Source organism: Drosophila gunungcola, unplaced genomic scaffold (genome assembly GCF_025200985.1).
Source record: "Drosophila gunungcola strain Sukarami unplaced genomic scaffold, Dgunungcola_SK_2 000010F, whole genome shotgun sequence".
Classification (NCBI taxonomy): domain Eukaryota; kingdom Metazoa; phylum Arthropoda; class Insecta; order Diptera; family Drosophilidae; genus Drosophila; species Drosophila gunungcola.
This window is the reverse complement of record NW_026453198.1, coordinates 1322549-1466727: the sequence shown is the minus strand read 5'-3', so window position 1 is coordinate 1466727 and position 144179 is coordinate 1322549. Positions and strand designations below refer to the sequence as shown.

Below are 144179 nucleotides of genomic sequence, written 5' to 3'. Positions count from 1 at the left end.
TAATAGGTATTCCAGGTTATAGACAGGATGCACTTTACTTTTCTTCAAGACTCTGCTATCTGGCTCCAGCCCTACCTTGAAGATTGGTTGTGGCTTTTTGTTCTTGTTAATGATGTTACTAACGTTCTTTGCAGAAAAACCGTTTTCTTTGAGGGCATCGACAACTTCATTAGGGGTTACATCGGGCTCGATTCCTTTTAGCAGCCAGGGCTTCCAAGTTGTTAGGAAGCCCTTGCTGTTTTTTAGTTGGTACGTGTAGTATTTTTTCTTTGCTTCCTCAATGTATTTGTACACAACTCGGAAATGTTCTTCAGATTTGGTCTGAAGTTTGGTTTCAAGAATATTCCCTTTAGAAAGCGGAATAACATAAAAATTTTCGTCCCCGACCAGCGCAACAAATTTGTTGACCTGGGTGTTCGAGCTTTTCTCCCTAATGTAAATTGGTGGGGGCTAAGGTTTCGGTTGGGTTTCTTGACCCAGTTCTGGTTGAATTTCAGCTAGTAGGGCAAATGTGTTGTCGTTAGTTTTTCCGGGTATTTCTTTGTCCCTTTGGACACGGTTTATTTTTGGTTTGTTACCAACTTCGGTATTCTACGGGCTTAGCAGCCGCTTATGGCCAGACCGATTGTTGAATATACTTTTGGTTTTGTTTAGCTGTCAGAGTTTTTGTTGCCGTTGTATTTGGCGCTGCGGTCAACGACTTTGAAGTCGGTTTCGCGATAAGAGATGTTTCTGTCTCTGTTGTTAAATTTGCTGCCGTAACTGTTGTTGTTGCTATTTCTTTTCGTGCAATTGCAGACCTTTTACCGCTGCATATTGCTGGTGGCTATCGACCGTCAGTAGGGCCGAAATACCCTTGGTAGACGTTTTTTGCACTTCGCTATCGCGAGTTGATATATAAGTTAAAAGATTTATTATGATTTTGATATAAAAAAAATCGAACTTTTCTTTATTGAGTTGGATTAAGAACTGATTTACTTAGGTTAAACAATTGTTTTTTATAGCTACGCGTCGATCCATTGCTGCCGCCGTCTCTGCCGCTGTTGGTGATTCTGCTGACGTTCTTTCGTATTATTGGTTGCTGCTCTCGGTCGCCGTTGCGTTGACCAAACTTAATTGTATTGGCCAGTGTATTTTAATCATTGTTTTTATTGTATGCACTTAGTTGAGTTCGATCAACTTTGGAAATTGGCTATTCTGCATTCCCACGATCGCTGACCAAAAGGTGCAAGCTCAGCGCACGTGACTAAGTTCGTTTGAGCTTTATTGAGGGCATTGCTTTGCTGTTAGTTGTGAAATAAATGCTCTCTTCTTCGGTTTGGGAAATTGTATTATTGAGGGCATTGCTTTGGTGTTTGTTGTGCAATCGATGCTTACTCTTTTCTTCTGTCTGGGAAATTGTAGTATTTTGGGTGTTAACATAGATGTGGATGATTTTAAATGTTCCGTCTTGTTAAGCCGCTAGTCCGGTTTCGAATGAGATGATTTGTGAATTGGAATAGTCGAGGACTGTAGCTATCCCCAAGCATGTTAGTAAAAATAATCTGAAAAATTATGATCTTATGCTATTCTTATGTATGATTTTTCCGTTTTGTGTTTTAATGGTGGTCGTTTTGTTTTCCGCTGCTTTCTCGGCTTTGTATCTAGGTGTAAGTTTAGTTCCTAACCTTTTATCTATTTTCACGTGTACAGTTTTGCCTGGCTTATAAAGTTTTGGTAATGTTTTTTCTTGATTGTGGTCGGTTTATTTTTAATTTTCTTTTTTATTTCTCCTGTCTTCTGTTGAACTAGATATTGTGCTTCTTAAAAATATGTCTATGGGTCTTTCTCTTGTTACAGAATGTATCGATTTTTTATATTGCTGAACTGCTTTAAAGATTAAATCCTCAAATGATATGCTCCCATTGTCTTTTTTGAGACACCGCATGATTTCAGATAGGGTTGAATGAAACCTTTCTATTTGTCCGTCACTTGTCGATGCGTATGGAGCAGTGGTGTGTTCTGATGTTTTGAGTTCATCTTTTAACATAAACTTTATTGCTGCTGAGCCAAATAATCGTTCGTTATCCATTATTATCCATTTCGGCATACCGAAAGCAATTAACATTTCCCTCAACGGATTTTTAATATCTTCAGATGCTCTTGACTCTAAAATTTTTACTTGAACATATTTTGAAAACTTGTCAATTCCCGTTAAGACTCTATATTTTTCGGTAATATAAATATCTATGTGAACTATTTCTCCTGGGTAATCGACATACCGAACGCAATTAAAATTTCCCTCAACGGACTTTTAATATCTTCAGATGCTCTTGACTCTAAAATTTTTACTTGAACATATTTTAAAAACTTGTCAATTCCCTCTATCTATTCGCTATCTTTTTCGGTAATATATAATATCTATGTGAATTTTTTTTCCTGGATAATTGGGAGTAGGGGTCGGTTAGATTTCTCCTTTTGGGGGGTGTCTATCTATTTTGATTCTTTACAAGTTTGTACAGGCTTGAACTATTGCTTGGATTTTCTTGGTAAGTTGTGAATACAAATAATTCTTCAAAATTTTTAATTTGTTCTCTTTTGCATTTCTATGGGCTTGTTTAGGTTCGAGGGTAATTATTTCGTTTTGTTAGGACTCCGAAGTTTCGTCGTCTATTTCGTTTTGAGTAAACCTTATCTTGTATGATTTAAAATTTGAATTTTTCCCTTTACCTCTTTGGATGTAATGTATTCGTTTATAAGCTTAGGGCCAAGTCTACTAGTTAAAATTGCAATAAGTTTTTCTTCTGTGTAAGATTGTTGTTTAATTATGTGTCTGCGGTATGTTGGGAATGGTATTTTGAAACTATAGAAATCTGTATCGGCAGTCAGTAGAAATAATTGGTTTTTAAATATGTTAATTGGAGCTTCTACCGAAAATATGAGGATGTGTGACGAGTTTTCGTCGCTATGGGCTGATTGTGAGGAGCTTATTGAATTAATTTCTGCGGGCTTGTCCCTGATCTCGTGGTTATATACCGCCAATGAGCTCTCCAGCGTTTAAGCTTTGCGTTATGGTTATTTACGCTATTCGAAAAACTCAAGGTCTGGTGACCCGTGTATATTACCACTTTTGAATACCCGTAAAGATAATGTCTTAAACTTTGGAGCGCCCAAACGATCGCGATCATCTCTCTTTCGTTAGTTGCGTAGTTCTCTTCAGTTTTTGACAGGGTGCGCGAAATGAACGTTATTGGCTTATGATTGTAACTTGAAGCGTCAGTAGTCAATTGAAATTCTTTGCCGAAATCTGGATAGGCAAAGGTAACCTCCCTGGAGACGAAAGTATTTTTAAGTTTCTTGAATGCTGTAATCGCGTCTTTGCTCAAGTTGATAGCAGTTCTGCTTGACCTGATCTTAAATATACGGCCTTCTTCGCTTCTTAGAATAATGGTTAGGGGTTTTGCTATTTTCGCGTAATCTTTTATGAACCGCCTATAATAACGGAACGGAGATGTTTTAATCTTTTTGGAACTGGAAATTTTGTAATTGCTTTTATTTTATCTATGTTGGTTTTTACTCCATTTTCTGACATTGTGTACCCCAAGAACTCTACTTCGCTTTGGAAAAAATGGCATTTCTCTATTTGAACCCTCATATTAAAACCCTCATAGCGTTGAAAATACTCTCTCCAAATTTTTGGCGTGCTCCACTTCGTTTTTGCTTGTGACTATAATATCATCAACGAACGCATAGCAAATTTTTCCTTTGTATTCTCTGAATAAGTCATCTATTGCTTTTTGAAAAATGGATGGGGAATTTTTCAAACCGAATGGGAGTCTCGTAAATTCATATTTTCCGCCATTTACCGCGAATGCTGTTTTTTCTTTTTCCGTATCTTTCAATGGTATTTGGTGAAAACTACTCTTAAGATCTAATACTCTTAAAATCTAATCTCCCCCAGTTGTGCGAATAATTTCTCCAATTTCGGGAATGGGATACCGATCTGAGATAGTAACTTCATGAATTTTCTTATAATCAGTTACTAATCTTTACTTTTTTTCTTCGGACTGGCCGGACTTCTTTTGAACTACCCAGACTGGTCCATCTCTTAGCATCTCTGTTATTTGTTTTTCTACTTCCTGTTTGAGTGATATTGGGTATGGAAAATGTTTTCCGTAAACTGGGGAATCTGATGAAGTTCTGATCGCACCTACTACTTTAGTTGTGTATGCTAACTTTGAATCGGGATCTGCGAAGAGGATTTTTTGACTTTGTACGAGGAGTTTTATTCCTGATTTCTATGACTCGGTCATATGGCTGACTTGAGGTCCAATAGTATTTGCTGCTCGTGTCGTTTATTGATGAATTTTAATTTTGCGTTTATTTCCGAGAATTAATAAATCATTTTTTACATCTATTATTGCTTGTAGGCTTTTCATTGTGTCAATGCCCAAGATGCCATGGAAGGTTTTCAGTGTGTCTAGTAAAAAAAATTTCATGGGTGTATCCGAAATGTTAGCGAGCTTAACTGAAGCCAACTGAATTAACTGAAAAAGTGTTCTCATTTGGCTTTGAATTTGGTACTAATTGATTTTAAATCTAATTTTGATTAGACCCCGTGTCGATTAATTTTCCGTTCCCCGTGGTTTCTGTAAAGTAAGGTAGTGAGGAACGATTTATTCGAAAAAATATAGTTCTGACATATCTATGTATTCTTGTTGTTCGGTATCGCTTTGCCATACATACTCTTCCTGGAGTTCGTTAACGATATTTTCTTTTACCAACTGATAATACTCTTGTTCTGAGCTTGATGTAGTTTCATCTGAATTTAACTGCGCGTTACTTTCTGTCTCTGGTTGAATATGGAACTGTCTTGGCATCTTGTTATTATTTAGGACATTAGCGGTGCTGAGAGGTCTTTTCCAAGCATAATCGTTATATGCTGATTTGTTCACATAATTTATATGACGTGCATAGGTACCGGTTTCGGTTGTGGTCGTGGCGGAGGTTTTTGTGTGCTATAGGGTGCAACTGCACCGGATTGGTTTTTTTAAGGTTGACTATAAGATTTGAAGTGGTTAGTTTGAGTAATTGGGGATTTTCCAGATTGGTTTGGGTTATGGTAGAGATGCGGATAGAAATTTTGTTTCACGGCTACCATCCGATATGGTTGTTGGGGTTCGGGTGGTAGTATGGGTGCCCTCCCTAGATATGGAGTTTTTGGTGTCTGGTTATTCCTAGCATTTTGGTGTGAGTAGTATTATTACCTTGGTTAAGAGCATTCTTATAAAGGAATAAAAACAAAAAAAAACCAATAAAATAGCCAGATACAGAAGACACTGTGGAGAGCAGGTGGCGAAACACCGAAATTGGCCAATACAGTTACCAGCAACGAATTGGTCAGAATAGGCAATTCTCAAGAACATACAGCAGGCAATGGGTGTGAGCAGCAATTAATACGAAACTTAGCAGAATCCAGAAGTGGGCCATTAAACCAGAAAACGGGGAAATGCTGTACCTAAGTGGGAACACTTAGATAACCCGGAAGCAATACCATGGGGGATATAAAATATCCCCCACTTTAGGATCGAAAGACAGCCCAAGATAATTGAGAATCGGGAGTCGAAACATAAACGACCGCGGAACCACGTTAAGTCCACTACCGGCGAAAACAGTAATTGCGGAGGACCTATCTGAGTGATTGAATTTAGAACCCGTTAGAAACCCACTATTTATAAATCATAGGATCTACAGCCTCGAAGGCATCCGACAATACGGCAAACGTGGTAAACAACGTCGAAATTGTAGATCACAAGGAGGACATCACTAAAGTCTACAATGTTTTGTGCCTTATTACTAGACTCTTGATCCTTATGTTGATTTTGAATCTCCTCCGGATGTACAAGCAATCTGTGCAGATTCGTCGGGAGCACGGACACGAACTAAAGAAAATCGTAGCTTTCACCGCCAACTGGCCAGAAAGGAGCCAGCACTAACATATCAACCCGTGCACAAATAACAATTACTTTATTACAAATTATTTCAATTTCGGTACTATAAAACTCGTCTGAACAATCAACAACACTCAATCAGTAATAAATGAACAATCAAATACAATTAAACAATTTAATACAAGTAATAATTGGAAATACCACGAGAAACCACTGCTAGAAGTGCTACCGTCAATCATCGCGAGTGCCGTTTTCACCCTTCTCTTCCTCGCAAATCGTATCGCAATAAAGCGAATACCTTTTTTTTTGTTTGCGAAAAATGACCAACATTGCTCAATTCTATGAAATGTCAATTAACATAAGTTTTTATACCCTCGCAGAGGGTATTATAATTTCAGTCAGAAGTTTGCAACGCAGTGAAGGAGACATCTCCGACCCTATAAAGTATATATATTTTTGATCAGCATCACTAGGCGAGTCGATCTAGCCATGTCCGTCTTTCCGTCTGTCCGTCCGTTTCTACGCAAACTAGTCTCTCAGTTTTAAAGCTACCTACATGAAACTTTCCCAAAAGCTGTCTTTCTATTGCAGGAACGAGCCGGATCGGACGACTATAGCATATAGCTCCCATAGGAACAATCGAAAAAATAAACAAAAAAAAAAATTATAACTTTGGTGTTTGTAAATTTTTTTTTGTTCTTCGAGATATAGTAATGGTTAAATATTTCAGAATTAAGGTTTAAATTTCATCAAAATCGGACCACTATAACTTAAGGATCCCATAGGAACAATAAAAATATTTTTAAAAAAATTTTAAAAATTTAACTTATTAATTTTGTAATTTTTTTTTACAAATTCTTTATGATTAATAAAAAATTTGACAGTTCAGAATTACGCTTTTAATTTTATTAAAATCGGAAAACGATATCATATAGCTGCCATAGGAACTAGCGAATAATTGAACTGCAAATCATCACAGCTTCAATGTTTTTAAACATATACGCAAGTAAATCATAATTTTAATTTTTTCAAGAAGTTTTAGTTTTTGCAATAGCTGCAAGGGTATATGAACTTCGGCTTGAAGAAGTTTGCTTCCTTTCTTGTTTTTAATTATTTTTTAGTTCTTCGACATATAGTAATAATTAAATATTTCAGAATTACGGTTTAAATTTTATCAAAATCGGACGACTATATCATATAGCTCCCATAGGAATAATCGGAAAAAAAGAATACAAAAAAAATTATAACTTTACTGTTTTTTAATTTTTCTATTAGTTCTTGGACATATAGTAATGGTTAAATATTTCAGAACTATTTTCTAAATTTCATCAAAATCGCACGACTATCATATAGCTCCCATAGGAACAATCGGAAAAAAAAACCAAAAAAAGTTCTTGGTTCTTGGACATATAGTAATGGTTAAATATTTCAGAATTACGTTTTAAATTTCATCAAAATCGGACGACTATATCATATAGCACCATAGGAACAATCGGAAAAACAAAACAAAAAAAATTATAACTTTGCTGTTTTTTAATTTTTCTATTAGTTCTTGGACATATAGTAATGGTTAAATATTTCAGAACTATTTTCTAAATTTCATCAAAATCGGACGACTATATCATACAGGAACAATCGGAAAAAAATACAAAAAAAATTATAACTTTGCTGTTTTTTAATTTTTCTATTAGTTCTTGGACATATAGTAATGGTTAAATATTTCAGAATTACGTTTTAAATTTCATCAAAATCGGACGACTATATCATACAGCACCATAGGAACAATCGGAAAAACAAAACAAAAACAAAATTATAACTTTGCTGTTTTTTAATTTTTCTATTTGTTCTTTGACATTTCAGAATTACGTTTTAAATTTTATCAAAATCGGACGACTATATCATATAGCTCCCATAGAAATAATAAAAATATATAAAATAACTATCTAATAATTAAGCTGCAAATCATCATAGCTTCAACGTTTTTAAACATATACGCAAGTAAATCATAATTTTAATGTTTTCAAACATTTAATTCTTGCAATAGCTGCAAGGGTATATGAACTTCGGCTTGCCGATGTTTGCTTCATTTCTTGTTTTTATATAAATTAATTCAACAATATATTAATAATGTTGTGAATTTGCACTAATATATATATATATATATATTTATGCATATGTGTATAATTAATTTTCCAAACCCAGAATACCACAATGAGAGCTCTCGTCGATGGAAATAAAAAGGAGTATGTGAGTTGCGTTCGACTTGCTGTCAAGCGAACTTTTATAAAATATAAGTTAAAAGATTGATTATGATTTTTATATAAAAAAATCTAACTTTTCTTTATTGAGTTGGATTAAGAACTAACTTACTTAGATTAAACAATTGTTTTTATAGCTACGCGTCGCTCCATCGCTGCCGCCGTCTCTGCCGCTGTTGATGTTTCTGCTGACGTTCTTTCATATTATTGGTTGCTGTTCTTGGTCGCCGTCGCCGTTGGCCAAACTTAATTGTAATTGGCCAGTGCATTTTAATTATAGTTTTTGTTGTATGCACTAAGTTGAGTTCGATCAACTTTGGAAATTGGCTATTCTGCATTCCCACGATCGCTGACCAAAAGGTGCAAGCTAAGTTCGTTAGAACTTTATTGAGAGCATTGCTTTGCTGTTAGTTGTGCAATTAATGCTCTCTTCTTCGGTTTGGGAAATTCTATTATTGAGGGCATTGCTTTGCTGTTTGTTGTGCAATCAATGCTTACTCATTTCCTCTGTCTGAGAAATTGTATTATTTTGGGTGTTAACTCTTCCCTCCTTAAACGCGACTGTCCTCGGTCGCAGCGTAGTAGAGTACAGGTCCGGAGTGCGTGGGCTTTTCTTGCGTTTCTGGCACGGAAACTGGTGTCCTTTCCGTTGACCTACGTCTTCGTAGGAGTTCCGTGATTGATCCTATTATAAGTAGTAGTAGGATGATGGCGGATCCGTAGCTAACGGAAGATTCTATGGTTGCCTTGCTTCTTAATTTTTCCAGCGCTTTTGTGTTGTTAATGTTGAGTTCCTTGACCATTTGTAGTGAGAGAACTTCCTCTAACTTAGTCTTTTCGCCCAATAGTTGGAATAACGGAGGTTCTGGTTCGACTACGTTGATTTCCTTTGACTTGAAGATGGTTTCACCAATTGTTACCGTCGAATTACGATATTGTATTATGAAAGAGCCTTGCAGTTGTAGAAGTTTTTGATCTAGTGAGACTGGTCCATTGAAGTTGTTTAGCAGGATGGTGCCTGGTAGTATTTCTTCGAAATCCGGTATATGTTGATTGTTGATCATCTTACATTCTGGTTCTCGAAGGTTTAATAGAGCGTTTACGCAAGTATCATTGCTTAAATCTAACAAATTTTCTGAATTACAAATTGTCTTATCATTATAGGATTCACAAGGTTTAATTATTGCCAATAATTGTCTCTTACATTCTAAAAAATTTTTCATATTTTATATCATTGATTATTTGGGCTTTTTTTATTGCTTTAATTTTTAAAGTTCTACAATTATCTGATTCAATGGTTGGTAAGCTAATAATGTAAATAATGTCGTTGCCATTTGTGGCTAACTTGATTCGAGCAAATTCCAATATTTCTTCTATGTTAAAAAATAAGTTATTTTCTTTTTTAAAAATTTCTTCCACTATTTTGGTTTCTGTGTTTGTAAGTACAAATGAATTTATTGTATTAGATTTGGCCCATGTAATTGCGTATATTATGTTAATTATTTCTTCTTTTATTAATTGAATTTTATACTTTAAAATATTTGCTTTCTGATTTATGATTTCTTCCGAGCTCTGGGTAATTTTCAACATTGCATTAGTAGCGTTAGTAAGTTGGTTTATTTTTTGATTAATTAATCTGTTAATTACTACTTGTCTATTGTTGTTTTCTAGCTGCTCATTTATCTTGTCTTCTAAGATCTGATAGTCGTGGTGATCTGGCGATCCCGCCAGCCATTTCCATGCAGTACCTATTGCTTCTATTGCCCTTTTTTGTCTTTTTTGAGTTTGGAGTATGCGTAAATCCGTTTGGATTTGTTTTAGTTCATAGAAAAGATATGGGTGTAATGGATGAGATGGGGTGAGTGAATGAAATGATTCTTCTAACTTCGCCAGAGTTTCTTCATAGCTTTGTAGGTTAAAGATGTGGATGATTTTAAATGTTCCGTCTTGTTTAGCCGCTAATCCGGTTTCGAGTGAGATGATTTGTGAATTGGAATAGTCGAGGACTGTAGTTATTCCCAAGCAAAATTATGTTCTTATATTATTTTTATGTATGATTTTTCCGGTTTGTGTTTTAATGGTGGTCGTTCTATTTTCCGCTACTTTCTCGGTTTTGTATCTAGGTGTAAGTTTAGTTCCTAATCTTTTATCTATTTTTACATGTACAGTTTCGCCTGGCTTAAAAAGTTTTGGTAATATTTTTCCTTGATTATGGTATTCGAGGTCGGCTGTTTGTTTATTTTTAATTTTCTTTTTTATTTCTTCTCGTTTCTTTTCTATGTCTTCTGTTGAACTAGAGATTGTGCTTCTGAAAAATATGTCTATGGGTCTTTCTTTTGTTACAGAATGTATCGATTTATTATATTCTTGAACTGCTTTAAAGATTAAATCTTCAAATGATATGCTCCCGTTGTCTTTTTTGAGACACCGCATGATTTCAGATAGGGTTGAATGAAACCTTTCTATTTGTCCGTTACTTGTCGATGCGTACGGTGCGGTGGTGTGTAATGATATTTTGAGTTCATCTTCTAACATAAACTTTATTGCTGCTGAGCCAAATGATCGTTCGTTGTCCATTATTATCCATTTCGGCATACCGAAAGCAATTAACATTTCCCTCAACGGATTTTTAATATCTTCAGATTATCCATTACACTTGACTCTAAAATTTTTACTTGAACATATTTTGAAAACTTGTCAATTCCCGTTAAGACTCTATGTTTTTCGGTAATATAAATATCTATGTGAACTATTTCTCCTGGGTAATTAGGAATAGGGGTCGGTTGGATTTCTCCTTTTGGGGGGTGTCTATCGTATTTTGATTCTTTACAAGTTTGACAGGCTTGAACTATTGCTTGGATTTTCTTGATAAGTTGTGGAAAGAAATAATTCTTCAAAATTTGTAATTTGTTCTCTTTTGCATCTCTATGGGCTCGTTTATGTTCGAGGGTAATTATTTCGTTTTGTTGGGACTCCGAAGTTACGTCGTCTATTTCGTTTTGAGTAAACCTTACCTTGTATGATTTAAAATAGGTAGGGTAAATGTTTTGAATTTTTCCCATTACCTCTTCGGATGTAATGATTCCGTTTATAAGCTTAAGATCAAGTTTACTAGTTAAAATTGCAATAAGTTTTTCTTCCGTGTAAGATTTTTGTTTAATTATGTGTCTGTGGTATGTTGGGAATGGCATTTCGAAGCTATAGGAATCTGTATCGGCAGTCAGTAATAATAATTGGTTTTTAAATACGTTAATTGGAGCTTCTACTGAAAATATGAGGTTGTGTGACGAGCTTTCGTCGCTATTGGCTGATGCTGAGGAGCTGATTGAATTAATTTCTGCGGGGGCCCGGGACAACGCGTCCGCTACCACATTAGCTACTCCGGGCTTGTACCTGATCTCGTGGTTATACTCGCCAATGAGGTCTCTCCAGCGTTTAAGCTTAGCGTTATGGTTATTTACGCTATTCGAAAAACTCAAGGGTTGGTGATCCGTGTATATTATCACTTTTGAATACCCGTAAAGATAATGTCTTAAACTTTGGAGCGCTCAAACGATCGCGAGCATCTCTCTTTCGTTAGTTGCGTAGTTCTCTTCAGTCTTTGACAGGGTGCGTGAAATGAACGTTATTGGCCTATGATTTTGTTCCAATACTGCGCCTATTGCGTAACTTGAAGCGTCAGTAGTCAATTGAAATTCTTTTCCGAAATCTGGATAGGCAAGGGTAACCTCCCTGGAGACGAGAGTATTTTTAAGTTTCTCGAATGCTGTAATCGCATCTTTGCTCAAGTTGATAGCAGTTCTGCTTGACTTGGTCTTAGATATCCGGCCTTCTTCGCCTCTTAGAAGAATGGTTAGGGGTTTTGCTATTTTGGCGTAATCTTTTATGAACCGCCTATAATAACCTGTCATGCCCAAAAAGGAACGGAGATCTTTTAATGTTTTTGGGACTGGAAATTTTGTAATCGCTTTTATTTTATCTATGTTGGTTTTTACTCCATTTTCTGATATTGTGTACCCCAAGAAGTCTACTTCGTTTTTAAAAAAATGGCATTTCTCTATTTGAACCCTCATATTTGCGTTTTGTAGCGTTGAAAATACTCTTTCCAAGTTTTTGCCGTGCTCCACTTCGTTTTTGCTAAAGACTATAATATCATCAACGTATACATAGCAAATTTTCCCTATGTATTCTCTCAATATGTCGTCTAACGCTCTTTGAAAAATGGAAGGGGAATTTTTCAAACCGAATGGGAGTCTCGTAAATTCATATTTTCCGCCATTTACCGCGAATGCTGTTTTTTCTATGTCTGTATCTTTCAGTGGTATTTGATGAAAACCGCTCTTGAGATCTAATACCGAAAAATATTTGTTGTCCCCGAGCTGCGCAATAATTTCTCCAATTTCGGGTATGGGATACCGATCTGAGATAGTAACTTCATTAAGTTTCCTATAATCAATTACAAATCTGTACTTTTTTTCTTCGGACTGGCCGGACTTTTTCGGAACTACCCAGACTGGTGCATTATATGGTGATCTTGAAGGTCTTATAATACCATCTCTTAGCATCTCAGTTATTTGTTTTTCTACCTCTTGTTTGAGTGATATTGGGTATGGGTAATGTTTTCCGTAAACTGGAGAATCTGATGAAGTTCTGATCTCACCTACTACTTTAGTTGTGTATGCTAACTTTGAATCGGGATCTGCGAAGAGGATTTTGTGGCTTTGTACGAGGAGTTTTATTATTGATTTTTGTGACTCGGTCATATGGCTGACTTGCGGTCCAATTGTATTTACTGCTTGTGTCGCTAGTTGATGAATTTTAATTTTGCGTTTATTTCCGAGAATTAATATATCATTTTTTACATCTATTATTGCTCCTAGTCTTTTCATTGTGTCATTGCCCAAGATACCATGAAAGGTTTTCAGGGTGTCTAGTAAAAAGAATTTCATGGGTGTATCCGAAATATTAGCGAGCTTAAGTATTGCGTGTTGTGTTATTTTATTGTTACCACCGACTGAACTAACTGAAAAAGTGTTCTCATTTGGCTTTGGATTTGGTACTAATTGATTTTGAATATAATTTTGATTAGAGCCCGTGTCGATTAAGAATTTTAGAATTTTTCCGTTCCCCGTGGTTACTTTAAAGTAAGGTAACGATTTATTCTAAAAAATAAAGTTCTGACATATCTATGTATTCTTGTTGTTCGTTATCGCTTTGCCATACATATTCCTCCTGAAGTTCGTTAACGTTATTTTCTTCCGCCAACTGATAATACTCTTGTTCTGAACTTGATGAAGCTTCATCTGAATTTTGCTGCGCGTTACTTCCTGTCTCTGGTTGAATATGGAACTGTCTTGGCATCTTATTATTATTTGGGGCATTAGCGGTGCTGAGAGGTCTTTTCCCTGCATAATCATTATTTGCTGGTTTGTTCATATAATTTATATGACGTGATCGAACTGATCTACGTCCATAGGTACCGGTTTCGGTTGTGGTCGTGGCGGAGGTTTTGGTATGTTATAGGACGCTACTACACCGGATTGGTTTGTATAAGGTTGACTATAAGATTTGAATTGGTTAGTTTGAATAGTTAGGGGTTTTCCGGATTGGTTTGGGTTATGGTAGAGATGCGGATGGAAATTTTGTTTGACGGCTACCATCCGATATGGTTGTTGAGGTTTAGGTGGTAGCATGGGTGCCCTCCCTAAATACGGAGTTTTTGGTGTCTGGTTATTCCTAGCATTTTGATTCTCTAGCAGACTGCATAAATGTAGAGCGTGTCCTAAGTCATGTGGTTCTTTAATGGCCAGCAATTGTGCCAGGTTTCCATTAAGTCCTCTGACAAAAGTGTCTAAGGCTTTTTCCCTATACATGGCTGTCAGAGATTGTATAGTTTCTTGTGAGGCATCTAAGCTGCCAATTTGGTTCAGAATTAGTGATAATTGTTGATAGACTGCCTGATAATATTCATCTATAGTATTGTTACCTTGGTTAAGAGCATATAGTTGATATTCTAAGGTCTTTAAGTCGCGCTTGTCGGCGAAATGCGCTGTTAGGCATTTTGAAATAGCTGTCCAATCTAAGGGGGTATTATATGATTCTAATACTGCGTCCGCTTGACCAGTAATTTTGTTACGGATTGCTAAAAGAATTCCATAATATTTTGGTGAACCAATTCTGTTTTCATAGATTTTTAACACCCTCTCGACACTTTTCCTCCATGATGAATATTCACTTTTGTTTCCTGAAAAGTCTCTAAGTGTCCGAACAATGTCTGGTAATTTATCTAACTCACTAAGATTGTGCGTTAATTCTCTTTTAATTGTTTGGTCTGTATATTTGGAAAAATCTTTATTTGGATTAAGTATTTCCTTTAATAGTTTACTGAGATTTGTCTCTAAGATTGTTTTTATTTTTTCCTCAATGTCCCTCTCGGTCATGATTCGTGTGTTTATTTGTGTGGAACTGGCTGATGAGGGTCCGGTAAGATTCGCGAGTCTGTCTGCCAAATCTTGTTCGGTCATTTTGGGTATGGATATATGAGCAGCGAAAAGTTTAATTTAATTTTTTAATTTAAGTTATTCAGAATTCGGAAGTTGTCTTCTAAGAATTAGGGTGTGCGATTTTTTATTACCTTTGTAATTATTGTGTGGGAATTTTTATTTTCCCTATATTTTGGATTTTTTTCTTTTTAACTCACTAAAATATGTCTTCTACACTTTATATTTGGGTAAAACTTTTTCTTCTTTGAATATTTTTCGATTAAATATTTTTTATGTTTTTGTTAATAAATTGCTTAAAACTATTCTTACAGTAGTAACATATCTCGGCGTGCTCTCGTGATGACAGGCTCGGCAGATTCCGTTTTATCCCACTCTGCAACGATCTCTCCTGAGTGTGAGTTTACTAAGGGGCCTTCTCTGTACCTTAATTCACGTTCCCTTCGAACGGATACTAAAGGGATCACGGCGATAAAATTTGGCCTGATTATTCCACCGGGTACAAGTCCTGTTTTTTTTTTCAGGAGTGACAATTTGCGGCGTTTTTTAAACGGCACTTTTGCACTTCCGAATCTCGGTATTTTTGGTTTTTTACTTCTCACTGATTAGGCGGAGGTTTGAAACGAAACGTCAGAATTTTTTACTTTCTGAACTTCGCGAGACGCGGAACTTGTTATCCTTTCGCGGTTTTAATCAGGTCCCTGCTCGGGCGCCAGTTAAAAGATTGATTATGATTTTTATATAAAAAAATCTAACTTTTCTTTATTGAGTTGGATTAAGAACTAACTTACTTAGATTAAACAATTGTTTTTATAGCTACGCGTCGCTCCATCGCTGCCGCCGTCTCTGCCGCTGTTGATGTTTCTGCTGACGTTCTTTCATATTATTGGTTGCTGTTCTTGGTCGCCGTCGCCGTTGGCCAAACTTAATTGTAATTGGCCAGTGCATTTTAATTATAGTTTTTGTTGTATGCACTAAGTTGAGTTCGATCAACTTTGGAAATTGGCTATTCTGCATTCCCACGATCGCTGACCAAAAGGTGCAAGCTAAGTTCGTTAGAACTTTATTGAGAGCATTGCTTTGCTGTTAGTTGTGCAATTAATGCTCTCTTCTTCGGTTTGGGAAATTCTATTATTGAGGGCATTGCTTTGCTGTTTGTTGTGCAATCAATGCTTACTCATTTCCTCTGTCTGAGAAATTGTATTATTTTGGGTGTTAACTTATATATATGTATACATACGCGTATATACCTAAATCTATGTGCAATTTTAAACATTAATATATATATATATATATTATATATATATATAATCCTCATACATTAAATTTAGAGTCATAGAATATCCATATTATTATTTTTATAATTAACTCCAAATATTATTCTTAAGTTTATATTCATTCTTAATGCAAATATTATATACACCGCTTAAATTCACACTTTTATTTGTCAATTAAATGTGCAGCTTTTTAAATGAGAAATCTGTTCAATAAATTATAATCTGAAGAAGAACTCAATAATGTCTTGGTAAACTTCTAAAAAAATGGAGCTGGCGTAAATGGATAAACTTTCGACTGACGACATTGACAGTAGGGGATCGCATTGAAGTGGGCGGCAGCGATCCATCGGCATATGGAACGAATGAAGGGGCAGGTTAAAACAGCCACACGATGCCGATTGAAATTCGGTCAAGCGCTAGAAAAAGCTACTTGAGAAGTTTGTGGGCAGCGGCGACAAATGACATAACAAACTGAATGAGCTCTATATTTGTTCCTAAGGCACGATAAATTTATTCTCGTTATGAAGGGGAGGGAGTGGTTTCCAAAGAACCCACCCCGTCCGGCGAGCTGAGCCGCCACCCAGTGTGGACGCAACTCCCTCGGCCCAAGTCCTTTGGACTGGGCACTAATACACCGACGTAACAGAATTTGCGCCCAACGCTGGATTCTTCGCATCCTTAGAAATAAGACTTTTGACATCTAAGGATTTTTTTTTTCAAAATCGGAATATTGGATGTAGGGCATATCTGAAATATTACATGCCAGACATAATTTTCAATTTTGCTGAACAAAGTTCAAAAATAATTTGTGTCGACACTTAAAATTCCTCTTAGCAGGTATATTTAATTTATTTTTTTTCTTGTACATATAAGGTCCCCAACTTCAGCGATAGTCAGAATTGAGAAGGCCGCTCAATCGGAACTTTGTCTCAGAATATCCGTGCGACTTTGTGACTTTTTTTCAATATCTAGTAAAATCATTTGTCTTTGTTTTCAATAATAGAAAAATTTAATGCGTTTTAATTTAAAATTTTATATTCCTTATGTAAAATTGTCATATCACGTGCATGGCCGACTTAGCTTTTTTAGGGAACAAACAATATTTTTTTTGGTTTTCTCTGGCCGACGCTATCCGCTTGAATTAGGCAAGGACCAGGTCGCTCGAGAGGTTCGAGTCCAGAGGAAACCGATTGACCAAGAGGGGGGAGGGGGCGAACAGACCAGCTCCGTACAAGCCGACGCTATCCGTTTGAGCCAGGCAAGAACCAGGTCGCTCGAGAGGTTCGAGTCTGTACGGATTCCACCAATAAAAGGGCGGGAGGACTGAATCTATCTCTTTGGCCGACGCTATCCGTTTGTACTAGGCATGAACCAGGTCGCTCGAGAGGTTCGAGTCCAGAGACAGAGGAAACAGGGAGGCAATTTCTTTCGTCTGTCTGGAACAAAGCCCAATTCGTCTGTCTGTGAGCAAGTCTACCTGTTTACGACCACTGGGAGAGAGGGGTTTTCGGACAGTTCCTTCTACGGGGAATCAGCACTCCGGTGGAGGCTGTAGTCCTGGGAAAAGGTCAGAAGGACATGAATAAAACTAATGTCTCCGGTGGAGACCAGTTGAATCCTATCATAGAATTCACTTATTTAGGGACCTTTTTATAACTTCTTGGTGGCTTAATTTCGAACGGTTTCTTGCCCCATAAATAACTTCCAGTGCCAGCGAACCCGATTTAAAACTTTCTGTATTATGTTCATAATATAATAATCAGATAAAACTGCTGTTGTATGCAAAAAGAATAGAGCAGCATAAAAAGAGAACGAACACACACATATAGTTATCCAGTCTTTTTGAGTAGCGTCTTGGCCCAAGTGTCTTTATCGTCGGTATTTAAATTGGTAATTTGAAGATTTACCTCGAATATTTTGAATTGTATATTTTTCTGATTTAACAAGAAGAGTGTGACAGCCGTGTGCCACTATCAAGGTTGATTGATATTTAATTACTTCGGCACGGGCCAAAACCTTCACGGATAGGTCAGTAAATGACAGGGAAGAGGAAGAAGTTGCACGGGCTTCAGCCTTAGCCGCAAGACAGGCCTGGAGAGCAAGGCAAACCGTGACAGCTAGCGATCACCAGGCACAAGAAAAACAATAGTCAGTCAGCTTTGGCAGCAAGCTAGATAATTTAGAAAGCCTGGCAGATTACCACATTTCCACCATGGAGGAGTCGTCAGCTGCAGAGTGAAAACTACTACTAAGGACCGCCACAAGGAAGGTCCAGCGTGTTACCAAATACATGGGCACGGTCGCGGCATTCGGAGTCAGAAAGCAGGCTGGAGCGAATGATGTCTGCGCTGATCATGCAAGGCAACGAGTTAAGGGCTACAGTCGCAACCCAGATTACGGAATTTAATACCCTAATAATTAATCTACAAAATAAGAAATATTTTAATTACAATCAGGTAATTCACAAACAACCGGAGACACGCCTGCACAAAACAGCACTACTCTGCCGGCACCTTCAAGCCGCTATGAGAGTCAACACCGAAACATTAGTTCCGGGGTCAGGACCGCCGATAGAACTTAATTCTCTGGACCAGCATAATCAGAATGACTCTGGCAGACAAAACAGCAACAGTGTATGGGAAATATCAGGCCCTGAGCACCGACCAACAGAGAACCGTAACGTTAGATTGGACAAGTGGAATCTTAAATTTGATGGAACCAGCCGAGGGATGTCAATAGAAAGTTTTCTCTTCCGAGTAGACCGCATGAAAGCACTATATGGGTATACCGATGAACAGGTATTCCGAGAATTTTACTGTCTACTCACTGGATCCGCCAGCAAATAGTATTGGCAAATGCTGGAAGACAAAGCAGACGACCATTATTTTGGGTACCACTCTTTATCCCGGTCAATGACCAGAGCCTTTTCGACATCTGAGAACGACTATGTCACCATAAAAGAGTTAATGGAACGACGACAGGGATATAACGAGAGTTTGGAAGATTATATTTCTGAAATGCACAATTTGCAGTTTAAACTAAGAAATAAGTTTCCAGAATCCAACCTTGTGGAGATATTGAAGGAGAACCTAAATTCTCAAATGGGAGCCTTATTGTTGGCGTCAAGCATATCTACACTAGCCGAGCTTAAGAGAGAAGGAATACGTGTCGAAAAATGGTTGAAGGACAAGAGGTCGCGCCCTCTTTAACGAGATCATAAATGAATAGGAAGAAGGATATGTGGCCGATGACTACCAAGTAGAGGCTTTTCAGATCAACCGTCCACCGAATGGTGCTTGAATAGTGAAGCCGGCAAGAGGAAATCCATTCCAACGCACTATTGATGTAAAAACGTAGAGTGATACTTAATCTTCTTTTTTACGGAAAGGTCTGATCGGAGAGTCGGGGACGACCGGTCAGAAAAACAAGACCCCGAGACAATAAAAGGGGGGACCGCGTGCCCCGCTCAGATATCGTCTCATAAGACATGGTATCAGCGTAAGGCAGAGTATGACAAGGCTCGCGCCCGTATCTTAAATAAGGAACAAGAAGAAGAAGACGAAAGGGGTAAGCGGAAGAACAAGAAACTTCGACACCTACACCAGACCCTGGAGACTGCGCGGGAACCGCCTTTTTGCCAAGACGAAAGTAGACGCCGAAGAGATTATAGCCTTATTGGATACAGGGGAAAGAGCCAACTGCATTGGCAAAGGAGCGGAGCTGTTTTTAAAACGGAGGCAGCATAAGGTGCAGAAGTTAAACAGACAAAAAGTACAAACGGCCAGAGGGGGGGAAATTTCAAGTTACAAGCACCCTAAAAAAGGTAGTCAACACCTTTCCATCCTGTACTGATATGGGCTTAGGGAAAACCGAGTTAGAAGAACATGTCATAGAAGTTACACAGGAAAATTTACTTATCAAGCAGAGGCATTATCCCATCTCACCAGCAAAACAGAAACTGGTATTTGCCGAACTCGGCCGAATGATAAAATTAGGGGTAATAGAGGAAAGTAAAAGTAGTTGGAGTTTCCCGGTAACTTTAGTGCAAAAGGCCCCAAAAATCAGCTTTCACAGTCCCAGGACGACCTTTATACCAATTTACCGTCATGCCGTTCGGCCTGTGTAATGCGGCCCAGCGAATGTGTAGACTGATGGACAAAGTTATCCCAGCAGCATTAAGAGAATTTGTCTTCGTGCATATGGATGATTTACTGGTCTGTTCTCCAACTTTTGAAAAACATTTGGAAATGTTTTGAATTTGAATTTGAAGACCAGCCTGATATCAGAACCTGTATTAACAACACCGGATTTTTCAAAACCTTTAACGAGGGGTGCTGCTCCAGACAGATAAAGAGGGTGGCGAGCATCCTATCGCGTACATGTCCACGAAGCTGGACAAAGCCCAAAGGAACTAGAGCATCACTGAACTTGAATGTTTCTCGGCAATATTGAGCATCAGAAAGTTCCGCCCATACGCTGAAGGGATGCCATTCAAGGTCAAAACAGATCATGCTAGTTTAAAGTGGCTCATGGGCCAGAAAGATTTATCTGGCAGACCAGCAAGGTGGAGTTTTAAATTACAGGCTTCTGATTTTGAAATCGAACACAGAAAGGGGTCACAAAATGTGGTTCCAGATGCGCTTTCAAGGGTACATATGGATGAGGTAACAGAGGTAACTTACAATCAGCAGCTTTTCAGTCAAAAGAAATCAAAGAATTAGTTCAAGCTGTTGAAAAACACGCAGAAAAGACTCCTGATACCCAAAAGTCCGAAGGATACTTGTATAAGAGGTTAGGATTCCGAAATAGCGAAATAATTAACGAGCACCGTGCTTGGATGCTGTGGGTTCCAGAGGAACTTCGACAAGACCTAGTTCATCAGGCACACCATTCTCGAGTGGCAGGTCACGGCGGTATATACAAAACCTCGACTGAGGCAGTTATATTACTGACCCACCAAGACGGTTGATGTACAAACAACTGTTAAGAATTTTGAAATCTTCGGGTCAGCAAAACGACGAACAAATCCAGCAGACCGCCAATGGGAAAACAACAAATAACGGAACGGCCTGGGCAAAGATTACATTGATTTCATGGGACCGTATCCCCGGACCAAATTCGGAAACACCGTGATTTTTGTGTGTCTGGACCATTTCACCAAATTCGTCTGGCTAGAGGCAATGCGAAAAGCAACCGCAACAGCCGTAGTTACCTTTCTCGAAAGAAACATCTTTCATCAATTTGGAGTGCCAGAATGCATTCACTCCGATAACGGTAAGCAGTTTGTGTAGTCAACATTTATTCATTTATTCGCCAATGGATATATCCTTATCTGGCTATCAGCTAACTTAACTTAAAACTAAGTATTAATTAAAAAATATTCCCTAAGTAATTGCCTAAGCACATCCTTCTTGGATCCCCAAACCAATCGAATACTTAGTGGCAAAGAGTTAAAAAGTCTAAAAGTTCTTAAGATAGGCTCATTACGCGCATAGTTAGTCCTCGCAGCACTTTCAAAAAATGGGATGATGGTACGGAGACTCCTGACAGGGATATTGAATTTAATTGAGCTTAGTATGAATGGACTTTCTATATTAACAATTATAACATCATTGATAAAGAGCAAGCTCGCTATCGAACGGCGATCTTCTAGACTGCAGGTATGCAGAAGGCAACATTGGCTAGAGTAAGCTGGCAAAGGTTCCGAAAAGTTTAACGGCTGAAGTGCAAATTTTAGGTACTTTTTCTGCAGCCTCTCAATTCTATTGATATGGACAACACTTGACGGGTTCCAAATAAAGGAAGCATATTCCACTCTTGAACGCACAAAAGCTGAGAACACTGTTAGTCGTGAGTACGGGTCCTTAAAAAGTATGGTGTTTCTTTTGACAACTCCGAAAATTTCATATGCCTTTGGCAGAACATGGTTCATATGGTTAATAAACAACAATTTACTGTTGAAAAGGACCCTAAGATCCATAATCTCAGTAAGTGCAGAGAGTGAATGGATACTATAGCGAGCAACATAAAATTTATTTAGGTTTAGAGGTAAATAGTTCTGAATACACCATAAACTGATTTTGTTCAAGTCCGATTGTAGCAAATAGCTGTCATTTAAGGAATTCACTCGCATGTATATTTTAAGGTCATCCGCATAAAGAAGATACTTGGCAGATCGAATGCAGAAAAAAATATCATTAATGAAAATAATGAAAAGCAAAGGACCAAGAGAACTGCCTTGAGGAAGACCAGAGGTTGCTTCAAAGAGGTTAGAAACACACCCGCTGACCTCAACATGATAGGATCGGTTTGTCAAATAAGAAGAGATCCAATTTAGAAAAGAGCCGTGAATACCAAGCTTAAAAAGTTTTGCTTGCAAGGCAGAGTGAGAAACCTTATCAAAAGCCTTGGCGAAACCAGTATAAACTGTGTCCACTTGGGAATGTAACTCAAAGGCTTGTATGCAATGTTTAGCGAAAATAGCTAAATTCGAGGTAGTAGAACGACCAGGCATGAACCTGTGCTGATTAGGGTCAATACAAGTACGTATCAGGAAGGATAATTTTTTAACTACAATTCTCTCGAATAGTTTGGCAATATTGCTTATTTTAGCAATCGGCCTGTAATTAGAAACCTCAGACTTGCTTCCGCCTTTATGAACCGGTAAAATTTTGGCAATTTTCCATCTAGAAATAAATTTACCCTGAAGTAGCGAAGACGAGAAGATCATCTTAAGGGGTTAAAGAAGACTGTGATAAAATTTTTTAAGAAAAAATGAAGAAACTCCATCAATGTCAGGCTTAATGGAGTCGTCAAATTGAGAAATAGCTTCAGAAATGTCATCATCATAATTTTCAAGGGAACCAATATTACACATTTCTGGAATGTTATTTAGAATTTGCTGGTCATTCCAGCACAAGCAGGCTCACATTTTCCGAATTAACCACCCAATATGGAATCCGACACATTCGAACTTGCTTTTATTCGCCACAAGCAAATGCAGCAGAACGAGTAAACCGATCCGTGCTACAAATGCTTAGGGCAGCTACTGACAAAGACCAGCGGCATTGGGACACACACCTGAGTCGAATCTCGTGTACACTACGAAGTGGCTATCACGAAGCTTTGGGATTGGAACCATATTATGCAATGTTTGGGACCAAAATGGTCACACACGCAAGTGCGTATCCGATCATAAGACGTATCGGCGGCCTATCAGCAACAGATCAAACTCTTTGCTCGGCGGATAAGAAGGAACTAGTAAGCAGTCTAGTTAAGCAAGGATCAGCTCGGGCACACGAAAAATCTGTAAGGACGTAAATTTGCAGTAGGTCAGGTTGTATTCCGAAAAAACTACAAGCAGAGTAGCCGAATAGAAGGGTATAATGCAAAGCTAGGGCCCAATCGGGTTCGGTGTCTCATACTTGGACGCAAAGGAGGGTCGCTGTACGAATTAGGAAATTTAGTTGGAAAAAGTATTGGAGTATATCACCAGCGATCAGTGCAATTGTACTATCCAGAGAAGCAAGAACCTTTTATGCCCGTGTGTCAAAGCAAAAGAAAAAAAAAAACTGCAAAATGAACATGATGGAAAAAATTGAAAACACGAGGGAGTCCGTGAAGAAGCACCTTGAAAGGTGCGAGGCTGAGAGAAGACCACTCCCCTCGGAAGTCGACGCTCGAGACCGCCGAGACATAGCGGTGGACGAGTGAGAGAGACTCGCCTGGGCGGATATTGCCCTAGAATATACGCTGCGGTCAACGCAGCGAGAAATCAAAAAGACCATGGCGATGATGAAGGCCGACTACGTACAGGGTATGGGGTCGAGGCCACACGTTAGTGAAATAACAACATAGTTACAATCGCTCCTCGTCGTGCATTTCATGCTGAATCAGCATCGACGACCCCCGAGCGTGTTACGGGAGCGGGCTAAGGGTGGGTAAGAAATAAAAACAAAAAAAAAATAACCAATAAAATAACCAGATACAGAAGACACTGTGAAGCGCAGGTGGCGAAACACCGAAATTGGCCAATACAGTAACCAGCAACAAATTGGTCGGAATAAGCAATTCACAAGAACATACAGTAGGTAATGGGTGTGAGCAGCAATTAAAACGAAACTTAGCAGATTCCAGAGATGGGTCATTAAGCAAGGGAACGGGAAATGCTGTACCTAAGTGGGAACACTTAGATGACCCGGAAGCAATACCACCGGCATAAAAGATCCCCAACCTTAGGATCGAAAGACAGTCCAAGATAACTGAGAATTGGGAGTCGAAACAAAAGCGACCGCGGAACCACGTTAAGTCCACTACCGGCGAAAACAGTAATTGCGGAGGACCTATCTGAGTGATTGAAACCCACTATTTATAAATCATAGGATCTACAGCCTCGAAGGCATCCGACAATACGGCAAACGTGGTAAACAACGTCGAAATTGTAGATCACAAGGACGACATCACTAAAGTCTACAATGAATTGTGCCTCATTACTGGACTCTGGATCCTTATGTTGATTCTGAATCTCCTCCGGATGTACAAGCGATCTGTGCAGATTCGTCGGGACCACAAACACAAACTGGAGAAAATAGTAGCTGTCACCGCCAACTGGCAAGAAAGGAGCCATCACTAACATATCAACCCGTGCACAAATAACAATTACTTTATTTCTAATTATTTCAATTTCGGCACTAAAAAACTCGTCTGAACAATCAACAACACTCATCAATAATAAAGGATCAATTAAATACAAGCAAATGACCAAAGTTTTTATATGTAATTGGAACCATCACGAGAAACCACTGCTAGAAGTGCTACCGTCAATCATGGCGAGTGCCGTTTTCACCCTTCTCTTCCTCGCAATTCGTATCGCAATAAAGCGAATACCTTTTTTTTTGTTTGTGAAAAATGACCAACATTGCTAAATTCTAAGAAATGTCAATTTACATAAGTTTTTTTATATAAATTAATGCACCACTTTATTAATAATGTTAAGTGAATTTGCATTAATATATATATATATATATTTATGCATATGTGCATAATTAATTTTTCAAACCCAGAATACGACAATGAGAGCTCTCGTCGATGGAAATAAAAAGGGGTAAGTGAGTTGCGTTCGACTTACTGTCAAGCGAACTTTTATAAAAAATATATATATATACATATGCGTATATACCTAGATCTATGTGGAATTTAAACATTTATATATATATATATATATATACATATAAACCTCATACATTTTATTTAAAGTCATGTTGTATCCATATCATTATTTTTATAAATTAACTCCAATTTATTATTCTTAAATTTATATTCAATTTTAACAGTTTTATTGCACGTTGATAGAAATATTATATACACCGCTTAGAATATTTCTCAATTGAATTAATTTGTCACCTAAATTAACACTTTTTTTTGACAATTAAATGTGCACCTTTTTAAATGAAAAATTTTTTCAATAAGGTCTTGGTAAACATCTAGAAAAGGGGGAGCTGGCGCAAATGGAAAAACTCGGGTCAAGAACAATGACGTAACTCTCGACTGACGACATTGACAATAGGGAATCGCATTGAAGTGGCCGGCAGCGATCCATCGGCATAAGGAACTTATGAAGGGGCAGGGTAAAACAGCCACACGCTGCCCATTGAAATTCGGTCAAGCGTTCGAGATAGCTACTTGAGAAGCTTGTGGGCAGCGACGACAAATGACAAGACGAACTGAACCGGTTCTATCTTTTTCCTAAGGCACGATAAATTTATTCTCGTTATGTAGGGGAGGGAGTGGTTTGCAAAGAACCCACCCCGTCCGGCGAGCTGAGCCGGCACCCAGCGTGCTTACCCAGGACCAAGTCCTTTGGACACTAATACACCGACGTAACACCCCTTCGACACTTTTCCTCCATGACGAATATTCACTTTTGTTTCCTGAAAAGTCTCTAAGTGTCCGAACAATGTCTGGTAATTTATCTAACTCACTAAGATTGTGCGTTAATTCTCTTTTAATTGTTTGATCTGTATATTTGGAGAAATCTGTGTTTGGATTAGGTATTTCCTTTACTAGGCTACTGAGATTTGTCTCTAAGACTACTTTTACTTTTTTCTCAATGTCCCTCTCGGTCATGATTCGTGGATTTATTTGTGTGGTACTGGCTGATGAGGGTCCGGCAATATTCGCGAGTCTGTCTGCCAAATGTTGTTCGGACATTTTGGTAAGATATATGAGCAGCGAAAAGCTTAATTTAATTTTTTAATTTTAGTTATTCAGAATTCGGAAAAATTAGGGTGTAGAATTTTTTTTATTATGGGGTGGATTTTTGTAATTATTGTGTGAGGATTTTTATTTTCCCTATAATTTAAATATTTTTATACCCTTGCAGAGGGTATTATAATTTCAGTCAGAAGTTTGCAACGCAGTGAAGGAGACATCTCCGACCCTATAAAGTATATATATTCTTGATCAGCATCACTAGGAAAGTCGATCTAGCCATGTCCGTCTGTCCATCTGTCCGTCTGTTTCTAGTCCCTCAGCTTTAAAGCTAACTGCATGAAACTTTCCCAAAAGTTGTCTTTCTATTGCAGGTAGTATATAAGTTGGAACGAGCCGAAGCGGACAACTATAGCATATAGCTCCCATAGGAACAATCGGAAAAAAAAGTAAAACTTTGGTGTTTTTAAATTCGGACGTCTTTAGCATATAGCTCCCATAGGAACAATCGGTAAAATAATTTAAATTTGGTGCTCTTAATTTTTTTTAGTTCTTCGAAATATAGTAATGGTTAAATATTTCAGAACTACGGTTTAAATTTCATCAAAATCGGACGACTATAACTTAAAGCTCCCATGGGAACAATAAAGGAATTAAAAATAGAAAGATTTAAAAAAATTTAACTTTTTTTTAATTTGTATTTTTTTTTAGAAATTCTTTATGATTAATTAATAATTTGACAGTTCAGAATTACGCTTTTAATTTTATTAAAATCGGAAAACGATATCATATAGCTGCCATAGGAACTATCAAATAAGCTTCAAATAGTTTCAATGTAAGCATACACGCAAGTCAATCATAATTTTAATGTTTTCAACAATATTTAATTTTTACAATAGCGGCAAGGGTATATGAACCTCGGCTTGCCGAAGATTGCTTCCTTTCTTGTTTAATTACTAAAATGTGTCTTCTACACTTTATATTTGGGTAAAACCTTTTTGTTCTTTAAATATTTTCCTATTAAATAATTGTTATGTTTTTGTTTTTAATAGATTGCTTAAAACTATTCTTACAGTAGTAACATATTTTGGCGTGCTCTCGTGATGATAGGTTCGGCAGATTCCGTTTTATCCCACGCTGCAGCGATTTTTACTGAGTGTGATTTTACTAAGGGGCCTTCGCTGTACCTCAATTCACGTTCCCTTCGAACGGATACGTGATAAAGGGATCACGGCGATAAAATTTGGCCAGATTATTCCACTGGGTACAAGTCCTGTTTTTTTTCAGGAGTGACAATCTGCGGCGTTTTTTAAACGGCACTTTTGCACTTCAGGGTCTCGGGATTTTTAGTTTTTCACTTCTCACTGATTAGGCGGAGGTCCAAAACAAAAAGTCAGAATTTTTTACTTTCCGAACTTCGCGAGACGCGGAACTTGTTATTCTTTCGCGGTTTTAATCAGGTCCCTGTTCGGGCGCCAGTAAAAAGATTGATTATGATTTTGATATAAAAAAATAAATCAAACTTCTCTATATTGAGTTGGATTAAGAACTGATTTACTTAGGTTAAACAATTGTTTTTTATAGCTACGCGTCGATCCATTGCTGCCGCCGTCTCTGCCGCTGCTGGTGATTCTGCTGACGTTCTTTCATATTATTGGTTGCTGCTCTTGGTCGCCGGTGAATTTTAATTATTGTTTTTATTGTATGCACTTAGTTGAGTTCGATCAACTTTGGAAATCAGCGCACGTGGCTATGTTCGTTTGAACTTTATTGAGGGCATTGCTTTGCTGTTAGTTGTGCAATAAATGCGCTTTTCTTTGGTTTGGGAAATTGTACTATTGAGGGCGTTGCTTTGCTGTTTGTTGTGCAATCGCTGCTTACTCTTTTCTTCCGTCTGGGAAATTGTATTATTTTGGGTGTTAACTAATATAAAATAGTCCACTAGGCGAAAAGAAGGTTACATAGGTAAAAAGGCCTTCCGGGTCAGCCGACTGGCACCCAGGAACGGGTAGGTGTTGGTTGCAAAACCCCAGAGGCTGCCAGAGATGGAAAACTTCGGGTGAAGAAGCCGAGATTCGGCAGACCGAATCACATGGTTGGATATTGTTTAATTTTTTTTTTTTTTTTTTGAATAGCCCTAACATGGCGGCTTATTCGCGGAAGATATTACCGAAGCACACACAAAGCTTTCAGAGTGACATGACAAACTTTAACATTATAGTAGGTGTGACCACGTTTGTGACGACCCACCGTCACACCTATATATAAAAACTTTCACATTAAAGCTTAAAAAGAACACTCCAAAAACTGGCCCTTTATTATTCAAACGCGCGCCCAAAGCCTACAGCACCCGGTCACATTTATTCGACGAAGTTATTGATTGCCGATAATCATCGCCCAATAAAACCGATCACCCAAAACGGGATTATCATCATCGTCCGATCTGGTCACACTAAGCAGCGCCTATATAAGCGGAGACACAGCCCCAGACCAGTCACTTGCGTTCCGACGACTCTCGCGGAAACAACAACTAGGAGGAATACCCGGGTAAGTGTTCTGGTAGTTAGTCTTGGTAGTGGTGGTGGATCCGTAAGAGTTCGGTTTGAAATTCGGCTCTACGACCTGGTGAGAATCACCGACGCCCGGTGCGGCTTAGGAATATGCACCCAGGCCCGGTCGAGATCGCTGAGCCCGGCACGGTTTTCGTAACTCCGGCCCATCTCAGTGAGTTCCTCCCAGAAGTCACGTTTCCGGCTTCCGACCCGGAAACGATACGGAATAAAACGGCAGCTCGAAACTAACGATGCCCTACATTCCCACATCCCACTAGAAAATCCAAGTAGTTCGTTCCTCTAAAACGACCCAGAACACTACGAACGTACTCGACCGACGAATGCCGACGCCAAGCAGTACACCTGGCCACAGCGCATCATCGACACCAAGCAGTGTACCCAGCGACCGCACGACGTCAACAACACTCGGTACACTCAGCCACCACACATCGGCAACGCCAAGCAGTTCCTCGAACCATTGCGTGATGCCAGCAGCAAGCAGTGCAACATACGGCCCTTCCGTAGCGCCGATCCCGCACATAAAGCAGTGCGATACTCAACAAGCGCAGCGCCGATATCACCAAGCAGAACCACACTCGGCCCTTCCGCAGCGTCGATACCAACAAGCAGTACCAGTACCAGTGCCCTTCAGCAGCGCCGATACCACTTTGCAAGCAGTATATCGCTCGATATAATTATAGTTAGAAAACGTAGTCTTAATCAATCGTACTATTAAAATATAACCATACTCTTTAGCGTTCGATTTGTGTTATTCTTTGGGGAAAGGGAGGATCAAAAGAGGAAATAAATTTCTGTCTCGAACCCTGGCCACGGCGAGCTATACCGCCTCCCAAAACAGGGTCGTTACAGTGGCGCCCGAGCAAATTGAACACAAAAAGACTGTATCTTCAAATAGAAACACCAAAGATCGTTTACCCTCTTCCTCAGCACAACACAATATAATACAATGGCAGAGAAATTAAATCGAGGCCGGATAAACAATGCCAATAAAGCCCAACTGGAAGCCTATCTAATAGAATTCGAGGTCAAACCAGAAACACTGTGCGAGGACATGCGAAGACAAATGTCAGATTTCATAAAGAACGGCAACCACGGCGAGGAAACTATCAAACGCCTCTTGGAACTGGCTCAGAAACACGCAAGAAGCCCATCACCAGCACCTAACGGAACAGGAAACCAACTGAAAGGCATTAGCGGGACAACCGACACAGAGGAACACATCGAGGAAAAACATAAATACCTGCAAGTGCCGATCCCGACGGAGTATGTCGAAGGAAAACCTGGACCTAAGCCCACAAGGACAGAAGGAAATAAAGTGGCCACGATGGGAGTAATACGAAGCTAAGGAGAAGAATACGACGGAACTGGAAACCCGGAAGAGTTCATTAGTAGAAGAGAGGAATTAGCAGAGGCATACGGCATAGATCTAGATCATGCAGCAGGAGCAATGGTAATACTTCTCAGAGGCTGTGCCTTGGATTGGTGGCACACCCACCCAAACCCGATGCCGTCATGGAGCACCTTCCGGAAAGAATTCCTAGAGTATTACAGGCCAGCGGATCATGAGGAGAAAGCTATGGAAAGCATCACACATAGACACCAGGGCGAGAACGAGCCAGCGAAGGAATATGCACTAGAACTCAGGAAAATCATGCGATTCACTACACTTACAGAAGAAAAAACTGGAGTGGGTGTACAGAAACAGTCGAGTGGAGTTCAAGCGATATGCCAAACGTGGAGAATGCCAAACCCTAGCAGAATATCTCCGACTAGCCGAGGAATTCGAAGCACTACAACCACATGGGCACACAGCACAGCAGACAACGCAACAAAAACTGGAAACTCGCTTGGGACACCAACCACCAGGAAGTTACTGGAGACCACCAAGAAACCAATGGAGACCCCAAGAAACACAACCAATACTTAACAGAGGCGTCACAAGATCTTGGGAAATGAGCAATAGATGCTCGCGGTGCAAAGCAGTGGGACACCTAGCACGCGGATGCAATAACCAACCAAGACTGTTTTGCTGGGTATGCGGACAGGATGGAATACTAACAATTCATTGCTGCCGCAGGAATGAAACGACGGGAAACGGAAGACGCCCATGGGGTCAGAGCGGGTACCCAGGGCACACACCACACCCGCAACATCAATAAAGTTCAACGGCCGACGTCTACTAGCACAAGTCATCATAAGCAGCACAAGAATTCGCGGTGCAATTGACACAGGAGCCACACGGAGTTTTATCGGCCAAGAATTAGCCAGTAGATTAGCCAGACATGAGAAAAGAAAACAAGTAATTGAAGCCATAAGACTTGCAGACGGAACAAACAGAACGGTCACTGAGGCACTAGAGGTACCAATACAACTCGGGACACAAACAAACACAACAACACTATTAGTCCTCGACGAAGTCATCGGAGACCTACTGTTGGGAATAGACTTCTTGGAACAATGCAACGCTACACTAGAATGCGCAGGCATCACAGCAAAAATTAAGAAAAAGAAAATGAACCAACGCAGGAGCAAGAAACGCAAAAGACACGGCATCGGATCACTAGAAACAGGGGATTTAACAGACGCACAGATCCCAGAGACCCTCAAAAGGGAGTTAGAGATGATGAGCCAAATTAAAGGAGTAAGTCACATTGCAAGCCACAAAATCTTCATGAAGCACAACCCCCAATTAAGCAGAGGTACTACCCTCGAAACCCAGCAATGCAGTCTATAATAAACAAACAAGTCGACGAACTCATAGCACAGAACCTCATAGAACCCTCGCACTCCGCCTACAGTTCGCCAGTGGTAATCGTGGTCTATAGGCAACTGAACGAGCACTCTGAGCGAGATGCATACCCAGTACCACGAATGGATCACATTCTCAACCAACTCCGCGAGGCAAAATACATAAGCACACTGGACCTGAAAAGTGGCTACTGGCAGACACCGATGGACGAAGACAGTAAACAGTACACTGCCTTTACGGTACCAGGACGCGGACTGTTTCAGTGGAAACACCTGGAGAAGCTACAGGAGGTAATGAGGAGACCCCGCAAGGCAAATCTAAAAATCAACACAGAGAAATGCCACTTCTTTAAGGAGGAACTGAAATACCTAGGACACGTAATTAGCGCAAGAGGTATACACACCGACCCGGAAAAGATAGCCGCGATCCTCAACATGCCAAGCCCAAAGACAACGAAGCAAGTACACAGCTTCCTAGGGGTGGCCTCCTGGTACAGAAGATTCGTCCCGAATTTCACTGAACAAGCGCAACCACTGTACAACCTGGTCAAGAAGGGGACAAAGTTCAAATGGACCGAGGAGACAGAAGAGGCGACCAAAAACCTAAAGAAAGCCCTAACCGAAGCACCGGTCCTGGCTTGTCCGCACTTTGAAAAAACCTTTGTACTTCAGACTGACGCCAGTAATTACGGACTAGGAGCAGTACTGACCCAAGAGTACGAAAACGGAGAACACGTTATTTCATATGCCAGTCGGAAGCTGACAAAAACAGAACAAAACTACTCGGCTACCGAAAAAGAGTGCCTGGCAATACACTGGGGCATCCAGAAAATGAGGATGTACCTGGAAGGCTACCACTTCGTCGTTATCACGGACCACCAAGCACTTAAATGGCTTAACTCGATCGAGAGCCCTTCAGGACGGATTGCCAGATGGGCATTGGCAATGCAGCCCTACTCATTCGAGGTACGCTATCGCAAAGGCAAGCTTAACGTCGTGGCAGACGCATTATCCAGAATGCTCGAGGAAGAAATACACGGAGCCGAAGTAGAGGAGGAAGAGTGGATAAAACAGAAACTCCTTGCAATAGAAAAAGAACCAGAAACATGGCCAGATTACGCACTAATAGAAGGAAAACTATAAAGACATCTACCGTCATTGGCCGCAGACGAGGATACACAACCATGGAAGCTATGCGTGGCAAAGAACCAAAGAGAACGGGTGCTACGAGAAAACCACAGCGAAGCTACAGCAGGTCACCAAGGAGTTAGGAAAACGAAGCATCGGGTAATGGCATCGTACTATTGGCAAGGGATGCACAGAGACATACAACAGTACGTACGTCGCTGTGAAACATGCCAACGGTACAAGACCTCACAGCAGCAGGCAGCAGGGAAAATGCGAACAGAAATAGCAAAAGCACCCTGGGAAACACTCTGCATAGACTTCGTTGGTCCACTACCAAGGTCTAGTCACGGCAATAACATGCTTCTAGTGATGTGCGACAAGTCCTCCAAGTGGGTGGAGCTAGCAGCCGTCAGAAAAGCAACAACAGAAATTGTATTAAAAGTCTTACGGGAACAGATCCTCACACGATATGGTACACCGAAAAAACTCATCTCGGACAACGGGGTACAGTTTACCAGTAATAAGTATAAGGCACAGCTACAGATATGGGGAATCGTCCACCGATTAACAGCGCCATACACCCCGCAAGAGAACCCAGCCGAGAGGGCAAATAGGACAGTAAAAACTATGATAGCTCAATTCTCCGGAACCGAACACACACGGTGGGATGACTGGCTACCCGAAATAGCAATGGCCATTAATAGCAGCAGGTCAGAATCAACAGGATACAGCCCGGCGTACCTACTATACGGACGGGAAATACGACTACCCGGGAACCTGTATAACGAGACCACACCTGGATCCGGAATGGTAAAGGAAACGATAGAGGCAAGGTTGCAACGCATGATAGAAACGAGCAAACTAGCACATCGGAACATGGGAAAAGCAGCACAAGACCAAGTCAGATCATACAACTTACGGAAAAGAGACTGGAGACCCAAAGTAGGAGATCTCGTATGGGAAGGACAACACCCATTGTCAAAGGCAGCTATTGGGTTTGCAGCAAAGTTAGCACCGAAATACGAGGGCCCATTCAAAGTGACGGGTTTCGTTTCAACAGTTATAGCGACAATAAGACATACGGCGACAGGAAAATCACACAGAGCATATATCAACGAACTGAAACCTGTGGTAGAAAACGAAGTGACAACGTCAGCGTGACGACCACGGGAGCCACGGCCTCCTAAACGGGGGGGGAGTGTGACGACCCATTAAAGCTTAAAAAGAACACTCCAAATACTGGCCCTTTATTATTCAAACGCGCGCCCAAAGCCTACAGCACCCGGTCACATTTATTCGACGAAGTAATCGATTGCCGAAAATCATCGCCCAATAAAACCGATCACCCAAAACGGGAATTTCATCATCGTCCGATCTGGTCACACTAAGCAGCGCCTATATAAGCGGAGACACAGCCCCAGACCAGTCACTTGCGTTCCGACGACTCTCGCGGAAACAACAACTAGGAGGAATATCCGGGTAAGTGTTCTGGTAGTTAGTCTTGGTAGTGGTGGTGGTTCCGTAAGAGTTCGGTTTGAAATTCGGCTCTACGACCTGGTGAGGATCACCGACGCCTGGTGCGGTTTAGGAATATTCACCCAGGACCGGTCGAGATCGCTGAGCCTGGCACGGCTCCTCCCAGAAGTCACGTTTCCGGCTTCCGACCCGGAAACGATACGGAATAAAACGGCAGCTCGAAACTAACGATGCCCGGCAGCTCGAAACTAACGATGCCCTACATTCCCACATCCCACTAGAAAATCCAAGTAGTTCGTTCCTCTAAAAAGACCCAGAACACTACGAACTCGACGTACTCGACCGACGAAACGCCGACGCCAAGCAGTACACCTGGCCACAGCGCATCATCGACACCTAGCAGTGTACCCAGCGACCGCACGACGTCAACAACACCCGGTACACTCAGCCACCACACATCGGCAACGCCAAGCAGTTCCTCGAACCATTGCGTGGTGCCAGCAGCAAGCAGTGCAACATACGGCCCTTCCGTAGCGCCGATCCCGCTCATAAAGCAGTGCGATACTCAACAAGCTGCGATATACTCGGCCCTCCGCAGCGCCGATATCACCAAGCAGAACCACACTCGGTCCTTCCGCAGCGCCGATATCCCCAAGCAGAACCAAACTCGGCCCTTCCGCAGCGTCGATACCAACAAGCAGTACCACATTCGGCCCTTCAGCAGCGCCGACACCACTTTGCAAGCAGTATATCGCTCGATATAATTTTAGTTAGAAAACGTAGTCTTAATCAATCGTACTATTAAAATATAACCATACTCTGTAGCGTTCGATTTGTGTTATTCTTTGGGGAAAGGGAGGTAAACCGATCAAAAGAGGAAATAAATTTCTGTCTCGAACCCTGGCCACGGCGAGCTATACCGCCTCCCAAAACAGGGTCGTTACACGTTTTAAACTTAACTTATACTGCGTAGACATAACATGTTAAATCCCATATCTTACTTATAGCTTCCGAAGTCTCGACGACTCGGTGTTCATGCGGACAGACAGAAAGGCATGGCTAGATCGCCTCGGATTTTGATCCTGATTAAGAATGTACTCACTTTATAGGGTCGGAGACTGTTACAAATTTTCAGCGAATACGATATACCCTTTTACTCTACGAGTAACGGGTGAAAAAATCAAGCCGTTGATTGTTGATTCGGATTACTGCAGTAAAATTGATATTGTCGAAATGTATATTTTTACATTTCGATGATATCAAACTGATACGGTATGTATCACGCATAAAATGATACGGAATGTGGATCAGGAAATATCATTAAATCTGATTACATTCCAGTTCAATCACGGTTACATAATGCAATTTAATCAAATGTTTAAAACAGCTACAGAATTAATATAAATTTGATAGAAATGAGGATAGCCCATATTTATCGTTGTGTCCATTGTGCATCATTTAAGCATACGTCCCATCAGTTCACGTAGAAGATTATCCTAAAAAAAACAAATAAAAAATTAATATAAAATAATACTACAAAAGTATACATTAAAAAAGTCATGTCAGCGTATAACATTTTGTTTGAACTTGTATAAAACATTTACATGGTTACAAATTTGAGAAGAAATGAGAATATCAAAAATTTTGTTTTAAAGCTTTAGAAAGTACAATTAAATATCCTTATACTCCTTAAACGAAATTAAAGATTCTAGTTTTGCCTTCGCAGACCATGTCTATTTCAAGATTTGGCGACGCATTCAAAATGCGAAACTTTAAATGTCACTCTACGACATGACAAGGGCCAGTTAACAGGCGATCACTTTGTCTACCGACACACACTAAATCGAACCATTATAAAGCTGTTAGGATAAATATTAATTGTTAGCCGGCTCGAGGTCAGGATGTTAAAAAAAACACAAAATTATTTCAATTTTGGTAATTTTGTCAATATATTTCGGTTGCTCTTCGGCAACCGTCTTCAGGACAAATTTAATTTACACGTCTGCGTCCGGTGACGTGGAGTTGTTAAGGATAAATCTTATTTTTTGGAAATAATTTGAAAAATGTTTGTAGTTTTCTTAAGAGTTATGGCCAATAAATTGTGGACTACAGACAAATAATAAATAATTTATTGAATTTTGGTCGTTATGCAAAAAAAATGGTTAAAAAATTAACATTTTTAAACTTTTCTATGCAAGCAATAAAAGGAAAAGTAAGAGTTATGGGCAACAAATTGTGAAAAATAAAAAAAATAATTATAAATTTATTGAATTTTGGCCGTTATGTGCTAAAAAAAAAGTGGTTCAGAAATTGACATTTTCAGATTTTTGAGGCACCAGACAAATTATATTAAAAAAAATTTTCACAGAAATTTCTAAAAGACATTCCCTTAAAATGTGAGGCAACTTTACAAGACAAGTAATTCAGAAGCTTATTTTTCGGTTACCACTTTCATCGCTACTTTAAAAGCTCCAACTCAAAACCCAAAAATGTTACCTGTTAAATGTTGCCCTATCTTATGTTACTAAAAGCTTTTATCAACACTTATTTACATAAAAATTTCAATGATTAAACACGAATTTTTAACTTTCGTAGTATCAATCGTTTTTTGACTATTATTTCTGATTTATTTCTGAATAAAATTACAATAAGTTTATTCTTATAATTCAACTAGCTTACAAAATTAAATCGATAATTCACTTCAGAAACGTGTAATTGGTTCTTTAGTGGTGCAGTTGGAATTCAGGAGTACAAAAATGACACTCATTTGTTTTAAGCAACAACATTTCTTTTTATGGTATTGCCATTTTGCACATGTTGCAAGAAAACCATGATAAGTGAGAGAACTTAATTCAGCAGAACGAGCTGATTTACGAACTGGATTGAATTATGGAATAATTTTAAAGTTTAATACGCAGCCAACGATTAAATAATTTTTTTATTGGGTACCGCGGCTTTGAATATTGGGATAATCAATGGCAAAAAGTTTCTTTAAGTCGATTTAAAAATGACGGAAAAAAAAGTTTTTTTAGCTATTTAATGGTAAGATTTTCTTAAGCTTTCAATAATAATAATAATTACTCATATAATAATATTGTAGTGAAGAAAAATAAATTAATTTACGTAATTCAACAAACAAGAAGAAATAAATCTGGATTGCTAAACTACATCAAAGATTACCACTACTAATTGCTTGATAACGTATATTTTAATTTTATTTTTATGTGCCCTTGCCATAATGTATAAACATTATAGTTAAATGAATTTGCTACGTGAATTTGTCTTTAATATGGAAACCTAAAACTACATTTTACTGAACTCAGCCGATGATTTCACGGTCGATAAAGCTTGAAAATTAGAGTGCAGGTTATGCCTTACCATACATGCGATGCAATGATGGTTTGCGATGCTTTTAAGAAGAGTAGTGGCTATCGCTAATACTGCGATGAGTGCTATAAAACGGAAAATATTCTGCTTTAAGCGCTTGAATCACTAGCCCTATGCATTCTGAGCCCCATTCACCCATGCGCAAAAAAACCGTGGGCTCCCTGCGACTCGCTACCCACACCGCAGCTTCCGATTCTAGGCGCCGGTCCAATAAACAGATTCGGTACCCGGAGGTGCTGGTCGCGTTGTGGTGCCGCCAGGGACGTCTAATTTATCCGCTTTGTCCGATAGAAATAATTTACCCCCGATACTGGTAGTGCAAATATTAGTTCTGTAGTATAAAAAAATGCGCTTACATGTGTTTGGGTGGGGCTCCAGAGCATGGTCCGCCTCATTTCCGCAGAAGTGTAGTGCGCCTGCCGGTCATTTGACCAATGGTACATTACCCCTGTATTGGTACGAATTCCGTTCTTGTTGAGATGTCCTTTTTGCACTAAAATCCGGCCAGATCGCTTTGGAGATAACACAGCCGTCCGCGATCCGCCAGTGGCTTTGTGACATCTCTCTTACCTTGCCTATGGGGCGTAGAGTGCGTGCTGAAGACGTTGACACCTGTTAAGCTTTTCTCGTCCGGCACACTCATCTGCTCGTTAATTGCCTTATAGGTCACAGTGTCTTTTGAACCTATCGTTATCAAATTTAGTTGGGTTTGAAGTGCCGCTTGGGGATTGGATCTGAGTGATCCAGTTATACCCACTCAAGCTGCCCCCTTTTCCTTTCGGGGGTTTGCCAAGAGGTTTTGGTGCTTCCCTGGAGAGTCCGAGCTCTGTGCCCCCCAAGCTTGGAGGATTGAAATGAGGTGTCTTGTTCTTCCCCAACACCGTCTGCGTGCGTCCAGTTTGTTGTGAGATATAGGTAGGATTACATCGATTCATTAGTTGTGGAAAGAAACTACTACAACCTAGTCATCCGCATAGGCCTTAGCTCTACATGCCGTATACCTTGGGATTATCAGAGATGAGTCGATTCTGGATATCGAGTTCTTTACCGTTTCGATTTTGACATTGTTGAAGGCTCCCTCAACTTTTTAGGCTCTGGGGCATTCTCAATTCGCTCTACCACCTCGTGCAGTGGGGTGTTAGGAAGGCGTGCTGTACGCTGCTAAAATTGATGGGCCTTTAATCCTTTGGTGAGCAGTTGATTATCTTCCCAGTCTTGTGGTATATATACTTTATAATCTTTTGGGAATATATCCCAGAAGAACACATTCCTTAAAAATCATGGACAACCAGAAACCGAGTTGCTGACTTGTAGGGCTTGACCGACTTTACAGTTCATAAGTCAAATAATCCCCATATAAAATGTAGGTTGAAAAGTTTTAATGGTTAAAACTTCACAGTCAAACAGCAATTTTTAAAATTTATAAAATACACATTTTATATGCAAAAAGTTTATTGGGTCGATTTTACCCATAACACGGCATTAAGGCTATTAAAACCTAGGCCCATTGTTTTAACGCTGAAAATAGAGCATCTAAGAATTAAATACCAGACCCCATTAAAAAAAAACTATTTAAAAGGTTTTTAAACAACAAAAAAAGTAAGGAAAGCAATGCTTACAAGTAAACGAAAGTTCTCAACGAATTTGTCTCAAAAATATTTTCTTATAATTTTTTGTTTTTTTTTCTGTGTTAATAAATTAGGTTTCTCCAAAATCGAAGAAGTTAAACAAAAACGGAAATTGAAAGAGCCCAGAAATTTCGGTTTATATTCTCGATGATCATTTATATCGAAAAATCATCTTATAGCAAAAAGTTTTATTTACAAGCATTTTTTATTACGGAAGATACTTCTAGAATAAGTACCGTTTGGAGGAACTGACTTCTTTTTTTTTTTAATTGCTTTGCTATTTATTTATTGAATCTTTTCCTTTCGGATACAAACAATAAGTGTATCAAATCTTATGGTAATAACCTAAATAACAGTCGTATGACTGAGTTATGGGGCCCTGAGAATGATTGATGTTTCTTCTCCAGGTTAGTTGTCTGTCTAGGTGAACGATTTGGGACTCTGCGTATTATTCAAAGATGTTTGCCTGTTCAGAGTAAACGCAATGTGTTTTCATTTTTGTTCATTTATTTTAATACGCCAGTCAGATAGCCACCTCTCTTCTACGATGAGGTGATTGGCTAGTTGTGATGTTGCTCAGTTTGGGCACCTAGAGCGACTTAAGATTGCAGTGTCGTCAGCGAACGTTGATGTTGTTAGCTGCTCATTTGTAGGAATATCCGCTTGCGCGACTCCAGCTTCGATAATGTAGTCGTCTGATGTTGTTGTGTTGCACCTTACAGGGAAGACTCTGTTGTAAAGATACGACTCAAGTTGCTTATGAGTTTATGTAGGCAAGTTTGTTTTGATTTTATACATGAGACCATTGAGCCAGACTCGATCGAAAGCTTGAGATACATCGAGGAATATTGCGCTGGAATTGCGAAAGTTTTTCGATGTACCGTAGTTGTGCGTTTTCAGCGTCTTTCTTCAGGGCTCGGCTAATAACGAGTCGTGATCCCCAGTGCGTAAGTTTAGTATTATAGTCTCCTGCAGCAATGAAGCGATCACCAATTAAGTTGTAAAAATCTATGAATTGTCTTTAAAAGATGGTAAAGCGAGGCGGGCAGTATACGGCGGCTATAGAAAGATTTCCGTAACCTGGCTGCACTATGATAGACGTTTCCTGCAAGTAGTTTGTTGCAAACCTTTTGTGAAAATTGTGCTTGATGCGTTTCCTAACTAGGATGCCGGTTCCGCCGTGGGCTTTACCATCTGGATGACCTGTGCGGTAGAAGATGGTGCCTCTTATTTGGAAGTTGTATTTGCTTGTGAGGTGGGTCTCCTGAGACCTGCTGAAGGTTTCCTAGATTAGACTGGAGTGGGTTTTTCGTTCCTGATCGAAGGGCATCGGCGTTTGAGAAGCTCTTCTGGGTATTGAGCTTACCAAATGAGGATCTTGCAGCCGTGCCGAAAAAAAATGTCCGGCGTCGTTTTTGAGTAAGTGTACTCGTTTTGAGGATTTTGATGGCGCGTGGTTGTCACTCGTCGTATGCGGTTTTTCAACTTCTTGTAGAGCTCTCAGTATCCATATATCTTCTTTTGGGAGTCTTCCTTTTTGGAAGGGCAGTTTGCGTGTGTCCATACTCCTGACAGTTTGTGCATTGCACTCTTCGGTGCAATAGGTATTGCAGGTTATAGACAGGATGCACTTCACTTTTCTTCAAGACTCTGCTATCTGGCTCCAGCTCTACCTTGAAGAGTGGTTGTGGCTTTTTGTTCTTGTTAATGATGTTACTAACGTTCTTTGCAGAAAAACCGTTTTTTTTGAGGGCATCGATAACTTCATTAGGGGTTACATCGGGCTCGATTCCTTTTAGTAGCAGGGCTTCCAAGTTGTTAGGAAGCCCTTGCTGTTTTTTAGTTGGTACGTGTAGTAGTTTTTCTTTGCTTCCTCAATGTATTTGTACACAACTCGGAAATGTTCTTCAGATTTGGTCTGAAGTTTGGTTTCAAGAATATTCCCTTTAGAAAGCGGAATAACATAAAAATTTTCGTCCACGACCAGAGCAACAAATTTGTTGACCTGGGTGTTCGAGCTTTTCTCCCTAATGTAAATTGGTGGGGGCTAAGGTTTCGGTTGGGTTTCTTGACCCAGTTCTGGTTGAATTTCAGCTAGTAGGGCAAATCTGTTGTTGTTAGTTTTTCCGGGTATTTCTTTGTCTCTTTGGACACGGTTTATTTTTGGTTTGTTACCAACCCCGGTATTCTACGGGCTTAGCAGCCGCTTAATTTGGATGTATCGATCCATGCTGGATTGTATGGCCAGACCCGATTGTTGAATATTCTTTTGGTTTTGTTTAGCTGTCAGAGTTTTTGTTGCCGTTGTATTTGGCGCTGCGGTCAACGACTTTGAAGTCGGTTTCGCGATAAGAGATGTTTCTGTCTCTGTTGTTAAATTTGCTGCCGTAACTGTTGTTGTTGCTATTTCTTTTCGTGCAATTGCAGACCTTTTACCGCTGCATATTGCTGGTGGCTATCGACCGTCAGTAGGGCCGAAATACCCTTGGTAGACGTTTTTTGCACTTCGCTATCGCGAGTTGATATATAAGTTAAAAGATTTGTTATGATTTTGATATAAAAAAAATCAAACTTTTCTTTATTGAGTTGGATTAAGAACTGATTTACTTAGGTTAAACAATGGTTTTTTATAGCTACGCGTCGATCCATTGCTGCCGCCGTCTCTGCCGCTGTTGGTGATTCTGCTGACGTTCTTTCGTATTATTGGTTGCTGCTCTCGGTCGCCGTTGCCGTTGACCAAACTTAATTGTATTGGCCAGTGCATTTTAATCATTGTTTTTATTGTATGCACTTAGTTGAGTTCGATCAACTTTGGAAATTGGCTATTCTGCATTCCCACCATCGCTGACAAAAAGGTGCAACTCAGCGCACGTGGCTAAGTTCGTTTGAGCTTTATTGAGAGCATTGCTTTGCTGTTAGTTGTGCAATAAATGCTCTCTTCTTCGGTTTGGGAAATTGTATTATTGAGGGCATTGCTTTGCTGTTTGTTGTGCAATCGATGCTTACTCTTTGCTTCTGTCTGGGAAATTGTATTATTTTGGGTGTTAACTTATATAAGAAGTACACATCTCTCCGGATCGCTGAGCTTCGACGCTCTTTATTTGGTTCGTCGCTCATTAAGCTTTTTTTTAGCGTGGGACTACAGTAAAATAATTATGCACTTGTTTTAATCCTATTTTTATTTTTTTTTTTAATTAAATAACTATGTATTTAGTTCTGTTTTAGCGTCTTTTCGCTTTTACCGGAGCTCGCGAGAAACACGTCCAATAGTTGCCAGCAATTAATTTGCCAAAATTTATTAGATATTATTGGGTTTTTCGAGAATTTATATAGTTAAACGGCTGTAAAACAACTGCTATACCATTAAAAAAAAAAAAAATTCCAAGAGTTTTTGTTTGTCGCGCTCTTGCAGACAAATGACTTATCCAATCCAATTTTTCAGTATGACAATGTTAAAGATTAAACTATTGGTAGTAAAATTTTGTAAAATGCACCAAGATCCGTAGGCCACAACTCGAGGTATAAAATAAAACTTGAAAAGACAGCTGACAAAAACTTTAAAAAATCTTTAAAAAAACTGTCCCAAAAAAAAAAATTTTGTATTATACACGAAATCCAGAAGTCGTACTCTACCAGAAATTTGTATTTTTATCTTGGGGGTATTTCGGCTGTAAACTAGTTTAATTATAGTTGAGAACGTATTGCGAAAATTGCCTCTCTCGCAAAACGTGTATTCCTTTTACACTTTGTAGCTGCCAAAATCTCCATCCGACTGCAACAATCAAGTTTTCGTCTTTATAGGAAATGTACTGGCTACGATCTATCGTAGGTATTCGCTATTATATGGACTTTTTACGAAATTGCACTTATTTGAAGGAAAAATCGCTATTTTACCCATGTTTTTTATTACAGTAATTGTTATAGAAAAACATAACATTTTGAGTTTTGTATAGATCCAAGAGGATCGTATTGTTAGTATTTGCATAAAAAAATCTTTGGAATTTGTAGGAGAAATGTGGTGTACCGTTTTAAAAACCGAGTTTCGAGAAAAGCGCGTTTAAAATTTCTATATACGGTAATAAGTTTTCGAAGTAATGCTACTGTTTAATTCCATTAATCCGCAATTCCGAGCCCATAAACCTGATGTAGTATTCTCCGTAACCTCAGGACTATAAAGAAGCATTTTAGCTAATAAAAAAAATCGGTTTTTAAAAAATTCCTAGGTAGTGTTAACACTTAAACAATAAAAAGAGGGGCTTTAGGCACAGTGAAGTGCTACCAAGTTATTTCAGAAAATTATTCAAGGTCTTAGCTGCTGTCAAAAACGTATTCGATAAAAGTTGTTTAATTTCCCTCGCCAATTCTGAAAATTATTTTATTAAATATTTGTTTTTAAAGTCTAGTAATCTCACAAAAAAAAGAACAGGCTTCCCTTAGTGGCGGTGCAATTAAGCCAAGCAAAGTGTCGGTTCTGCAAATCAGACCAGTATTCTATTCAATCATGTCCGATGTACTCTGCAATCTCAGCTCCTTTGACTCAATTGTTTTCATACAGGACATTCAGTTTCATCCTGCAAGTCGGGAAAAAGGTAGGTCTGCTCAAGCCTTACCACACGTGGTTGCATATTAATGCAAGCCAAAATCCACAACACACTTTGCCCCCTCAGTAGCCATGTGATACTCTTACCACGGCCAAAAACTTTCTCCAGTGACCAGGTTATTTTAGCAACTGCAGTAGTATGATTCAAAAATTGCTATGGGTCCTACCACTGGGCTAGAGCACTGTTAAATTGGGAATCTTAGGTAAATTTTATTACTGATAACTATCGAAAACTCTTAGAGAGCGAAAAATAGTTTTTCGAAATTTAAAAGTAATTGGATCACATTTTGAAAGCTTCGATCTAACTACAGAATTTGGTATTTTGCTATAATTCTCATCAATGTTGAAATGGCTGATCCACTCTTCTTTAAGCCTCAATGGATTGACTAATTATAGGAATATGAATCGTTCTCCGATCTCATTCATGATAGACTGTCAAAATGTGCTGAGGGATTACCTTACCTGACCCTTAAATTCTTGGACGTTGATGTACTATGGTCAGGACAAACAGGTAGCCCTTACGACACCAACCAATGCTTATTATGCGAGGAGCTCGTGATATGCACAGGGGGTCTGCGCAGTATCTGAGCGCACAGCCTGGAACACCGTCAGAGCCCAGTAAATAGACTGGCTTTACCCATGCAAGATCAAAGAGAAGGCAGCTTTAACTTAAATTCGGACAAAAGATTAAGTTCGGCTTTAACATGGCATATGAATAAGACTCATCCGCTATTAACTCTCTTACCTCAGAACAAAAGCATTGTAAAAAATAATCCTATATGATTGGGAGCCTCTTTAGATACTGCGAAACGAAGATTCCTTTCTTTAGAGAAAAGATTGTCAGCAATACTAAGTATTCACCTTTATAAAAAAGTAACTTTCTCTTAATCAAATTTGCGAACACTGAGAAAGCCGCGTTATTTTGTGCCTTTTCAATACGTGCTAGGACGACAAAGCGCGTCCACAAAGTAGTATTTGATTTGTCAAGTAAGTGCCCCTAGCAACTATCTCGAAACGACTTTATAATGGTTGGCCCAACTACTCGTTTGTGTTGTGGTTTCGACCGCCCATTGCTCATCACAGCGAAAATAGCTAAAAAGTGCCGTCAAATCCGTCAAACCCACCAAAATTTGCAATTGATTGTCTGAAGAGAGCATTCAGCGGATATACTAAAAATATTAAAATTAAATACAGTTACTTTTTTCGGTTCAATTTTTGGCCGTTAGTTCTAACAAGCACCTCCTATCGCATCCTGCCATATGCAGGGCATTATTTTACAACTTGTATGTGGATGACAATTTGACTGATGTCAATACTCTGGAAGAGGTACACGTATTACGCACAGAAATGGTTCAGGTCTTAAAACAGTTTGGTTTCACACCCACAAAATGGTGTTGGTGATAAATCTTCACAGGATTTGTCAGTCTCGTAGGTAATCACGACGAAAGCAAAACCCTAGGCCTGATTTGGGATCCACATTATGATGAATTTAAGTATTCAATGCAATTTTTTTTTACAAAACGAATATATGAGAATTAAAAATTCAAATCTCCTATTGACTGAAGGCCAAATCAGTCCGGGACTGGAACTATATAAGCTGCACCAAGTTCTAAGGTCATGATGAAACAAGATTTCGCACCAGACAAAGTTTTTCTTTTTTGACCGACTTAGAGATTGTTTTCCATTTCTGAAGATGTGTCAACTAAATAAATACGTTCGTCGCCAATAGAGTGACACTAATTCAGGACATCAGAAGTTTAATTTTTTAATTTTAGTTAATTTTTCCTCTACTCAAAATCCAGCAGACCTAGTTTTTTGTGGATGTTTGCTAAGGGCTTCCCTCGCTAAAAACTTTAAACTATCTGAAGAGAAATTATTATTAATAAAGAAACTCAAGTAAACCATCGCTTTTATCGCGGCCAATAAGAGTCTTTATCCGATAGTAGAACTTTTTAATAAAACAACTTCCTATACCCAAATATTTTGAATTGTAACTGATATTCTTTGGCTTGAAGATAAAGATTCGTAAAAATCTGTACAAATTTCACCAAAAAAATTAAATTTTTTTCATTCTAATTATTTATTATTTTGACACTTTGTGCTGGGAGAGCAAATTGACACATTACAAAATTCTGATTTTATAACAACATCTCAAGGGCCACCGTCTTTGGTACTAATTAAGAGTGAGCGGACTTTTATTATTTTCAGGTTGGTTTTTTGGTAAATTCAGGTTTCCGATTTATTTTGTTAACTCTAAAACTTCTTCACTTAAAAATTATGTTTGAAGCGGTGCATTTAGAATTTATTAATATATAGGATTTATTATTATTTAATATCTAGGATTAAACTGCGAAAAACTTTCTGATGTGCTCTTTTAGATTTGTCAGTCGACTTGAACTTGTCAAAATGATCCATTGCGACAAGGTTATGTGATATGATCGTATGTTGATGCCACTAATAACGGAGCTCGACTGCTTGAAGCATGCTACTTCGTTTGCAGAAACATAAGGCATCACATTCAAGTTCATCACGTGTGCCGCATTTCGGTGGCCTACTAGAGTCTCTAGTCCAGGTTGCAACAACAACAACTACACTGGCTTACAAATCGAAATCGATAACTTTCTCCAGATGCACTTAGACTCTCTAAATCAGGAAATGACACCGAAAATTGTTTGTATGGTACCACTTTTACTACCGTTTTATACCTGTTTCGCCCATTTTTTTTAACTGTAGTTCTGCTTAACCGATTTCGGACATAAAAGTTTATTTCACTAGATAGTAGTAGAGATACTAGATTTGGACAAAGTTTGAAAAGAACATAAAATTAAAGTTCGAATTTAAATCTTAAAATATACACGCGAAATTAATTTTATCGCTAGTTCAGTTACACGTCGACCTTTTTAAAATCAACAGGGCATTCTCGCGAGTCTAAATCCGCAGGATTTTTCTTGGTTGCCACATGCCGCCAAGCAGCTGATAACACAACGTCTTGTATATGAGCAATTCGATTAGAGACAAATGTAGCAAGCTGAGATGGATGAATTTGTATCCAGTGAAGAACTACTTCAGAATCGAACCAAAGGACAACACTATCGACGGGAAAGGTAACGATGTTGCGAACTTCTTCCCAAAGCTTTGCCAAAAAATGCGCTGCACATAGCTTTAGTCTGGGCACCCTAGATTTTGCTGTTAGCAACTGCACCGACACCCCACTTGGCTCAACCACTCTAACGTAAAGGCAACACCCATATAAGAGCATCAGCAAACCCATGAATTTGACACACTGCTTGTTTGCGTGTTCCAACAAATCTTGGAATATCCAATTTTCCAAGAATGCATAGTCGTTTTTTACTAGGTTCCACTTCTTTTCAAAGTCTTGGGGCACAGGTCATCCCAGTTCAGACTCAAAAGCCAAGCCTCTTGCAGAAATATTTTCGATCTGGTTATTATTGGGCATAACAAACCCAAAGGATCAAAAAGTGTGGCGATAAAGGACAAGATTGATCTTTTTGTAACCACCTTTTTTATTAAAAACTATCCTCCTTTTACTTATGGCAAGACATTTTGATTTTGATGGGTTGATCCCAATTTTGCAAACACTGTTACAAACATCTATACACTCATTTATTCTGTTCAAAGAACGACTCACATACATTTGGACATCATCAGCATAAAAGTGTACATTACAATCAGATAACGAATTGGGAAGGCCATTAACATATAAGGTAAACAATAAGGGACCAAGCACACCAAGACTAACATTTTCATATGAAGACGAAACGCTAGACAGTACAACAGATTGACGACGATTTTTTAGGTACGAAGACACAAGTTTGACAGAAGTTTTAGAAAACATAAACATATTACGTAGTTTTGCACAAAGGAATTTATGGTTTACTGTATCGAAGGCCTTACTATAGTCCAGTAAAACTAGAAGTGTAACATTGTTTTCGTCGTTTTGTTCCCTTAGGTTGTCTGCAATTTTTAAATAGCTGAGGTACAGCTTCTGTTTTTCCTAAAACCAGACTGATTATTATTAAGCATTGCATTGTCGGATATAAATTTTAATAATTTGATCAGCCATGAAATTCTCAAATACCTTTGATAGGTATGGTAAAATGGAGATGGGTCTGTACTCATTATTTGGTTTGGGAATCCGAATTATTGCTGAATTATTGCCGTTTTCCAACAGTCCGGATAAGTAGATTTTGTCAGTGCAGTATTAAAGGTATACGTTATGTATTGCAGGATCTTTGGCAGAAGTATTTTTATAAATTTGGGGTTTATGTTGTCAGATCCAGTGGCGTCACTCTTAATTCTTAGTATACTTTGAAGGACATCACATTGGTTAACACACATAGACCTAAATCTAATATCACAGACATATCACAGATGCAAATTGTAACCATCATATTCAAATAAAACATCAAATACATTAAGAACAAACCAAGTTTCAGAAACACGTATAACATCGACGTGTGAGGCGTTGCTCATTTATATGACACATTAAGACCAGCTCTCTTCTTTCCGAGATCCCTTAACGTCGCATGGCTATTTGATCGATTTGGATTTGTCTTTAATTTATTGCTGTCATTATTATTATTTAATTGAAATATTAGCTGTGCTCGCAGTCTACAAATATTTATGACACAAAGACACACCATACCAAGAAACATTATAAAAATAATGCGACTGATTCGAATCCTAAATAAATATAATACAATTACTGATAATTTCTCAAAAATGGAATATAAATATAAAAGACTTTTAGGCGCGAAATTAATTATCATTTAAAGACCCAGAACTAGCAACTTCCAGAGCAGCTAATTCATCGGGGGTGCAAATCCCCATTTGAGCTAGTTCGCCCAGGCTTTGCACGCAAACCGCCTTCCCTCCCTCTCTCTCCTTGACGAAGAGAGAAAACAGCTGTTAGCCGCCCATTGAGATGGATCGCCCGATTGAAGGTTTCGTAATTTGGTTTGGTCAGCTGTTCGTTTATATATATAAACGCTGGCGAGTCTGGGCCGGTGAGCATTAAGCTCAGTTGCGTTTTATTTTCTCTTCGGTATGCCCCGATCGCACGCTGCAGTGTAGCCTTATCGTGCACGTGTTCTATTTTAATAAATATAATTTGATCCACTACTTTAAGGGTCGATTTTCGCGGTCGCATTCGAAAAATCGAACATACTTTAGGCGGCGGGGTCAGTTTGAGAGAAAAGCATAGTGCGTGAAAAAGTGCTTTCACATTTTCCCCCTGGACTTGTGGGACCCCATGCCAACGCAAGTCACAGGCGACTTCAGACTCCGCATGTGCGTTGCAAGAGGCCACCCACTTTGCCTCCAACTCTTCAACGTGCTGATCATGGCAGTTTTTGGACAGTTTCGCCTCCAGCTCATGGACCCGCTGCCTCAACATCCCCATCTCTCTCACCTCGCTCTCCAATTGAGTGACTCCCAGAGAAAGTTTGTTGCAGTCAGCTGCTATTAACTTACATTTTTCCTCCAGACTGCCGGTTATACGTACCTCGCCATCACGGATCTCCACTGCAAGGCTTTCCTTTAGCTCGGAAAATCTGAGGTCGATCGTGTGAAGCAATTGAACATCGGAGTCACGGGCTCCCTTCAGATCGGAGTGAGTTTCCTTCCTAAGTCGCTTTGCTGCTGAAGACATATTTGTGTTGGTGACGAGAGTTTTTTGGTTGAGTGTTTTGATGTGTTGAGTGTTTTGTCTCTGTGCTCTTGTGTTATGCTATGCACTGTTTCTTTAATGATTTGTTGTTGCATTTATAATTGTGGATTTATTAAAAAGCGATTTTTATAGCTTAAAACCGATTTATTCCGGGCAAAAAGAAGTTTTATGTGTTTTACTCCTTTTCTTATTTATGATGCTGCAGTAAGCAGATTTTAGTTTGTTTCAGCCGAGTTTAAGGTGTTTTTCGGTGTTTAAAGCGGAGCTTCACAAAAGTGCGTCTACTTCACATTATCATTAAGCGATACTTGCGAAATCGTCATGCAAGATGCATCAAATAACACTCTAAGCTTAGTAGATGTGCTTTGTGGACGTTCTATACATTGGTAGGGTATAAAACAAAGAGAATCTTTCGGAATTGAACCCTCGATTGCAGCCATATGTCCGAGAGCCAAATACTCTTCCATAAATTGATTAAAGATTAACTGTGAGTTCGGATTTTTAGTTAATCGTCTAACGATAAAAAAACGCTATTCTTGCCATCTCAAACGATGATCCGAGACACGTTGGGCTAGATTTAAACGGTAAGGATACTTGCAATTGACCTAAGGATTAACGAACAATCGTTTCTCTAAAGATTTTCTCACAAAGCATTTCTTCTGGGGTATATAGTTTGTCACCCGAAACATTTGGAACTTGTTCCAACTTCCAGAATCGTTAAACTAGTTTTTCAAGTGGACCAGACTCCTCAACTATGCTCGCCATAGAACACGCTTCAGTCCTTTCTGGTAGTTTTGATTTACACCGCCCTGACACCAGCCAACCCAAAACTGCGTTTTGCAAAGTCAGAGTATTTTCTTGTTCAATTTGGCTATCTTTCAAAAGATAAAAAACGCGTCTGCTCCAAGCAGCAGATCCACGTTTTGTGGCTTGTGAAAATCTGCATCAGCAAGCGATAGATTTGGAGGAATGTTAAGAGATTCAATTGAAAGTCTTTTATCTGGGTGATAAGAGAAAATAGATTTTAGAACAACGAAGTCAACAATCATTTCATATTTATTAATGCGAGAACTAATTGTTGTTTGCACAACTTGGTGCGCAGATAAGCTAGATTTTCCAATTCCCAACAAATTAATTTCTTTTCGAATCCGTTTTAACTGCAAACCTCTCGCTAACTCGTCTGTTATAAAATTGACCGGCGAACCTGTATCCAAAAGTACCCTGGCTGGCTGAATCACCTTTAATATCTACAACTGCTGTCGCCAAAACAACTGCTTGCATGATTCGACGACTATATGGCTTGCCGCGGGATCTGAATTTTGTTGTATATTTGCGTCAGCAGTATAACGATGTAACAATATATGGTGGGGCTTTGAGCATTCTCTGCAGTGAACTGCCTTGCAGGCGGATACTTAATGCCCTTTTCTCAAACAAATTATGCAAAGTGGGACCCCTTTGGCAAATTTAAATCGAGTTATGACAGAAGCAGCTGAGAATGATGGTCATTTCGTGATAAAATGATCATTAGACTTGCAGAACAAACATTTGGCTGTTCTAATTGTTTGTGATTCTGCCAGTGAAGTTTTGCCAACATGCTTGTTTCTAGTATCTTGTTGTCCTTTGCGACCTTTTGAGCGTCCACTTGTAGTCTCTTCAGCCGACAAATAAGGACTCTTATATTGCCGATACTGAATCAATTAGGAACCACAATGCGCTTGCAGATGGACTTTGGATGGACCTGTATCTCAAAAAGTCTAGATATGCCATCAAAAAATTTAAGGCACTCGTTGTCATAGACTTGCTTTAGAGCAGCAAGAGCCTTCGCATAGTTCTGATCCGTCGCCTGAAAGACTTTAACAGTACCTAGTGCTTCGCTTTCTAAGCAAAATAATAAATGATTAAATGATGGGTTACTATCAATTATGCTCGAAAATAACCCAATAAAGTTTTTGAATTCAGAATAACTACCACTAAACTTGGGCAACTGCATTCGAGGCAGGTGCCTTGTATTTGATACAGTTGTATTTAACACTGACAATGCCCTGGTTAGCACTCATAAATCTTGAAGTTCAGATGACAATTCCGGATCGACATCCTCAATTTGCAGTTATAACGAAAACGCACGATCTATATACGTATCTAAAATACTCAAACGACAATCCAACCTTACATAGTTAAACGGAATCTTTTTATTTTGCACGGCTTTAGCTATACGATTTATATCCTTTTGAACTGAATCCAATTTTCTCATAATATTTTCTGAATCAGCTCCTTCTACAATAGAAGTATTGCAGTCAGAAGCTTCACGACGATTAATCATTTTAAGAAAATTACAAAAAAAAAATGATTTAAATATTTTTAAAAGCTGTAATTGTTGAAATGTTTCACTGTAACTCTGAGCCAAATCACTCAAACCAATCGAACTCTTTTTGAGTGATCTCCAATTATAAAAAAAAAGTATTTTTAATTATTTCACAACGTTTTAATTCTGGCAAATGAACCACAGTAAGTAAGTACCGAAATAAATCACTGATACAAATCGCGCTCAGTTTATCCAAAATAAATTTTAATTATTTCACAAAGTTTTAATTCTGCAAAATGTTCCACTGTAACTCCAAATTAAATCACTGAGACAAATCGAACTCAGTTTGAGTGATCTCCTTTTAAATTAGCGCAGTGTTATCCAAAATAATTTTTAATTATTGCGCAGAGCTATTATTACATATCCACAATGTTCCACTGCCACTCCAAACCAAATCACTTCAAAAGGGCTCAATGTAGTTTTCCTGTGACACTTTATGCTGGTACTTGCGAATAAGCGGTAATATATATATATATTTTTTTTATTAAGTTTTTACCCTATTTGTTTGATGCCAACTATTTTTATAATAGGGCATTCTCACTCTCAAACCAATTTTCGCGATGAGGGCTTTTAATCCAAATTTAATTGCCCGGCGTCCAAAAATCGGCTCCAAGCAAATTTTCCAAGATGCCTCCAACGAAAATGTCCAAATGTCCAAAATGTCCACACTGGGGGCGCCAAAATGTTCGTGCAAATCACGACTGCGGATTCGGCAATTTATTTTCCAATAATAAGTCGGACAGACGAGAACAACATTTGTGGACACCTTCGGTTTTAAATTGAGAGTGCCCCATTCAAATTTATTCAAGCCCTTCTAGAGCCATTTAATGAGTTTTCAAGTTACAATAGTGGTTCTCGCGAGTGCGAGTGAGCGAAAGCTCTTTCTAATACAAGAGCGCAAGTTCGACTTCAAGAAATCTTAGGTACTAGTTGTGACATTGTTTTACAAAAAATAAATCGCCACCGAATTGACTGAACAATGCCGTTTGGCTTATATAATCATTAATAAATCTGTCGGTGTTAGAGCCGGAAAAAATGTAAGTTCTCCTTTAGTTAAGCCAAATACCTCGGATATACAGTAGGCGGGGCTGTATAAAAATTGATCAGTCCAAGATAAATGCTGTTCAAGAATTCCCACAGCCGATTTCCGCAAACAGATGCGGCGATTTTCGGGAATGACAGGATTGTAACTGCGTTTCATACAAAGAAACTACAGCATCACTGAACTTGAATGCCGACAATACGTTACATTCAATGTTTGCTATTCAAGGTAATAACGGATCACGGGACAAAAGGTCTTATCAGGCAGACTAGCGAAGTGGAGTTTGAAATTATATGCCTGTGACTTTAAAATTGATTTTGAAAAGGGTGGTTCTCGCGAGTACATTGGGTAACATTGATTCTTATAGATGAGGCAGACTTAGTTCATCAAGCACACCATTCCCGCACGGCATGTCATTGCGGAGGGCACAAATCTTAGCCAGACTAAGGGAGTTCTTCACCGCAATGACGGTGGACGTTCAGGTAACAGTTAAAAAAGTAGATATGCAGAGTCAACCAAACCACGAATAAAACAAGCAGACCGTTCATGGGTAAAGACTTAATATTGATTTAATGGGATCTTATCCACGGCAACACCATGATCTTTGTGTGCCTGGACCATTTCACTAAATTCGTCTGGTTACACCGCAACCGCAATAGCCGTGGTAAGCTTCCTCGAAAAGAACATCTTCTATCAGTGAGGAGTGCCAAAATTAATACACTTTGATAACCACATTCGTTTCGATAGCGTTGCCGAATCATTCAGCCAATATGGAATCCAACACGTTCGAGCGGGCTTTTTTTCCCCACAAGCGAATGCTTCTTTAAGCAAGGTTTAGTATGGGCACACGAATTAAAGCTAAAAGGACATTGTTCAAGCCGCGGAACGGACTTTAGGTTCTTCTCTTTCGCTCGCCCGCTCTCTCCATGTTTGCATTTTCGCGCTCTGACGGCGCCCGGAGCTTCCTGCGTTAGGGCGGGCTCTCTGAGTTAGTTTCGTTCTTGTAAGTGACTGAATAAACGCCCGGCCGGTCTGCGCAACCGTTGAAAAGTTTTTTTTTTAAGCTATTAATTTTCGGTCTGCAGTCAGCCAATCGAAAACATCGGTTCGTTTGGCTTTCTGTACGATTTATCCAAATTCCAAGTGCGATAAAGTCCAAAACGGCAATTATTAAAATATCTGCGGCATTTTCCATTTTTCGTTTTTTCATTTATCGTGCGGCAACCTAAATCCAATTTCTTTTTGTTCATATTGATACACAAACATACATAAGTTCATTTGGACTTATATCTTACATCCGAAAGTATAAGTTAACTGTGGTCAGCCAGACCAGAGTCGTTGACTATAGTCACCTTGACAACAACGCTCCGCACAAATTGCTGTCCTAGCAATGGGCCGGATGTGAGCTGTGAGCTTTGTTAGCTATAAGTTTATTCCTTAACTTGAGTCTTGTTTCGAATTCTTATGAATAAAGAGCTATGGTCAAGAACACTACTCAGGCCATCGCCTTTTTATTATTTGAAATACGCCTACTGTTACCCTCTCACCGTAATTCCAGCTGTCACCCCCTCACGTCGCAGCAGCAGCGCGAGGAGCCAGCCATCCGGCTAAAAGGAAGACAACTAATTAATTCGACAGGCATCCGGCTACGGATGTGAATATACCTAATTGGCGCTCAGCTAGTGGTATCTAACTACCCTACCGGACAGATCAATATCAACTTGAAAGTTGAAAAGTGACAGCGTCGCGGGAAAAAACGCAGCTGTCAGATATAATAACCAGTGTAAAAATAAAAGTAAGAGTTTATTCCTTTTTTTTTATTATATTCGGTGGAGGAGACTTATCCAAAACCCCCATTATTTAATAAGTAAATATTATAGTATTATCGCACACTATTTTCCCTGCTGAAAAATTTAATTAGCAAAATATAATAAATCTATTATATATAGGGCGCATTAAACATTTTTTATCGCTCCTAATTTTCTCTCTTTGTAACGGCGCATCGTTATGTACTCAACATGCATTTTATGCAGCGGTGCATACATTGTCACCCTGCAGACACCGTCGTTGTTTCTTTTTGCTCCGCTCAATGCAACGAAATACGACCCCAAAGCTTTTCGTCTTCGTCTTTTTTTGTGTAGAGCTTTTGCTTATTCGCCAATGAGTAATCCGTTTCTCGAATATAGAAACAATAGAAAAATAGGAACTCGAGCGACTCAGAGTCCGAGAGTGAGGGACAGCTCCACACCTCAACCCCAATAATCAGGCCCCCAGCCCCACCTACAGAAATGGATCCCGAGCTGTTATACAGGCCGTCGTTGGTAATGCCCTTGCAGAACAGACCGCCCAAAAGCCAGCTTAGGGAGTAAGGCAGTAAATTGAGGAATTGGCCGGGCCAGAAGCGGCAGTCAGCACCACGTCAGCTCCAGCCCAGACCCCTCAGATAAAAACATATAAAGCCATAGGATAGAAGACACCGTTCAATGTAACGAACCACTCGACGCCGTAAAGTGCTTGCCCGAATTCGCGGGAGCACAGGAGACATACATCTCCTGGCGGCAGGCGGCCGTATCGGCCTATCACATTTTTAGACGATACGATGGCAGCTCTCGCCGCTACCAAGCAGTAATAATCATCAGAAGCAAGGTTAGGGGACCCGCCGACGGGTCGGCTGTCGTCATTCGGAACAGTACTTAACGTCAATGCGATCATAAGTCGCCTCGATTTTACATATAGCGATAAACGCCCAATGCATTTCATAGAGCAGGAGATGGGCACCCTCAGCCAGGGAAATCTCTCACTGCTGCAGTATTATGAAGAGGTGGATAAAAAACTAACCCTCCTCACAAACAAGGCCACCATGTCGCACGACGCTTCGGCGGTTTAAGTCCTGTGCGAAAAATTCCGGGATGGTGCCCTTCGAGTATTCATCTCGGGATAAAAACGCAGCCTCACAGATGTCCTCTTCTCGGCGAAGCCGTAGGACATGCCAACAAAAAGCCAGGAGGATAGGGATAAAAAACAATATACAAAGGCGCAAGAGCGCAATTCACCAACGTGAATTGCTCAGATGCACCGCCATTGGCAAAAAACGCGTTCTTAGAAATGCTAAAGACCAGGAAAAAGGCTTTTGCAGATCCTAATGAGTATTTACCTTACAACACATCGGTGGTAGCTACCATCAGAATGGTTGGTGCGGAGCCCATATACGCGAATTTATACCCGTACCCCATGGGAGCAGCGGAAAGAGATTGAAGATCTGTTTAAAAACGGGATAATTCAGAAGTCGGTATCCGCTTACAACAATCCAATATGGGTTGTGAATAAAAACATGGACCGATGAGCTTGGAAACCGAAAAATGCGACTAGTTATTGACTTCCGGAAATTTAACGAAAGAACCATGTCCGACAAATATAAACATGATGTTTGGCAACCTAGGTAATTCTAAATATTTCTCAACGCTGGACCTCAAGTCTGGCTATCACCAAATCATACTCGCAGAACGCGACAGAGAAAAAACTTCTTTCTCAGTAAATGGGGGGAAATACGAATTCCGTTTGGCCTCAAAAATGCAGGTATCATTTTTCAGAGGACCATCGACTACATTTTACGGGAAAAGATCGGCAAGTTCTGCAATGTTTACGTTGACGACGTAATCATTATTTCGGAAGACGAAAACTCTCACATCAAGCACGTAGATTGGGTTCTTAAGAGCCTGTACGATGCAAACATGAGTGTATCGGGAGAAAAATCTAGCTTTTTTAAGAAAAGTGTAAGCTTCCTTGGGTTTATAGTCACTTGTAACGGTGCTACAACAGACCCAGAAATGGTAAACGCCATAAAAGAATATCCGGAACCCAAAAATGTTTTTGACGTACGATCATTTCTAGGCCAAGCCAGCTACTATCGATGTTTCATTAAGGGCTTCGCAGCAAAAGCGAGGACTGTATCGGACATCCTGAAGGGGGAAAACGGAACAGTTAGTAGACACAGGTCACGAAACATTCCGGTTCAGTTCTCTGAGGCGCAACAACAAGCGTTCCAGAAACTACGAAATATCTTGGCATCCGACGACGTGATGCCGACTACAAAAAGGCGTTTGATCTAACGACAGATGCCTCGGCCTCTGGCAGTGGCGCAGTATTATCCCAAGAGAAACGCCCAATAACAATGATCTCAAGGACATTGAAAGACAGGGAGGTTAACTACGCCACAATTGAGAGGGAACTCTTAGCCACAATTTGGACACTGGCCAAGCTCGCATCGACGAGTCCGGCGCTAAAATGTTTTATAAGCCCGGCAAGGAGAATCTCGTCGCGGATGCCCTCTCCAGGCAGCAACTTAACGTTGTGGAGGCGGAAGAAGCTTGTTCGTGTGCGGCCACTATCCACAGTGAAGTGTCGCTCACACACACCATCGAAGGAACGGAGAAGCAATTGAACCAGATAACTCTGGAGGAAGCACGCTTTCCGTCTAAACGCTGCTTCGTGCTCTTTGGAAATAAAAGATATTTTCCTAAAATGACTAAATTAGCCAACGAAGCTGTCCAAAACTGCAAGACCTGCGCGAGGGCCAAATATGATAGGCATCCCAAAAAACAGGATGAGTCATCGATCCTGTCTCATGCAGGGGAGATCTTAAACATTGATATCTTCTCAACGGACAGGAAATACTTCCTGACATGCATCGACAAATTCTCAAAGCTCGCAGTTGTGAAACCCATTCTCTCTAAAACAATTGAGGTACTGAAACCAGCGCTGTTGCAGCTAATGAACTATTTTCCAAAAGCAAACACGATCTATTGCGACAATGAACCTTCACTGAATTCGAATACGATCTTGGCCTTGCTGACTAACCACTTTGTGGTTGGTATCGCAAATGCACCACCCTTGCACAGTGTATCTAACGGACAGGTTGAACGCTTTCACAGCACCCTGCTAGAACTCGCTAGATGGATTAAGATTGGCAAGCCACTGCCAAGTACAACAAATCAATTCACTCGGTCATTAACAAAAGACCAGCTTATGTTGTACAGAAGAACTCGGAGGACTTACAGATGAAAATCCGAGCAGAATAGGGTCTTCGAGGTTGGGTAAAAGGTATAGTTAAAATCCAACAGAAGGCTAGGAAACAAGTAGAAGCGGACCTGGGGACCACGGTCCTCATTAAGGGGAGGGTGGTCAACAAGGACAATCTTAAATGATACAACCAACGATACCCTCTATGTTTTTTATTCATTTGTTTATTACACATTCAAGCCACTTGGCGCATATTCTTTCTAGCTGTAAGGTTCATAGCCGCTGGCATAGTTTGTTTTAAGTTTATTTTATCGGTGGTGGGAAAACCCTCTATAACCATAGAAATAGCTATATAATATACTTTATATAATATACTTTGCATATTCCTGTCCTTGGCGTCGGCTACATTACTGATTATTCACAGTCCAAGTATTGTACATGCCCATCGTGGATGGTGAAATCCTAGTATGGGAGGAGTTCGCTTACGTCACGCATACAGCGAAACTCTAAGAATACGGGCGTGTAATAGAGGAGACAAACAACATGATCGACATGGTTCCGCTATCCCACATAAAGAAGCTTCTAAGCGTGGATACCGTTTACCTCCAGGACTTGTTAGAGTCTTTTGGCGTTCACCACAGAGTAGCTAGAGTTCAGATTTCGTAGTAGGAACACCGGATGCCGGTGTCTTAGAGAAAATCTGATTTTCCGAAATGAAGTTAGTCAATTCAATTTTGAGATCAGCCAAAAACTCACAAGTAGACACTGGACATTTATACGAGACACTGCTTGTTACAAACCGAATGTTGATGACGGAATTACAAAATTTAGTGCTTGCGATAACCCTTGCCAAAATTAATATTGTTAGTCCGAACATTTTAGATCATGAAGACTTAAAAACAGTTTTGCTTGAGGAACACACCTCGTCTCGTCTGTAAAAATTCTGTAGTCCACTAACATTTTACGTTTTATCATAAAATTTTCAAAAAATAAACTAGCCTGCAAAAAGATAAAAATTTTCCAGTTGCCCATGGTGAGACAATGTTGCAGATTATAGACAACGTCATAGCCGGATGCAGCGGAGAAATTTACGCCATTAAAAACTGCTCCGTATCATCGAGAGCCACATTCTGCCGTCTGGCTTCAGAGAGTTCATGCACCAAAGAACTGCATGCCGGTGGGGTAGCACATTGCCGAGTATAAGAGAGTGGCCAGCACCCGATAACCTATGTGAACGAAGGGATTATAATCATCAACGACAGGTCGGACAAAGTTCGAGGACAATGGCACAGAAAGTTGGACTCATGGCACACACCTCATAACCTTTGACAAACAGGCCATGATAAATGACACACTCTTTATCAACCATGATAATACCACTAACCATACAACATATAGACTGGTCATTTCATACGACGCATTTGGACACAAAAAAACGGACCGCGGAAGGTCCACCGTTCTCACAGCAGCAGGTCCATGCACTTCGTGTGCGTTCGGGTTTTTTACTCTCTCATTCTTATTCTCATTTTTATGCTCGCGCACTCATTGCACGAGTTCAGTCGTTCAGTCGCAGAGAGGCGCTTTTTGAAGAAGGCTGCCCTGCGCTTGAATTCGTCTTTGTATGTATGCGTGATCATGCATTCTCATACACGGGAGCATGTGTGCGTTTATTTCATTTCGGCGCATCAAGAATATTTTGTCTTTTGCCACTTTTCAAACTTGGTACCCTAAGAATATGGGCGTATTTACTATAGGGTTATGAAAAAAATGTGAATATTATATGTTTTAATATATTTATTTAATATTTCAGCATACATTTTATTTTTGTTTACAGATTCAAATCAGTGGTAGCGGTAAAATGTTTTACATATATGTATGTATTCGAATTTATAGAAATCAGTCCACTGAGATGGGAACAGGGCATATCGCAGTCGTGTCACTTGAAACACCGACTGCTCTTCAGTGGTTGAGAAAACTTCAAACTAAATCAGTTCTTGTCGATGTCTTGCGAGCGGTTGGTGCCTGCATACCCTACCGACGATTGCTTTTATGGGGAGCGGGCTTTTAGGACACTTGTTTAAATGTTATGTTTAGTGATCTTTGGTTAATTTATTTTTTAATGATTTAGTTTGAAGTTTTCTCAACCACTGAAGAGCAGTCGGTGTTTCAAGTGACACGACTGCGATATGCCCTGTTCCCATCTCAGTGGACTGATTTCTATAAATTCGAATACATACATATATGTAAAACATTTTACCGCTACCACTGATTTGAATTTGTAAACAAAAATAAAATGTATGCTGAAATATTAAATAAATATATTAAAACATATAATATTCACATTTTTTTCATAACCCTATAGTAAATACGCCCATATTCTTAGGGTACCAAGTTTGAAAAGTGGCAAAAGACAAAATATTCTTGATGCGCCGAAATGAAATAAACGCACACATGCTCCCGTGTATGAGAATGCATGATCACGCATACATACAAAGACGAATTCAAGCGCAGGGCCATAGAGTAAGAAATGTATAGAGGCACCATTTGCTCTGCCGCTCTCTCGAGTGACTTTTCCAGTGATGCCACCTAGACTAAAACAGGGGAAATATTCAGTCTCTCACGGTTCGATTCGAACCTTTAATTCGGTCCCGCGGTGAGTTTCTGCATCTGAACTGCTCGCTCCCATTGCTAAGGGCTGGTGCGAGCAGTGCAGTGCAAATTCACCATGGGACCGAATTGCAAGTTCGAATCAAAAACTGAAAAGTGGGGGGGAAATCAAGGTTAGCTTCGAACATGGCTCTCAGCAGAGCTTGGGCAGAGGTCCGGGCAGAGCAAATGGTGCCTCTATACATTTCTTACTCTATGGCAGGGCAGCCTTCTTCAAAAAGCGCCTCTCTGCATAGAGTAAGAAATGTATAGAGGCACCATTTGCTCTGCCCGGACCTCTGCCCAAGCTCTGCTGAGAGCCATGTTCGAAGCTAACCTTGATTTCCCCCCCACTTTTCAGTTTTTGATTCGAACTTGCAATTCGGTCCCATGGTGAATTTGCACTGCACTGCTCGCACCAGCCCTTAGCAATGGGAGCGAGCAGTTCAGATGCAGAAACTCACCGCGGGACCGAATTAAAGGTTCGAATCGAACCGTGAGAGACTGAATATTTCCCCTGTTTTAGTCTAGGTGGCATCACTGGAAAAGTCACTCGAGAGAGCGGCAGAGCAAATGGTGCCTCTATACATTTCTTACTCTATGCTCTCTGCGACTGAACGACTGAACTCGTGCAATGAGTGCGCGAGCATAAAAATGAGAATAAGAATGAGAGAGTAAAAAACCCGAACGCACACGAAGTGCATGGACCTGCTGCTGTGAGAACGGTGGACCTTTCGCGGTCCGTTTTTTTGTGTCCAAATGCGTCGTATGAAATGACCAGTCTATATGTTGTATGGTTAGTGATAATACCCAGAAGAGAGCTCCAGGGACAGCAAGTCTCCCTCTATTGAACATCACCGCCAGCCAAGATGACACGCCAAGATGACAACCATACACGTCTTGCAGCAATTACTGCAAGAGCAATATTCTGCGCACTCATCTGCATCGGGCTCACTTATAGGCGACTTACTAGGGCAAATAAATCCGCAGGCAAAATTAGGCAGATAATCGCTGAATTACAAACGGCAGAGGGCGGCCTTAATTTAGAAGGGGGAGTAGTTAACTGTGGTCAGCCAGCTATTGTTAGCTATAAGTTATTTCCTTAACTTGAGTCTTGTTTCGAATTCTTATGAATAAAGAGATATGCTCAAGAACACTACTCAGGCCATCGCCTTTTTATTATTTTGAAATACGCCTACTGAGCTTAAAGCCAAAGGCATAGGAGGGCAGTTACCCTTTCTAAATGTAATTCTCGTTGTCACCGCCCTCACGTCGCAGCAGCAGCGCGAGGGATCCAGTCACCCGGCTAGAAGGAAGACAACTAATTAATTCGACAGGCAACCGGCTACGGATGTGAATATAAATAAATCATACATATACATTTCCAAGTTATTTAAAAGTACAAAAGAAACTGTTCAAAATATTTGTATATGCACCACTGTATATCTTATTCCTCTTTCTGTTTTGCACCAAAGTAACGGTGCGTTCTTTTTCTTCTTTTTTTTCTTTAAGTTCTTGTTTTGCCTGCATGCAGCAGTTACAGGCAAGTTACAAAACTTGCGCTCAATAATCGAAAAGTTCAAATAATTAGGAATTCGGTGGTGTTCTAAAAAATGAACAAGATGAGTTTGCAATACTCAAAAGAAAAACTGGATAGTGATTTGGGAACCTTGATCAGGATTGTAGCCAAATACGGAATCGATAAACTCAACACAGCTCGAGGTGGATAACAGGATATAATGAGTTCAAGGGGAGTCGAAGAGAAGCAGTGAAAGCGTGCAGTCCAGGAGTGTTACACTAACTAAATAAACGTATTAACTTACATTGGCGACGAGGATTAAAAACGTTTACGGAGTAACTGACGGAAAAGAAAAGTAAACGGAGGCTGTCTAAAGATCCAGGTAAAGACGAAAATGCAAACGCATGAATGTGGTAGCAGAACATACTTGTGTGAAACGTGCGATGTGCAGAAGTCACAAAAACGAATAAGTGTGTGAATCGTCTGTTCATCGAAAGCCTATTGAATTCTGGCTGATGAAATAAAAAAAAAGAAAAGGGGATGAAAACTTTCGTTCAACGAGAGCCGATTAAATTCAGGCTGATGAAATGAGACAAAGAATTTCGATCACGCAACGAAAGAACAGGTGGGTGAAGCACCTTTTCAGCGACAGCCGACTTAATTCCGGCTGATGAAATTGAAAAATAAAAGGAACAAGAGCATGTGTAAGAGTATTGTGAGCATGAATGAAATATTAATAAAGACAACGAGTTCGTGTTATAATAGCAACGTGCTCATGAAAAAAATAACAACGAGTTAGTAGTGTTAATAACAACGAGTTAGTGTTGACATTATTGGAGCATAAAAAAAAGAAGGATGACAGCTAACTGATTGTTATAATTTTCTTGTATTTCAGTAATCTACCGAAATGAGATAACTTCAGTTTACAAGAAGCGAAATAAGTTGCTGTACCTGGGTGGACTACAGTTGCAGTTAGTGGTGTTAAATTTACCTAGTTCACTTGTGCCGTATGACGAGCAAGCCAATAATTATATTTATACACTTCTAGTGGAGAAACTACAATAAATGAGTTCTTCGCCCCACAACGGAGCTCGGTTTTCGAGAGGAATCTATTCCGGACTATAGCCATAGTCGGGAAGGCAAAGGCTTTACCGAATTCTTGATGCATTTGCGTCGACAAGTGGCGAAATGCTCCTTCGGCGAATCCAAGAAAGAAATTGAAGAAATCTGTCTTAAAGACAAAATCATAGATGTCTGGGCGCCGGTGGACTTAAAAAGAAAGCTCTTGGAGAACGAATTCTCTTTAGCCGAATTTGTTAAGATGTGCCAAATCGAAGAACAGGTTAACAGACAGACCGAGTCGATGGGTGCCGCTGGCCAACAAAGCACATTTCAGAGAATTTCATATCATACACTGCAAGACTGTGGTCGTTGCCCAGCAAGAAACGTCACGTGCAGGAAATGCTCCAGGATTGGACACTTTGCACGGAAATGCAAGCCCAGAACTAGAGCGGACAACCAAGACGTAGACGGGCCTTGGTCAAAACGCCCACGGCGTACGGACACACAAATCAGGCTGGTTAATTGTGACGCTATGCACGTCGAAGAAAAAGTGTTTGAAAACTGATTGTGATGTGATACGGCGATACAACTTAATGTTTTAAAACTAGGTTTAAATATAAATCGAGTTGAGCAGATTGGTACGTTCCCGAAATGGAAAAATGAACAAATAAGACTTTCAATTGATGTAACGGTGTTTCCTGTCACAAAACCCATGAGAAGAGTTCCAACGGCGCTAGAGCACAAGGTAAGCCCAAACTAGATGAAGCCTTAAAATTTGACATTATAGAGCCAATGACTGGTCCGAGCGCTTGGATATCACCAGTTCTCATCGCGTTCAAGGAATGATGAGATATTCGTATGTGTGTGGAAATGCGCAGAGCAAACTAGGCCATACAAAGGCCTTAAGAACGCAAGACAAACGACGTAACGAAATTTATCACACATAGTAGGCTGTTCAGGTATAAGAGGTTGCTATTTGTGGTGAACTCAGCTCCGGAGATTTTTTAAAGGCTAATGGAAGAGATGCTGGCACAGTGCCCGAACGTTTTAAACTATATTGACGAGGTTAAACTTTTTGGAAATACCCTTGATGAGCACGACATGGCGGCGACCAAAGTGAAAGATATTTTTGTGGAGAACACTGTGATACTCAACGAGGAGAAGTGTTTTTGGCGAACCACAAAGTTGAAATTTCTTGTTCATATCCTATCCGACAAGGGTATTCAGGCGGATCCAGAGAAAATAAAGGACATACAGAAATTTAGAGATCCCAGCAATAAGGAAGAGGCGCGCAGTTTTTTAGGTTTGGTCACATATGTCGGAAAGTTTATACCAGATTTGGCGGATACTACAGAGCCATTGAGACGATTGCTTATATTGAACTAGAAATTCGTATGGGATGAGGCGCAGAAGTTAGCTTTTGAACAGCTTAAGGAAAAGGTGACGGTAGTTCCCATGCTGTCTTATTTTACCTTAACGGATCAAACTAGGTTGATCAAGGTCCAGTAGCATAAGGACGGTTTTGGTGCAACTAGACTCCTCGTATTATCTCGTTCGCCAACAAGAGCTCTCTCAAGCAGAGAAGGAAAGTCTTGCCCTTGTCTGGGCAGTAGAAATGTTTTATTGTTTGATCGGTCTAGAATTTGAGTTGGTAACGGACCATTAGCCGCTTGAGGCTATATTTAAGCCCCCCTCCAGACCACCAGCTTGCATAGAAAGGTAGTTTTCACGCCAACAATCCTACCGCTTCCGGGTTGTGTATAGGGCAGGAAAAGAAAACATCGCCGACTCATTGTGGAGACTGTCCCAGGAAACCGGATGTGAATAAAGTTAGCAGAACAACTTTTGAAATTTAAACTTTTTTCTTATCGACAATTTTCCGTTATTTATCCGTAAACTATTCGTGAAAGCTTAAAATGACATGAAGTACTAAGTTTTTGTTAAATTAGATATACCGCGGTTTTGAATTTATTTGTATATGCACCACTGCTATCTTATTCCTCTTTGTGTTCTCCCCCAAAGTAACGGTGCGTTCTTTTTACTTTGAAAGTTCTAATCAATAGCCAAACCGAATAGAAATAAATCCAAATTCAACGAAAAGTTTCAGGTGTGGTAAGTATATTGTAAGCGCACAGTGAAAACAAATTCCTATTTTTCAACTGCTTTGTCAAATTTGGCCCCCTACGTCTTAAAATTTTTTTATTGTGTTTCCTTAGCTAAAATGGCACACATTTTCCTACCAAAATATACCCTACTAAAATATAGACATATATTATCCTACAGCGAAAATAATCCAACAGATTAAGGTTTTTTTGCACACATTTTCCTACCAAAATAATCCAACACATTAAAGTTTTCCGTAGGACATCCAAATAAATAAATAAAAAAAAAAACTTGTTTGGTTCCAGTGTGTCTCATTTGTTTCCACCATTTTTTGCATGCGCGCAAACTGCATAAACGCACTTATATACATATATACATCCAACTTCTATGTTAGCATACTAACATATCTCACATAAGGGACTTTATTGCCGTCTCTATTTACCACTTTGGTGAGATATGGTCATAAGGGCGACTAAATATAAATTGATATGAGCTCCAATTTCAATGTTCCTCACAAACGCCCAAGCGATTGAGAACGGCTTCTTTTGTAGTATGCTCATATATTGGGTACACACTGTACCGCTTATATCACTATAACATTGTAGCATTTGTTTATGTCCGAATATTCCCAGCACTTCAAGTGCAAAGCAATTCGACCCACACAACAATGTTATGCACATCCTAAATGCTGAGTCGGCATGTCTGCATGCGCGGCCGACCATTCGGTTACCATGTGAGCATAACACTCTCCCTCTCATGCGCGGCCGCTGCTTGCGCCGCCTAAATACACTTACGTATACATTAACATATATATTGAGATACATAAGCGTTGGCCGCGGCGCTGCTCGTGCAGCTATATGAATTGTAAGCCAAGCCAACATTAGTCTTAAGTGAGCATTCGAGAAATGAGTCCCGATCTAAACGGACGATATAATAAAGAACAATATATCTTATAACATTACAGTACATTCTTTTCTTGTGGTTATAAAACAAAGTCTAACATACATACACCCAACATTACATGGCGACCGTGACATGTGCGCGAGAAGGAAGTGAGACTGTTTAATTTTTGTCTCTGCGCGCTGTGTAATTTTCGTTATTTTGGCCCCATAATGCGTAAATCGGCGAATTTGGCTAATTGAGCCAGTGCTTAACAAGTGTGGCCGTCCAATGTGGACGATGCAAGCCGATCCCTAATCCTCGGCTGTCCAAAGTTAGGCTCTTCAGAGCCGCCCTCGAAAATCGTAAATCGAAATCTCCAGCCAGATAAAAAATAAAAACAGTAATTAGTCTGTGCGATGACCAGCACCGGCGCCGCCTGAGTCCAAAAGGCCTGGACTACAAAAAAAAAAAAAAAAAAACACAACAACAAACAACAAAATCAACAAAATAAAAAAAAAGGGAAATTGACCAGGACATGTGTGGAAGGAATGGCAAATCCTTCTGCACCAACTATGGAAACTGAAGTGTGGTAGGCATACCGCCGACTACACCAACGAAGGAAGCATATGAGTGCGGAAGGCAGCCCGCCCTCTGCACCGTCGTGGGAGGCACCTGCTCCTGCTGAGCAAAGGGACGCACCAACATTACAAGAGGCCCTCGAATTGTGTCCCAACGATGGACCTCGCCCCCTCACAATAGCTGAGTACAGGGCACGACAGGAGTCCAGCAAACCCATCCACAAAAGAAAAAGGAGTGGAAAAAGGGTAAAACTCCTGCAACAGCGACGATTATTGAAGGACTACAAGAAAATAGCAACAACCCCACAGGAGAAGGAAACGCATGACCTAAACATCAAAGAACTGGACAGGATACTTTGTAACCGAGCAAAGTAACGCAACAAGGGCTGCATTTATGCCAATGCCTAAGTTGCCTTTAATTATAAACTTCTAAACCCGAGCCGATGCGCGAAAGCGCTGCTCGAAAAATACTAACCACTGTTAGGCTATATACTAACAACATATAACTGATATTGGTTTATATAGAGCAAAATATTGTAAATCAGTTATATGAATATTAACACAAATTTTTTTTTCTTCCAATTTTCAATATTAATAAAATAAAATTTATGCGATTATGCCACAAGATTTAATCAACCAGATTTGAATAACTAAATTCCTACATTTTTGTTTTATGACACTTTTTTTTTTCTCTGCGTGCTCCTCAGACTTTAAAAGCTAGACAGAAATATTTACGTATATTCACATAAAATCTTTTCATATGAATGAATAACAATAGAATAGATAAATTCTCTCATATTAATTATAATAATACCGATATATTAGAAGTGAATCTACCCAAAATGGGAATCGTAGACGTTAAGTCAGTGGACTCCACTGCTAACGTTATTAATAATAATCATTGTCATCTTGAGTGCAAGTTTTATTACCAAAATATACAAATTGCACAATAAATGTTTAAAGAAGAAATATTTAAGTAGAGCACACGATCTAGATAAGATATAAAAAAAAAGAGAAGAAAATTCCTTTTCAAAAGATTAGAGTGTTCAATTTAATACCCTTATATATATATAAAAAAAATTTTTTTAATTATTTTTGCTTAAATTATGGCTCTTAACACGATAGAATTGGATAGATGTCTTGAGGAAATAACTACTAAAGATCCAGAATTTAGAATGCGTGCATTAAATATTCTCCATTGCCATAAAAACTTCATTACAATCTCTGAGTTCGAATATATTTATATGGAAAAGTACAATTTGGAATTTAGCCTTTTGTTTGCTTACAATAAAAAAACAAAGGGTTTAATCCTAAATACTTTGCCATACGTCTCAGTAAAAGAGATCGTGGATTACCATTCTATACTCGGTGAAACCACGGTCCTCATGGTAAAATTACATAGATAATATTGCCATGGAATGGAACGATTTGTATGCGAAATTGAACAAAATAAAAACAGAGTTCGATAAATCTTACAAATCCCTTAATCAAAACATACCGATTCAAGGGAGCACAATAAAAAAACACGCAGAAATACTAGTAAATTGTTTTAACGAGGCGCGCATATTAATACATGGGCAACGGGGAAAATTAAATGACGACCATTGGTCAAGGGTATCAAGATTTTTGCAAAGGCTCAGAGAAAACCTTATATTGATAAAAGAAAAATTCAATTTGGATATCTCTGTACCTACCATTCTTAATACCGCAATAACAGTTGAAACCGATGAAGAATCAACATTGGAAGAGTCAACTGGTTTAGATCAAACGGAGCAAGAAAATTTTAACGCGGAAATTAAGGAAGAAGATTTAAATAATCTTACTATCCCAGCCGTTTTATTATCAAACGCAGATAATAAAACAGATTCAGAATCAGACTCAAGCGCAAACATAACTAAGAACAATAATTTCGAAATGGCGCAAACTAATATCGACTTCATTAACACTGCATCAAAGCTTATACCAGTTTTCGATGGTAAAGCAGAAAACTTAACCAGTTTCATTGATGCATTGCATATTATAGAGTCAATAAAAGGTGAACACGAAAGTCTAGTCGTCTCTATAATAAAGACAAAACTAAAGGGCGTAGCAAGAAATCTAATTGGAAACGAAACAACGGTAGGTGAAGTAATTGCCAAGTTAAAAAGCAACGTCAAAGGCGAAACTGTAGAGGTATTGTCAGCAAAGCTAATGAACCTACAGCAACGAAATAAAACTGCTAATCAATATACATCAGAAATTGAGCAGATGACGAAGGCTTTAGAAAGTGCATACATAACAGACGGCTTAACACTAGAACTAGCAAGAAGTTATTCCACACAGCACGCAGTAAAAGCAATGACTAAAAACTGCAAAATTGATAAGGTAAAACTTATCATGCAAGCCGGCAACTTCAACACAATGAACGAAGCAGTTTCAAAATTCGTAAACAGTTGCACAGAAGCAACTGGACAACCAAATTCGGTCCTCTACTACAACAATTATACACAGCGCGGCGGAAACCGCGGACGTGGAAGTTATAGAGGAAATTTTCGTGGTCGTGGTAACAATTATGGTTACTACAACAATATCAACCAAAACAATGGTCGCGGCAACTACAGAGGAAACTCAAGGGGCCGTGGCAACTCGAACGGAGGCTACAATAACAACAATACAGGCAATGTAAGAGTAGCCAATGAAACCTCGGGAAACTCCGAAACCCCTTTAAATGTTCAACAGTAGAAAAAGTAACGGTCCATACTATTAATCTCAGTCAGAATATATTCGTCTCATTCACCCATGTGACTACTGGAAAAGAACTTGTCTTTTTGGTAGACACAGGTGCCGAAATCTCTATAGTAAAAGAAAATTCAGATATATTTCAAAACGTACAAAATAATAAAATAATAGATATACGGGGAATAAGCCAGGAAATTACAAAATCCAAAGGCTTAACATCAATTGAAATACAGACTACCAAGTACATAATTCCACACGATTTTCATATCGTAGACTTATACTTAGCCGTCCCTTGTGATGGCATTTTAGGAATTGATTTTATTAAAAAATACAACTGTCAATTAGATTTTCAGCCATCTGAAGATTGGCTTATAATAAGACCAAACAATTTAAAATTTCCAATTTATGTTCCAATAGAATACAGTTCTGGCAATAACTCAATTCTTCTGCCAGCAAGATCACAAGTCATTAGAAAAATAAAATTAAATTCAAAAGAAGACAGTGTATTAATTCCAACTCAAGAAATTGAGCAAGGAATTTATATAGCAAGTACAATAGCTACAACACAAAATGCCTTCATAAGACTACTGAATACAACAAGCGAAGATAATGTGGTCAGTGCAAACAATTTAAAATTCGAATCACTATTGAACTATGAAGTAGTTGAAGGAAACAAAGAAAATAGAGAAAAGTCTGTATTATCCCAATTGTCAGAAAATTTTCCCCCACAATTCAAATCCCAACTCACAAATTTATGTAAAAAATATAATGACATATTCGGATTAGAATCCGAACCAATTAGCACAAATAATTTCTACAAACAAAAACTGAGATTGAAAGATGATGAACCCGTTTACATAAAAAACTATAGAAGCCCACATGGTCAGGTGAACGAAATTCAAAAGCAAGTCGGAAAACTAATCACCGACGGGATAGTCGAACCATCAGTATCGGAATACAATAGCCCATTATTGCTCGTCCCTAAAAAATCAGCTCCAGGTTCCGAAGAAAAAAAGTGGCCATTAGTAATTGACTATCGTCAGATTAATAAAAAAATTTTTGTCCGATAAATTTCCACTCCCTAGAATTGATGATATTTTAGACCAACTAGGTCGAGCAAAATACTTTTCATGTCTTGATTTAATGTCAGGATTTCATCAAATAGAACTTGAAAAAAGCTCAAGGGACATAACTTCCTTTTCAACGAGCAATGGCTCGTATCGATTCACACGATTACCTTTTGGCTTAAAAATAGCGCCAAATTCATTTCAGAGAATGATGACTATTGCATTCTCTGGACTTGAACCTTCACAAGCATTCCTTTATATGGATGACTTAATAGTTATAGGTTGTTCCGAAAAACATATGCTTAAAAACTTAACAGACGTTTTTGAGAAATGTAGGAAAAACAACCTAAAGTTACATCCACAAAAATGTTCATTCTTTATGCATGAGGTGACTTTTCTAGGTCATAAGTGCACAGATAAAGGAATACTTCCAGATGACAAGAAATATGACGTCATACTGAATTATCCAGTCCCACACGATGCAGACAGCGCAAGACGTTTTGTAGCATTCTGCAATTACTACAGAAGATTCATAAAAAATTTCGCCGATTATTCACGGCACATAACACGATTATGTAAAAAGAATGTTCCTTTTGAATGGACATCTGAATGCCAAAACGCATTCGAATATTTAAAAACAAAACTTATGGAACCTACTTTGCTACAATATCCAGATTTTAGTAAAGAATTTTGTATAATTACTGATGCAAGTAAGCAAGCATGTGGAGCGGTTTTAACTCAAAACCATAACGGACTCCAACTCCCCATTGCATATGCATCAAGAGCTTTTACCAAGGGAGAAAGTAATAAGTGTACTACCGAGCAGGAACTAGCTGCAATACATTGGGCAATATTACATTTTCGACCATACATTTATGGCAAACATTTCATTATCAAAACCGATCACAGACCGTTAACATACTTGTTCTCAATGACTAACCCAAGTTCCAAACTGACACGTATGAGGCTAGAATTAGAAGAATATAACTTCACAGTTGAATATTTAAAGGGAAAAGACAATTACGTAGCTGATGCGTTATCAAGAATAACCATCAAAGAACTACAAAGTATAACCGGAAATATACATAAAGTCACTACAAGAAATCAAAGTAGACAGAAATCCTGCGCAGGAGAAAAAGAAATAGACTTGCCTAGGCAATCTATAGAAAAAGCTTCAAAGCCCAACGTATACGGAGTCATAAACAATGACGAAGTACGTAAAGTAGTGACCTTGCATGTAAAAAATATGCTATGTTTATTAAAACATGGAAAAAAAGTTACTGCAAGATATGATGTTAGCGATTTATATACCAATGGAGCCCTTGACTTAGGTCAATTTTTCCAAAGGCTTGAGAAGCAAGCCGGTATACATCAAATCAGCCAACTCAAAGTGGCACCGTGGGAAAATATCTTTGAATACGTTTCAATAGATAATTTTAAGGAAATGGGCAATAAAACATTAAAATCATTGAGAGTAGCGCTACTCAACCCGGTGACCCTAATAAATTCTGAAAAAGAAGCAATTATGTCTACATACCATGATGAACCAATTCAAGGAGGTCATACTGGCATTTCTAAAACCTTGGCCAAGGTCAAAAGACATTACTTTTGGAAAGGAATGACTCGATATATTACAGAGTACGTACGAAAATGTCTAAAATGTCAAAAAGCGAAAATAATCACGCATACGAAGACCCCATTAACAATTACGGAAACACCGCAAACAGCTTTTGATAGGGTAATCGTGGACACGATCGGTCCACTACCTAAGTCTGAACAAGGGAATGAATACGCAGTTACTTTAATCTGCGATTTAACAAAATACCTTGTAGCAATACCAATTCAAAATAAAAGTGCAAAAACAATAGCAAAAGCTATATTCGAAGATTTTATTCTGAAGTACGGTCCAATGAAGACGTTCATTACGGACATGGGAACGGAATATAAAAATTCAATAATTGAAGATTTATGTAAAAATTTAAATATCAAAAACATAAATTCTACTGCACACCATCACCAGACAGTCGGAACAGTGGAGCGAAGCCACAGAACACTTAACGAGTTCATACGCTCATACATCTCAGTTGATAAAACAGATTGGGATGTATGGCTACAATACTTCGTATACTGCTTTAACACAACACCCTCTATGGCACATAATTATTGTCCATATGAACTAGTTTTTGGGAAAACTCCAAACTTATCAAAACATTTCAATAGCATAGATAGAATAGAACCATTATATAATATAGAAGATTATGCTAAGGAATCTAAATTTAGATTAGAACAGGCATATAAAAGAGCCAGAATAATGCTAGAAACTAATAAACAAAAACAAAAAGATAGATACGACAAAAATAGTTTAGAATTTGAATTAAAAATAGGAGACCAGGTTTTATTTAAAAATGAAACTGGCCATAAGCTAGACTTTAAATATTCAGGACCATATATAGTAAAGAAGATAGAATCCAATAATAATATAACTATTTTAAATGCGAAAAATAAAACACAGACAGTTCATAAAGATAGATTAAAAATTTTTATAGAATAGATTTTGTAGGATGGCCATTCATAAGAAAAAAAAAAAGAAATAAAATAACAAAAATTTTCTCTTCAAAAAAAAAAAAAACAAAAAAAAAAATTTTATTACCTTACTATAATAAAAATATAGGAATACAAATATACAATACATTTTATAATAAATAATAAGAAATAGTCGCATAAATTTTCAAAGTTTCAACTTCACTAAGTTTTCCAATATTTACTATATTAAACAAAAAAAATAATAATAATAACAAAAAAAAAAGATTTTTATTAATTTGCTAATTTTTATAAACATATATATATATATATACCTAACACAATAACTAACAAAATAACTCCATAGATTACGTTATTTTTCAAAAGGAGGGAGATGTAGTATGCTCATATATTGGGTACACACTGTACCGCTTATATCACTATAACATTGTAGCATTTGTTTATGTCCGAATATTCCCAGCACTTCAAGTGCAAAGCAATTCGACCCACACAACAATGTTATGCACATCCTAAATGCTGAGTCGGCATGTCTGCATGCGCGGCCGACCATTCGGTTACCATGTGAGCATAACACTCTCCCTCTCATGCGCGGCCGCTGCTTGCGCCGCCTAAATACACTTACGTATACATTAACATATATATTGAGATACATAAGCGTTGGCCGCGGCGCTGCTCGTGCAGCTATATGAATTGTAAGCCAAGCCAACATTAGTCTTAAGTGAGCATTCGAGAAATGAGTCCCGATCTAAACGGACGATATAATAAAGAACAATATATCTTATAACATTACAGTACATTCTTTTCTTGTGGTTATAAAACAAAGTCTAACATACATACACCCAACATTACACTTTATATATTTTATATATAATATATATTTTTGGGGAAACGATTAGACGGTGAAACCACCGTCTATCGTTAACGTCTTCTTCTTCCGAGTGCTCAAAACAAAGTAAAACTTAGCTAAAACTTAGTTTAAAAAAATTGAGAATTTATTGTGGCTTGTTCCCCCAAAAAATACTGTAAATATTAATATAAAATGACAGCTTCTGTTACAGCACACTAAAAGCCGGTTTCCATTGGAGCATTAAAACGCATTTAGCCTAATAGAGTATTTCCAAAGAGATCCATCCGTTAAAGAGATGGTCGATAAGCTTTTGCCGTTCCAAAAACTTCCCGTTAAAATTTGACGGACTTTGATGCACAAATTTATGCAAACATTTTTAGAAAAAAAAAAAACGGAAAAAACCGATTTTTAACGATATTTCATTTTTGGGCTTTTATGCAAGGATGGCGCAGAATATGATTTATTTTGAATATAAAATCTATTTTGCGTAAAAATTACTGAATACAATATGAAGCGCAGCAAATCCTGCTCGTAGGTACACAATGCATTACTGCTGCATCTCAGGCAGGAAAAAACTCCCACATATACGGGGATCCTTGCACTTTTTCCGAAACTTTTCTGCTCTCCTTTGCAAACCCGTCAAACAACACCATCAGCTCTCCTTCCTTGTCATGCAACTTGGCAAATGCCTCGGTCGCATTATGGATGATCTGTTGAGCATTAAAGATGTCCGTAAACTCGCTCATATTCATGATTGTTAAATCATTTCGTTTTGATTTGTGATAAATATATTTTGCCGTTTCTATTTTTGGTGAGATAAGGTCTTAATAGCAAGTAAATATAAATTGGTATGAGTTCCTATTTCAATGCTCCTCCCAAACGCCCAAGCGCCTGATAGGGCCTTTTTTATAGCCAATTCAATAATAAGAAGACGGTGAAAAAGTTAAACTCCAATTCACACAGCCACCGTCGATCGTCATCGTCTTCTTCTTCCGAGTGCTCAAATGGAGAATTTATTGTGGCTTTATTGTTCCCCCAAAAAATTTTATAATTATTAAATTTAAATTACAGTTATTAAGTGATGGTATCAATATATACTAAAAAGACTGGATGAAACGGCATAAGATAGGAACAGCACTGCTCCAAAAGCACTTTTTCGACTTACGTACAAACCGTTTTAAAACAAAGAGTTGTCCTTTGGAAGTGCTGACAAAACATCGCCTATACCAGCACCAAAAATCACAAGAATATTCGTAAAACAGCTCCCAGCGTAAGCTAAGCAGGGCAAATTTAGATTTTAATAATCCAATTTCATATCTTTATATATAATTTTACATTTTTATATATCACTTAATAATCTTTTTATATTATACCAATATATATCACATATGGCCACCCTAAAATTGCACCACCCTTATGGTGTCCAAGTTCTGAGCCAGCAAAGTGCAACGCTATGGACCGTGCCTTTATGCTATTGGTGGTCAGCGATCGGATGACATTAGCAATTTTGTGCTTTGTCAGCGAAGATGCCACGAGCATCCGGCCATACGTTTTACTTTTTAAGTTTAGTTCTCGTTTGTATTCCAATAAATAAAGAGCCAAAGCTCTTCAACTAAAACTTCGGCGATCGCCGTTATCGACTTATTAATTTTATGCCCCGACTGAGTCTCAAGGCCAGCGGGTGAAGTAGTACGCGAGACCAGTAGCAAGTTAATCAAGTGCCGAGTACCAGAATCAAGATCACAAAGTCAAGATGCCGAACGAGTGAGAGTCTACAAGGCTGAGGCTTCAAAGCTGAGATCCAACGGGTGCTAGGACGTGGTTAAATCGAGTCCTTGCGTGGAGTCTGCGATAAAGGTGGCTGGGCAAAGGGGTTGAACCTAGTTCTACCTGCTAGGGTATCGCCTTGCCGGCACAATCCGGACCAAGCTAGGCGAAAAGGCAGAACCTAGTTTTACCTGCTAGGCGAAACACCTTGCCGGTCCCGACAGCGAGGTTCGCATAATATCCAGAGTCTCGAAGGAGCCGTCACGAGTCAGATACCTGCAAGCAGTCGACGACGAGGAGAGACGCCGCGAATGACAACGACGAGGAGCGACGCCGCAGAGGACGTCGACGAGGAGCAGCAGCAGCGGAAGAGCCGCGTGGCTTGTAAAAGGAGATGAATAAAAACCGTTACGATCCCAACAGAACTCTTGCGTTATTCTTTGGTCAAAGGCAATCACCCAATATAAATTTGGTGGAACGAACCCATTACCTCTCTGAGCTAACCGCCCGTTAACGTAGCGAGCGAGAATACCTAAGAAATCAGGTCGTTACACAACGTAATTCTACAGTTGATGTCACAGGCCAACCGCCTCCTTCTATATCAATTGCAGCTAGAACCACTAGCGGCAAACACGGTCTACCGACCCCCCTGCCATGGACGTATAGATAGCCAGCTTCACCCCCGTCACGGAAGAATAGGCAGCCGGCACACAAATCACATAATTGGTGCCCAATCGAAGGAATAATATTTAATATATTAGTACTCGAAGTCCACCCCTGAAGTTAAATAATATGTAAGTAGCTGAACGCCAACGATAGCTAAAGGTCTACACATAAATAAACACAGGACTACCAGTGCCTCATGTGCATACAGTTTCCTTTGTCCAGCAATAGGAATTTTATTAAAATATTAAAAGTTACTCGGTTTTCGATTTCAGATTTTTGATTTTTTTGAGTGCGTGACAAAAAAATTAAGTCAAGAAACTCAAGTCACGTACACGTGGATTAGCAGTTCAATGTGCATAAATAATGCAAATAATTAAATGACAAAACTTCCATAGTCTTAATGTTGATTTGATTTTTTTAGAGTGCATGACAAAATAAAAAAAATGGTGAGGTGAAGGGTAGTTTCTCGTGTCTTCTCGGAGTAGGTGGACTTCAGGTCCACTGTTGCCTGTTGGCTACTTAATGCTGGCTGCAGGCTGCTGGTTGTTGGCTGTTGGCTGCTGACTGCTGGCCGCAGTCTGCTGGATGTTGGTTGTTGGCTCCTGTCTGTCAGCCGGCTGGCCGAAGAATTCCCAATGATGAATTAGGAAGGTTACGTTGGAGGGTAACTGCCCTCCGTTCACTGCTGGCCTTGAGACTCAGTCAGTGTTTAAATGATAAATTGGTTAACGGAGGTGGCCGGAGTTTGTTTTATGAGCGATGTGCTCTTTATTGAATATAATTCAGAGCTGAACTTAAAGCTAACATAAATGAAACTCATAGCGGCCACTTCAATGGGTAGTGCTTGGCGGTTATGCACGGGCTTCCGGCCAGACGCTGGTCAGCAATTTGGCCGGAGCGAGCTGTCGAACGATCGGTCTTTGCCGTCGCCTGGCTAACTTAGTTTACTACTTCTCTTTCAGGATGAAGGCCGCCCTCGGCCGAACCTATTTGGGCAATCACCTTCCTTAGTTGGGCCGTGGATCTCCTGCCTTGGGTGACTCGCCGATAAGTGAGGCCGTCACAGATCAACGCGCAGCAAATTGATCCAGCAATTATCACTATCTGGTGTGAGCGATAAAGATTGATATCCTCCCCGAACTTTTTAATATGCTCCAGGTTACGCTCACGCAAGCGCTGAAGGTATGGAAGGCTAAGTATGTTGTGTTCCAAGGTGATGTTCAGGGAGAGCGAGCTAGCTACTCCTGGTGCCCTTTTCTGGGCCGTGTCGTGATTGACATACCGTGTCTCGTTAACCGTAGCACTCTCAATGAAGGTGATGAAGTGAGTTCCTCGTAGGTGGACGTGAGTGCCATTGTCCACCCTCACACGAGCCGGGCGATCGTTTGTGTTGATGATTCTATCATCCACGTAGGTTACGGGATGCAAATCGCTGTGTTAGATATCGCAGTGCGCAATACCTCCAGCGTGAAGTTCCTGGGCGCATGATCTTCTCAGCGCCAGTTGACAAAATTTGGCTCCAGGTGAAACGGAGCAGTTTTTGACTGTATGGAACTCTCCGTTGTGTGACACGGAAAAACGGTGTTTTGACGCAGGCTGACTTAATTTTAGGAAATTGAATGATGAAATGCAAAATTTTAACGGATTGTAATATTTTAACGGACGCAATAAATCTTTAAAGGGGGGTATCTGTGGGGTCCTCGATCCATACACTTTCCAGGTCTGCACGATCTAATATGCTAGCAAGAGCTATTGCTAGCAATAAATTTTGCAGCTCCATTGCAATCATCCTATTCCGAGGTGTCCCGAGTCCATTTGGGATTCTTTAGAATTTTATTGACAGTGTCGGAAATGCTATTGATTTGTTCTTGTACTTCGCATTGATAAGTTGGAATTCGTTAAGTTTGATTTTTTCAAGGTCCTCCACGTCTGGCGTTCCCGCCACTACTTTTAACGTCGCCCCCAAGAAGTCTAAACTTCTAGCTACCCTATGGTGGATGCTCAATAATTCGAGCAGGTCACGCAGGTGAGCGAAATCTACGCTCAAGAGCTTCTGCATGTGTGACTGGGGAAAAATGTTGATCGTACCACCAGTCTCTTCCACCACGCGCCTATACTATCAGAGATTCGTTGAGTGTCTCGCGAATGCGAATTCTTCCCATTTTAAAATTCGTCCATCAATGATGGGAATGTACTTGGCCTACGAGTAGTCTGTGAATAGCAGAGGAATGGATGTGAACCTGTAATTTTGGATTTTTTGTAGTGCTTTATAAAATTTGGGTAAGAATGATAAAAATAAAACATGATAATGACAAAAACTTATGCTAAGTGGCTAGGGATAAAAAATAGAAAAAATAGTGAAAAATTATCAGACGAATGGCAACATGGTTGTGCTTTGCCTACCTAAGGCTGTCCTTGTGTACCACCCTCCCCTTAATGAGGACTGTGGTCCCCATGTCCGCTTCCACGGTTTTCTCCTCACATAAAGGTGAAAGCTTTTGGCCAGTGTCCTGTTGGATTGCACTAGGACTTTGTCGCCGAAATTGAACACTCTGTTCTGTCGGGAGGCATTTTCCCTGCTTCTCACCTTATTTTGGGCATGCCTTATCTTATCCTGTATTCACATTGTGGGTCACTCGGTTGTGTGACTACCACGTCGGCAGGTCTTTTATCTATGACCGAATGGATGGACTTGTTATATTTTGCCGTGGCCAGTAAGATCAACTCTACGGTGTTGCTGATGCCTTTGTCGATTTTGTGGCATCTGACAAGCTCCACCAGAGTGCTGTGGAAACGATTCTCTTGTCCGTTTGAGATGCTGTGGAGGGGCGGTGCATTCGATATGCTTACTCCGAAGTGATTTTCCAGCATGGTCAGAATGGTGTGCGATTTCAATGAGGGTTCATTGTCGAAGTAGTTGACCCTGGCTTTAGGGAAGACGTTCAGGAGTTGTAGTAGAGCCGGTTTGAGATCATCTATGGTTCTAAAAGGAATAGGTCGGACCATTGGGAATTTCGAAAATTTGTCAATGCATGTGAGGATGTATTTCTTATCCGTGGAGAAAATGTCTTTGTGCAGCATTTTCCCTACATGAGACGGGACTGGCGTTTCGCCAAACTCGTGTTTTTAAGGATGCCTGTCATATTTTGCTTTAGCTCAGGTCTTAAAGTTAGTGACGATTTCATTCGCTAACTTGGTCATTTGTCATTTTCCAGTGCAGAGGACTTCTCGTCAGTCAGCGACTGCGAAAATATCCGTGGCGCGGTTCTTGCAGTGCCAGAATTTGGTGGCGAGGAACTGCCGGACCAAGTCATCCTGTATCATCGGTAGCGTGTGCAAATCGCAATGAATGGCGTTTACGATTCTCTTTGCCGGGCTTATAAAACATTTTAGCGACGGAATCGCAGATGCGAGCTTTCCACTGGTTGATTTTCGCAATCGGATAGGCGATAAAAAACCAAGAGATAGTTGCGAGGCCAACACAAAGAATTTTAGGAACAGGCAAAATATACAACGACACAAAAAGGCTGAATTAAACGCCCATAATTTGATGAGACAGTTCCGTCGCCAATAAAATTATTTAAATAAATTCCCGATTAATTAGTTTAATATTTGTATTTATTATAAGATATTTAGCACTGAGATATATTTTTGTCCCTAGCAATTAAAAATGCAAACAACACACAGAAGAAAATGTAATAAAAAGCTCATAAAATTCCACAATTTAAATTGTCAAACAAAAAATGAGTATATTAATTAATATTTTGTTTTTATTGTAAATTAATACGAAATTATGTAGGCGGAGCTGCAGAAAATATTCTGGCAGCGATTTATTTGATTTATTTATTTGACTTTAAACGCATGTAGATGCCGGGGAGTATAAATATTGAGGTGCTCACTTACATGGTTCCCCGATTTTATTTCAAAGGGTATTTTTACGTTGGGCGCCAATTAGAGTAACGGTGAGGTGAACGGTAGCTTCTCCTGTCTTCTCGGTGTAGGTGGACGTCAGGTCCACTGTTGCCTGTTGGCTGCTTAATGCTGGCTGCAGGCTGCTGGTTGTTGGTTGTTGGCAGCTGACTGCTGGCCGCAGGCTGCTGGTTGTTGGCTGCTGTCTGTCAGCCGTCTGGCCGAAGAATTCCCAATGATAAATTAGGAAGATTAAGTTGGAAGGGTAACTGCTCTCCGTTCACTGCTGGCATAGAGACTCAGTCAGCGTTCAAATGATAAATTGTCTAACGGCGGTTGCCGGAGTTTGTTTTATGAATCTAAATTTTTATTGAATGTAAAACAGAACTGAACTTAAAGCATAAATGAAACTCATAGCGACCACTCCATTGGGTATTGCTTGCCGGCTATGCACGGGCTTCCGGCCAGACGCTGGTCAGCAATTTGACCGGAGCGAGCTGTCGAACGATCGGTCATTGCCGTCGCCTGGTTAACTAAGTTAACTTACATATGCAAAGGTTGCCACTTGCTTATTTTCTTGTTTTTTTTTACAAGTTGATCCATTGTGCCCCTGTATTGTGTTTCTGTACTAATAGTCGAATTGACCAACATCTATCATCTCCCTCCTTGATCGTTCCGTAACTTTGTTTTTTGAATTTGTTTTTGGGGTAAATCAATCCGACATTTTTGTGTATTAGGTGGCGCTTCAATATTAGCGCGAAAATGTCACCTCGACCTTTTTCTCTTATTTTTGCGGCTTTGGCAACGGTGCTTGTGCTGATATTGCAGAAAATTGGGCCCATCAAACCAAAATTTTATTTTTCCCAACGTTAAATACCTCGCATTTGTCCAGTATATCTGCCGTTAATTTACTCAGCTCCCTTTAGCTACCAATGCTTTCGGAGTATAGGGAAGTAAAACAAGAAATTGATAGCGACGGCAGCGAAGAAGTATGATTCTGCCCCAGCATAGACCAACCAGGGATGAACGCAAAAATGAACCAAGCGATTGTCGCAAATGCTGTCGGCAGCGCTCTTGCCGCGCATGAAGAGCGTTTAAGAAGCTCCTTTGCCTCAGAGTTGGAATCTGTTAAAACGAAGGTTAGTGCGCTGACAGTGCAAGCGCCGCAGGTTGAGGTTTATCAAAGGGCAGTACCGAACCCTGAAATAAAATGCGATGTCAAATAAGACATTGTAAAATTTCTGCCAACATTCAATGGAAGCCACGACGAATACGTATCGTGGAGGCAGGCTGCATCATATTGATGAGAACAAAGGGAAAGTGTTCTACACACCCTGAAAACAAAACCTGGTAGCTGACGCGCTGTCTCGGCAACCCCTGAACAACTTAGAGGCTGAGGCCCAGTCCGATGCAGCCACTGTGCATAGTGAGCTTTCGCTCTCGTACACAATAGGAACCACTGACAAACCCCTAAACTGCTTTATAAAGCAAATCATTTTGGAAGATGCAAGCCAACCGCGTTGGCGAGACTTTATCGTTTTCGGCAATAGAACTCGCCACATTTGCTTGTTGAAACCGTTGCAGAGACTCACTCTGATTTCCCTGCATTCAACATGCCATGAGGCAGGAGTTCCCGGCAACAAAGTTTTGGCATTGTAAAACCTTCGTCAGCTTCATTACCAATGCCAATGAACAGCTTGAGATCACAAACACAAAGCACAATCGCGCCCATCGGGCTGCACAAGAGAACGCAAATCAAATCCTCCAAGATTATTACTTCCCGAACATGTCAAAACTAGCTAGCGAAGTCGTCGCAAATTGCAAAGTCTTCAATAAAGCCAAGTACGACCGTTATCCTAAGAAGCAGGAATTAGGAAAAACACCTATCCCTTCATACGTAGTAGAAATGTGGCATATCGAAATTTTTTAAACTGACAAAAAATTCTACTTAACCCGTATTGACAAATTGTCAAAATTCGCTGTCGAACAACCCTTAGTTTCTAGGGCAATAAAAGATGTACGAGCTCCTATTCTCCAAATGGTAAATTTCTGTCCAAATATTAAAACCATATACTGCGACAACGAGACCTCTTTCAACTCCGAAACAATTACATCATTGCTGAAATACCAATACAGCATCGATGTTGTCATTGCGCCACCGCTACACAGTAGCTCCAATGGCCAAGTAGTTCACAGTACCCTGGCAGAAATCGCCAGATGCCTCAAAATTGATAAAATAAAATCGAGGATACTGTGGAACTGATATTGCGGTCGCTACATTCGGTCACAGAAGTTAAGCCAGTGGAGGTCATCCACGTCAGCAGCGACGAGATCAAACTGGCATTTAAAGCAAAACTTGACAAAGCACAACGGTCTAGCTTGGACATAATTAATATTTCCAGACAGAACCGAGTCTTCGAAGTTGGTAAAATAGTACACCTACGTAAAACAGGAGATTAGGGAACAAGTTGACGCCGCTATATTCGGAAGAGCGTGTGGAAGCAGATCTGGGAACATCTGTTCTCAATAGGGGGAGGGTGGTCCATAAGGACTGCTGGCCACCGCAAGTACGCGGATCAGGAATGTTTTAGTATGGGAACAGTATGGCCTGGTTAGGCACTCGACAAATTTTTTCGAATTTTCTAGCATAATTGACTCCACGGTCAGAATGCTCAAACTTTTCCCAGAATCCCACATGAGGAGGCTGCTGGAAGTCGACATCGAACATGCCCAGAATATTTCGGATGAGCTCAGGATACACCACAGGATGGCAAGGATCCTTGATTTTTTGGGCTCAGTCCTTAAGGTCGTGGTGGGTACGCCCAAAGCGGATGATATCAGTAGAATTAATACCAATCAGGCATCGCTTATTGAGGCTGACAATAGACAGGTTGTTATTAACACAGAAACAGAGCATCCGCCCGATGCATTTGTAGCGGTGTCAGCTAATAGTTGGTGTTGACGCTGCTGGTCAATGCTTGTGTAGCGGTGTCAGCTTGTTTTTGGTGTTGGCGTTGCTGGTCGATGCTCCCGAAAGCTCAGTACGAAATGGAGCTACCCAGGGGCGGATCCATGACCATGGGTCCGGCCAGGGGTGGATTCATAACTCCTCCCCCCTTGGAGAAGAGCGACGGCCAGAGCGATGCCAACGGAGTGTAGGCCGAAGCGTTAGTTGGGACGGTAATCGGAGCGGCTAGCTAAGATTGGATCGTGGTAACAAATGTGGTAATTTGATTTCGTCGGAAGGAAACTGCGGATAGAATAAGTATAACTATTCTTAAGGCGGCCAAGATGCTGTAGGTCCATGTTTGGTGAAAAGTGGTTAACTCCATGAAATGAGTTGTTGACGCATTGGAGATGGACAGATCCTCGTCCAGCCTCTCCAAGGTAGAAAACTTTAGTGATTCGTTGGGTAAAATGAGTGGGTGGACCGGCAGGCTGACGGTAAATTTCTCTGTCACCAGCTAAGGTTTGCTTTCGTAGACGATGTCGTTTGTAGTGACACTGCAGTTGTCTTGGTGTAGGATAGCTGTGTTTTCTAAGTAGAAAGGTTCTCTGCAATCGGAAGAGATGAGAGTTCTTGGTATGTTTGATACCAGAAGAAGATTATTTTCGAGTTGACTGATGTATTTTAGCCGCCCTCTGTCGATAAGATTGCACGTTGGTTGCTGGTTATTGATGATCTTTCCCATGCAATTGGATTGCTCTCGGTTTTCCTTCGCCGCTGTCTCTTCGCAGGAAAAGATGTCCTCTACTCTTGGGCATTTTTGCTTGTAAAAATACTTTATTTCCGTGTCGTAAGCAACATACTCTAGTGTGTTTATGTATTTAGTTCCACTGATCGCCAATATTAGGAAATGGGAAAACTTATAACTAGTTTTAGAAACAATTGGAATTTTAATACTAAATACAATTTCATCGTGCTTGTGGTACGCTTGAAGGCTAATTATTTCATATATGTGTTCTATTGACTGTATGTTAACAGTTTCGTTCTCAAATGTATGTGATATAATTTCCAGTTAATCTTTTGATAAAATAAATTTGCATATTATGTTAATTCTTGCCAAAAGGATGCTTTCTGAAATGTCATTAATGTGTTGGAAAAGTACATCGATATTATATCCAATTCTATTTAGATATTGAATTTTAATTAAGTTGTTTTCGGCTTTTATAATTCTGTTACCATAGATTCCGTTGTTAAAATAATTCGATATTATCTCTTGTTCTTTAATTATGTGATCAGTAATGTTTTTTAATTTTTCAACAATGAAGGTGTTTAATTGGTTTTGGCGAGATAATTCGATTTGTTTTTTTTTTACGGTTGTTTTTACGTTTTTTACGGTTGTTAGGTAAAAGGTAACTAATTTTTTTTTTAATTGCTGATTTTTGAGTTTAATTATACCTATAGTTTGTTCTGTATCGGGATCTTTTGCTATTGCATTAATTGTTTTATCTAAAGCATCTCAATTTTCTAAGAGTGATCTTAAATTTGTAATGTTTTGCATTGTTTTGTGTCCATTAATAATCCTAGTTTCCCCTAATTTTATTTCCACTATGCTGAGGTTGTCGTTTAAGACATGTACTTTCAAATGCTGATACTGATATAAACCTAAAAGTAGGTAGAAGTAAAAATATTTTTTGTATTAAGATATTTAAGTTTTGTTATAGTGAGTCACTTGATATTCTCTCAAGGAGCTCTGTGTTATTTTGTTATGTTTTGTTTTTCATATTATTATTACTTCTTTGGGGTCATGTCTTAATGGTTTTTATATTTTATTAAGAAAAATTGTTTATAGAGAGTAACTTTATATTCTCTCAAGGAGCTCTCTGATATTTTGATATGTTTTTTTTTTATGACATGTCCCGTAAATATTTTCGTTCTCAAAGGAACGGTCTCTCAAAGAATCACATAAAAATTTTTTTTTTTTATTCACAAAGGAATAGTCTCTCAAAGGAGCACATATAAAGTTTTTTTTTACGCTTATTTTTGTGTGTACTTAGGGTCTAAAATTAAGAAAAATGTTTTATTATGTTGTTTTAATCTTCCGTTTGTTTTTTGATTTTTTGTTTTTGTGATTTTTTGGTTAGAAACGTGAGTTCTTTGTCCTCTTTTACCTCATGAGTTGAAAATCTCGGTGTTAGTTAATTTCGTCGGTTTTCTTTTCTAAATACAATAAAATATCCGGGGGAAAGGGTTTCTGGTTTCTGTCTTTCTTTATTGAGGTTGCCTATTCTGTGGTTAAGAATTATTTCGATTTTACCTTTTATTTTTAGGAATAAGTTTTGCTTATATTCGTTAAGTTTTTTCAAGTATTCATGGACATTATTATATTTTTCGGAGTGGTCAAATTCTGGTGTTCTGCCCGAGAAAAGTTCAAAAGGGGTTAGATTGGTGGCGGAGTGAACTGAGTTATTGTAAGTAATGAGGGTCTCACACAGAAGTTCGTTGTGATCTAATGACATTTTATTTGCCTTTCTCTCACCTAAAATGATCCTATATATTTTTGTAAGTGTTGAGTGGAGTCTTTCTACTGGTGAGTTACTACTTGACTGTTGGAAGGATGTGGTATGAAGGTTTATGGTATATCGGTCACAAAAGTCTTTGAAAATCATTGATGAAAATTCTGTTCCTTGATCACAAACTATTTTCTTGGGAGTACCGTGAGTGCTAATGCTGTGATTACGTGTATGCTGCTTCGTGTTCCCAGTGTATGAGCACTAGCGAAACGGGAAAACTGGTCGATTATAGTTAGAATTTGCTTGTGGTTAAAATATATGTCAATGTGTATTATTTCGAGGGGTTTGTCGGGGCTTTCAGGCTTGCTATAGATTATGGACGGTGGGTTTCTATCGTACTTTTACACTTGGCAGGTGGTGCATCTTTTGATAAATTTAGATAATTTATCCCGTAGTTGAGGAATGTAGTAAGATCTTTTAAAGTGTTCGTATGTTTCCCTGAATCCCCTATGATTAGAATCTTTGTGGTATTTGCTTATTATTTCGTCTTGTTTGTCGTTGTCTGAAATAGATGAGTATTAGAAAAAATAACATCTGATGTGTAAATTGCTGCTAATCTATTGGGACGTAAGAATTTTTTTAGAATTTCGATGATTTTGTCTTTTGTAAAAAATGGTTTTTTAATAACTCTTCGTAGTTCATTTCTGTGTGCTACAATATTTACTTACTAAAATGTTTTGCTTTTTTCTAAAAGTTGTAAGTTAAATTCGTTCAATAACTTTTCTGATATGGGTAGGTCATCACTTAAGTCCTCTTCTGCCGAGTGTAAGGAGCTTCCATTGCACTTGCATTGGTATTGCACATGCCCTTCTTGTAATGGATTTCATAAGAGAATTCCTCGAGCTTAAGTCTCCACCTTACGAGTTTAGAATTAGGTTTTTTTAAACTCATCAGCCAAGTTAGGGGCTTATGATCGGTTACAATTGTGAATTGTCTACCGTAGAGGTAGGGCCGAAAATATTTGGCCGCCCATACTATTGCTAATAGTTCTTTTTCGATTGTTGAACAATTTGTTTCACTTTGAGATAGTGTTCGGCTCGCCAAACAATTTGGCTTATCGCTTCCGATGTTACCTTGAGATAATTCCGCACCAAGAGCAAAATTACTTGCGTCGGTGGTCAGTATGAATTTTTTCTGAAAATCTGAGTGGATTAAAATGGTGTCATTGCAAAGTAATTGTTTGCAGTCTTCGAAAGATTTAATAAATTCATTTGTGTGTGAAACTTTGGTACCCTTTTTTAAAGAAGCTGTCATTGGTTTCGTTTTCCTTGCGAGATCTTTTATAAATTTGATTGAATGATTTTACTTCCTTCTGAGTTTTGGGAATTGGGAACATTTTAATTTCCTGAATTTGATCAGGGATTGGTTTTATTCCCTCTGGTGTCACTATGTGTCCAAGGAATGCTGTTTCTTTTTGTAGAAAATAAGATTTATCCAATTTTATTTTAAGATTAGACTGTTTGATTTTTTAAAAACATTTTCTAATGTAACAATATGATCTTCTAAAGATGTTGAGAACACAATTATGTCGTCTAGGTAAACTAGATTGTCCATTTCCCTTTGAAAAAATGCCGGGGCATTGTTTAGTCCGAACGGCATCCTTACATATTCGTAATGACCTCCCTCCACGGTGATGGCTGTTTTGGGAATATCTACGGGTTCCATTTTAATTTGATGGAATCCACTGGCGAGGTCGAGAGTTGAGAAGTATAGGCATTTGCCCAACTTGTCAAGGATCTCGGCAATATTTGGGATTGGATATTTATCAGAAACTGTTTCTTCGTTCAATTTTCTGTAGTCAATCACTATTCGCCATTTTTGTTTTCCACTGGCGTCGACTATTTTGAACTATCCAAACTGGGCTGCTCCAAGGGGAGTAGCTTAAGCGGATAATAACCTGTTTTAGAGGTCATCAACTTGTTTTCGGACTTCTTCCTTGTGAATATACGGGTATCTATAAGATTTCGTATATATTGGAATCTGTGGTTTTAATACTATGTTTTACCCTTTTAGTAAATGATAAATCTTGTTCCTTCTGATAAAAAAATGGAGTTATATTTTTTACAAATCTTTTGAAGGCCTTCTTTCTCCTCAGAGGACAGATTTTGAGTGTTGATTTTATTAGCGACGTCATTCTCTGAGTTGGAATGATTTTCATTTAATTGGAGATTATATAGTTCGATAAAGTTATTTTCTAAATAGGGTTGAACCGAAAGAATTTTTTGTGAAATTAAATGAATGGGATCCGTTGAAAAATTGCAAGCTTCAATCATTACTTTATAATTGGTTGATTTATAGAAACCTTCAGAAATTTGTAGGTTTTTCTAAAATTTTTATTGGCTCACAAAGAAAGTTTCCATTTTCCAGGTCTACCGGTATTGTTATTATCTTCTTTGATAACCCTTCAATGACGTTAACTGATACGGTGTTATTTATTTTAGTAAGAATTGGGAGAGTTGCCGTTGGAGTAGTCACAGTAAAATTTAAAAGGTTGATTTTGGCACCTAGCTGTTTAAGTAGGTTCATTCCTATAAGTCCAACGAAGTAGTTATGAAATTCAAAAGCGAGAAATTCGCAATTACCTTTAGCTTTAAATTCTCAGAACCAGGCGAATTTTGCTTTAGTGTTTATTTTTTTAATAGTGTGTGTGTGTATCAACGAATTTTGGGTCTATGATTGAGGCCATTGCCCCTGTGTCTATAAGGAATTTAAGAGGTTTGCCAAAAGGTGAAGCAATAAGGATATACGGGAGGTCACAACCTGTTCTTTTTTGGGGAGAACTTTGGGTGTTGATTAGGGGGCTTGTGGGTCCTGGTAGGCTGATACCCAAAAATTTGACGTACCGTCAATGTTTGTTAGTTCTGTTTCCTTATCGGCATTGGTTTCAGTGTTATGAATTTCTGAGGCTCTGTAGAGCTTAAAGGCTCTGGAGCTCGGGCTCGATTTTAAGACTACGGTATCGGTTATTAAAAGGGTTGTATCTTTGTGTATGATTATTTTGGTGACCATAAGGAGTGTTAGATCTTTTGTTAGGTGTGTTCCACCTTTGTCTATCTTGGTTGTGCCACCTATACTCCCCGTATCTTCGCAAGCCATGAAGGCTTCGCCCAAGTTCTGGGGCTTCATAGCCCTAACAATTGATCGTTAAGTCCTGTTGAGAATTTGTCCAGACATAGTTGACTTAAAAAATTCCTCTTTTATAATGTTGCACTAGGAACAGATTTTTTTAAGGCAAGGTACCCATGCAGTTTTGATTGTAATTCCATAATTTGCTTATGGAATTCTTTAAACGTTAGTCTAGCTTGTCTTAAATTCCCCAATGTGGATATAAGAGCTAATTCTGATAACGAGTTGCAGTAGTACTGTGTTAGGTTTTTTTTTATTTCATACCAAATTAATTATTGTCATACATTTTAAGCACCTCGTCCGATTCTCCTATAGTTTTATTTCTAATGGCTTTAAGGTAGATGCTGCCCATAGGAGTCTGATCAGTCCCTCGCAAAAGAAGGAGTACATCTTCCACATCGGTTATGAAATGGGCAAGTATATCGGCACCCCCCGGGAATGTCTGCAGTTGTGTATTTGGTTTCGTGATTCTCATTTGGTTGAACAAGTTTATCAAGAGTGGTAAAGGGGGGTTTAAGTTAAGCGAACTCCCAGCTGTTTGTTGGGGGCTTGGGGGTATATTTAAGTTTGGGTTTGCCATTATTAATTCTTCCTCGTTATGTTTTTTTATACTAATTTGTCTGTCTGTTCCTTTTCTACAAGGTAGAAATCTATGTTTGGACATAGAGTTTTACTGAAAAAAATTGTTTTTTTTTTTTGATTTTATTAAAATCTTTTTGATAATAAAATATTTTACTATTAGTGTACTTAAACTCTTTCTCTTTTTTTTTATTATTTTCCTAGCTGATCAGTAATAACATTTTATTAAGAACGGTTTTGTTTTTTTTTTATTAGTGTATTTAAAATGTTACTCTGTTTTTTTTATTATTTTCCTAGTCGATCAGTGTTAAAATTTGTATATATGTATGTACATAATTTTTCCTTTCTTTTCTGATTTCCCGGATGAGATCGATGTTATATATTTTAATTGATGTCTGATTTCCTTAGCGTTGTTGTATTGTTTCCTTTTTTTTTCTCCTCACAAAACTATTTTTTGTTGTAGCACGAATTTTACTTATTTTTTATATATATTTATTTCTTTATATTTTCTCTCTTCTTGTTTTTTTTTTTTTTTGAGTCTAAATCACAGTTTTTCTCACTTTGTTTTCTTTATTATATTTTATTGTGTAATAATGATAAAATTTCTTGGTAATATTTATCGTTGTCGTAAAATTAAGAAAACGCACAAGCACTAAAAAAAAATTTGTTGAAAACTGCACTAATTTTATTTTTTAGTATTTTTTGTTTTAGTTGTTTGCCACTTGTGTTTTCCGTGGTCGCTGTTTACTTATATATTTTTTTGTAAACTTTTGCGGCCACTAACGACTGCGCAAGTTAAGGTTCGATTAAAACAGGTATTCTTTTCAGTTGCGATTTCAGACTGACTTTATATTTTCAAATTGTCTTAAAAGAAACCTAAGCTCTGTCGCAGCAGAGAAACTAAAATTATTTGGAAATTTACAATTTGTCGAATCAATCGGCCAGTTGCCATTCTTGCCGACGCAGCGTCTGGCTTGTATCCGCCACGAGCATCCGCCCGATGCATGTGTAGCGGAGTCAGCTAGTAGTTGGTGTTGGCGTTGCTGGTCAATGCTCCCGGAAGCTCAGTACGAAATGGAGCTACCCAGGGGCGGATCCATGACCATGGGTCCGGCCTGGGGTGGATTCACAACTCACGCAGGCGGGGCGTCTGAGTGCCGCTCTCGTCCTAGCAACCTGGAACCCCTTATAGTCGTAGATGACGGGGTGATAATCGTCAACGAATAAAAGACGTGGGTTACCATTGACGACGGGCTCACTATTACCATAAAAAGAGCCCATCTCATCACAATCGAGAGGAAAGCGATCATAAACGACTCTCTCTACCTAAGCCTCAACAACACGCTACTGCAGCGGATGAACGAACACAACCTGCGCCTTATGCAGGAGTTTAGAGTCGCGGGTAATCTTACATTGTGCGGCTTGATCCTAATGCAGCAACGCTGGAGTTGGAAGCGAACTTATTTTAAGTTGCAGAAGGCCATCGACGAAATGGTAATCACCGAGGACGGCGACAAACTTAAGGGGGGAGTAGTTAACAACCAGCCCCCAGCGTAAGATGGTTTGCGTTAGCTATGTCAAATCTTATACATGTTTCAAATACATTTACTAACTAAGATTCGTGAAAACGTCTTTAAGAAGCCTTTGAAGTGAAGTGGAATGAACGAAAACGGAAAATAGATATATTAACAAAAAAAGTACGAATCGTGGCTTCATAGAAAAAATTTTTTTTGTGATGAACAAAATGAGCAGCCAACTACGTGTTAAAATGCATTAGGACGACCAGCAATTTCCGTAGATAAGTCTTCTCAAAGAAAATAAAACTTATGGACGCAACTAAGGGTTCGCCAGAATGTTTACATATCTACAGGCAACGCATCTAAACAGCGGGGGTACATTCGAGTTTTGAATTAAAGGCGATTACTTTTGGAGTCAATTGTGCGCTTGTCCTGGTGATTCGAGCTCTGAAACAGCTGGCAGCTGACGCTCAGCTCAGCCACCCAACAGCGAGCATTGTCATTCCCAATTACATGTATATAGAAAAGGTATTCTCGGGAGCTGACACCGCAGAGGATGCTCAGCTCACTGTCGTGAGCTACAAAGTGCCACAGATTCCGCGGGCTTTCCATTAAGAAAATGGATCTCAAACCAAAAAGAAATCTTAACTGATATCCAAAGCGATTATCTTCTGAACACAGATTTTCTCGAGAACGGAAAGCGAGGTCCGACGAATTTTTCTTCGTCCCACCAGACTAAGCAACTGAGATCTCCCCCACAAAACGCAATGTCCTTCCCCAAATTGGCAAGCTGGTTGGCCCTGCAGGCTGGCTCGCTCTATTTGTTGGTTGTGCCAAGGTCTTTATGCAAGAGTGGTCCGTCTAAAGGTCCAGGAACTTGCCGCCATTTTGCTAATGAATATCGCTGCTTGGAATAAAAGTGTCCTGTGTCCACTCTGTGTCAATTCTCTTATTAAACCCTTATATAGATCAGGAATTTCTAATAAGAGCGTGCGGCCGTGCAACGGCCACCAATGCTCACTCTCTCGGCTTGTGGTAAATTTTACGCATCTTATAACTGTACATGGTAACCAGTTAGTGGTACGTTTCACCTGGTCAAGATACTGGGTTCGGAGACTAATTGCAAGTCCAGGAGACAGAAAATTTGCAGAAAGGGCGGGTGTTCTTTTCCCGTCCATTCACGTACACAGGGTTGGACTACGCCCTTTTGATATACAAAAATTACACTGGAAGAGCTTGTCTCATTACAAAGGGGTATGTACGATTTTCGTCTAGAAGAAAAAAGCTCGCAGCTGTATCAGCATTTATGGGTTAAATATATAAGGGTCGTTTCTTGGTATCGGCCTTCCTAAACAAACACAGAACCACGTATTCCTGGGTCCACATGTCAATTCTGACCTATCATAAATGAAAAACAACGATCGGTCACGTCTTCACACCATCTGTATGCAGATATGCAGGAATATGTTTACCTAAGACATCTGTGTCCATATTATATTGTTTTGATAGGCTAAGCCATGTAATTGATAATTGTAATCTAATTAAATCAGTACGAAAATAACTCTTGACGTTTTCACTTCTCCGCAGCCCAATTGGTATTGTACTTAACGCGGTGACTGTTTCCAATGGTTTTGTACTTGCGGCACGCAAGAAAAAAATATTTCAGCATTTTGAATTTATTTGAATTTGTAAATTTGGTAACTCCAAATTGGGACTCCAAATTAAACTCGCATTCCCGATCATTGTTTGGTCACAGCGGCATCAATCACACTAGTAATTTTCTGGACAGCAAGGCGAGCAAAAAAAAATGTAATAGAAAGTCTTTTAGCGGACTCTTTTTTGTAACTGCTATCAACTTGGCGATAGACAGTTATAAGGCAGATTTTAAAGGCCAACAAGGCGACCAAAATTTCTGTTTTTGTGTACGATCAACTTGGCGATCAAAACACACAAACAAGGACAAGTTTTGGTCAACCCCGCGAACAGAACTTCCCTTACAAAAGCAAAATGGACTTGATTACTGACCATTTTAACAAATATTTTATAAGCCACGGTGGGAGTCGAGGCACATAACAAACAAAATACCTCTAAAAGATTTATTTTATAAACGTCATCATAGTTTGGAGCGCATCATGAATAAGGTGTCGGTTGAAAAACAACAAAATTTTCAGTTGATCATAACAGAAAAGATTCATGTCCAAATTCATAAAAAGTTCAAAAACCATAAGAAATTGGGATATGATGATTCCCGATATTTAATATCTGAAGATGCCATCATAACATTTCAAATGTCATTCGGCGTAGACAGAAAGCAGGAATCTGAAGCCAGTACACATACGAACGCAGAATTATCCTGCCAAAGGTATCAATTCCTAAATTTGATGGAAATTATATACAACGGCAACAATTTCATAACTTATTTAAGAAAATGATTCATAAATCTTCATTACCCACTACTCAAAAATTTGGTATTTAAAAACGAACCTTGCGGGAGAGACCGAACGCTTAATTCAGAACTATTACCAGGGACAAGACCTCAGATGAGGATTTCACCAAAATCCAGGGAGATATCGAGTAAGCAAAGGCTGTTATACCCGATTTTGACGCCAGCAAGACAGTAATAAACGGCAGCGATCGATGGAGGTGGCACAACCAGCCAGCATCCACCAACCGAGGAACATAGTCGAAATCCTTCGCGGAGGTGGTGAAGGACAGGAAGATCATCGGGGTCGTCCACCGTAACAAGGAGAGCGGTCGGATGCACAGAAACCAATGGGGCCTGGTCAGGAAAGCTCTAACTCGAGTTTCCCTCAAAGTGCTGGACAACAATCCAGGACCCCCACCAGACTGTACCGATGCAGGCTGGTATCAAGGCAATGTGAAACTCATTGCCTGCGAGGACGAGCGGTCGGCAGCCCTGCACAAGGCTGGGATTGCGATGGTTGGTGAAGTTTACCCCGCAGCCGATTTGGATGTCTGCGACGCCGCTGATCTCCCGTCCACACCTAAGGCCAGAGCGTGGATCCCTGCAGAGCCTTCAGACCCAAAGAAGCTTCATAAGACCTACACCAGGTTTAACCACATGTTACCCACAGACGGGTGGAAGGTGGTTAAAGCTGAAAAGAGTGAGAAGAGCACCATGAACGTTGTCAGCTTGCGCAACTCGACATACCTAAAACCTCTGGCAGACCAAAAGTGCACCGTTAACTACCATTTGGAGAAGGTAAAGCACCGTATCTATGATATGGACAAGCTGGCGGCCGACCACCTAGTGGTATGCGCGTCGTACGAACCATTAAGCGACGATGATATAAAACGAGAAGAGGAACTGAAGAAGGAGCTCACGGAGTCCATCCGTAGTCTGCACACCAAAGTGGGCACAGTAAAGTTGCACGACGTTGCCGAGGAGGTGGTGGCTAACCAGCGGCATCCAGAGTCTCCGGATAGTGAAGTGCCTAAAAATTTATCTTCCCCATAGTAAGGCAGCCACATCTGCCCTTCTAAAGCGCCTGGAAACTGGCGCAATAGACGCAATCCTTATACAAGAGCCTGGATTGAGGGCAGTAAAATCTGTGGCATAAACGGAAAGGACACACCCAGAACTTGCATTCTTATCAAAACATACTTATCTTCTTTCTTAGTTCAGTGACGGCGACCTCACAACGGTCAAAATCGAGCTGAGTAAAAATACTCACCCCTTCCTATCACCTTTCTATCTAGCTCATGACCACAGAGGGCCATTACCTAGTTTAATTTTCCAAAAACTTGTTCACGCCACCTCCTCCAAGGAACTCAGGTGAGTTTACGTTGATTACATTTTACAGATCAACCTAGTTATCTGAAACAGAGGAAATGACCTCACCTTTATCACCAGAAACAGAAGGGAAGTTTTGGATATCTGTCCATCCTCTGAGTCCCTGATTGACCGAATTAGACACTGGATGGTCGGGGATGACCATTCTTTCTCTGACCATACGTATATCGAGTTTGCCATTAATAATCTATGCTTTCACCCTGAATAAATCACCAATTTAAAAATAACTAATTGGGGGTAATAAAACAAACTCCTAGACAATAACCTAGAGACCCTCCCACTTTTTAATCCGAACACCCAGGATAAACTTGACAAAATAGTTAACACTTCACAGAAACCTGTGGAGTGGCTTTAAAAAGAGCGGAAAATAACATTGAACAATAAATTTCCATGGTGGTCCACCATACTAACACACCTTTAAAAGGATTGTAGACAAAAAAATTCAACATGGCCAATCATAAGAACACTGACAATAGCTTAAGTGAATACTATACCAAATTTAGCGTGTACAAAAAAAAAATTAAACAAGAAAGAAGGCAAACTTCACATACCCTTGCAGCTATTGCAAGAATTAAATATTTTTGAAAACGTTCAAATTATGATTTACTTGCGTATATGTTTAAAAACATTGAAGATATGATGATTTGCAGCTCAATTATTAGATAGTTATTTTATATATTTTTATTATTTCTATGGGAGCTATATGATATAGTCGTCCGATTTTGATGAAATTTAAACCGTAATTCTAAAATATTTAACCGTTACTATATATCTAAGAACTAAAAAAAATTAAAAAACAGCAAAGTTATAATAGGAACAAAGCTCCCATAGGAACGATCGGAAAAAAATACAAAAAAAATTATAACTTTATTATAACTTCCCTAGGACCAGATGGTCTATTCCCAGCACAACTGCAAAAGACCCTCCACATACTACCATGGTTAAAGGCAATCTTCCATATTATTTAAAAGGTGGCTAAAAGTAAAAGTCACCTATAACCCCAAGGCTGCGAAACCGTCAAATACATCTCCGAATTACTTTAAACCGATAAGTCTGTCTTTTTTACTGAAAACTAGAAAGACTAATGGACCCCCACATCAGAACAACAGTAAGCCTAAACCTCTTCTCCAACGCTCAGCACGCCTACCGGAAAGGCAAATCGACCGAATCAGCACTACACACACTAGTATCCCAGAAAAAAAACGGTTTCCACCGCAAAGAATACCCCTTGGCGGCTTTTTTGGACATAGACCTCATGGAAAAAGCCTTGTCAGGGGTGTGGACTAGGGGTTAGCCCAAATAATAAAATACCTGGTACTATTCACCAGAAAGTTCATGGTTCCAGAACTAACCCCACCCATTCTAAAGCGTACTCGCCTTACCTTTAGCGAAAAGGCAAAATACATTGGCTTAGTACAGGACAGGAAACTGTTCTGGACAGGAAACTGTTCTGGACAGAAAACATAGCAGACCGCACACGGAATGAGGCCATAGTTTTGTTCGTACACTGGCTTTATACAGCAATAGTCAGACCAATTATTCTGTATGGGATTGTTGTTCGGTGGAACTCCCTCGAAGAACAATTTAACTAAAGTACAGAAAATCCAAAGGAGCGCATCTCGTAGTCAGCCCAGAGCCAAATTATATGCTTCAGAAAATAGAGTCATTTTCGTCCCACCTGAAGCTTCTAAGAGTTTTCGTGTGGGTTTTCGTTTTATCCTAAGGTGCAGAAAAAAGTATTTCGCCAAGAGAACTGGATTTTTGAGAAAAATGTTGAAACTATTCAATTTCACGAATTTAGGGACGACATAAGTAAAATTCGGAAAAATATTCAGGAAAATAAATTAGATTGGTGCTCCTCAACATTGCTACGAGTTGGGGGTCGGTTTTTAAATGCTCGTATCCCGTACGAAGCCAAATTGCCGTTGTTGTTGTCGGTGTGGTAGTGCAAGCGCTGCTTTCGCTGCAAGCCGCTACTCTTGACGCAAATTATGGGGAACTTGCCAGCAGATAGAATTCGAGCTCTCCGCCCGTTCAATATCTGTGGCGTTGATTTTTGTGGTCCCTTCAGCACAACATAACGTATCCGTGGTAAGCCACCGTACAAGACGTACGTGGCCTTGTTCGTCTGTTGTGCGTCCAAAGCGGTCCACTTAGAATTATTGTCTGACCTAACCACTGATGCGTTCTTGTTGGCATTTCAAAGGTTCGTGAGTCGTCGCGGCATTCCGGAGAAGGTGTGGTGCGACAACGCCACCAGCTTCGTCGGCGCAGATCGGCACATGAGGGAGTTCCGAGCCCGTCTGGAGCAGCAGGGGGGCGGTATCGAAACATTCGTATGAAAAAAAGTATGCGAGTTTGCGTTCATACAGGTGTGAAGTCTGCAAAGCACTTGTTCCTTCGGACGGTAGGCCAAGACTTCTTGACCGACGGTGGCGAGGTGTTTCGTGTCTCAGGCTCGGGTTTTGGCGATGGTCCCGGGAGTACATCTCCAGCCTCCAGCAGCGGTACAAGTGGCATCAAGTGCCCAACATCGTCGTGGGAGCGCTCGTCGTCGTCGCAGAAGACAACCTTCCGCCCCAGCAGTAGAGGATAGGCCGTGTGGTAGCGGTGCACCGTGGCGCCAATAGCAAGGTTCGCGTGGCGTACGTCATGACGCAGGAGGGGGAGTATCGGCGAGCAGTCCACCGACTGGCCTGTTGCCCGTTCTGACCTGAAGGACTGTGATTGCGCGCTTGGCGCTATAATTTGAATTATATTGAAGTAATTTGTTGTTGGGCGAGAGCGGGAGCTAATAAAGCTTTCGTTCGTTCGCTCTTGCGATTTCGCCCCGTCTCTCGCCACCTTAGCATAAGATAGGTTTTAAGAGAAATTGTTCGAATATTAAATTAAGTGATCATTGGAACTCTATCGATACCCCTCCCTTTCGTCTTCGCAATTTTCGCTAAATTTTACATTCGCAATTAAATCCACCGTTCTTACTGCAGTCACACAAGTTTCGCGTTTTGTATATTAATACAAAAGTATTCAGTACCAGTCGACTTAAAAACAATAAATGTTTTTCAACCAAGTTTTTCGACTTTTTCGAATATCAAAATTTTTTTAAGTCCGAGGCAAACAAGATATATACCAAAATTCAAAGAAATTGATTCAGTAAAACTTGCAAACCCCTTAAAAAAAAAAAAATAGTTTCGAAAAAAACGCGTATAAAGATTACAAAAATATTCTAATGGCTCTAAAAACTATAAAAACAAAGTCTAAGGAAAAGCCCAGCGACTTTTACTCAAATCAAGAAAAAAAGCATACTTCGGCAAGCCGAAGTTTATAAAACCTTTTGCAAAATTTAAATATTCTTTAAGCATCTACATTTCGAATTATAAGCGTATAACCTTAAAAACATTGAAGCTATGATGACTTTTACCACAGGTATTCGATCATTTCTATGGCAGCTATATGATACCAGTTTCCGAAAAAATAAAAATAAATCGGCACAAAAGATTATTTATTTTTGTTATTTATTATTAAAATATTCCGATTGTTTTAATGGGGGCTGTTTATTCAAATTTAAACCGTAATTTTAAAATAGTAAACCATTACAGTTCATAAAAAAAAACAAAAACTAAAAATAAAAAACAGCTAAGTTCAAATATTTTTTCCCCTATTGTTCCTATGGGAGCTATTTGTTAGAGTCGTCCGATCCGGCTCGTTGCGACTTATATACCTGCAATAGGATAACAACTTTTTTAAATACTTTCGAAAATGTCTCCTTCACTGTTTTGCAAACTTCTGACTGAAATTATCAGGCATGCTCCAGGTTTCACTCGGAAGTGAATTCGTTAACATTGGCGGATTTCAATTTAATATAATCAAAGTTCCCTTGCTTGCTAAAAAATATCCTAGGGAAATTACTATTTGAGGGGAAATACTGCCCTTAACGAAAGCTAATGATTTGCCTAAGTTTTCCAGAAAAATCTCTGATCAACATTTGGCCCACTGCTGTTCCTTATCTTTGTGGATTATTGGTGCTCACATTTAATATATAAAATCAGTCAAAAAATCATTGGTAGCCAAAAATAACATATTCTACTTATTTTAAAGGCAGTGATGGAAACTGATCAACAAAAGTGTTGAACAACTCGTTTGGAAATCAGCTGTGTTGCCCGAAATAACTCAAAGGTTGTTGCTTTGATTTAAACAATGTTTGTGCAACTTTTGACCAAAAACAAGTTGAGAAGACAACAATTGTTTGACATTAAACGCAATAACCGAAATTTAAGATGCAATGCTAACACTTTAAATTTGCCAGATCGCCAGTAAGTAACCATTATTTTGAAATTACTTTAATAACTGAAAGTTTTGCAGGTTTTTTCAATCTTACCGGATTGACAAAAGATATATTTATTTTCCTTATTGGAAAAATTGGACCCGACTTAGGCCAACCCTTGATTGCCCATGTTACCCAGCTTGCTGCAGTCCTTCGTTTCCTGGCACCCGGGTCGTACATTTTGTGTTTTAAATGTTGTGCGTGAATCAGCTGCTTGGCACCAATGTTGCAAACTTTTTACAAGTAGTGTTGGGAACCAAAGTTGCCAAAGACGATGAAAAAGGTCCCAAAAATGCACAAAAGGTACATTAAATTAATGGGTAAAAGGAACAAAAACACTTTTTAACTAAACTTAGATAATTTTCATTTCTAACCATATAAAAACAAACCGAAAAGCGCTTGCTGAAAATAAGTCCCAAGAAAAATTTTTTTTTTTCGTACCATGACAACTCTTGCTTTGTTTCTTTCAAACTCGTTCGGAATCTAGAACAGGGGCGAATTTGCAGATCTCCAGTAGGTTACAATCGAAGCGATACTGAGGTGCCATCACAAAATAATTTTCAAAAAGTCAAATATATAACTATTAACCAAATTTTTTATGCAACAATGTTCTCAAAACATCAAATAATAAGGTACAATTTTAATTTGCACTTTAAGTTATCGCAATGTATTTTAAAAGAATTAATTTCTGTTATTGCGGATCTAAATTTGTCAGCCAAATGCTGGTCGGAAAGTTTCCGTGCGATTTTTTGGAAGTTAACAGAGAATTAACAGAGGGAACTTAGATTCCGTGCATATCTTTCGGGAGTAAAAATTTAAACAGGTCTTTGAAATTCGAATCCGTGTGAATCTTTCGGAAGTAAAAACTGGACAGGGCTGTATACTATAGAAACCAGGGAAATTTAACGTTTTGACCAGTTGTTTCAGGATATAGATGATGATTTGGCAGGATATAGATGTCCGAGCAGTTTTCAAACTTGATCTGCGTACATATTCAAAAATACACGTAATCTGCGTAAATATAAAAAAATACGATAGAGAAATTTTCAAGTCTATAGCTTTTAAATTTAGATCGCCAACGGTAAAGAAACGTATGGACTTCTGTCCAATTTAATACCCTCTGCAAGTGTATAACTATACATTCTTTCTTACTTTTTTTTTGTAATTCTTTGATGGTTTATGGACGAGTGTATTATTTAGCTTCCTTAGAAACAATCGGGACATTAAACAAAAAAAATCCCTAATGTAATGAAAATTTTAGCGCCTATTCGGCTTCTTTTGATTTTTCTTCTTCAAGCAACAACATTATACGGTGTTGCCTAATATGTAGATAAATAATGGCTTCAAATTACAAATGGACAAATGCCGCCAAATGTTTTCACTATTCCTACAAAAAATACGTATTTCCTGCTTAAGTTAAACAAAAACTAAGAGTTCTCAATATATGTACTTCTGAAAACTAAGCATGAAAATTCGAAACGAACTAGGTGGCATCACTGGAGTTTCCGCTGATTGGTACTTTCGAGTTAATGATAATTTGAGCCTGCGGTTTTGGAAAGATTTTACTCAGACATTTATTTTATTATCTTAACATTGCTAATGTTCAAAATATTAATGAGGGCTGGCTAGAAATTAAGAATCCTTTATGGAAAGGTTGGTTTCATCATGTATAAAAAATCTTTATTATACGCAAATTTATTTATTTCGTTATCACATTTAGCTCAAACTCTAGTCTCGCTACGTGCAATCGAAAATGTACGTTTTGTAACTCACCGATGGATTCATGATTGAAAAATAACTTTTAAAACTGCACCGACAGCTTTAAAGCTACATATGTTGGGTCAACAAGAAAATGAACAAAAGAGAACTCAGTAGTCGAGTTCCCTGACTATTAGACCCGTTACTCAGCTTACAAATTAAAAAAAAAATCCCTCAAAAAACAATCGGGTTATTGCTGGCGCCATCTACCGAACTGCATTGACAACACTACAAGCAAAGAGTGAGCAGCACCCCACGATCCTTGTTTTATGCAGACAAACAATTCGCTGCTCTCCGCTGCCTCCGCTACTCTTCATGCTCGAACTCCGTTTGTAAAATGTGCCGTGACGTGATAGCAAAACAATTAAAATAACTTCTAAAATTATAGTTCATTTGATAAATATGACTGAAACACATTCCCAGAGTCTAACACCTACGGTCAACAATACGAGAAGTCAACAACAACTTAAATTCGTGATGCGAAGATAATACTCTGTATTTGATATGATCAAAAGGACGTAGTCTATTATGAACTAACAAAATCGGTTGAGACGATCACGGGGGACCTCTACCGAGAAAAATGGGCCTGTTTGAAGATAACAATCGAGAATCGCCAAAACCTATTCCTTCCTTTGATCACAAAAGGCAGTGGTTATTTAACCTGCCCTTAATCTGCATCTCAATCATAATATGCAATGAAAAAAAAGGGGTGAAAACAGGAAACAATTAATTCTAAAAACAAAAAAAGAATATTTGATCACGAACAAATAAGATAACTAAAAAACAACCATTACAATCATCCATGTGGTGAGTTCTGGGCCATTTTAAGGCATTAAAAAGTGGGCGAAAAGCTGGCCGTCCGATTCCACGCAAACTAGTCTCTCAGTTTTAAAGCTATCTGCATGAAACTTTCCCAAAAGTTGTTGTTTGTTTTATTTTAGTTCTTCGAAATATAGTTATGGTTAAATATTTTTGAATTGCGGTTTAGATTTCATCAAATTCGGCCGACTATAACGTAAAGTTTCCATAAAAACAATATAAATAAAATTTTTTGTAATTATTTTTTATTTAATTTATTTCGACTTATTAATAATTTGACAGTTCAGAGTTTCGCTTTTTATTTTATTAGAATCGGAAAACGATATCATATAGCGGGAACTATCAAATAATTGAGCTGCAAATTATCATAACTTAAATGATTTTTTAAGCAAATAAATCATAATTTTAATGTTTTCAAGAATATTTAATTTTTGCAATAGATGCAAATTTTTCGAGATCTCTACGTTCATACGGACGGACTGACGGATAGACAAACAGACTGGCAAACAGACGGCTAGATCGACTCAGCTATTGATCCTGATCAACAATATATATACTTTATAGAACCGAAATCGCTTCCTTCTACGTGTTGCATACTTTTCACCGATTACAATATTTACTTTTTCACTCTACGAGTAACAAGAAAGAAAGCAACATCAGCAAGACTCACAGGTTTCAGCTTTTGCTAATCAACATTTATAGTTGACTTTAATAATATTAAAAACGTAGTTCTGAAATATTAAACCATCAGATTTCCGATTGTTGCTATGGGAGCTACATTATATAGTCGTCCGATTCTTCGTAATTTGAATTGGCAGAATCGGTTGCGAAAACCAGTTTTGTGAAACGTCGGTGCACCGCAATAAAGAACGTTGTTATAACTGTGGGACCGCTGATTATAAAACACCAGAGCGGTGTAGGAACAGTCACAAATTCTAAGGGATCATAAAAAAGATGAGCACTTATCAGCTGTAGCAGAAGTAGCAGAAGTTTTTAAGAAAAAGCCGTTCGCACAATATAAGATGAAGAATTACTTATTCTACGAGCAGGTTAGTGTATTGGAATTACTAGCGATTCCAAAGTGTATGGAAAAGAAAATCATACGAAAAGCTCATAATTGTGGACATATGGGGATAGAAAAAACAATGTACAAAGTACACTATACCTTATCAGGACAGAATTTATTTCCAACTGCATCGAGTGTATAACCCAAAACAGAAAGCTCGGAAAACAGGAAGATTATTTGCATTGCATAGATAATTCATATAATTCGACAGGAGTACACTATACCTTATCAGGACAGAATTTATTTCCAACTGCATCGAGTGTATAACCCAAAACAGAAAGCTCGGAAAACAGGAAGATTATTTGCATTGCATAGATAAGGGAGACAAACTGCTAACAACCCTGATTATTTGGGTTCTTTGGATATAACAACAAAGAAGTACAAATATATATTCGCCGCTATAGATGCATTTTCGAAGTATACCTGGTTATATCCCACTAAATCGACTGACGTTCAAGAAGTCATAATTTATCTGAATTCATGTAGAACCATTTTCGGAAATCCACATCGGCTCATCAGTAATGAGGGCGCATTTACTTCGAAGCAATTTAAGGATTTCTGCGCTGATGGCAAGATAGAACACATTGAAAATACTACATGGAACCCGAGAGGAAACGGGCAGATTGAAAGAGTCAATAAGATCATCATTTCTGTTCTTTCCAAAATGTCTGCCGCCAAGCTTTCAAACTTGTATAAATATACTTCTATAGGCATTCCGAGTAACTGAATTCGTAAATGGAAAAAATGTGTCCAACGAGTTTATTGGACCTTACGAAGTCATCAAAATAAAGCGTAACGGTAGATATGATGTTAAAAAATCTGCTGAATTTCCAGACTCGAACAAGACGTCAACCTCTGCTGATTCGATAAAACTGTGGCGTTACTTTGACTCTAACGAAGACGATGATGCTGGAGGATCATCTGGGTCAGATGATGATCAGTATGGCCGAGTTAAGGGTAACATCACTATAACAACCTCGCAAGTTGAAAAACCTATCACTATAACCGCCTCATCGTTTTCCCACCCATGGCAAATTGGCCATATAAAAATACCAGCGCGTTAGCAGCGCGTCGCAGAAGTCTTAACAGAAGTAGAAGTCGTCGCAGAAGCAAAAGTCATCACAGAATTAAAAGTTGTCGGTGGCGCCGTCTGCCGAAACGAACAAGAATATCAAGAATATATATGCTTAATAGGGTCGGATTGGTCTCCTTAACTGCGTTGCGAACTTTTGACTGAGAATATAAAACCGTCTGCAAGGGATGAACAAGTCAAGTCGTCAAGTGTCCCGACTATAAGGCAACCGTTCCTCAGATTATAAATTTCAATATAGGTGGCGAGATGCCGAACTGCATGGCAGTTCACTACCACGAGCAATCAGCACCCCGTACAACCCAGAAAACCATCGGGTTTAAGGAGGGGCTATCTGCAAAGTAATTACAATTTTGCATCTGCCGATAGATATAACCGAATCACACGTGTCACAAAAAATCGATACTCAGTGCATCATTTCTTTTCGATCTATTCACTGTTTTTTTTTTAATTAAGTCAGTATTTATAGCATCATTTTACAAAAAGTTGAGATCCAGTTGATGTTCATACATAACATCAAAAAAATCAAAAATTAAATTTTTAAGGCTCTAATCATTTTTCAACAAAAATGTCAGTCAATCGTGGTCTTGACTAGTAGAGTAAGCACAAATAGCAACGAGAATACTTCATCGATACATTGATTATTTCATTATTTCCCGAAACCAAAAGGATTGATGATATCGATGTTAAAATCGATTTTTTGCACCTCTATCACATTCACATTTAATCATATCTAAACCAGACGTGCTTAATCCCACAAAGACAAATAGAGCGACAGACAGACAGATAGAAAGACGGTCAAACGGACAGACAAAATGACAGACAGACGGACATGGCTTGTTTGACTCGGCTATTGATCCCGATCAAAAACATATGTTGTTTAGAGAGTCGGGAACGCTTCCTTTTACCTGTTACATACTTTTCAACCAAAACAATATAACATTTTTCTTTACTCGTATTGGGTATAATTAACTACTCTATACATTGATAACATTTTGATTTTAATTCGTATATGCTTGTAAATATTGAAGCGGTTTTTTATTTGTTATTCAATTAGTATCGTATTCGGCACGCTGATTTGCAATTGTTAAGTAACAAGGCAGATTTTATTGTCCAGGTTTGTGCCTCTTACGAAACTAATAATTGAAATAAAATAAAGTAATATTTTTTGGTAAAAAAATAATAATCTTCACAAAATCTGATATCATACGTTTTTGGAGTTAAAGGTGCGCCCGTCACGTTAATTTGATTTCGTCAAGAGGTGTTATTGTTTCATATAAGTTTTTTTAGTTTGAAACTACATTTATATTACAGCAAGACTCCAAAACTTAGATACACTAAAAGAGTACCTTAAAAGCACGACCATGAGTCGTCCCTTTTGACGGCTATTAAAAAAAACCTTAGCACACAGTTCTGACAAAATTACCGTTCAGGTATCAATAATAAAATTGTTGGCCTCGATTATTGAAGCAATTAATTTAAAAAGCTGTTTACTGTTAAAAACATTTGCATATTTCTTATTTTTGAGTACACTGAAATACTTTAAAATTCCTAATATCTCAAAATAAATGTGATAGTTAAATAAAAAATTGTATGGTTAAGAGTATTAAATTAAAAAAATTTTTTAATATAATTTTTAAAATTAAATTAACTTTTTTTTAAATAATATATATAGCTGTCGGTACAATTAACGGAACGTTAGATGTTTATACCTTTTAAAAAAGAAATTTACCTGTTTTTTTGTTAAACCCTAAATTTATTAAAAAAAAAATTTAATTAATTTTTAATTTGTATATTAGATGTTGGTATTAATTGGTACGGTAATCAAATTTTGTATAAAAGAACATCAATATCATGACCAGGAGGCGTCCTTATATTACTTGGACATTGAAAAAACCGAAGAACACCATTCTGACCTCTGATCATAACAAAATTCTTTTGTCTATAATACCGTTGTTTGTGTTCCCATTTAACTTAAAAAAGCTCTAATATGGCTTAGCATAGGTTTTGCTCATTCAGTTAAGCATAAAATGCTAAATAAAGATCGGAAATGGATTAAATTTTTTAACGCTAAATACAAGAGCGAATTTTAAGAGAAAAACGAGTTTTAATCAAAAGTTGCGAAATCTCAAAAAAACTGTTTTCAAATATATTTTTCTTGAAAATATTACGTCGTTGCTTTAGTCGTTTGCAAGTTGTGGGCGTGTGAAATCAAGCTATTTTTTTTGCGAGAAAGTGGTAGTATAAAAGTTTTTAAGCACGAGCTGCTAAATACAGTAAAATTGGTATAAGAACCCTAAAACATCGCTTTGATACACACAAAAAAATCATTTCAAAAATGTCGTCTTAATCTTTTTATTAAATACCTTTTGAAGGAAGTATCGGATTGAGATAATCAAGGTTTATTTAAAGCCAACGCTTTTTTTCTATCACATTTTAGAAATCCCGCTAGTTTAGAGGAAAAAAGACCAAGAAAACCTGGGTTTCCGCAACTTTCAAATAACTGAAGCAATGGATAAGTGCTATATATCGTTAAAAAGGAATTTTTAGTAGCTATCTACGATTCCTTGACATCATTTTTATACCCTTGCAGAGGGTATTATATTTTCAGTCAGAAGTTTGCAATGCAGAGACGGAGACATTTCCGACCCTATAATATATATATATTCTTGATCAGCATCTCTAGGAGAGTTGATCTAGCCATGTCCGTCTGTCCGTCCGATTCCACGCAAACTAGTCTCTCAGTTTTAAACCTATCTGCATGAAACTTTCCCAAAAGTTGTCTTTCTATTGCAGGTAGTATATAAGTCGGAACGAGCCGGATCGGACGACTATAGTATATAGTTCCCATACAATCGGAAAACTAATAAAAAAAAAAATTTTGTTATTTTTAAATTTTTTTTTTAGTTCTTCGAGATATAGTAATTGTTAAATATTTCAGAATTACGGTTTAAATTTCATCAAAATCGGACGACTATTTTTTTTTTATTATTTTTCGATTGTTCCAATGGGAGCTATATGCTATAGACTTCCGATCCGGCTCGGTTCGACTCATATACTACCTGCAATAGAAACACAACTTTTTGGAAAGTTTTATGCAGATAGCTTTAAAAATGAGAGACTAGTTTTCGTAGAAACAGACGGACGGACAGACGGACATGGCTAGATCGACTCTCCTAGTGTCGGAGATGTCTCCTTCTGACTGAAATTATAATACCCTCTGCAAGGGTATAAAAATATAAATCAAAGAAAAATTTTTTAAAAAATTTTTTTTTAGTTCTTAGACATATAGTAATGGTTATATATTTCAAAATTACGGTTCCCATAGAAACAATAAAAAAATAAAAAAAAAATTTAATAAAATTTTACTTTACCTTTTGTAATTTTTTTGAGAAATTTTTTTTGACTTATTAAAAATTTGAGAACTGCGCTTTTTATTTTATTAAAATTGAAAAACGATATCATATAGCTGCGATAGGAACTATCAAAGATTTGAGCTGCAAATCATAATAGCTTCAATGTATTTAAACATATACGCAAGTCAATCATAATTTTAATGTTTTCAAGAATATTTAATTTTTGCAATAGCTGCAAGGGTATATAAACTTCGGCTTGACGAAGTTTGCTTCCTTTCTTGTTTTACAATATTTTTATTGCTCCCACTTGTGCTTTATGTTAAAGTCGTCCGATTTTAATGAAATTTAAACCGTAATTCTAAAATATTTAACCATTACTATATGTCGAAGAACTAAAAAAAATTTAAAAACTACAGACATATATTTTTCTTGTTTTTATTTTATACGAATATTGAACTTGAAATCTTTTAAAAATTAATCGGAAAATAGATATAGCTTCATTGTTTGTAAGCATATTCATATACATTTTGTAGAATATGTTTTATTATAACCTTGCAGAGGGTATTATAATTTCAGTCCCCATAAAGTATAGGAAATCCAACATAGCCTCGTTGTGTTTAAAATACATTTTCAGTTTTATAAATATTAAAAAAAACACACATTCGAAAAAACGTTAAATTAAATTGTGGTTTTTAAGTTAAATGTATTAGATTTGATTAACTAAATCTATTTTAAAAAATGTACTGCTTAGATTTTCATTGTCATTTGTTAATGTAAATGTATATTACCTGTCATGACTTGCATAAATTCTGCAAAAAAACAAAAATTATTTTGGTTCTAATTTTTTAACTTTTTTACTATTTACCGTCAAAGTCAACTGTACCCGAGCCATCCGCATCAATTTCTTCTATTATCATGTCTAAGTCTTGGTTAGACAATTTATCATCTAATTCGTGAAGAATGCCTCTCAGTGTTGCAACGGTTAGATATCCTTTTCCTTCTTTGTCGTATACACGAAAAGCTTCTTTTAACTCATTTTGCAATGCTCCTACATCTTCCTCAACTTCAATAAAACGAGCGGCCAGTTTGCAGAATTGGCTAAAATCCAATTTACCTGTTGCCCCCTTATCTACTTCTTTAATAAGTGCTTTAACCGCTGGCGGCTCTAATTTTTGACCTAAAATTTCAAGAATGCTAGAAACATCTGCATGCTCGATCCATCCTGAACCATCGTGGTCGAAGGCTTTAAAAGCATTCCGAAGAACTAAAAAGTTTTTCAGTGTAAGGTAATAAGTAAGTAATGAATGCCGAATTTTAACCTACTTCTCAATTGTTCCTTGTCATATTCTCCATCACCCTGCAAATATGAATTTTAAAATTTTATTATGTTCATGAATTCGCAAAGCCAATAATTTTAAACTTTATTTATTTTGTTAAAAACGTGATAAGCCATTTTAAAAGTATTTGACTTTGGTTAAATCCAATACACAAGTTTCATTGAATTATGCAACTCTAAAGTGAAAAGCATAAGAGATTTTGAATAACAAGTCTAGAATAACGTTACTTACCATTTTGAGAAGTTTTTTTTAAGTTCAACTTTCTGTATACCGTTGGGACAAATATGAAAAATCTTGAAAAAATACGTAACAAACATTAATATACTTTATATTCGATTTTCTATAGCAATTTAAATAAGATGTATAACGTTTAAGTACCACCAAGAGTCTAAAAAATTAAATTTGTGTTGTATGTGCGGTTCATCGGCAATCGAAAATGTCAAGACTTTACCGAACACTAACAATAAAAATGTAAGCGGCTACAACTGCATAAAAACGACTAAATTTCCGTCCCAATCGATGATGAGAAAACAAGAGCAATAAACGCAGGGTGAATGAAGGTGGTCTTTAATTAACATGTCCCGCTAGTCAACAATATAACAATAAAAATTGTCCATAGCTAGAAAAATTGATATGGCATTGTCTGTTTGCGAGCTCATCCTAGACCCTTGAAACTTTCAAAACCGTATGTTTCATTGTTCAAATTTTTAAATTTCTTTTTTTTTTCTGTTTGAGTATAAATTTTTGGTTTTGTCCTATTTGATATTTTTAAGGTATTTAGAACCTATTGGTTGCCATTTTCTGTCATACTGACCATACGGACAGTGTAAAAAATAAATTTTTGACACCTTAAAAATCTTATTGTACCCGTTACTCGTCGAGTAAATGTATTGTATTCGTTGAAAAGTATGAAGCAAGCGTTTCCGACCATGCAGAAGCGTGCGTTTCCGACCATATACAGTATATATATTATTGATAAGGATCAATAGCCGGTTCGATCTGTCTGTCCGTCTGTCTTTCCGTCTGTCTGTCCGTCTGTCTGTCCGTTTGAATGAACGTCGAGATCTCGTAAACTATAAAAGCTTGAGATTTTAGATTTGGCATGCAGATTAGTTAGAAGTTCCTAGGCAGCGCAGTTTTATTTCAAAACGGAGCCACGCCTACTCCAGCGCCCCCAAATCGTGAAAGTATTTACTGTTACTCTGAGACATGTCAAGCCGTAGTGATTGGACTTGGTATGTGTGTTTCGGTCGTTTCTATCGGAAAAAAATACAATTTTTGAAAAAGTTATTGCAATTGTTTTGCTATGACGTCACTGCATATCTAAACAACGGAGTTCGAGAATTAAGAGCAGCAGGAAACTTATTAATGTGTGTGTGGTTTTGTACTATTCGTCTTTGCCGTCCTCTGCATAAGATAAGGGGGTGGGGTGCTGCTCGCTTATTGCTTGTAGTGTTGTCAATGCAGATGGCGCCAGCAATAATCCGATTGTTTTCTGAGGGAATATTTTTAAAACATTTACATTTTGAATTATATGAGTACCCATTAAAACCCATTGAAGCTATGATTTTCATATATGATATCGATTTCCAACTTAAAAATAAATCAAAAGGGAAATTTTAAATTTGTAAACCATTTATTTGTCCATACGAAAAATTTAAAATTAATTACAATATAAAATTTTTTTTTTATATTCCGATTGTTTCCATGGAAGCTTAATGATATAGTCGTCCAGTTGTTGATAACATTGAAGCTATAATGAGTTTAGCTAAACTTTTCGATCGTCCTATGGCACCTATATGATATCGTTCTCCGATTTGAATAAAAAGCTTAATTCTAAATTATTAAACAATAACTATATTCAAGAGAAACTAAAACAAACAAGAAAGGAAGCAGACTTCGGCAAGCCGAAGTTCATATACCCTTGCAGCTATTGCTAAAATTAAATGTTCTTGATAACATTAAAATTATGATTTACTTGCGTGTATTGAAGCTATTTGAAGCTTATTCGATAGTTCCTATGACACCTATAGGATATCGTTTTCCGATTTTAATAAAATTAAGGCGTAATTCTGAACTGTCAAATTATTAAATAATCATAAAGAATTTGTAAAAAAAAATTACAACATTAAAAAGTTCAATTTAAAAAAAAAAATTTGTTGTATTTTTTTTTGTTTCTATGGGAACTTTAAGTTATAGTCGTCCGATTTTGATGAAGTTTAAACCGTAATTCTGAAAAATTTAACCATTACTATATCTCGAAGAACTAAAAAAAAATTAAAAAGGACCAAAGTTATAATTTTTTTATTTATTTTTCCGATTGTTCCTATGGGAGCTATATGCTATAGTCGTCCGATTCGGCTCGATCCGACTTATATTCTTCCTGCAATAGAAAGACTACTTTTGGGAAAGTTTCATGCAGATAGCTTAAAAACTGAGGAGCTAGTTTGTGTAGAAACGGACGGACAGACAGACAGACGGACGGACAGGCGGACAGACGGACATGGCTAGATCGACTCTCTTCGTAATGCTGATCAAGAATAAATATACTTTATAGGGTCGGATGCAAGAGTATAAAAATTAAAAAAAAAAAATTTTTTTTTTTCATTTTTTTTTTTAATATTTTGAATGTTCCCATGGGAGCTTTATTTAATAGTCGTCTGATTTTAATCAAAGTCAACCTATAACTCAGGAACAATTAACAATTACTTTATCTCGAAGAATTATGAAGAAAAATAAAAAAACAGTTTGCCAAAATTTGTTTGCTTATTGCCGGTAGTATACGTCGAGGCGAGCCAGATCGGACGACGACATCACAAAGCTGCCAAAAGAACAATCGGGAAAAAATGAAAAAAAAACTTATAACTTAGCTGTTTTTCAATTTTTTTGTACATGTTTTCAATATTTAGTGATAGTTTATCATTTTGGAATTACGGTTTATATTTGATCTAAATCGGATCATATTTAAAACAACTAGAAAATTAAAAAAAAAATAAACAAAACAATTGCATTTTCTCTAATTTCTCTGTCCTTCTGTCCGTATGAATGAACGTCGAGATCTCGGAAACTATAACAGCTAGAGATTTGGGATTCGAATTGCAGATACTCGTATTTTCTACGCAGCTCAAGTTTATTTAAAAACGAAATGAAACGAAATGAACGTGCAAAAAAAAACACGGCTTGAGTTTCTGATCATTTTTAATTTTTTTTTCCAAACACCGTAATTAAAGTTTACTAGATCATTTGGTGCGGAATTCAATTCCGCAAATTGGCAATGACATTCTCTGTTGTCTATGGTTGCAGTTAGAGGATTTTAAATTTACCACAAGTTTACATTAATCGAGGTGAAAAACTCGAGGTCGTAGTTGGTTATAAATTTCTATATCACAAAGTATTTCGATAGCTTTTATACCACTAACACTCACTGGGTAGGGAACTCAGACCTCGTTTGCAGGTCACTTTAAACTCATCAGCTATCGTTGGATATAGCAGCTAAACGTCGAAACCTTCTCTCAAAAGCTTTGCAATTATGGAGTTGCCAAACACTTCTAGTTCTTGAGCTTAGTGCATTGTCTTTTTGAAAGTGTTCTGCTTTCCGATAGACTCGAATGTAAGAACGAAAATTTTACGTTGCTGATTTGAAAATGTACGCAATATATATGCATTTGCAACTTGCTACAAGTTTTTGGGCGTGTAATTTTTTTTTTGATATTGTATTTGATTTATTGACCTTGAATTTGAATACATAAATCGAAGTGAAAAATTTAAGGTCGTAGTTAGTTATAAATTCCTATAACACAAAGTTTTTGATAACTTGTCTATATAGAAAAGTGTTTTTTTTCCATTTAGGGACGGACATTTCAAAAGCTGACGAAAAAAATCTCCGCTGTCTGGCTGATCCATGCTATTAAAAATTATTCACCGTAAATCCGTAATGTAAACAATTGTTCCCATCCCTAAAAAATGTGTATAATTTATAAAAGGTACCTTAAAAATGATTTTATTATTTTGATCATTTATAACTGATTCGTTATATTTATAAGGCATTCAAAAGCAGAGTTGGAATTACATGCATTTTTTGGGTTTTCCGTATCTCGAATGAAGTGTACAATTTCTTTAATTTTATTCTTGCGATTCGTAACATATTTGACTAGTGCGGAAGGCTCAATAATAACTTATAACTTATTTATATTTTTATACCCTTGCATAGGGTATTATAATTTCAGTCAGAAGTTTTCAACGCGGTGAAGAAGACATCTCCGACCCTATAGAGTATATATATTCCTGATCAGCATCACTAGGTGAGTCGATCTAGTCATGTCCGTCTGTATTAAACTTTCCCAAAAGTTGTCTTTTTATTGCAGGTAGCATAAAAGTCGGAACGAGCCGGATCGGTCGACTAAATTATAAAGCGCCCATAGAAACAACTAGAAAATAAATGAAAAAAATGTAACTTTGCAGTTTTTATACCCTTGCAGAGGGTATTATAATTTCAGTCAGAAGTTTGCAACGCAGTGAAGGAGACATCTCCGACCCTATAATGTATATATACTCGTGATCAGCATCACTAGGAGAGTCGATCTAGCCATGTCCGTCTGTCCGTCCGTCCGTCCGTTTCTACGCAAACTAGTCCCTCAGTTTTAAAGCTATCTGCATGAAACTTTCCCAAAAGTTGTCTTTCTTTTGCATAAGTATATAAGTCGGAACGAGCCAGATTGGACGACTATAGCATATAGCTCCCATAGGAATAGTCGGAAAATCGGATGAAAATATCATATCACCCATGGCAACAATAAAAATATAAAAAATTCGTTTTTAGATGTAATTTTTCTATTTTGTTTTTTTTTATACCCTCGTAGAAGGTATTATAATTTTAGTCAGAAGTTTGCAACGCAGTGAAGGAGACATGTCCGACCCATTAATGTATATATATTCTTGATCAGCATCACTAGGAGAGTCGATCTAGTCATGTCCGTCTGTCCGACTGTCCGACTGTCCGTCTGTGTTAAACTTTCCCAAAAGTTGTCTTCCTTCTGCAGGTAGCATAAAAGTCGGAACGAGCCGGATCGGTCGACTAAGTCATATAGCGCCCATAGAAAAAATTAGAAATGAAAAAAATTCTAACTTTGCAGTTTTTTATATTTTTTTTAATTCTTCGACAAATAGTTATAATTTATTTTTTGAAAATTACGATTTTAATTTTAATAAATCGGAGACTATAAAATAAAGCTCTCATGCGAACAACCAAACAATAATAAAAAAATGTAACTTTTCTATTTGTATACCCTTGCAGAGGGTATTATAATTTCAGTCAGAAGTTTGCAACGCAGTGAAGGAGACATGTCCGACCCATTAAAGTATATAAGTTAACTGTGGCCAGCAAAACCAAAGTTGTTGACCACAGTTTACGTAAACATCGCGCCGGCCAAACTGCTGACACAGCGTCTGGCCGGATGCTCGTGCATAGCCGGCAAGCACTGCCCATTGGAGTGGCCGCTATGAAGTTCAATTATGTTAGCTTTAAGTTTCAGTTTTTGATTTGAATCCAATAAAGAGCACATCGCTCGTAAAACGAACTCCGGCAACCGCCGTTAAACAATTTATTATTTGAACACTGACTGAGTTTCTAGGCCAGTAGTGAACGGAGGGCAGTTACCCTTCCAGCGTAATCGTCATAACTCTTCAGTGGACGAAAGCTGACCGCCGGCCAACCGGCCACCTACCTACAGGAGATACAAGGAATCACCATCCCCGTATCAACGTGAACCGGACGACCGTCCACCTACCTACAAGGGCTACGCAGAACCACCATCCTCATACCAACGTAAATCGACCAAACCGGCGATCAACAACGGGACTGCAGCGAGGTACTAACTGCAGTAAACCTATAAATAACTTACTTATATATTCTTGATCAGCATCACTAGGAGAGTCGATCTAGTCATGTCCGTCTGTCCGACTGTCCGTCAAACCACCAGAATGGAAAGGAACTCTGTGCGCTTTAATATTCGAATCTCAGGAACAGACGACCAAAAATCATACTGGCTAAATAACGTTCACACTGTCAAAAATTTGGGCCTACCAAGACAAACTGTCAACGTAAGCGAGTTTACCGCCAAAAAGCCTCACCTAAACGGAATACCCTTAAAGTCTTATTCAAGTGCTGAACCAATGCTTCTGATTGGAACAAATAATTGGAAGCTTGCTGTTCCTCGAAAATTACGAGAAGAAAAGTGGAACGATCCCATTGCGTCGAAGTGTATACTCGGTTGGGGACTACAAGGCTCCGGCAACGCCAATACCGCATTCTCTACTGTTAATGTAATTGGGAAGAAATCGATAAAACCGTTAAAGAGAGCTACAATGTTGACTCTGTTACTCCAAGGACTCTTCGTTCCATCGATGACGAAAAGGCCCTGCAAATATTGGATAGTACTTGCACAAAAGTTGATGGCCACTATCATGTTGGTCTCCTATGGCGTTACACCAACCCCATTTTACCAAAAAGCTGTAATAGCGCGATGAAAAGATTGGACTTTCTGAAATCAAAAATATCCCGTGAACCTAATTTGTATGACAAGATTGAGCTACAGATCAACAATTTACTCGAGAAGGGCTACGCAGTCGAGATGTCTAGCGCCGAAATGACTGTACAGCATGAGCGCGTTTGGTACCTTCCGATATTTCTTACTCACAACCCAAATAAACCAGAAAAGGTTAGGCTTGTGTGGGATGCAGCAGCTAAATCTCACGGAAAGTCACTGAACGATTTCATGATCACGGGTCCTGACCTTTTGCATCCCCTCACTGAAGTTTTAATGGCGTTCCGGGTTGGAAAAATAGCAGTTTGCGGTGACATTGCGGAAATGTTCCACCAAATTCATATCCAGGAAGCAGATTCAAACGCTCAGCGATTTATATGGTTTAACAAAGAAACCCGAGCTCCAAGGATATTTGTTATGAAAGCAATGACTTTTGGCATATCCTGCGCTCCATGCCATGCTCATTACGTGCAAGATAAAAACGCGAAGGAGTATAAGCTGAAGAGTCGCCGAGCCTTTGAAGCTTTTACTGAAGCACACTATGTCGACGACTACATAGACAGTCTGGCCGACGAAACAGAAGCAATCAAGGTATCCTCAGAGGGACATGCACGCTGCAGGAGGCTTCAATATACGGAATTGCGCATCTGACTCCCCCGAAGTTCTGAAGCATTTACTGGGCGACTCGATTACCCTACAACCGGTAAAGGAGCTCGGAGATGCAGAGAAAGTCCTTAGTATGTTTTGGGAACCGAAAACTGACATGTTTTAATTATTTTTTCAAATTTACACGAATGAAAAGAAACATCCTTTCCGAAGAAGCGATGCCAACCAAACGAGAGGCCTTATTAGTGTTGATGTCTATATTTGACCCATTGGGATTCTTAACCTGTTTCACCATAGGCCTAAAAATTCTGCTACAAGAAGTTTGGCGCACAGGAATAGGATGGGACGACGTTTTACCGGTACCTCAGCTTTTATTTTGGGAAAAATGGAAGGGCTTACTTTCCCAAGGCGCAACAGTTCAGGGCCCGCGACATTTCTCACCATTACTCCATATCGCAGACTTCACCGAACTACACACCTTTGTGGATGCCAGCGAGTTCGGATATGCAGCCGTCTGCTATTTTCGAATAGGAAAAGGAGATGACATCACTATATCATTGGTCGCAGCAAAAAGCAAGGTGGCACCTCTTAAGCCGGTTTCCATACCCCAAAACACCGTGTTGGAGAAATCATGGAGTTCCAACGAAGCTAAATGTAGCAGATATGGCCACGAAATTCATTTCCAAGCCCAATCCTGAAGAATGGGTAAATGAGCCACACTTTTCCGACAGTCAAGGGACCAATGGCCCAAACAACCCGATGTATGCACCTTTCCAAATACTAAATGTGACGAGATCCGAAGAACTGTATTGGTAATGAGAAGGACCAGCGTGTTTTTCGGATTGGAAGCGCTTGTACAGGGCAACAGCTACTTTCTTATTATACGTAGGAATTCTTCAAGCTAGATTCAAAGCTGAAAAAATAGCAAGACACCTTTCGTTTGAGCAACTAACGTCGGCAAAAAACATTCTTTTCAGGAAAGCGCAGCAGGATGGCTTCATAACAGAACTTGACACCCTTCAATCAAGCCAAAACATAACAACCCCAAGCGCGTTAATCGGCTTCAACGTATACATTGATGATGCGGGAATAATGCGTACTCAAGGGAGGGCGGATTCTATAAATCAAAACAGGGACCAGATCGTACTGCAAAAGCATAATCACATCACACATCTTGTAGTAAAGGACTTTCACGAGAAAAACCACCATATGCTTCACGAGGGCACCATTAATCTGATACGAAGTATATACTTTATCCCTCACTTGCGAATCGTACACAAATCGGTTCAAAAATCGTGTCAAATATGCAAGAATAATTCTGCAGTCCCGGAACCACCACAGATGGCGTCACTCCCTCCTGCCAGAATCGCTAGTTACGAAAGGCCATTTACATACACTGGAGTTGATTTTTTTTGGCCTATAATGGTAACCGTAGGCCGACATAAGGAGAAGCGCTGAGGCGTTATTTTTACATGCCTCACTCTACGTGCCGTCCGTATAAAAATAGCTAATAGCCTTTACACTAGCTCATGTGTAATGTGACTAACTAGTTTTATGTCCCGCCGCGGGACACCAAAGGAAATATTTTCGGACAATGGCACAAATTTTAGAGCAGCAGAGAAAATCGTCAAGCTAAAGAACATTGACTTCGGGAAACTTGTCATAAAATATGACCAGATCAGATGGCGCCTCGGAGCGCCTATTTCGTTTTATTAAACTGGTTATAAAGTCAATTTCTCCGAACTCCAACTACAACGACGAAAGCCTATGGAATGCTTTATTAAGTGCAGAATACGTAATTAACTCCTTTGTATCATTAGAGGCAGAAGACGATGACGCATTGACTCCTAACCATTTACTGTTGGGATCGGCAGATGGCTACAAACAAAGCAAAACAGTCACAACTGAGTTGAGCCCAAGACAACGCTGGTGCCACGCACAAAAATTAGTTGACCTATTCTGGAAAAGGTGGGTGAAGGAGTATATGCCAATTATCACTAGGCGGTCCAAATGGTTCCCAAAACGATCCCTGCTTGCCGTTGGAGACATCGTAATCATAGTAGACGAAAATCTTCCAAGGAACCTTTGGCCCAAGGGACGTATTAAAGAAGTAACCACATCTAAAGAAGGTCAGGTCCGATCTGTTACAATAAAAACTCAACACGGTGTTATGGTCCGGCCAGCAACAAAAATATCTGTACTAGACGTTTTACCGAAATCAAAGTAAACCCTTGTAGCTGTTTACGTGGGGGGAATGTTACCGCCCAGTACAGCAATTTGAAATTTAATTATAATTTTAATACTTCTTAATTTTTTCTACAAAATTATCGATGGAAAGAACGATACAATTTGACATCAATCGATGTGCATCCAGGAAGAGAGGTAACTGTCGACAACCAATTGCAGCAAGAGCAAGAAGATTTTTTAAAGATCTTTGTAATCTTGAAAATATTTTTAACAAAAATGCTGTTAGAAGCTTTGTTTTAATGGCCGGCTGTAACAGTTGTCTTTCTATTGCAGGTAGAATATAAGTCGGATCGAGCCGGATCGGACGACTATAGCATATAGCTCCCATAGGAACAATCGGAAAAAAAAACAAAAAAAATATTATAGCTTTGGTGTTTTTTAATTTTTTTTTGGTTCTTCGAGATATAGTAATGGTTAAATTTTTCAGAATTACGGTTTAAATTTCATCATAATCGGACGATTATAACTTAAAGCTCACATGGGAACCATAAAATTATTAAAAAACAAAAATTAAAAAACAAGAAAGAAAGCAAACTTAACTTTTTTATTTTGTAATTTTTTTTAGAAATTCTTTATGATTAATTAATAATTTGACAGTTCAGAATTACGCTTTTAATTTTATTAAAATCGGAAAACAATATTATATAGCTGCCATAGGAACTATTAAATAAGCTTCAAATAGCTTCAATGTAAACATACACGCAAATCAGTCATAATTTTAATGTTTTCACGAATATATAATTTTTGCAATAGCTGCAAGGGTATATGAACTTCGGCTTGTCGCAGTTTGCTTCATTTCCTGTTTTTAATTGTTTTCGACTTATTAATAATTTGACAGTTCAGAATTAAGCTTTTAATTTTATTGAACTCGGAAAACGATATCATATAGCTGCCATAGGAACTATTCAATTATTAAGCTGCAAATCATCATAGCTTCAATATTTTTAAACATATACTCAAGTAAATCATAATTTTTATGTTTCGGCTTGCCGAAGTTTGCGTTCTTTCTTGTTTAATTTTTATACCCTTGCAGAGGGTATTATAATTTCAGTCAGAAGTTTGCAACGCAGTGAAGGAGACGTTTCCGACCCTATAAAGTATATATATTCTTGATCAGCATCACTAGTAGAGTCGATCTAGCCATGTCCGTCTGTCCGTCTGTCCGTCTGTCCGTCCGTTTATATGCAAACTAGTCTCTCAGTTTTAAAGCTATCTGCATGAAACTTTCCCAAAAGTTGTCTTTCTATTGCAGGTAGTATATAAGTCGGAACGAGCCGGATCGGACGACTATAGCATATAGCTCCCATAGGAACAATCGGAAAAATAAATGAAAAAAAATTATAACTTTTCTGTTTTTTATTTTTTGTTTAGTTCTTCGACATTAGTAATGGTTAAATATTTCCGATTACGGATTAAATTTCTTCAAAGTCGGACGACTATATCATATAGCTCTCATAGGAACAATCGGAAAAATAAATGAAAAAAATTATAACTTTTCTGTTTTTTAATTTTTTGTTTAGTTCTTCGACATATAGCAATGGTTAAATATTTCAGAATTATGGTTTAAATTTTATCAAAATCGGACGTCTATATCATATAGCTCCCTTAGAAATAATAAAAATATATAAAATAACTATCAAATAATTGAGCTGCAAATCATCATAGCTTCAATGTTTTTAAACATATACGAAAGTAAATCATAATTTTAATGTTTTCAAAAATGTTTAATTCTTGCAATAGCTGCAAGGGTATATGAACTTCGGCTTGCCGAAGTTTGCTTTCTTTCTTGTTTTAAATTTTTTTGGACATAGTGATCGTTTGTTAATTCAGAATTACGCATTTAATTTTATTAAGATCAGAAAACGATATCATATGGCTGATATAGGATCGATCGAATAATTTAGCTGAAAATCATCGTGCCTTTAATAATTTTAAACATATACGCTTATAAATCGAAATTTAGATGCTGTACAGAATAAAGCTATTTTAAAAAAAAAATTTATGACACATATTATGTTATATTTTAACTGTTTTTAAGACTTATTATTGGAAAAATATTTATTTGGAACGGAGCTACAGCTAATCTCCGGCAGCTCCTCTCAAGAAAGGCGTTTTGCTTTGACCACCAGTCTTTAGACCGGATCTTTTGAATTTTAAACTCAAACTGATTTCGTTAAAGGTTTGTCAAATCTAGTAAATAATCGAAGCAAAATAATGTCTTTTGACGAAATGGCAGTTTCTGAAACAAACAAAATTTTTAACAAGAACGATTTAAAATTTTCAGTGTATAAAAATTCTAACTGTATATAACCCCTTAATTAAAGAGTTTTTAACCGAGTTAACGCACATGCGTTCCGAAGTTTTCCTTTTTGTTGTAAACCACATTTAAACTTATTAAATAACAGAACGCCCTTTTCTGTTTTTTTAACTATGCGTTCGCTTCGCGTGTGGATAATGATTAATTTGTGTTAAATAAATGAAATCATTATGAACATTTGATTTGATGCTTGGTTTGTTGTTATTGTAATTCTGTTGCCTCCCTTTTAAGTTTTCTTTCCAGTTGCTTTAAGTCGTTGGACGCTGTTGGAACGGAAAGCTCTCTTACGGTGAAACTCTTTTCTACCTCTCTGAAACATTTTTTTTTTCTCTGAGGAGTTGAGCAACGTTGAGGAGTTGTTTGGAACGGCAAAATCTGAAGATTGTTACGCTCTTGACCTATCGCTCTCTCTTTCTCTCTAATCGGTGTTACACTCCCGCTCTGTTCCTTTCTATCTAACTATTTTGTTTCGTGGTGCCTTTTATCGAACTTAATCGGTGTGAGGTTCCCGCTTTGACACACCCGCTCCTTTTCAAAGTTCTTGAGCTTAATATATTTTTCTGCTTTCTAATTTTTTTTCACTGCCTTCTATTTTCTTCCATTCATGGCAAGTGTCTTGGCTACTCTATCAAAGTGTGCGATGCCATCAAAAAGAAAAGTGGCTTACGCTATTACTGTGCTCACAAAAAGCTGTATTGCGGAAAAAATCCGTAGCTGCAGTAAAAATAAGGATCTATTTTTGGCGCTCGAGTCGCAGCTCTGTAGCCCTATGCCTTCGGAGCCCGATTCCCCCAAGCGCAAAAAAGTCACTGTCTCTGGGCAGTCTTTGGCTAACACCGTAGAAGCCGCTCCCCGAGATTCGGACCCCAATGTGCGGGTCGCGATGTAGTGCCGAGTAAAATAAATTGGTGGCCCCAACACCTCATGTTGACTTAACGTCCGGATTACCGGGTGACACCGGTAATGCACATAATACAATAGATCTGCATTACCAAAAATGGTAACATGTGTTCGGCGCCCACAAATTAAAAACATATTTATTTCACTGCGTGCCCCTGACCATTCATCTCCAGATACTACGGCTTATATCCATAACAAAGTCAATGTTGATGATCTAAAGGTCGAACAGTTTTAATTTTCTTATGCTAGGAATCTGCTCAGCCAGTTTCTGGCATGAAGGCATAATTGTAAAAGAGTACGAAGCTATGAAAAAAATAATAGTTCAAGTGAAATGGGAAATCCCGTTAAAATGCCATCCCCAGCGCCTACTACTTCCTCTTCTATCTCAAAAAACTAGCCTTCTATCTTTCCTATCAAAATACAATTATACAATTCCAAGTTACTTCAGGGGTCCCACAAAAAAAACCCCCTTGGCCCACTTCTTTTTATATTTTCTGATAACGATTTCCTTCTTGTCTTGCGAAGTCACCTGTCCTTATGGAGGGTCCTTTTATTAATAAAGAACGCTTACATTGATGTAATATTTGATAATTGCCTTTAATGAACGTTCGAAGGGTTTGCTTAAACTTAACAAAATATACGTGTGCTTCTCTCAACTGTTCTCTATGAGATTCTGGCGACCAGTGTCTAGTGACAGCTCGCTTGCACTCTTTTCTTAGGTTGCACTTTAGGTAACACCGCTTTCTGTAGCGTTACACATACAATCAAGTGGTCCAAACTCAACTTCGTCTGCTGCCAAAATCCGTGCACCAACCCTCAGCTTACAAGATCCTCGCACGATAACGCGTGTTACGCGCAATAACCGCACTCTAAGTAATTTTGCCAATTGATGTCTAAGGATGAACCCCAAAAATTGCAGGATCCTCTTTTAATAAAGAACGCTGACTTTGATTAATATTAAAAAATTGCCTTTAATGAACGTTCGACGGGTTTGCTTAAACTTATCAAAATATACATGTGCTTCTCCCAACTGTTCTCTACGAAATTCTGGCGACGAGTGTCTAGTTTCAGCTCGTTTGCACTCTATTCTTAGGTTGCACCTGGGTATCGATAAGTTCTTAATACTATCGAGTACAGATAGGTATAGATAATGAATCAGAATGTGAGACCACTTCTGGTTGTTCTTGTTACTCCACTACGGCTTCTCACACTTATGTACGCAGATGACGTTAAGATATGACTGCAAAATAGCGATATTAACCTCTGTTCAGAATTACAGAGGCGGTGTTCCGAAAATTTATCGGACTTAAATAGCGTTAAAGGCAAAATTGTGATATTTAATCGGGTCAATCCACAGTACGCCACGTATACGTAATGTAGTTGTGAGTTGACTAGAATTAGAAAAACTTAAGTTTTCTGACCATATTACTTCCATGGTAAACAAAGCCAGGGTAGTGCTTGGATTTAGAAAAAGGTGGTCTGATGTATTTGATGATATCTATGTCACAAAGACTTTGATCATTTCATTAGTTCGTCCAGTCCTGGAGTATTGCTCACTAGCTTGGAGTCCCCAATATAGTGTACGTATAGACCGGATAGAGTCTGAGCAAAAGAACTTTTTACTATTTGCTCTACGGGGCCTTAATTGGGAAGCAACCCTTATTTTAATACGTTACCCTAGTATACTTCTTCTATTTAAACTGGTTAAACTTTATCCAGTCGTAGAAGGATGCTTGGTATGACTTTAATTCGTAAATTTATTCACGGAAAGTGGAGAGTCCCGAGATTATATGTGCCTAATAGAATTACTAGGAACTATTTTCCTCTTGTTTTAAACCATTTGTTGGCTCATTTGATTTTTTTACTGAATTTTTTTAAACCTTGAAGTTATTGAAGTCATCTTAAATTAATTTTACTGTAAGTTAGAATATGGCAAAAGCGGGAGCACAATAAAGCTCTCTCTCGCGTTCGCGAATTCGCCTCGTCTTCGCCAACCTTCGTTAAGCTAGGCTCTAAGTTCTTTTAAAGAAATTAAATATAAGCTTAAAATTTGATTCGATTTGATCGCACGCAGTTTTTTTTTTTTCTTTTCTTTGTCGTCTGCCAATAAAGTTCACACCACCAAGTCCTTTTCGATAATTTAATAAGAAAAAATATTCTAAGTTTTTCATGGCGCCCCCGAGTGGACAGTGAACAATAAATTAGAGGCAACAAGTTTTGAGTGACAGTGTCACATACATATAACAAATAAAGTTTAAGTGCAAGAAAAATTTTAATTGCATATCAATTTGCGTAAAAATATATATTATATATATGAGCAAAAATTTTAAAGCTAGAGTTGTAGAAAAAAATTAAATATAACACTAAAAGTCTTGTGCTAAAAATGACACCTCGCTTTCAATTACGTATGTATCTATAGTAGAGCTAAATTGCATGCATTAAACACATTTACATATTGCATACACACACACACATATGCACAACACATAACCTATTTGAACAACAATTGGATGCTAAATTTGTTAAATACTAAAATTTGTTATTGCAATCACTGGCGTCCCACTAACTGTCTTCTCGTTACATTACCAATACATAGTCACACATAAAAGCAGCTGCAGCGGTGAAGTCTTTTCGTTGTCGCTTTCACTTTACCGCAGCTGCAATAGTTGTTGTTGGGTTTTTTCGTTTTGCCGAAATCGGAAAAATAAATGAAAAAAAATTATAACTTTTCTGTTTTTTATTTTTTTGTTTAGTTCTTCGACATTTAGTAATGGTTAAATATTTCCGATTTACGGATTAAATTTCATCAAAGTCGGACGACTATATCATATAGCTCTCATAGGAACAATCGGAAAAATAAATGAAAAAAATTATAACTTTTCTGTTTTTTAATTTTTTGTTTAGTTCTTCGACATATAGCAATGGTTAAATATTTCAGAATTATGGTTTAAATTTTATCAAAATCGGACGTCTATATCATATAGCTCCCTTAGAAATAATAAAAATATATAAAATAACTATCAAATAATTGAGCTGCAAATCATCATAGCTTCAATGTTTTTAAACATATACGAAAGTAAATCATAATTTTAATGTTTTCAAAAATGTTTAATTCTTGCAATAGCTGCAAGGGTATATGAACTTCGGCTTGCCGAAGTTTGCTTTCTTTCTTGTTTTAAATTTTTTTGGACATAGTGATCGTTTGTTAATTCAGAATTACGCATTTAATTTTATTAAGATCAGAAAACGATATCATATGGCTGATATAGGATCGATCGAATAATTTAGCTGAAAATCATCGTGCCTTTAATAATTTTAAACATATACGCTTATAAATCGAAATTTAGATGCTGTACAGAATAAAGCTATTTTAAAAAAAAAATTTATGACACATATTATGTTATATTTTAACTGTTTTTAAGACTTATTATTGGAAAAATATTTATTTGGAACGGAGCTACAGCTAATCTCCGGCAGCTCCTCTCAAGAAAGGCGTTTTGCTTTGACCACCAGTCTTTAGACCGGATCTTTTGAATTTTAAACTCAAACTGATTTCGTTAAAGGTTTGTCAAATCTAGTAAATAATCGAAGCAAAATAATGTCTTTTGACGAAATGGCAGTTTCTGAAACAAACAAAATTTTTAACAAGAACGATTTAAAATTTTCAGTGTATAAAAATTCTAACTGTATATAACCCCTTAATTAAAGAGTTTTTAACCGAGTTAACGCACATGCGTTCCGAAGTTTTCCTTTTTGTTGTAAACCACATTTAAACTTATTAAATAACAGAACGCCCTTTTCTGTTTTTTTAACTATGCGTTCGCTTCGCGTGTGGATAATGATTAATTTGTGTTAAATAAATGAAATCATTATGAACATTTGATTTGATGCTTGGTTTGTTGTTATTGTAATTCTGTTGCCTCCCTTTTAAGTTTTCTTTCCAGTTGCTTTAAGTCGTTGGACGCTGTTGGAACGGAAAGCTCTCTTACGGTGAAACTCTTTTCTACCTCTCTGAAACATTTTTTTTTTCTCTGAGGAGTTGAGCAACGTTGAGGAGTTGTTTGGAACGGCAAAATCTGAAGATTGTTACGCTCTTGACCTATCGCTCTCTCTTTCTCTCTAATCGGTGTTACACTCCCGCTCTGTTCCTTTCTATCTAACTATTTTGTTTCGTGGTGCCTTTTATCGAACTTAATCGGTGTGAGGTTCCCGCTTTGACACACCCGCTCCTTTTCAAAGTTCTTGAGCTTAATATATTTTTCTGCTTTCTAATTTTTTTTCACTGCCTTCTATTTTCTTCCATTCATGGCAAGTGTCTTGGCTACTCTATCAAAGTGTGCGATGCCATCAAAAAGAAAAGTGGCTTACGCTATTACTGTGCTCACAAAAAGCTGTATTGCGGAAAAAATCCGTAGCTGCAGTAAAAATAAGGATCTATTTTTGGCGCTCGAGTCGCAGCTCTGTAGCCCTATGCCTTCGGAGCCCGATTCCCCCAAGCGCAAAAAAGTCACTGTCTCTGGGCAGTCTTTGGCTAACACCGTAGAAGCCGCTCCCCGAGATTCGGACCCCAATGTGCGGGTCGCGATGTAGTGCCGAGTAAAATAAATTGGTGGCCCCAACACCTCATGTTGACTTAACGTCCGGATTACCGGGTGACACCGGTAATGCACATAATACAATAGATCTGCATTACCAAAAATGGTAACATGTGTTCGGCGCCCACAAATTAAAAACATATTTATTTCACTGCGTGCCCCTGACCATTCATCTCCAGATACTACGGCTTATATCCATAACAAAGTCAATGTTGATGATCTAAAGGTCGAACAGTTTTAATTTTCTTATGCTAGGAATCTGCTCAGCCAGTTTCTGGCATGAAGGCATAATTGTAAAAGAGTACGAAGCTATGAAAAAAATAATAGTTCAAGTGAAATGGGAAATCCCGTTAAAATGCCATCCCCAGCGCCTACTACTTCCTCTTCTATCTCAAAAAACTAGCCTTCTATCTTTCCTATCAAAATACAATTATACAATTCCAAGTTACTTCAGGGGTCCCACAAAAAAAACCCCCTTGGCCCACTTCTTTTTATATTTTCTGATAACGATTTCCTTCTTGTCTTGCGAAGTCACCTGTCCTTATGGAGGGTCCTTTTATTAATAAAGAACGCTTACATTGATGTAATATTTGATAATTGCCTTTAATGAACGTTCGAAGGGTTTGCTTAAACTTAACAAAATATACGTGTGCTTCTCTCAACTGTTCTCTATGAGATTCTGGCGACCAGTGTCTAGTGACAGCTCGCTTGCACTCTTTTCTTAGGTTGCACTTTAGGTAACACCGCTTTCTGTAGCGTTACACATACAATCAAGTGGTCCAAACTCAACTTCGTCTGCTGCCAAAATCCGTGCACCAACCCTCAGCTTACAAGATCCTCGCACGATAACGCGTGTTACGCGCAATAACCGCACTCTAAGTAATTTTGCCAATTGATGTCTAAGGATGAACCCCAAAAATTGCAGGATCCTCTTTTAATAAAGAACGCTGACTTTGATTAATATTAAAAAATTGCCTTTAATGAACGTTCGACGGGTTTGCTTAAACTTATCAAAATATACATGTGCTTCTCCCAACTGTTCTCTACGAAATTCTGGCGACGAGTGTCTAGTTTCAGCTCGTTTGCACTCTATTCTTAGGTTGCACCTGGGTATCGATAAGTTCTTAATACTATCGAGTACAGATAGGTATAGATAATGAATCAGAATGTGAGACCACTTCTGGTTGTTCTTGTTACTCCACTACGGCTTCTCACACTTATGTACGCAGATGACGTTAAGATATGACTGCAAAATAGCGATATTAACCTCTGTTCAGAATTACAGAGGCGGTGTTCCGAAAATTTATCGGACTTAAATAGCGTTAAAGGCAAAATTGTGATATTTAATCGGGTCAATCCACAGTACGCCACGTATACGTAATGTAGTTGTGAGTTGACTAGAATTAGAAAAACTTAAGTTTTCTGACCATATTACTTCCATGGTAAACAAAGCCAGGGTAGTGCTTGGATTTAGAAAAAGGTGGTCTGATGTATTTGATGATATCTATGTCACAAAGACTTTGATCATTTCATTAGTTCGTCCAGTCCTGGAGTATTGCTCACTAGCTTGGAGTCCCCAATATAGTGTACGTATAGACCGGATAGAGTCTGAGCAAAAGAACTTTTTACTATTTGCTCTACGGGGCCTTAATTGGGAAGCAACCCTTATTTTAATACGTTACCCTAGTATACTTCTTCTATTTAAACTGGTTAAACTTTATCCAGTCGTAGAAGGATGCTTGGTATGACTTTAATTCGTAAATTTATTCACGGAAAGTGGAGAGTCCCGAGATTATATGTGCCTAATAGAATTACTAGGAACTATTTTCCTCTTGTTTTAAACCATTTGTTGGCTCATTTGATTTTTTTACTGAATTTTTTTAAACCTTGAAGTTATTGAAGTCATCTTAAATTAATTTTACTGTAAGTTAGAATATGGCAAAAGCGGGAGCACAATAAAGCTCTCTCTCGCGTTCGCGAATTCGCCTCGTCTTCGCCAACCTTCGTTAAGCTAGGCTCTAAGTTCTTTTAAAGAAATTAAATATAAGCTTAAAATTTGATTCGATTTGATCGCACGCAGTTTTTTTTTTTTCTTTTCTTTGTCGTCTGCCAATAAAGTTCACACCACCAAGTCCTTTTCGATAATTTAATAAGAAAAAATATTCTAAGTTTTTCATGGCGCCCCCGAGTGGACAGTGAACAATAAATTAGAGGCAACAAGTTTTGAGTGACAGTGTCACATACATATAACAAATAAAGTTTAAGTGCAAGAAAAATTTTAATTGCATATCAATTTGCGTAAAAATATATATTATATATATGAGCAAAAATTTTAAAGCTAGAGTTGTAGAAAAAAATTAAATATAACACTAAAAGTCTTGTGCTAAAAATGACACCTCGCTTTCAATTACGTATGTATCTATAGTAGAGCTAAATTGCATGCATTAAACACATTTACATATTGCATACACACACACACATATGCACAACACATAACCTATTTGAACAACAATTGGATGCTAAATTTGTTAAATACTAAAATTTGTTATTGCAATCACTGGCGTCCCACTAACTGTCTTCTCGTTACATTACCAATACATAGTCACACATAAAAGCAGCTGCAGCGGTGAAGTCTTTTCGTTGTCGCTTTCACTTTACCGCAGCTGCAATAGTTGTTGTTGGGTTTTTTCGTTTTGCCGAAATCGGAAAAATAAATGAAAAAAAATTATAACTTTTCTGTTTTTTATTTTTTTGTTTAGTTCTTCGACATTTAGTAATGGTTAAATATTTCCGATTTACGGATTAAATTTCATCAAAGTCGGACGACTATATCATATAGCTCTCATAGGAACAATCGGAAAAATAAATGAAAAAAATTATAACTTTTCTGTTTTTTAATTTTTTGTTTAGTTCTTCGACATATAGCAATGGTTAAATATTTCAGAATTATGGTTTAAATTTTATCAAAATCGGACGTCTATATCATATAGCTCCCTTAGAAATAATAAAAATATATAAAATAACTATCAAATAATTGAGCTGCAAATCATCATAGCTTCAATGTTTTTAAACATATACGAAAGTAAATCATAATTTTAATGTTTTCAAAAATGTTTAATTCTTGCAATAGCTGCAAGGGTATATGAACTTCGGCTTGCCGAAGTTTGCTTTCTTTCTTGTTTTAAATTTTTTTGGACATAGTGATCGTTTGTTAATTCAGAATTACGCATTTAATTTTATTAAGATCAGAAAACGATATCATATGGCTGATATAGGATCGATCGAATAATTTAGCTGAAAATCATCGTGCCTTTAATAATTTTAAACATATACGCTTATAAATCGAAATTTAGATGCTGTACAGAATAAAGCTATTTTAAAAAAAAATTTATGACACATATTATGTTATATTTTAACTGTTTTTAAGACTTATTATTGGAAAAATATTTATTTGGAACGGAGCTACAGCTAATCTCCGGCAGCTCCTCTCAAGAAAGGCGTTTTGCTTTGACCACCAGTCTTTAGACCGGATCTTTTGAATTTTAAACTCAAACTGATTTCGTTAAAGGTTTGTCAAATCTAGTAAATAATCGAAGCAAAATAATGTCTTTTGACGAAATGGCAGTTTCTGAAACAAACAAAATTTTTAACAAGAACGATTTAAAATTTTCAGTGTATAAAAATTCTAACTGTATATAACCCCTTAATTAAAGAGTTTTTAACCGAGTTAACGCACATGCGTTCCGAAGTTTTCCTTTTTGTTGTAAACCACATTTAAACTTATTAAATAACAGAACGCCCTTTTCTGTTTTTTTAACTATGCGTTCGCTTCGCGTGTGGATAATGATTAATTTGTGTTAAATAAATGAAATCATTATGAACATTTGATTTGATGCTTGGTTTGTTGTTATTGTAATTCTGTTGCCTCCCTTTTAAGTTTTCTTTCCAGTTGCTTTAAGTCGTTGGACGCTGTTGGAACGGAAAGCTCTCTTACGGTGAAACTCTTTTCTACCTCTCTGAAACATTTTTTTTTTCTCTGAGGAGTTGAGCAACGTTGAGGAGTTGTTTGGAACGGCAAAATCTGAAGATTGTTACGCTCTTGACCTATCGCTCTCTCTTTCTCTCTAATCGGTGTTACACTCCCGCTCTGTTCCTTTCTATCTAACTATTTTGTTTCGTGGTGCCTTTTATCGAACTTAATCGGTGTGAGGTTCCCGCTTTGACACACCCGCTCCTTTTCAAAGTTCTTGAGCTTAATATATTTTTCTGCTTTCTAATTTTTTTTCACTGCCTTCTATTTTCTTCCATTCATGGCAAGTGTCTTGGCTACTCTATCAAAGTGTGCGATGCCATCAAAAAGAAAAGTGGCTTACGCTATTACTGTGCTCACAAAAAGCTGTATTGCGGAAAAAATCCGTAGCTGCAGTAAAAATAAGGATCTATTTTTGGCGCTCGAGTCGCAGCTCTGTAGCCCTATGCCTTCGGAGCCCGATTCCCCCAAGCGCAAAAAAGTCACTGTCTCTGGGCAGTCTTTGGCTAACACCGTAGAAGCCGCTCCCCGAGATTCGGACCCCAATGTGCGGGTCGCGATGTAGTGCCGAGTAAAATAAATTGGTGGCCCCAACACCTCATGTTGACTTAACGTCCGGATTACCGGGTGACACCGGTAATGCACATAATACAATAGATCTGCATTACCAAAAATGGTAACATGTGTTCGGCGCCCACAAATTAAAAACATATTTATTTCACTGCGTGCCCCTGACCATTCATCTCCAGATACTACGGCTTATATCCATAACAAAGTCAATGTTGATGATCTAAAGGTCGAACAGTTTTAATTTTCTTATGCTAGGAATCTGCTCAGCCAGTTTCTGGCATGAAGGCATAATTGTAAAAGAGTACGAAGCTATGAAAAAAATAATAGTTCAAGTGAAATGGGAAATCCCGTTAAAATGCCATCCCCAGCGCCTACTACTTCCTCTTCTATCTCAAAAAACTAGCCTTCTATCTTTCCTATCAAAATACAATTATACAATTCCAAGTTACTTCAGGGGTCCCACAAAAAAAACCCCCTTGGCCCACTTCTTTTTATATTTTCTGATAACGATTTCCTTCTTGTCTTGCGAAGTCACCTGTCCTTATGGAGGGTCCTTTTATTAATAAAGAACGCTTACATTGATGTAATATTTGATAATTGCCTTTAATGAACGTTCGAAGGGTTTGCTTAAACTTAACAAAATATACGTGTGCTTCTCTCAACTGTTCTCTATGAGATTCTGGCGACCAGTGTCTAGTGACAGCTCGCTTGCACTCTTTTCTTAGGTTGCACTTTAGGTAACACCGCTTTCTGTAGCGTTACACATACAATCAAGTGGTCCAAACTCAACTTCGTCTGCTGCCAAAATCCGTGCACCAACCCTCAGCTTACAAGATCCTCGCACGATAACGCGTGTTACGCGCAATAACCGCACTCTAAGTAATTTTGCCAATTGATGTCTAAGGATGAACCCCAAAAATTGCAGGATCCTCTTTTAATAAAGAACGCTGACTTTGATTAATATTAAAAAATTGCCTTTAATGAACGTTCGACGGGTTTGCTTAAACTTATCAAAATATACATGTGCTTCTCCCAACTGTTCTCTACGAAATTCTGGCGACGAGTGTCTAGTTTCAGCTCGTTTGCACTCTATTCTTAGGTTGCACCTGGGTATCGATAAGTTCTTAATACTATCGAGTACAGATAGGTATAGATAATGAATCAGAATGTGAGACCACTTCTGGTTGTTCTTGTTACTCCACTACGGCTTCTCACACTTATGTACGCAGATGACGTTAAGATATGACTGCAAAATAGCGATATTAACCTCTGTTCAGAATTACAGAGGCGGTGTTCCGAAAATTTATCGGACTTAAATAGCGTTAAAGGCAAAATTGTGATATTTAATCGGGTCAATCCACAGTACGCCACGTATACGTAATGTAGTTGTGAGTTGACTAGAATTAGAAAAACTTAAGTTTTCTGACCATATTACTTCCATGGTAAACAAAGCCAGGGTAGTGCTTGGATTTAGAAAAAGGTGGTCTGATGTATTTGATGATATCTATGTCACAAAGACTTTGATCATTTCATTAGTTCGTCCAGTCCTGGAGTATTGCTCACTAGCTTGGAGTCCCCAATATAGTGTACGTATAGACCGGATAGAGTCTGAGCAAAAGAACTTTTTACTATTTGCTCTACGGGGCCTTAATTGGGAAGCAACCCTTATTTTAATACGTTACCCTAGTATACTTCTTCTATTTAAACTGGTTAAACTTTATCCAGTCGTAGAAGGATGCTTGGTATGACTTTAATTCGTAAATTTATTCACGGAAAGTGGAGAGTCCCGAGATTATATGTGCCTAATAGAATTACTAGGAACTATTTTCCTCTTGTTTTAAACCATTTGTTGGCTCATTTGATTTTTTTACTGAATTTTTTTAAACCTTGAAGTTATTGAAGTCATCTTAAATTAATTTTACTGTAAGTTAGAATATGGCAAAAGCGGGAGCACAATAAAGCTCTCTCTCGCGTTCGCGAATTCGCCTCGTCTTCGCCAACCTTCGTTAAGCTAGGCTCTAAGTTCTTTTAAAGAAATTAAATATAAGCTTAAAATTTGATTCGATTTGATCGCACGCAGTTTTTTTTTTTTTCTTTTCTTTGTCGTCTGCCAATAAAGTTCACACCACCAAGTCCTTTTCGATAATTTAATAAGAAAAAATATTCTAAGTTTTTCATGGCGCCCCCGAGTGGACAGTGAACAATAAATTAGAGGCAACAAGTTTTGAGTGACAGTGTCACATACATATAACAAATAAAGTTTAAGTGCAAGAAAAATTTTAATTGCATATCAATTTGCGTAAAAATATATATTATATATATGAGCAAAAATTTTAAAGCTAGAGTTGTAGAAAAAAATTAAATATAACACTAAAAGTCTTGTGCTAAAAATGACACCTCGCTTTCAATTACGTATGTATCTATAGTAGAGCTAAATTGCATGCATTAAACACATTTACATATTGCATACACACACACACATATGCACAACACATAACCTATTTGAACAACAATTGGATGCTAAATTTGTTAAATACTAAAATTTGTTATTGCAATCACTGGCGTCCCACTAACTGTCTTCTCGTTACATTACCAATACATAGTCACACATAAAAGCAGCTGCAGCGGTGAAGTCTTTTCGTTGTCGCTTTCACTTTACCGCAGCTGCAATAGTTGTTGTTGGGTTTTTTCGTTTTGCCGCGCTGGAGACTAGCGGACCGCCAAGTGACGCGCTACCCTGCAATCGGTCGGGTATATTGGATTTTCGGCGTAATTTGCAACCACTATTAATTTGATACCTCGTGCCTCGAAAATCAATTATTATTTTATTCTCGTCGATTGTTCTTATTTAAACATTATTTAAATAATTGTTTTCGAACAAATAATTAGCTAATTTTTTAAATAATAAAATAATTTAAAATAAAATATTTTTTTGTCGTTGTTTTTGATTTAAAACGTTATTTATTATTTTTTATCGTCATCGTTTGGCACTTCAATTAATTATTTTATTTTATTTTAATTTTTAAACATTGTTTTTTAGTAAATTTAAACAAGAAATTAAGCAAACTTCGGCAAAAAAAAACTAAAATTTTATCTAAATTTTATTAAAATTTTTTTTTTTTTAATATTTTTTTTTGTTTGTATGGGAACCGTAATTCTGAAATATTTAACCATTACTATTTGTATAAGAAATAAAAAAAATTAAAACTCCAAAATTATAATTTTTTTATTTATTTTTCCGATTGTTCCTATGGGAGCTATATGCTATAGTCGTCCGATCCGGCCCGTTCCGACTTATTTACTACCTGCAATAGAAAGACAACTTTTGAGAAAGCTTCAAGCAGATAGCTTTAAAACTGAGAGACAAGTTTTCGTAGAAACGGTCGGACAGACGGACGGGTAGACGGACGGACAGACGGACGGACATGGCTAGATCGAGTCTCCTAGTGATGCTGATCAAGAATATATATACTTTATAAAGTCGGAAACGTCTCCTTCACTGCGTTGCAAACTTCTGACTGAAATTATGATACCCTCTGCAAGGGTATAAAAAAATTGAATTGAATTGAATACCTAAAGAACATACTTAAAAGCCGATTTAGAAGTAATCGCTGATCCAAGCGCAAGAATTGGAATGCGGGCTTGATGTTTTAAATGCATAAATTGATCAGGCAAATCAATTGCAAGAATGTATAGAGGAAATAGATCCTAGCGATACGTTTGAAGACGACTTGGAAGAATTAACAATAGTGACCGGGGCAAAAATTCTGTCGCTTGTAACGGCCGTGAAAACAGCTAGCGAAGCCGAAGCTCCTCTCTCTTCCTCGTTAGCCCCAACTCGTGATCGTGTTTAAAAATTCATCAGCCTTTTCGATAGTCAAGTTCATCGAGACGATGGTATTCCGGTTATTGAAAAATTCAACCACTTAATTTCGTGTCTCTCTGCTGAAGCCTTGGGAACTATCAAGGCATACCAAGATACCGAGAGCAACTATGAAAAGGCCATTAACAGTTTACTTTTCATGAACAATATTTCGACATTGTTTACTCTTCCTAATATTTCACAGCAGGCCGATTCGTCGTTACGAAACCTTATCGATACCGTTTCATCGATAGCAAATATCGATGCTGACTTATCTGGTCTTGAACAGAGTCGACCCAGTGATCAAACATAAATCGGAATAACAGCTCGATTATGAAACTTTGCTAACAGCAATTTTCCGCTGAAGAATCATCGAAGCCAATACAAGGCAAGGCAATGTCGAGCAAACAACATAGCCGTAGCTCATTTTTGTGTTCTTCCTGCAGAGTAGCGGATCTAGGGGGGGGCGAAAGGGGCAAGCGCCCCGGCCGCCAAATCTAAGAGGCGCTAAATCGAGTCCGACTAGCAATATATGTTTCGAGAATTCATATTTTCCCGCGGCGCTGAGCATGTAACGCTCCCTATAGAATACAAGTGTAAGTGATGACTTTAAAAAACACTTTCTCACCCTGTTGCAGTCGAATTCAAGAGCAAAGGGAATTGGGAGAACGAAAAACGAAACCGAAATTTCTGCCTGACGCGTGCCAGGGTATATCCGACCATTACAATGCCTTGTAGTTAAAATCACACATGACAGATAATCAAATATTAACATTTTGGCGTTGCCTATAGCAACTTTACAATAACTTCCAAAATGTTATTACATTTAATCAATAAAAATCATTTATATATCATCTTAAAAATTAATATATATACTAGCGCTTCTAAAAAAGGTTATTTAAAAGTCTACACAGTTCCTTTTCTTCTTGTGCCGTCCAATCCTCTCCCTATTTCAGCCGCTGCTTCTAATTACTTCGAAATAAACAACTACAAAAAAGTTCGAACTTCGGCAGTAGCAGAAGTGCCGACAGAGTTTTGTCAGCCTGCTTTGTTTTGAACTTCGCTAGATGAAGCCCATGTGATTTGTTTTTGTTTTTCGAACTTGTCGGCCAGGAAATGGCAGGGAAGGGAATTTCAGAACTACAGGGGAGCGCGTTTGTTTACATACATTCCAATCAAGGCAGTGTTTTTCTATTGCAACATTTAATCAAGGTACTTATGCTTCGATGTTATTATCAAACATTATTCACTGAACCTTCCATTTCTTGATGTTCTAAAAATATATTTCTACTATTTCAAATTAGGCGTGGAAATCTTAAAAATGAAACGAATAAAACCAAGTGGTGCCCAGTTCAAAAAAATCCGTGCAAAAAAGCAACACACCGAAAATTTGTCGAAAGAATTTATGTTAAATTACGTGAAAAGTCAAAACAAGGAAACCTCAGAAACCTCAAATAATCCTTCGGTTTCTGAATCAAACCTGGAAAATCCATCATAGCATTTTATAGACGAGTGTACAAGCGATATTGAAAATGAGGTATGATGAAAGGTGGTGCAATATTTGGAATATGTTGTAATTTTTTTTTTAATGAACCAAATTGATTGAATAAAAGTTCAGGTGGAATCTTTATCAAAGGAGATTCTGGAGATAGAAAACGCTGGACAATCATCTGTTGGAATTGATAGTGAAGAACAACATGTAATAAGTGTTGAAGAGAGATAAGCCAGATAACATTAATATGAAACTGTGAACAATATTTTTGAGTGACTGATTTTTTCTAGGAGACTGTTTTATCACAGGAAAATTCAGGAACAGAGAATATCGAACTATCTATAAACAAAGACATAGGTTCTTGGCCCGAAAAAGTTCACAATCGTTTCGTGATTTGATTGTCAATACTGGAACAGAATCACTACAGAATAAAAATGGTCCATTTCATCAAGATGATTCTGGAAGATCATTGAATAAGGCTTGGTTTCAACAAACACATAAAAATGGCGAAAAAACTGAAAGAACCTGGATGTGCTATTCTGTTACGAAAAATGCATTATTCTGTCTGTGCAAGTTGTTCCCCTGCAAAAACTACCAGAGTAGTTTCAGCAATGAAACTGGTTTTTCATCATGGAAGAAACTGAATCCTCGAATAGAAGAACATGAAAGTAGCAGAGCTCATCGTTCCTCGTTTCTAGAGTGGAAGGACATGGAACGCTTTTTTTTTCGCTTTGCCCCGGGCGCCAGCAACCATAGATCCTGCAACAGTAAAGCTTAACAAACTTGTAGCTATTGCAATACCATTTTCTAGCAACCTTCAGCACGTTTGGTCGTCTCGCAGTATTGCAGAAGTTTGAGTTTGTCAAGTCTGCTGCATTATGCATCGACGTTTTGCTGCACAGATCAGAGTGTCTGATAACAGTTTAGCGTTGCCACGTGCATTTGCTTAAGTATACGATTACATGTGGCTTTTAATCTATTCTGTGTAGCAAACTGGCCACTACAGGGTGTTTGGGGTCAACAAAAATTAATACTGGAGTACTAGTAAAAATTGCTATGATCTTATCCTTACATTTTGAGAAGTTAGTAGGAACAAAGGTTTTAACATTTCCGAGAATTTTGGCACGAATTGACGGGAACAGGAACAACAACAAGTGCTTTAGTTTTCCGGATGATTGGCCGTATTTCTCCCGCACAAGCCTAAATAATCTACTTGCTGTGTGAGGAACGTACACTTACTTATGTTAAAGGAGCAACCGGTCTCCAGTAAAATTTGCAAGACTTGACCTAGTTTCTCTATTGCATCTTATTATGTTTCTGTTACTATCAAAACGTCATCAATGTAAACGATGACAAAACTATTTGCTAGCTATCACAACGCTTTATTTATTGCACGTTGAAATACCGATGGCGCGTTTTTCAGCCAGAATGGCATGGCAAGAAATTCATACTGCCCCTCGAGCGTTACGAATGCCGTAAGTTCGATCGAGTCAGGGTGGATTAAAATTTGATAAGACCCGCTCGCCATATCCAAGCAAGAAAAGAACCCGGTCCCCCGCATACGAGCTATTTGATCAGCGATAAGTGGTAAAGGATATTTTTCGGCTACGGTATTTGCGTTTTATTCCCTGTAGTCCACGCATAAGCGATCTGTACCTTTCTTCTTTTTGACCAGCATCATCGAACTACTTGGGCGTATAACTTTAGCGGACAATAATTTGTCTTACATTGGCCTTTTCATCTTCACTTAGTCTATATGGGCGGCGCTAAACAGTTTTATGAGGATCACTAGTGGTATATTAAGAAGACCTGTTGTTACTCGTGTGTGTGGAATGCCTTCGATAAATGATTTAAAATACTTTCCCAATATTTCAGTTAAACTTTTCTTTCTCTATCTCATTTAAGTCTTTATTACAATTAAAAAAAAAAAAAAATCGTGTTAAAATGTTAATAGTAATACAATACAAAGGATCTGTATTTTACTCCATATAGGTTCACTCCCAATGCCCATTAAGACCACTGAGCTTGACAGACGTTTTCCTTGTAATTTCGCTGCTACGCTATCTCTTATGAGAGAACATTCCGCCCCTGAATCAAAACAAAATAGAATAGACTCACCAAATTGTTTTGAAATACCCATGGGTTCAACTTTTTGAAAATAATGACAATTCTTTGGGCAATCCGAAGCGTAGTGTCCGAGCTCCCCACACTTGAAGCAAGTCCTGTTGCTAAGTGGACGAGGATTTTGTGCTGAAGAAACGCTGGTCCGGTGTCGTTCGTCAATTCGCGTTTTGTGACAATCAGCGATCTTATGTCCAAATCGCCCACAATGATGACACTTTGCTTGGGATGGCAACTTCATCATCTTTCGATCGACTTTGCTAACACCAACAGATACGCATGTGCCTTTAGTTAAAGTGGCAAATCATTGCGGGTTTAATCGGTACCCGTAAACATCGATTTCAAAAGGTTGTAAAGGTGTGTCAATATTATGGATACGATGAGTTCTTCCAATTCGATCGTTTTAGATATGGACATAAGAGACGTCACAAGGCGGCTGCCGCTTTCGGGAATATTCTGCCCTGGATTCGGACGCCGATAAGAAATGTTCACCAAAGTTGCAGCCGGAGTCTCGATTTCCACAAATCGTTGCACGAACAAGTCCCAGTCTAGTCCTTCAGCTGAAAAAATTTGCGCCAACCACTATGAAGCACTTCCTTGCATAGATTTGCTTAGTGCCATAACAAATGTTTTTCCTGTAAACATGTGCTCATCATAAATGTATTCGACGCTATTACACCACGCACTTGCATTAGCACCCGCACTGTCAAAATCAAATTTTGGCAAAATTATGGAATTTAATTTCATTTCTGATAATGGACTCGCGTTGTACTCATTGTTTTCACTTAATGCACGATTTTTGGCTTCTAGTGCACATAAAAAACGTTCACTGACTTGTGGCAGTGCCGATCCCACTTCTGATGTCGGAGAAATAATATTTTCGGTATTTTCCATAGCGAAGCGAGTCCCGAACGCTGCAAGTTGCGCTACAGTTGAATACTCGCTCTCAAAAGAGAACCAATATTTGGTATTCGGTTCCTTCTTAGAATTAGTTGCGTTCTAGGAATATTTGCATTTGCTTCGTTAGCCGCCAAATAAGTTAACGGTTCGTTAGCGCCCGGCCGGTCCACGCTATTTTTCTTTTCGTTTTTTCTTTTCACCGCGATCGCCGAAAACTCTTATTGTTCACCCCAACAGCTTACCGCAACTTCTACCGGCCACCGAAAGCTGCCGACTCCTGGCTGACACCACACACCACTTACAATAGCAACAATTCCAGAGTCGATTGTTACCCTTTGACTTTTATAAATGGTTATTGCATATGCCAAAGTTATTTCAAATTGTTAGATTTTGCTTAAATTATGATTCCATACGCTCAATTTCATATTCCTTTTCTACTTCTACAGAGCGCCATTTACTGACCTGTTGGCACGTCTAAATTTTGAAGTTAAAGAAATTTTCCACCTTTTTCTTATGCCCTTGCAGAGGGATAATAATTTAAGTCAAAAGTTTGCAACGCAGTGAAGGAGACATTTCCGACTCTATAATGTGTGTATATGCTTGATCACCATCACTAAGAGAGTCGATTTAGGTATGTCCGTCTGTCCGTCTCTCAGTTTTAAATCTATCAGCATCAAATTTTCCCAAAAGTTGTCTTTCTATAGCATTTCGTAAATTAGTCGGAACGAACCGGATCAGACAGACCTCATAGGAACAACCGGGGGAAAAAAAATATATAAACAACTTTGCTGTTCCTCAACATATTGTATAGTTCTTCGATATTTAGTGCCCTAAGGAATCAATCAAAATATATAAAAAAAAAACATGATAACAAAAATTGTAAGCTCTCCAGCCCTACCTGAGTCCGTTTTCGCCCCTAGGGAGTGCTACTGCTATGAATGTTATCAAAATTTATAATTAATTATGACCTCGAGTTTTTCACTTGCATGTGCAGACACATGTCGCATGTTGCAAATGTATATAAATTGCGTATATTTTTCGAATTTATATTTGAGTCTATATCGAAAAGCAGAACGCTGTCAAATAGACAATGCACTTAACTTTCACACACTATAGAAGCTTTAACGACAAATGCTGCGTCTAAGTTCAGAAACCAAAAGTGTGCGGCAACTCCATAACTGCGAAAGCTTCCGATCAAGAGCCTAATAGAAGTCTTTGACGTTGAGCTGCTAAGCCCAACGATAGCTAATGAGTTTGAGGTGACGTGCAAACGAAACTATCGGCTAGTCCTACCTGAGTCCGTGTTCGCCCCCTAGGGAGAGCTAGTGTGATGAATGTTATCAAAAACTTTGTGTTATATAAATATTTACATATATTTATATATATATTTTAAAAACAATTGTTTGTTTTTCACTTATCCGTCGACGAATTTGTCCTGTCGTTCAAGGACAAGATATGGTCCGTCGTTTCAATTGGCCGTTTCAATGTCTCTCAATAGGCGGTTCAGCTCGTCGTCAGTTTCTTGTATCGCACTCGTCCACGTCGATGTGCTCGATATCCGCGATGCGAGATATGGCGTCTGCAACGGTGTTAGCGGTCTGCACAGTAATGTGCTCGATTTTCATGCAAAACTCGGCGATAAACGACAACCTGTCGTGGCGATGTTTTTTTGGGATGCTGCCGAAATGAATATACTAGTGGCTTGTGATCAGTGTAAATGGTGCAGTCGCGTCCTTCGATCATAAAATGATTGAACTTGAGGAGTTAGAAGATTGTTAACAGCTCCCGGTCGTACGTACTGTAGCGCTATCGTGTCTGTCATGCGCTTAGAGTAGAAGCTCAGCGGCTGCAGTCGCATAATTGCTGGCGTTGACATGGAGGGCAAGGGGCACTGGCTATTGGGTGCGCCAACCGTGTTGAGCTAGTCCACACCACCGGCGATTGGTCGTTTTTTTTGTTGCCAGGAAACGGCGGAAATAGTTAAGCGTGGCAAAGAATCGGGGCAGTTCGCATATCTCTGATGACTTCGGGAACTCATTGATTGCGTTCACTCGATCGCCGAACGCCGCGATAGAGTGTCCCAGATATGGTACGTCAGACTTTCCAAAAACACTCTTGGCCACGTAAATGCGTAGATTAGCTTGCCGCAGGCGATCAAAAACAATCTTGAGGTATTGACTGTGCTGAGCATTACTTGTCGAAGCCACACAAATGTCGGCGATTATACACTGCCACAAAGACGAGATCGCCGAAGATGTTATTATTATGCCGCTGAAACGTTTGCAATGCATTGCGGAGTCCAAATTCTATCACGAAAGAGACTTGCAATATTCACAATCGTATTTTTTTTATGAATAAGCATGTTTCAAAGATCCGAAAATAACAAAACTAGAATGAAAGCTAACTAACAAGCCGAAGATTTATACCCACCCATGCTGTCTTGGGATGGATTCGATATTAAACACAATATTAAAACAATTCAACAAATCAAATTTTTTTTGATTTAACGCTTATCAAAAATATATATACTTTATAGGGACTGAAATTATAATACCCTCTGAAAGGTTATAATAAAACATATTCTACAAAATGTATATGAATATGCTTACAAGCAATGAAGCTATATCTATTTTCCGACCAATTTTTAAAAGATTTCAAGGACAATATTCGTATAAAATATAAACAAGAAAGGAAGCAAGCTTCGGCAAACCGAAGTTCATATACCCTTGCAGCTATTGCAAAAATTAAATAAAAATACAAAATTTTTTAATATTTTTATTGTTTCTATGGGAGTTTTATGATATAGTCGGCCGATTTTGGATCGTCCGTTTTTAGGAAAACTAGTCTCTCAGTTTTAAAGCTATCTGCATGAAACTTTCCCAAAAGTTGGCTATCTACTGCAGGTAGTACATAAGTCAGAAATAGCCGGATCGGACGACTATAACATATAGCTCCAATAGGAACAATCGGAAAAATAAATAAAAAAAATATATATGTCTGCAGTTTTTAAATATTTTTTAGTTCTTCGACATAAGTAGCTGGAATATACAGGAGCGGGTTTTTAACGGTTTTATAATCAGTTGAATTTTTTCCAAATGCATTCACATACAAAATTTAATAATCAGTGTACATGATATCCGATGGAACTCACTCGTTTTATTTGGTTTCTAAATATTCAAGTCAGCTTCGGTCGCGTGTTGACGTGTTTTCTTAATGCTCCGGAAAAACAATAAGCCACTAAGTCGAAAACGTTCGGAAAAAATTATAAACGCGAGGTTTTGCGATTCGCGATGCTAATTCGCATATCGTAAACTAAAGTTTTAGTTAATTAATTAATAAATATTACGCTCTATCAATAAATGAGTAAGAACGTGGATCAGCGCACTCAACGCCAAAAACAACAAGACGAAGCCCGTGAAAAAATTCAGAGAGAGCAAGACAAACGTCGTCTCTCTTTGGCCCGAAACAATGCTTATTTTTCGTTCACGAGTAATACTCTAGAACCGAAAGTGCAAGAAAGTGTAAGTTTACTGACCGCCGAAAACCAGAGAGCTAGTTCTTGCTCTCCCGCCCAGCTTTTCACCGCTCAAACACCATGGAGTGAGCAATGCAAAATTCCAACCGAGCTACTGCCACCTAGTGCAACAACAACAGCAACTACTACGTCAACTACAACGGTCTCTGTCGCCAACAATGCAATAACGACTCCACTCTCTTCTTCTGCAGCGGGTAAAGCAACAACACAACCAAGTGCAAAAATCGGGTCAAACGGCAAAAACAAATCTACGGTAGAAAAAATTACATTTCCGAAGCGGGTTCGGCCATGCAGACAGGCATGGATCGCTATATTAATATTTCCAAGCGCAAGCTAACCCCCCCAAAAAAACTGACGGCAATATGCCCAAAATAAACCGTACCAACAAAGGCCCTGAAAATCTCGGGCCATTAAATGAAAATAGATTTTCCATTCTGGCGGGGCCTGAAACAGAGTACGAAGAATTAGCCCCAAAGAAACTTAAGCCCCCACCTATCTTTATTCGGGAGAAGATCTCCAACGTCCTAGTCAATAAAATAGTTGAGCTTGTCATGTTATTCCGCTTACGCTTAAGCGAAACCAAACTTCAAACCAAAACCGAAGATGATTTCCGAGCAGTGTCGAAAGACCTAAACAATGCCAAAAAGAATTACTACACGTACCAGCTGAAAAGTTGCAAGGGCTTACAAGTTGTCCTCAAGGGAATAGAACCCGATGTGACCCCCTCTGAAATTATAGAGGCTTTAAAAGAAAACGGTTTTTGCGCCAAAAATGTTATAAACATTATGAACAAAAACAAGAAGCCGCAACCACTTTTTCAGGTCGAGCTGGAGCCAGACAGCAGAACTTTGAAAAAAAACGCAGTGCACCCGATCTACAAGTTGCAGTACCTTCTTCACCGTAGGATCACAGTAGAAGAGCCGCACAAACGGAACGGGCCAGTGCAATGTACCAACTGCCAGGAATACGGACACACCAGGGCTTACTGCACCCTCAGGTCAGTTTGTGTAGCTTGTGGAAACTGCCACGGCTCCGAACCCTGCCCTGCCAACAACGGAGACTCTCTCACTAAAAAGTGTGTAAACTGCCAAGGAAACCACACAGCAAACTACAGAGGCTGTCCAGTCTACAAGGAGATGAAAAGTCGGATGCAAAGAGCGACAACGGCACGCCAGAACATTTACATGAAATCACAAACGACACCCGAAGTTTTCTTCGCAAAAGCAGCCAGGTCATTATTTGGCCCTTCAATTACCACCAACAGCATTTCCTACGCCAGTGCTCTAAGATCAGGCACAGCTCACATAGAGCCGAAAACTGATAACATACAGCAGGCCATGGGACAGCCACAAAGTAACATGGAAACTATGATGATAACTTTGCAACAAAATATGATGGAATTTATGTCCTTCATGAAAACCACCATGCAAACTCTAATGCAAAACCAAAATATCTTGTTACAAATGCTTGCAGCTCAGCAGTCCAAATAAATTATGCCTAGCCTCCGAATAACTCTGTGGAACGCCAACGGTGTTTCACGGCATATACCTGAAATAACTCAATATCTGAACGAAAATCACATCGACGTTATGTTGCTGGCAGAAACGCATCTCACCAGCAAATATAACTTTCAAATACGAGGATACACGTTCTACGGCACCGATCATCCAGATGGTAAAGCACATGGCGGAGCCGGCATCTTAATAAGAGACCGTATCAAACACCACTTTCACCAACGGTTTGCAAAAAATTATCTGCAAGCTACATCGATAAAATTACAGTTGGGCACCAGCAACCTTGCCATTGCCGCTGTCTACTGCCCACCCCGCTTTACAGTCTCAGAAGACCAATTCATGGACTTCTACAATTCACTTGGAGAGCGATTCATAGCAGCAGGTGATTACAACGCCAAGCACACACACTGGGGATCCCGCCTTGTTACCCCCAAAGGAAGGCAACTATATAATGCACTCATCAAAACATGCAACAAACTGGACTACGTTTCACCAGGCAGTCCTACATACTGGC

At 38.4% G+C, this 144179-nt stretch overlaps 1 protein-coding gene and 1 long non-coding RNA gene across 5 annotated transcripts; one reads left to right on the top strand and one right to left on the bottom strand.

Moving 5' to 3' along the window:
* Positions 1-35445: 35445 nt before the first annotated feature.
* On the bottom strand, positions 35446-108940 carry LOC128263677 (troponin C). 2 transcript variants are annotated; one of them, XM_052998765.1, is made up of 6 exons: positions 108813-108936; positions 108666-108727; positions 108421-108454; positions 107963-108361; positions 107886-107906; positions 35446-35595 (listed from the first exon to the last, which is right to left on the bottom strand). In XM_052998765.1, exons 2-6 carry the CDS (start codon positions 108666-108668, stop codon positions 35591-35593), a joined length of 462 nt encoding a protein of 153 aa, XP_052854725.1. In that variant the 5' UTR covers positions 108669-108727; positions 108813-108936; the 3' UTR covers positions 35446-35590. The 2 variants fall into 2 exon arrangements, with proteins under 2 accessions (XP_052854725.1, XP_052854724.1); XM_052998764.1 differs by lacking the exon at positions 35446-35595 and adding an exon at positions 98220-98405 and having other exon boundaries at positions 108813-108940.
* Positions 54372-113958, top strand: LOC128263681 (uncharacterized). Of its 3 annotated transcripts, XR_008268477.1 has the most exons (5): positions 54372-54602; positions 98783-98997; positions 99047-99311; positions 112645-112735; positions 112799-113958. It is a non-coding gene; the product is annotated as an uncharacterized LOC128263681 (long non-coding RNA). The 3 variants fall into 3 exon arrangements; XR_008268476.1 differs by having other exon boundaries at positions 98783-99311; XR_008268478.1 differs by lacking the exons at positions 54372-54602; positions 98783-98997; positions 99047-99311 and adding an exon at positions 109555-109669.
* Positions 113959-144179: the final 30221 nt, after the last annotated feature.

Coding starts and splice junctions, on each gene's coding strand:
- LOC128263677 (XM_052998764.1), bottom strand. Junction 108,362..108,420: donor TGACAAGGAACAATTGAGAA/GTAGGTTAAAAT, acceptor AAAACTTTTTAG/TTCTTCGGAATGCTTTTAAA. Junction 107,907..107,962: donor GGGTACAGTTGACTTTGACG/GTAAATAGTAAA, acceptor GTTTTTTTGCAG/AATTTATGCAAGTCATGACA.